This window comes from Larus michahellis, chromosome 12 (assembly GCF_964199755.1).
Source record: "Larus michahellis chromosome 12, bLarMic1.1, whole genome shotgun sequence".
Lineage (NCBI taxonomy): Eukaryota > Metazoa > Chordata > Aves > Charadriiformes > Laridae > Larus > Larus michahellis.
In genome coordinates, this window is record NC_133907.1 from 7,678,013 (window position 1) to 7,822,191 (window position 144,179).

General features: G+C 41.6%; 2 protein-coding genes across 5 annotated transcripts; both read left to right on the plus strand.

Moving 5' to 3' along the window:
• The first annotated feature begins 4,903 nt into the window (after positions 1-4,903).
• On the plus strand, positions 4,904-14,345 carry CYP24A1 (cytochrome P450 family 24 subfamily A member 1). Its single transcript, XM_074605023.1, has 12 exons — positions 4,904-5,214; positions 5,325-5,515; positions 5,695-5,788; positions 6,507-6,603; positions 7,801-7,892; positions 8,590-8,701; positions 10,091-10,236; positions 10,565-10,731; positions 10,902-10,980; positions 11,400-11,594; positions 11,698-11,809; positions 12,660-14,345. The coding sequence occupies exons 1-11, from the start codon at positions 4,957-4,959 to the stop codon at positions 11,806-11,808; spliced, it is 1,542 nt and encodes a 513-aa protein (XP_074461124.1). The 5' UTR covers positions 4,904-4,956; the 3' UTR covers position 11,809; positions 12,660-14,345.
• Positions 14,346-51,564: 37,219 nt separating this feature from the next.
• Positions 51,565-102,161, plus strand: BCAS1 (brain enriched myelin associated protein 1). Of its 4 annotated transcripts, XM_074605284.1 has the most exons (12): positions 51,565-51,663; positions 51,769-51,850; positions 61,016-61,599; positions 67,133-67,288; positions 67,858-67,902; positions 72,954-73,094; positions 76,267-76,302; positions 76,649-76,852; positions 85,080-85,247; positions 91,426-91,491; positions 95,266-95,532; positions 100,954-102,154. In XM_074605284.1, exons 1-12 carry the CDS (start codon positions 51,595-51,597, stop codon positions 101,026-101,028), a joined length of 1,893 nt encoding a protein of 630 aa, XP_074461385.1. In that variant the 5' UTR covers positions 51,565-51,594; the 3' UTR covers positions 101,029-102,154. The 4 variants fall into 4 exon arrangements, with proteins under 4 accessions (XP_074461385.1, XP_074461386.1, XP_074461387.1 ...); XM_074605285.1 differs by lacking the exon at positions 91,426-91,491 and having other exon boundaries at positions 100,954-102,161; XM_074605286.1 differs by lacking the exon at positions 72,954-73,094.
• The last annotated feature ends 42,018 nt before the right edge of the window (positions 102,162-144,179 follow it).

A 144,179-nucleotide genomic window follows, 5' to 3' on the forward strand; every position in this document is an offset into this window, starting at 1 on the left:
TGCATAACATCATGTTACACTGATAACATCAGCAATAAATCGACACTTGCATTTTTACGCTGTCGTAAATGTACATAATTCTTTTGCAGTAAATAACCAAATTACATCCCAACCCATTGGGACAAATGTAAAATATAATTAGATTGTACATTAAGCCTGTCAATAACTGCAGAATAGAGAAGGATAGGATAGGTGTCAACAGGAAAAAGATGGTTTGTGGACATCTGGGAGAAACAAGGCTGAGAGAAGCAACAGGGCTTGTCCTATACTAGCTTAGTATGATGGTATCCACCCACAATAATTGCTCAATCACAAAATCATGATTTCAGTAGGTACTTTTGAGCCATCCTGAGGGATTCACTTCACACTGATTTCCCTCAATTTCCCCCTGCAAGTGTTGAAGACTAGTAAAGAGAAACCAAGACTTGCAGTATCACCTTCCATGGCATGATATCACTAGTGAAATTCCTACCTCCTGAATGTGAACCATATGCTTTCAAAAATGAAATGTTCTGACAGATTCCTAAATGCTACTGCTTTTTAAACCAAATGTTCCTCTCTACAGTGCCGTGTGAAAGGTGAAAAATCTTCTAAACTTCTGTCAGTTCTGTCCAAAGAGAAAAATTCAGCCTGGGACAATAACTCACTCTCACAGCATCCTAATACACAAATCCTTTGCTACAATCCTCCTTCCCCGCTCAAGGAGGACAAGATTGCTAAAAGAGACAAGAAACTGAAAAAGCCCAGAGAGTGGTGCTAGTTATGAGAAGAAAAGAGAAGAGCCAGTCAAGTCCTGAGTATTTCCAAGCTGGCTGTCAGAACATCATGTGATGGACCTCAATTTCTTGGTCTGTGCTCACCACTTTCTCCCTGGCTTGTCCCCCTGTACGCTTAACCTCTCGAGAGGATGAAGTATGCATGGAGCATTGCTTTATCCATGTAAAGGAGAAAATAAATATTTATTCACAGAAAAGATGGTTCAACTTTTTTTTTTAAAAAAAAAAAAAAGAAAACACTAACTCTGCTTAATTTAAGTCAAGAAATCTCCTAATTTTCTTGAACCATGTACTTACTTAATTAGAGACTCCAGTAGTTGAATGTCACAATGTTTATTGCCGAGGTAGATATCAGAAACAGGTCATGGCCATCTAGAAGATTCCTTGGCTGGTGGAGTTTGAGCTGTTCATCTACCTTTCTGTTTTTCTGGATCCCTCTCTAAGGATTACCTTGTTCTCAGTTCACTCAGCAGACCTTTTTCCCCACACTCCTACTCTTGTCTTGTAGGAGTGTAATCACCTAGTATGCAGTGAGATCGGACAAGTTTAATGTTAAAAAATTAGTGTTTGAGTAAAAAATATAATGAAGATTTCTTTTGCTTTCATTTTACAGTGAGCATCTGCATAACAACTTTGAGATCTCAATTTTCAAATACATTTCAGTTTCTCTTGTGAGGAATGGGAATTACTGTACTTTCCAATTTCCTAAGCTGAGGCTTAATCCACCAGTATTTACAAAACTCTAAGATGCTCAGCTGGAAAGAGACATAGAATTAAAAGTGCATAAACAAACATGTGGAAAAGCCTGGAATAATAACTTTGTGTGTTGAAACCTGAGTTTACAAGTCGCATTCAGCTCGCCTTCCCCAACACTGTGAAATACCTTCCTAGGTCAGAGATAACTCCCTGTGCAGGCTGCCCGTTCTCCTATAGCACTTTTACATTGTAGCATTTTAGAAACCACTGGAGACTTCAAAAGCATATCGGGGGCCAAAATAGCAAAAAGCTTTCTCCAACAAGGAGAAAGAGCAGAGGTCAGGAGGCAGGAATTGTGTAATATGTCACAAAACAAACCTGGAATTACAGGTATTAAGGAGGAAAATCCACTACTAATCTAAAGCTCTTTCCCACTGTGGAGTTATTCTGGTAATATTTAGTGTATTTGAAATGCGCTATATGAAAAGCAGTCAGTTCACTTTGCATAAGCTCAGTGCCTTTGATATGTTTCACGATATACTGAAAGTTCAGCTGTTGTGTTTCAATGAGATTTCCAAGCACACCTCAGTCTCTTAAATCCTGGCGAGTTCTTAGCTTGATGGGATTTCCAAGTTTTATTTAAAGAATATATTACTATTGTTTCCCAAGAGGTAGGACTAGCAATTACTTCTGCTTAGGAAGCAGCTCTAAAACTTGGACTTCAGGTACTGATTAAATATTTTAGTGATGAAAAAGATATGCTGTGATACAACCTTTCTGTACCTCTGCAATGGTCCCTGTCAGATCTTCTACAGAAGCATCACACTGGCAGCTCGTTTTTCAAGGAACATTCTCTCCTGACATCTGTGACTGCAGAAATCAAAACCACATTTTATTTTCTGTAGCAAAAGAGAAGCATAGAACAATAAGTATCATAAGCTATTTAGTTTTGATCTTCAGATATTTCCTGGTCTTTGACCTAAAAATACTCCTTGCCATAGTATAGAAGTGAAGAGGGCTTTTCACTCACAGCTGTCATTAGCTGTTACAATTACTAGAAAATATAGGGAAGTCTTGTGGATAGACATCTGTGGGACAATGGTGACATCTTCACTGTTACAGGTGCCTCGGTGGAGTGATACTCCTGTGAGGATAAGCCCCCAAAATTCAGTTCAAGAACCCTGTAATTAGTGTCCCCTTACTCTTAAGAAAACCCTTGATATGTTCTAAAGGTCACAAGAAAAGATTGTGCTAAAAATTAAAGGCTTGTTTTTGAGATCTCTTACAAGAGAGGGGAGGAAGAAGCGAAGGCTGAAAATGCCCTTAGAACTGCACTTTACCAGAAATTGAGGCAATCATTAGCTCTCGCAGTTCCAGGCCCAGCTGAGCTACAAATATACTGGCTTCCCTGCCAGAGTGTTACATCACGACCACAGAAGTTAAATAAAACCTTTTCCATTCTGTAATTTAAAGACAGCTTAATAGAGAAGATTTCGTATTAACAGGGTGGTTTCTTCCCCATAGCAGCGACAAACATGGAAAAATTGACCTGTGCCCAGTTTAGTCTTGACTTGCCTATTCCAGAGTCTTCTAAAGAGATTGTTTCACAGGCATTAAGCCATGACCCTTCAAATGAGTTCATTTTGATTCCTTAAATAGACAGGTGTCCAGAGAGCACACGAATTGTCTCTTCTTGTCTGGTTTCTCAAAAGAACTTATCATTGAACGAAGCCCGAACTGCACTGCCTACAGGGACAGCAAGATGTGCTTTCAGTAGAACTGGTTCAAAGAAAACAAATGACAAGAATACCAACTTGTTGTGGTTTTCCCTAAAAAAAAAAAAAAAAAAAATTGCAAACCTTTGAACCAGCTTTAATTTTAAAGCCTGCCTTAGGAAGTGCTCTGACCTTGTGGCCTACATAGTATGATCCTATAGAAGAAAATCACTGAAACAGAGAGACAAGATTGAAAAGGATGTACAAAAATCACAGAAGTCTGCAGTGAGATGTCATGGTTTTGTGCATGTTTCTCTGTATTGACCGCTGCTACCTTGGCCTTTTTATTATGGTTAATTTGAGTTTGAGGCATGTGTCTTTATGGTTCCATGTCAAATCCATCCTCTAATTATTCCTCTGCATGTCCCTTGTCTAACACACCCATCTATCTGCACACTCTGCTTCTTACTGTCAGAGACTTAAATAAAGGGGATTAAGAGCTGAGTCAGGAAACGCAGCTTGGGAAAGATGAAAAAAGGTAGCGTGGGGTGGGAGAGAATCAAGTCCTCATTGTAGCATACCTGTCTTTCCTGGAAATGCTCTGGTTTACAGGTAGCTTTTTGTCTTGCAGCAAGACCCACAGCCTCTCTGACTCCTCTTGCAAGGGGAGGACAGGGAGCTAAGTACCCGGCTGACCTGAGCTGCTTTCTCTGTGCTAGCACCTCTCCTGCCTTCACTTAGCGTGAAAACCTTTGGCTCTCTCTGAGGGTTACTGTGCAGTTTCCAATTAAAAGACTCATGGCATTAACTGATTATTTTTTTTTTGTCAGAATTTAATGGCTGCCAATACTAACAGCGAAGGGAATTTTGCCTTCTCAGATGATGCACTCACATGCCCTTTTCATAAATAGGTGGTTAGTCAGCCAGATAGGGGAAGAGCAGTCCACCCACCACAACTTGTTATTCCTCAGCTCCCTGCGTTTTTCATTCCATCATTTCGAAGTGCAAACGCTGAAGGAAGACTGAACTCTTCAGCCACCTGTGCATTGCACTGTGTACACCACAGCCCCCCCCGCCCCCCCCCCCCCCGCTTCATACGGATGCGCCCCGGCCGCCTCGCCCCCCTAAAAAGCCGAATTAAAAAAAAATAAAAATAGTAAAAGCGTGAGAGGGAAATTGCTTAATGACACCGTTCGCACGAACGCCAGGGAGCGGGTGCCGCTACCTGCCGCGCTGGCCGCCGGGGCCCGGAGCCGCGGTAGCGCCCGGCGAGCCCCGCTATCCGTCGGGCCGGGGCCGCCGGTAGCCCCCTGTAGCCGCCGGGGAAGCTCCGCGGGAAGCGGGGTCGGGGCTGCCGGTAGCCCCCGGGGAGCCCGGCGGGCGGTGGGGCCCGGAGCCGGGGGAGCCCCGCGGACGGTGGGGCCCGGAGCCGCCGTGGCCCCCGGGGAGCCCCGCGGACGGTGGGGCCCGGGGCCGCGGCAGCCCCCGGGGAAGCTCCGCCAGTGGCGGGGCCCGGAGCCGCGGCAGCCCCCGGGGAAGCTCCACGGGCGGCGGCGCTGCCGGCGCTGGCGCGGTGCCCTCCTGCCTCGCCTGAACCCTTTCATGAACCGCTTGCCCCGCAGCCTCCCCGGGCCGGGCCGGGCCGGGCCGGGCCAGCCGGCCCCACCTCACCCCACCCCGGGCTCCCATTGGCCCCCGATGAAAGTCCAGCGAGCCTCCCGGGTGCTATATATATACATATATGCGGATGGGCGTCTGTCAGCGCGGCGATGGGAGGCTGCAGCATCTTCCTCCGGCACCCCGCCCTCACCTGCGGCCGCGCCGTGATGGGCCCCGCCGGCCGCGCAGCCCCCGCGCCGCGCTCGCTCGCCTCCTCCCTCAGCGCCCCGCGGCCGGCGGCCACCCCCGCTCCCCGGGGCCGCGGGCACCCCCTGGCCGCCCTGCCCGGGCCCCCCAGCTGGCCGCTGATGGGCAGCCTGCCCGACGTCCTCTGGAAGGGGGGGCTCAAGCGGCAGCATGAGACGCTGGTGAGGCGGGCGGAGGGATGGGGATGCTGCGGCGGGGACGGGGGGGAGGCAGGGGAGCTCCTGGCACTCACCGGGGCATGGGGGGGTGTGTGTCCCTTCTGCGCCCCCAGGCTGAGTACCACAGGAGGTTTGGCAAGATTTTCCGCATGAAGCTGGGGGCTTTCGACTCGGTGCACATCGCAGCCCCCTGCCTCCTGGAAGCCCTGTACCGCCGGGAGAGCGCCTGTCCCCAGCGCCTGGAGATCAAGCCCTGGAAAGCCTATCGGGACTATCGCGACGAGGGCTACGGGCTGCTGATCCTGTAAGTGGCACCCGCGGCACCCGGGGGGGCCTGGATAAGGTGCAGGGGGAGCTGGTTTCCGAGCGGCCCGGGAGATGCTGCTTTTGTTGCACATGCTGTGGGTTTGGGTGGTTTTTTACTGCTTGCTTTCTTCTTTAAGCCTTTCTGATTTCAACCTAGCTGTTCCTAATTCGATCTAGGGAAGGAAAGGACTGGCAGAGGGTAAGAAGTGCCTTTCAAAAGAAATTAATGAAACCCAGGGAAGTTATGAAACTGGATACCACAATCAATGAGGTACGGCGCTTTGAGAAACTCTTTCTCTCTCCCCACTCCCCTGGAAACCTGGGAAATAAAAGCAGATCAAATGATGTCGTTTACCTGGATAGCTGTTGATCTGCTCTGCGGTGCTAAAACCATGAGTTAATACTCTGAAATCATTTGGGGAATAATAAGTACAAACTGATTATCAGGGTCTGACCAAAAGCGAGACCACACAGAAACCTGTAGTTGAGATTGTCTGGCTCCACAGAACAGTAAGATGATTCCACAATGATATGGGCTCCAGCAAACAGAGTGTTTGCTTACTTTTCTTGCATTCAGTGTTTTTTGCCTTCACTGCTTCATTCTTACGTTCCTCCTGTCAGGGAATACCTCCCTCTGTAACTTCTGTGTTCCTCACTGAGTTTGAGGAGCATCTGTGACACACAGTTTAATACTCTTTATTGTGAAACTCCAGTATTATCCCAGCGTCAGTCTGAAGCATTTAATTCCTGTGGAGGAAAGCTCAGTTTGTCAAAGTACAAGCAGTAATAGCATGAGAGTCGTGTAAAATCCAAACGTATATTAACACAGGGTGAGATTGGATCTTGTTCAAAGAACAGGAAACATAAGTCTTCCTCTTGTAGGTGAGATTGTTACCTATTTAAAAGACAGTTGAAATGTTAAATTACACAGGATTTTTACTAGTTGATGTCATTTTATTCCCTTCTTTTCTCTCCTCTCCACCACTTAGGTCCTGGAGGACTTCATGCACAGAATAGATGATGTTTGTGACCACAATGGACAAATGGAAGATGTTTATTCAGAATTCAACAAATGGTCATTTGAAAGTAAGTTGTTTTTTGCCTGAGAATGGTATGCATTTTGTACCCGCCATGGCATTTCAGTTAAAGTACGATCAGTGATGACAGTGTAGGCTGATTAGTTCCAAACTATCAGCTAACCATGGAAAGCGGGTTGCAGAAAAGCCACGGGACTATCAGTAGTTCCCTGCAAAATTCACCAGCAGCTATACAAACTCTTCTGACTGTCTATCTACGTGGCTTGTAAAGAAATTCAAAAATAGTGACTTAAAAATCCAGAACTTGGGGGAATCACAATGCATTTATCTAGAATGGGATCAGATACCACATGACCATTTTTGTCCATCTGATAGTTGTTAATTATCAGCAGCACAAGGTCAATTAAATGATCCAATAGCAGTGAGAAAGTATTCATAGTAGACAAGGGTTGGAAAATCCCATTTAAAACATTTACATTGGGATTGAGAAGCACTGGAGTAAGTTACCAAGACAGGAGCCTCCGTCTTTAGAAACCTTTCAGAGTACAGTCAGGAACCATCTGCCAGGGACGACTTAGGGCAGAAGAAATGGGATCAGTGGTTCCCAATAAGGAGGGAAGGCTGGGTGTAGATCTCTGCCAGACCTGTCTGCTCGTGGCTGGCTCATCTCAGCAACCTGTGTACTGAGTTCCTGAAAGTGTTTTTTTTTCCACGGTCAGTGGTCATGGCTGCATTTGGAAAGGGAGAAATAGGAACTGACAGCTTTTTTTTTAAAAAAAAAAAAAAAAAAGCAAGGGAAAGAGGTGGAAACTTGTGGAGCGTGGGATGCTGCCAGTGTTTGCAAGTGTTTTTTGGCTGTGGAAAGGGCTAGGAAATGCTGGACTAGATGGCCTCTTCAGGACCTCTTTTCCTGCGACTCAATTCTCTCCAGTAGCTTTGCCGAATATCTTACTTGCCAAATATGCCAGCCCTGCTTGGGAGAATGACCTGCTGCTCATGTGAGGGGATCCGTGGGAATTCTTATTTGTGAAGAATGTGCTGCTGTACGGGCATTTTAGCTTGATATACTGCTGCTCGGGTCTGAGGCAAACGTGCAGGTGTTTTGAAGGGCTGTTCTCAGAGCCGGGTATCATAGAACAGGGAACATTTTTCAGAAGGATAATCCAAGCCATTCTTTGACAAGAAATGGTGGACACCGTGCACCCTTCTGTTTGTATCATTTAATGATAATATTGCTTAACAACAGGTATCTGCCTGGTGCTGTATGGAAAGAGGTTTGGACTCCTACAGCAGGATGTAGAAGAAGAAAGTTTGAACTTCATCAAGGCTGTAAAAACGGTACGGAAGAGGCTTTACTGGGGCCCAATCCAAGGCAACACTCAGATGTGCAATGCTAGTACTGACCATCTGACTGTCCCATTATGAAACACCTAAATTTGTAGGGGGCAAATGCTGTATGGACAGCAGGGTAATGCTGGAAATATAGTTGTGGGGTGGGTTGGTCGGTTGGTTAACTTTCCGCTCCCTCTGAGACACCTGTTGTGCAACACTGCTGTGCCTTGGGTGTGTCTCTTGGAGTGTGTGAGATTATGCAAATACTCTGGATTTGGCGGTTAGTCATTCCTGCAAGCACACCTGCTCTGTATTTTGCTGCAACTTGGACACCGGTGATAGTTTTCTGCCTAATTTTAGCCATCTAAAAGATAGGCATCTAGCCCGGCCTAGTTTTTTAGCTCCATCTGTTGTCAAGGGAGAGAGAGACGCTGCCAAAGGGTGGCTTGTCCCATTCTAAAACAGGTGCCTAAAATAGATAGGATGAATCACCTACTGGAGAAGCCTCCCATCCTCCACTGGCTGTCCCTCATTTTTAGCTGGATACGGTCTATGTAGGTTGAGACCCATCCTTTCTGTCCAGGATGGAAAATCTGCCAGAATCCTCACTTCCTGAAAATTGCCTTCTACTTTTCTAATTTTGTTCAGAGATTACAAGTATATGAATTAAAGAAAGATTTCAAAAACTCTTTCTCTGCAACAGATGATGGCTACTTTTGGAATGATGATGGTGACCCCCGTGGAACTTCACAAGGGTCTGAACACAAAAGTTTGGCAAGCTCATACTAAAGCATGGGATGATATATTTAAAACAGGTTATTGTTTTAAACACGATTTGTCTCCTTTCCCTTCATATCTGTTTCCTACTTGGTTGATTTAACTTTCTTCATACTTGCTACTGCCCTACGCTGCTGTTAATTGCTGCCTTCGGCACAGATTGAGACACCTTTGCTGCAGCTAACCGCAAACCTGTTCCAAGCATGGAAGCGCTGCTTTTCTTATGACTGACGCTTAGGTCTGGTTGTGGGGCAATACTCAATCCCCAGGGAAGCCCCAGAAATCTGGGAGCCAGAAACATCGTGAGTCCACTTCAATCTGTCAAAAAAGTAAACAGCCAGAAAGCGTATAATTTCTTTAAAGGCAATGAGTGGGAAAAGGAGCTTCCCTCAAAGGGACCTCAAAGGGAGTTGTTTTCTTGAGAAACAAGAGTTTTACATGCAACAAAAGCCTGTTTGCTAAAAAAAAAAAAGTGATAGGTTTTGTGAACAACCAGGAATATAGTCGTAAGTCTTAAAAACCAAAGCAATTTAAATCATAAAGTACAGTTTGGCTTTTTGACAACATTTTCTGTCTATTTAACATGAATTGGCCTTCAAGGTTACAAAAATTATTCTAACTCCAAATATGAAGTTAAGTTTATATTTTTCAATATTTTGCTAGACGGTGACAGTTATAGCTAAAGATTAAGAAAGGTTTTGGCACTTGGATGATTGTAATGCTGAGTGATATATTTCTTTTAGGTATTTGAGTTCTTGATACGTCAGGACCTTAGGTCATGCCAGCCACACGTGCATTTATTTTATTGCTTCTTAGTTTATGGTTTTAAGAAAGACACTCTAAACCACTTTTGATCAGAAAAACCAGTTTGACACCTTCACTTGATATGAATAGCTCCATACTAGGAACTGGTCTTAACAATTGGGATATTCATGAAAAAGGGTGGGCAAAAATCTAGTCCTTTATATTTAAAAAAAAAAATCCTGTAGAAATTTGGCATCTATTTTTACCTTCCCCTGGTAAATCAAAGGCTTAAGTTTCCCCTTGGGGAGTCTGTGTGCTAAGTGTCTTTGATTTTTTTTAACACCTTAATCCCCTTTGAACATCCAAGCTAATAAATTTTACACACTTGTATTTCTGTTTGCTAAATATTTCACTCAACGCATCACTGATTTCCTTTCCTAGTTTAAGAAAGCAGACTTCCTAATAGTTTGCAGGAGGTCCTTCAGAAGTGATTTTTGTGACTGAGTTTTTGTCTAAAAAGGGAAAATGCCATTATTTATTGCTTGAAAAAAGGAGCTCATTGCTTGAAAAAAGGAGCACAGCTTGATATCTTCTTTTAAAGTCCTGCATGTGAGACATAATTTTATTTTTATAGTATTTTTAGTGATTTTTCCATTAATTACCTCCTGCTCCTCCCTCCTCAGCCAAGCACTCAATTGACTGTCGACTGGAAAAACACTCCGCAAACCCTCAGGAGGATTTCCTGTGTGACATCTATTCTGGAGGACAACTTTCCAAGAAGGAGCTGTACGCTGCCATCGCAGAGCTCCAGATTGCCGGAGTTGAAACGGTAAACCTGACTTTCTGAGAGCCTGTTAAAATTAGCATCCTTCCAACTCCCTGCTTTCTTCCATAACCTAACCATCACAACATCTGGGAGTGAGCTAATCCTGTCGTTGCTTCAGTGGCCTAATTGCAAGTGAATTTTTACCTGAAATCACTAGATTCTTTCTTCTGTTCGTTACTCCTAGAGAACAACTGGGATGGCTCGTAATCCCTTAGGTTTACAAAATACCATAAGGCAGTGACCAGCCATAAATGGTGCTTTGAACTTTTGGCAACTTCTTGTTTCTGTCACCACAAATGGAGGTCTTACAATTCTTTTTGGTTTGTTTCAGACGGCCAATAGTTTACTGTGGGCTTTGTATAACATTTCACGCAATCCCCATGTTCAGCAGAAGCTTTTCCAGGAAATACAAAGTGTTTTGGCTGCTAATGAGAGCCCAAGTGCTGAGAACTTGAAGCACATGCCTTACCTAAAAGCATGCCTGAAAGAATCCATGAGGTAAAATTCTCAAATAATTTGCAAAAAGCGAAATGGTCACAAAGTTTTTTACCAGCTAGGGAGAAAGAATTTTCTAGTATGTATAATTTTGTTCACCTTCTTGTTTAAGGTAAACTATGATAGATACAGGAATGCTGGAAATTTAACCCATTTTTGTTTTTTCACTGTAGATTAACACCATCGGTGCCATTTACCACTCGCACCATCCACACAGAAATGGTTCTGGGAGATTATGTACTGCCCAAAGGGGTAAGTCAATTAATTACTATGATATTTTGTCATTGATTAACTGTCCTGTAAACCACAGAAGTTGGTCGTATTTCAGTCTCAAAATGACTTTCCCAAAAGACAAGTCCCAGGATACGGAATGAGGAATTCACACCAAGAATTCCTATAAACTGAAAATCATACCTGCCAGCACTGCTGTTGGATTTAGACAAAAATATTTTGGTGTGCTATTTCAAAAATTTTTTCAGACTTTCCTATGATTTTCTGAGGAAACTATGACCATTTCTGTGCTTGAATTAATCTTCAGAGAATGACACGACATCTTCCGAAGAAACGGCCTCGCCTTTACTGTTGCGTTATTTTTTTCCATCAACAAGCTGATTCACTTGGTAGCTCTAAGCCAATTTGTAATGAGACTCTTTCTAATGCTTTGTTTATAGACCGTGCTAATGATAAATAGCCATGCCCTGGGTTGCAATGAAGAGTACTTTAATGGCTGGACTCAGTTTAACCCGGAGCGCTGGTTTCAGAAGAACTCAATCAATCCTTTTTCTCATGTTCCGTTTGGCATTGGGAAGAGGATGTGCATCGGGCGCCGCGTAGCAGAGCTACAGCTTCACTTGGCCCTTTGCTGGGTAAATACTCTAAAATGGCATCGCAATGCCTGGCTGTTCAACGTTTAACCTCATCAGAAGATCTAGAAGGCAAAGCACGCTAACTGAAATGTTTGTCTTTCAGCTCATTCGCAAATACCGAATTGTAGCAACTGACAACAAACCAGTAGAAACACTCCATTCGGGAATACTGATTCCCAACCGGGAGCTTCCCATTGCATTTCACAGACGATAAGGTACGTGCATAAGGGCCTCCTGAGCACATGAGACTTTTCTTTGAACCTCATTTAGAATTTTCAGAGAACTGTGAGTGTAAGAGAACAGATGTTTTTCTAAGCTTTATCCTCACAATGTGAGATTTATTAAATGCCATCACACTTTGTTACTTTTAACAGAAAATATTCTATGTACTAAGAAGACAAGTTTTATACAGCTTATGGCTCTGAAGTTAGCTGTCTAGTTTTAAATTCCAAGAGAGCATGTCTTCTGTGCATGATGCAGGTCAGAAATGGGGAAATCAAAATGTATATACTGTTGGAGGAAATAATAGCCATTATTTTGCTGCAATATAACTTCTCCACTGCATTTCTAGAAGATATTTCCTGAAAAGTAGCATTTCATTTTAAGCATCGATGTACAGATTAAAAAGAAAATGCCCTAGTGAAGGAACAGTACACCAGTAGACTACAGAGTTTAAATAAGAAAACTTGACTTTAGGCAGAAGGACAAAGAAAAGAAATATCTATTTGTAAATAGTTATGCAGTGTTGCAACTTATTATACATTGATGATTCAAAAATTGAATGTAAGATTTTCTCTGCTCAGAAGCTTATACAAATAAGCTATCAAAGAAGCTTATTTGCATAACAATCTAAATTGGAAAACTGAATCTGATCTAGAATTAAGTTCTCAAATTAGTGACATTTAAATACTGTGGGAGATATTTTTTTGCTGGCCAACACCACAGGAAAAAAATCACCCAGTGTAATCTGAGTAAGGGTATTGACTCCTTTAACTGAAGTTTATGCAGTGCTGTTTGCTTTTAAATAACCGATCACTATATAGATTCTTTTTCTCTTTAATGCAGCTCGCGGAAAATAAATGGCAGGCCTGCTGCTACCTTCTCTGAACAACTATGCACGGACTGGGAAAGTCAAAGCCTGGGGTACCCAGTGGAGAAACTGCAACACAAGTCCCTTGAACAATTGCTCGGCCAGAAATAGTACCAAGAAAAGCACCCATGCTGTTTTATTGGAAAAACGTGGTTAGTTAGTTCAGCTGTACTTAGCGATGTTAAAAGGAAAGAAAAATACCACGCGTGTTCATATACCTATCCAAATATACTGATTTAGTGCAGCCGAGGGACTGTACAGGATAGAGCTCGGTAATGAGCGGCAGAGTGTTCTGTATAGCTCTGTAGAGGGCACAGTGAAATTACTGCAGCCTCAAGCTGTTCAACGGGCTACCTTGGAAAGAGCTGGTTTCCAGTTTGTGGGGATCATATAGGACACCCGAGGGAACAACAACCACGACTGAACTGGCCCTGTTAGCTCAGAGTTGAAGAGCTTCGAGGAGTCAGCCTAAGGGAAAAGAAACTCGCTTAGTCCTTATCAAATGATCAGTGTCATGAATTAAACTGAGAAGTAAGCTGGCGGTCTGTAATAAGGCTAATAACAGGGCTTAAAAATTAGGATAATTCAAGAAGTATACTTTCCCTAAGGTTATTCACTTCCTTAATAAAAGGGAAATAAGGACAAAGGTATATACCAGGATTTGTTCCTCATGCCTGCACAGTACTTTGATTTCAACTGTGCGGTTCAAATCAATATATTGCTGCAATACTGTGCCTGCCACAGACTCTGCTCATACCAATAGAGTTTCATGCCTCCAACTCCCACACAAGCCATTTTATCACACCTTTATTGTAAAACCTTAGTGGTCTTTTATTGCATGAAAGGCCTTATCCGTAAATGGAATCACTGGAATCCTATGGGTTCTGCCACTATTAAATGATGATTATCCTAACAGGATAGTTACTTCATCATATGAGTAACATAAAATGTAGGTTTCAAAGAACCACAGGAAATAAGGATCCTAAACATTTCCAAGAGGTCTACTTCTTGTGGAGATTTCAACACCTGTATCTAAAGGTTAAAGCTGTCACTGCCCTGCATGTCATACTGTAAGTTAGCTATTATGGTCACTAGTCGATTTTTCCCACTGACGCAGTTTCAAGTACAGGTTTATATATATAACCAAGAATGGTTATTTTTATTTTTTTTTTAGATTCTGAAATGATACAAGATTTTTAGCACTTGATGGTGTGTCTCCTGCATTCTTTTTATTTGTTTTCCTCTGCTGTTATACTCAGACATGTAAATGTAGCCATATTACAATGTGTAAAGCAATTTGTGCATTATCTGAATCTTTCTAGTCAATGTGGTAAAAGTCAATTTTGTGATAAAATAAAGATTTCTATTTTTTTTTTCTATAGATAGTCTTCCATATTTTTTTTCTATCAAGTCTTTGTAGCATCACAAAAATCTTGTCTTTCATGGTCACTTCTTGCAAAAACGCTGCTGGGGAGCTTTCATCCCTCAGCTTAACATCCTCCGTGGGCTTGAACTCGAAATTCCACAAAATCAAGTTACTTTAATTTAACAGGGAAAAACTGCTTTATGCTACCCCTGAGTCGCTCGATTGCGTGCCCTAATGACACCCTGGCTGGGGAGCGGTTTGGGAAGCCCAGCTCCTGGGGGGGGTAGGGTGGGCACTGCCCAGCACCCGGCCACCCTGGCCAGGCGGCTCCTGGTTTAGCGCGTACAGGGGAGCTGAGCCCTGCAGCTCAGAGCTTTGATGCCAAACTCCTTTTGTGCTGCTAATCTCGCCATTCCTTCACTCCAGACTAGCCCTAGCTTTCAGGAATGTGTTAAATCCATGCCTAACACCCCTTTTTCCTCTGTATAATCCTATGAGCCCTCAGTGAATGCTAACGTCGGGAGGCTTTCTGCATCCATCGCACAGTCTGAACACGTTTCTCCCCCACACACACGGTACTGAGGTCTCCAGGGACGGGATTGTTACATTTCCCTGCCATTATGACAAGATAAAACCAATATAAAGTTTTGAGGAAGGATGAAAATAGTTTGAACCTTTGCAGGATCAAAAGAAATGATGTATATTAAAAAAGCCGTCTGCCCAACACTGTGACTGACAGCCCGATGGCTACACAAAGAGCAAATTTGACAGTTATCAAAACCACGCTCTTTGCCAAGACAAGGCTGCCTCCGGCTGAGTGAATGATGGCGTATGAAAGCCCGTGCAGCGCTATGTGAGAATGTCGCTTTTGTGAAAATCATATTGCAACGTGTACGTTAGAGCGACTGTCGGTTGTGCTGCTGAAACCACCCCGACAGCCGGGAGCCCAGGGACGGCGGGCTGGGGGACCGTCGGTGCTCACCCCATCCCCCAGGAGCTCTGGCAGCTCGTGCTGAGGAGCAAGGCTCTGGGGGGGAATCTACCCAAACTGCTACAACTATAATACACACCAGGTCTCTTCGTACAGCATTATAAACTAATATTACTCCGTTAGAGCCAATGGAGTTGTGGCAATATGGAACAAATGTTAACAGAAAGTCAGGACTATTGTTCAATTCCAGGCACATCACATTGCTCACAAATGTTCCAATGATTTAACTTTTAAAGACAACCAAAGACAAGAGGTGTTATCTCGTTGAACTGACCTTGACAGCCGAGATATAGGCTATTTCGAAATCCTTTATTGCTTCTGTATAGTAAATCACAGGTTCGTGCTTACTGGACTGATTATTTTCGCTGCTTAAATTTAGGGGAGCTAAAGATCTATACAAGCGTTGCTCTGAGTAAGTTTTGACCAGCTCTGTGCCAGCTGAGGTACAAATGTGTGCTGTCTTCTGGATTTCTGAAAGTACAATAACCACTGACCTGGAAAATTTTGTTCCGGAAGCTTTGTAGATTTTCAAGTTCCTGAAGTTTTCAGAGAACTTCATTAATCTGCTACCTCAAAGTACACGTCCAAAGCAATTTACTTAGGAAACAGGTAATTATCAAACTACAAAGATAATGAATGACCAAGCGAGACTTGCACATTAAGAAACCCAGATGGTTTTCTTTTTCTCGTATTTCAGAAGTATGAAAAACAGCATCAGGCTTCTCAGATTAATAAATGTCTATGAACCCTTTTGCCTATGGTCAGCTGGATAAATTCAGTTCAGTTCTTGGCTTTTTTGGAATGATTAGCTCATTCAGAATTACTTATTAAAAAGACAATGACAGCACTTCTTCCCTGTTATCGTTTCCTACAGTTACGCCTCAGAGGAAGATAATTGGATCGTAAAATAAATGGAATTAATTGGCCTCCACATTAACTTTCTCAACAAGGAAGTGAACGAGGTTCACATATCCAAAGGGAAGCTAATTCTGTTCGGGCTTTAGGCATGTTAGTGGGAATGATATACAGAAAGTTGGAGCCAACTAATCTGTGCTTCTTTTATGAATAAAGAACGCCAGTTTTCAGGACTGACAGTCTGGCGTTTTCCGTGCAAGTTCTGTTCATTACAAGCTGGCTGTGAGACAGTGCGCTCTGAGTCACTCTCTGCATACACCTTTCAGTGCCGCGATTAGATGACAGATAATGTGTTCTCGTTTGTCTTCCCCACGGAGAAGGATCTTTGTTTACAGCAACCAGAGGCAGGATTCGTGTCTGTGTCAGTGCTGACTTTAACTGATGGGGCAAAATAATCCACGCTGTGAAAAATTAATTCTGCAAAGTCTTCATAGCTGAAGTTCATTTTAGAATAAATTTTAGGAGAACAACTCAGCACGTGCTTAATTTTACATATGTGAAACATCAAATTGACCTCAGTGGGACTGCATGTGTATGCGTGGGGGTTTAAATGCATTGCCACTTTTTATAAAAGGAGAAAGTTTAGCAATGTCCAGCGTGTCTTTCATGGCACACATATCCCAAATGCATGTAAGGGCTGTAGCTTTAGAAGAAAAAGATGCCTTTTTACTTCAGGTAATTGAAACAAAGGGCCTATTGAGGTGGAAACTACAAGCAGTCTCATTAATCTCTTTCCCTGGATGCGTGTGTTGTTCTGAGAACTTGTGGATTGATATACCGTAGTGTGGGTGGCTGCATTCAGATTTTTTTGATGTGTCCTGCCAGGCATGGCTTGGGAAAAAGTATGAATATTACATTACGAAACGGAGCGTTGTTCTTATTCACTTACATTTATTTTTGGGTATTTCTGAGTATCAGCTTTCAAGAGAGTCAAAAACACAGAGATGCCGGTTTGTTTTGTCACAGAAGCAGCACGTGTCCTGACCTTTCTGCCGACTCTCCGCTCTCTTCTACCGCAGCTCAGGGCTGCGCTCCCACTGCCTTAAATCCCTTTCACGCACCGAGGTATAAAGCAGGAATACATATGTTGACGCTGACAAATGTAAACTAAGACAAAACAGGTATCGGCGACTAGAGAAGGAGTACAGTTCTTTGGGCAGGGGAGTGTGACTGGTAGGGATGGAGACCCCACTTGGGACCTGGTTCAACGTCACAGCGTAGGTTTTTCAAGACAGAGCAACTCTCTGTGTGAATATTTCTGTTCACTTTCTTGTTTGTTTATCCAAAAGTGCGTTAACACCTCATACAATACCTATCTGGACCCTACCTTCTATATTCCTATATTCTTCTTTGCTAGCAGAGGAAGGACTATGTTGACTTTCATCTCCTGTCCACAGTTTTTTCCTTAGCCGGATGATCAGTAGCCTGTAGCTTTGGAACGACAGAAAAAGTTAAACTTAAGCTATAGTATTTGGATCCAGAAGATGTTTTAGGAAGATTTACATTGTGGGGTTTGGATGGAGCTGAACACTTATGGAGCAATCCTCCTCCTGACAAGGAAAGCAACACCGAGACTTCTTTATGAGACAAAATATTTTTCTCCAAGAGACAATGTCAAAACAAGTGTGGAATGGAATGCATTTTATAATCAGGGTAAATTATACTTTGCTTTCTTGGGCATGTTCCTCTGACAAGTTTGAACTCTTTGCCTCTAATTGTTAAGTGTGTTGAATGAACTCCAGGCACCTCATGTGAGAGGAGAAGGGGAGGCAGCGGAGGCAGCAGCTGGCAGGGAGCACAACAAGGCAATAAAGGGGAACTCCGAGTACAAGAGTTACCCCTCGCCTTCCCAAATTGGTATGCACATTTGTGATACTTTACCCTCCACTATCAACCTAGGTGCCCAGAAACTTGATAGTACACCAAACAAATCACATCTGATTCATCCTGCTATTGAACTGTGTTCCACATAAAAGCAGGAGATAGGAGAGAAGCAGGGGAATGGTGCAGGTCTCGCTTACCTCGAACCCTCACCGCCTGATGGACTTCCAGTAGCGCGGAGTTGGCTCAAGGTGAAGAAAGGAAAAATGTTCTCTAAATTTAATGGAAATAATGGAAGGAAGTCTTTGAAAAACTCATACCTCAGGCGGTATGGGTTGCACTTATCTAGACTTTCAAGTTCCCACAAAAGCGCCCTTGTTATCTCAGTTATACCAATGGAAATCACAAATAGTTTTGCAGATGAGGTCAATGCCTAAATCAAGCTCTGTCCCACTTGGTTCAGGGCAAAGGTACCCACATATCTGATCAGCGGTCAGCCAAGAGCCAGCTCAATCCGTGGGCAAAGGCCACCCTCAGTCCTAAAACTGGGAGCTGCTTTGATGGCTTTGCAGGAACATTCAGCCACAGGCTGCAGATACCCAACGGCACTTTGCCAACACACTCATTATGTTGAGGTTGCAAGTTGATAGGGTTTAACTGGCTGTCCCACCATAAAGCACAGGAGAAGGCATCAGCTAGGATGCAAATTTTAGTCATTTTAAATGGGACCTGCAGAGCATAAGTAGAATAAGGGAGACTTTGGGAGCAAGATTCTGGGCCGGAAGACATGAAGATAGTTGGGTTCACGTACATCTTTTGCTCAGTTCAGGAGATGCCAAGTTTTGGTGCTCTAGAACCATCCTGTCTTCCCTCTGGCTATGTTTGAAAGTCAGAGCAATAAAAAGGAAATCTTTAAATATACATTGCTCCTTGTGACACACACATTCAGTATCTTGTTTCAATGCAAACGAAAGCTTCAAAACACAGTCCGCTACAGAAAAAAAACCACAAAGAACAAAACAGGAGATATCTTGTATGCAGTCTTTGAACACACTGATATAAATTTCTCAAGTAATTGGACACCTTGGACATATTATTAAATTCTTATTGGGAGCTTCCACTGTGGCTTCTCCCTTTTAATAAGTGTACAAGAGGTTGGAATGCTGCAGAAAGGTGATTTTAGTCATTAAAGACTAAACCCTGGAGCATGTTGGATTTTCTACCTGATGGAAGCAGGTTGAGCAGCTTGCAGAATTGTGAAATCTTTAAATAACTTCAAAGAAGACAAAATTAACTGCTCCTCTTTTAAAAAAAATTACTTCACACACTTGAATTGCTAATGATATCTGATACACGCAATATATCTTGACTATATTAAATACTATACTAATTCTTAGCGCTAATCGTAATTTCTAGCTTTGAAAAAATACAAGGTTTTCTGCTTTAAAATTAAATTGAAAAAAAACCTCTGTTTAAATATTTTATAGGATGAAACAGACTTGTATTTTCTCATAACAGTGTTTCACTGATGACATTTTTTGAAAATCACAGTGAATGAAACATTTGTGTGTGTGTCTGTGTATAAAAAATCCAAAAACCTATAATGAAGCATGGATAACATCTCTAAAAATACTTAGTAAAAATTCAGGATATTTTCTAAGCAAGGCTAGTGACCAAATAAAATTCTTCATGAAATGGAGTTTCTGCTAAAAAATTTCAATTCCGCATTTTAATATAAATTATTGACCTATAAATGAGGAAGAGATTATTTGTGAGGTGATAAGTAAAGGAATTGGCTTTCATAAGGGACGTGTACAACAGTGTCTGATACTTAGCTTTGAAGAACACAGGCAAATCATTGGAAATTTGTTAGATGATAATGCAAAATAAGGCTGGGTTGTCATCAAGAAAGCTATAAAAAACTCACATTTTGCTACAAGTCAAAAGTATATCTCCCTGAAGAGAAGCTTTGGAATAAAAATCGGATTTTTTACAAAGAAAAAGATAATTTTTGGCCATGCGTGATTTATTTAGGGAAAAGATGTTACCATTCTAAATAACAAGCATCGACGTACACTTTGCTGTTAATGGCAACCAGCTCAATTCAAAACAGTACTCCATACAAATGTTTAATAAATATGACTTATCCATTCCGAAGCTTGAATAAAAGAAAGAAATGCTAATTGGACTAAGAATAACAATACTATTTTTTCTCACCAACTCCCAGAAAAGAAGAAAATTGAAAGATATATTACTCAAGATACATAATGGGAATTTGGTTCCATAACATACCACGCATTTGCTTTTCCTAAGAAAATTTAATATTTCAAAGTTCATGTCGACGTGCTTTCTTTTGAAAGGACAGATAAAAATTGCAGACTGAGGGAAACATTCGCAGTGAAGTGAAATATGGTTTCATCAGCTTTGTTAAAACCAGAAGCAGTGCTGCATCTTTGTGGAGGCTTCTGCTCAAGATACCTGTCTATTAAATACCTATTTACATGCAGATTGAAAAAGACTTTTCAAGGAGAGAAAGTGCAGTAGAATTATAAGCAGAATGCAGGCCCATAATTGTAAGAATTTTAATATTTTTTTTTGAGGCCTCTTTATAAAGAATGCTTTCATCTTCAATGACATTCCCTAGCTGTCAGTGAGAGTTAAACTCTGCAGCCTCTTCTGAAAATGGAAGGGGCTTATCCGTAGAAGCCATTCACACCAATTCAGAAGAACAGATAGGATAGTTGTATGAATTTTTTTAGGTGTGGTTAGCTAACTTGCAATAAAAGAGATTGCACCCCAAGGGAACTTCGTGGGTTCACAGACTAATTATGGGCCGTTGTCCTCCACCCCTCACGTGATCATGCATCCTGATCTCTCTCAACCATGAGACTTTGATCCAGACAAAACCCTTTTTTGCAGGGTTGGTTTTAGTAGGATCAGAGAGCTGCCCTGACTCACCTCTTGGCTACAAAATTGCTGGAGTCAACAGCAGGAAAGTGGCGTGAACGTGTATCTGGGGAATGACACCACGGAGCTGGAGAGGGCAAGACCCCCCTTTCTGAGCTGCAGCGTGGCTTCATATTAGTCAAAGGAACCATGTAACTCTATCTTTAGCTGCACAGATTGACCTAGAAGGTGAGTCCCAAGATCACTCTTAAGACAAATATGGGCCCTGAATCATTTTGTTTGACATGCACATACTCAGGGTCTTAAATATTTAGGTGAAATTAAGGCATCTAAATCCAGGAGGATTATTTATTTTTTTCACTTTGGATACACAAGAACCTCTCAGGAACTTTCCTTCTGTTTTGAACAAATCAGAAAAGAAGAACGAATTGCAAAAGGTGTCCTTGTTGCTGAACCATGGCAAAAAAAATTTCCAGCAAACGGGCACACTCAGAGGGAAGTCTGGCAACTAATGCATGGGAAGACATGCTTGAAGACATTTTCCAGGACACGGGGTAGCTTCAAATAGAGTTGACTCATAACTCTTGCAAAGTTTTTCTTGCCCAAAGGCAGAATTGAAAGAGAAACTAGATAAGCTCATTGCTTGAGGAATCAAAGAGTTAGCTGCGAGCCAACGGTGTGCAGATATTCACCGTTCACTGCAGGGGGGGGAAGTTTTATTTACGCATAGATACAAATGAATGGAATAAACATTTAAAAATAGGATATTATCCTACCTGTAGGTGGAGAAGTTTGGGGAGGGATATGGCTGATGCCAAATATTTGAGCTGTGGTTTGATCCAACAAGAGAGTTCTGGCAGGTGCCCTTAGGAAAACAGAGCACACATTTTTCTGCATATTCAATAGCCCCTCGGGAAGTGACTGTTTCCTCCGAGCCCCTCTTGGGTTGTGATTGGCACCCACTGTGCTTCACTGGGAAAGGCAACAGATTTTTGAGGACATGAAGAGCATTGTGCTATATATAGAAGGCAATGGGATCCAGGGAAAAACAATAGAAGAAGCAACTGGCAGTTCTGGGGAAAATCAGAGCTCCTGGGCAAATAAACAAAGGTGTGAATTCTGCGTAATGGAAATAACATGCTTATAAAGGAAGTTAAAGTAGACGGTGTTCAGACAGATCACACAGCAATCACTAACACACTTGTCTCAACAGACAGAGATCAGGTACAAGAATGATGGGGATTATGAAAGGAAAAGGATGTTGCGTTTGGCTGCCCGAGCCCTCCTGTTGGGGCACGGCTGGCGAGCGGGGCAGCCTCGGCCGGCGCAGGATGCCCGGGAAGGGACACGGGTACAGGACCTGCACAGCACTAGCACACAGGGACAGTTAAACTGCCAAGAAATGTGCTTGCATGGTCATGACGAAATGCCCTTTCAAAGCATGACCAGCCGCTACCTCTCACCCCTTCCCCAACAGTCTCACGGGACGCTCAAAGTTTTACAACACAGTGGCCGTGCAGCCCTGTGAAGCCACACACCTAATGCTGGCCACGCTCAAAATCCTTCACTCGTTATTCTTCTTTCTGGAGGGATGTTGTACTTCTGTGCGATGGGTGTTGGAGCTGGCACCTCCTGGTCTTTACACCTTGCATAGAGCTGGTGCCTTTTATTGCTGCTGAAAGAGAATGGGAACTAGGTTTGTTATTTTTTTGAACAATCCTGAAATTTCAAGTTCTTTTGTGTTTCGAAAATGAAATGAAATGAAATAAAATGAAATGAAATGAAATGAAATGAAATGAAGTAAAATGAAATGAAATGAAATGAAATGAAATTAAATTAAATGAAAATTAAAATGAATTTTTTTTTGCAAGATCAAGTTTGGGAGAGAGAAAATACTTCAGGGTGAATGCAAATGTTAAGTTTTGAGAAAAGGAGTCTTTTAGAAAACTCGGAATTTTTTTTGAGAAATAGCAAGGCTGTTAGAAGAAATTGTGCCAGGACGAGGATTTTTCTTTCAGTCAAGCTCCTAACTGGTAGCTTTCAACACTACTGTGTCAACAACTCTTCATTTTCATTTTGAAAAAGCATTTCAGGAAATCTGCCTTAATCTCATGGCATGTTTTGATTTTAAGAAAGTAGCTCCATCTTCAAACATCTTCAGGCACAGCATCATCAGGCACATTTCAGCAACATTAAATTGTGTAAAAACCTCGAACAAAGTCACTCTGAGTAGAAAGTGTCCAAGAAACTCTTCAGCCTGCTTTTAAATCCCACCCTTTCACCCAAAGACTTCTGAATCTCTGCGAGCTACATGGTAAACACTCCTTTACTCCTTGATTAATGATTGCAGCATGAATGATAGCCATCTAAAATTTCGCAGATACTTATTAAACTATTGATATTTCATGTGTGAAAAGACCAGGTATGTTATACACCTCCACAGTCATGTTTTTGGTATACTTAGTTCCTTCTGCAGCAAACTTGTGATTGACTGGGTAGGCAACCTGCCCCATGAAACCTTTCTCTGTTCATACAGTTGAGAAGACCCCAGTGAAACACGGTCTGTGATCAGATGCAGGAAAGTTTATTAACCCTGCTTGTCAGACACATGCAAGGCTTCGCACAAACACTGTTTGAGTTAGCAGGAAAAAAGCATTCATTGACCTGAGTAAGGGTATTCATCAGAAAGCTTTACCCTGGACTTCTGTCAAAGGTTGCACCTTTTTTTGGTGTGTGGATAACACTTAAGTCTTCAGAATTACGCAATCATTGCTCCCTTTGCTGCATGCTCTTGGCATGCTCTTGTTTTAGCATGCGCACACAGAATCCACCAGTTTATTTTCAGCTGCTAATCCAGAGCTCGAGTTTTGCTCATATGATGCCTAGCACGGAGGACCATACTTTAATTAGGCAGTGTCATTCATGGGGGAAACCTCTTTTCTGAACCGTTTGTGGTAGTCTATGTAAAACTTGGTAATATTCTTAGTTTGCATAGACATCATAAATATCATACTATTAGTGACTTAAAGCAGACAGATATTTTGAAAGCCCAGGTAACAGCTTTTGACTCAAAGTTAATTCTGTACTTGCTCAAAAGCAGGCAGACTCTATCTCCTTCGATTCCTTTCAGAGCACTCCCATTTCCAGCTGCACCATTCCAGATTTATCTTGTACAATTGGATAGAAATGGAGGATCCATCAATTCTCACTCTCAGTGTTTATCTCAGCCTGTCAGACGCCTTTCTCCTTCGCTCCTGGATAATCCTCACATGCGTGTTTCACCTACCTACCTACCCACTTTCTAGCATTCCCCGGGCTGTTTTCTCAGCCGGCACCATATCCCCCTTGAGACAAGCTGAGCAAAACCAGACAGGGCAATGAAGATAACGCATTCTGCCCATGTCCATGACCGGACTATCAAGTTGTGGCCAGAAGGCTTGTTTTAGCACAGTTATTGCCTGAGCAAGCCTGTGTGGAGAGTGACTGCAAAAGAATATGGACCTGTTGCCATTGATGAATGACATCCAGTAGCTGAGATGAAAAAAAAAAAAAAGAAAAAGGGAATGTGCCACATACCACATAGCATCTCTTCTGATCTTTTTCACAGAGAGGAAAAATTTACAGAGTGTGTCTAGACAAAGTGATGATTCATAATCTCTGCAAAATCTCGCCACTGCTGGGGGGGGGCAGGGTATAGCCAGCATGACTTCTTTCTTCTAGGCCCTTTCTGCTTTTTGGTTTTGTCACTGTTTCTTCCTGTGGATGGGCATGGAGAAAAATTAGTCAGGAGTGTGTCTGGAGGGATCTGGAGCAGCTCTTACACCAAATATTTGTCTATTCAGCACATCCCAGGAACAGGAGATTTAACTACTTCGCTGTTAATCCCTGAAAGTTCAGATATTAATGAATCAGTCGTAAGGGAACTGTTACTAATATATCCTGTTTCTCATTAGATTTGGGTCCCACGGTTGACTGAATTTTGAGAGAAGAGAGGCATGACTCCACGTGTAAGTATTGCCATTGAGCTGAAATACCTTTGGATGGCCTATGACTGAAGTGCTGTAGTAGCATTAATTAGTGGGTGAAAGTCTAACTATCACAGAATCTTATTTACAGGAGATAAGGTCTGCCGACTGGAAAGCCAGACGATGACCTGTGCATCTCAGCTGCATGGAGAAGTCATGAGACTTTATACTGTGTTTTCAATGTATTTTTAATTTAGAGCTTATCGTGATGTCACTAGTGATACACGTGGTAGCTCCTTTGTAATTCCCATGCGATAAGGCTCGGTTGAATGAGTTGGGGCAGCGTACGTTTCCTCTTCATCAAAAATGCCCACATCTGTTAGGTCTTCCTCTCTAAACTGTTTTGACTTGTGCTAGATGGTTTCCTAAAATAACCTGTGACACTACGTAGTGTCACCTCCTGAATTCTTTTGTCCAAAGAGGCTTATTTCAAAACTCAAAAACTTAATGAGTCAACCTCAGTCAACTGAATACCTGAAGGAAGGTACATCTGGCAATGCCATCTCTAAAACATTTTCTGCAGCTGCTTTGAGCTCCAGCTGGAGGAAGTACTTCCCTCATGTCAACAATTTGTTACTTAGTTGTGCTTTGCTAATTGGCTTCAGAGTTTTATGGCAATTTCTCTTTCATTTATCTGTTGTTGTTTCCCCTGTGCTGACGGTGAACAGTTCTTCAGGCATGGAGAACAACTTTTTGGTTAGTCTTTATAGGCTGCAGCATTCAATCCTGTCTTTCTTGAATGCTGAAAATATTTGTCAACTTTCTTGTAAGTTGGGAAGTGTCCAAGAAATGTAGGTTTGAGTGGAATACCTTCTAGAACAGGTAGGTTCTCAGCTACATCAGCACGGACCAAACTAGGGATTACTGTAGTCACTGGATTAATACAGGCAGCTTCATAACATTGAAACTGAAATCTAATACTTTTTTTTTTAATTTAGAATTAACTATTTTACTATAGTTAATAAAATACATTAAAACACCCTTGAACTTCATTTCAACTCATAAGCTGAAAAGTAAAAAAAAAAAAAAAAAAAAGTTTTGCTATATATTAATTTGGAAATACTACCAAAAAAGAGATTACAAATCAAGTAGATGATGCTCACATGCTTTTTTTAACACAACGTTTATTCTATATCATCTGAGGAACTAGCAAGTGAGTAGCAGGGATCAGTGCCTCCAGGGCTCAGAGTTAGTATAGTATGTGTTTTCTACCAAAGAAATTAAAGTTTTATAAGGATTGGACTTTTGTGTGTCTATTTTTGGCATCCTTCAGTTGAAAAACACCCTGGCTGAACTTGCACTCCTAAACTCTTGATGGTGTTTTACTATTAATAGAAAAAGTGTTTAATAAGTAACCAGTCTCACAGTGCGTGATAATACATTCTCACTTCTTTGCAATCCGCTTCTGTGAACTTTATGACTTAAGATACCCACTTAAAAAACAATAGAGGGCTCTGCCAGGATGCCAGAGCAAGAAGGAGCAGGTGCCCGTGGTGCTGCCGGTGGCACCGTGGTGACTCAGCCCCGCGCCACCTGCGGGAGCGCAGCCCGGGCTGGCTGCTCCCGGGGTGGCAAATGTCCCCCTGGCTGGGGACGGAGCAGCCACAGCCTGAATATGCAGAACTGGGGCCAAATTGCCACAAGCTTCCTGCCTCAACGCGTCTGTTGATGTAGGAGAGGAGCAGCACGGGGCTGTCGGGAGGATGTCTCCCAGAACCGGGGATGCCGGGATGAGTGTCAGATGTGGGGTCACAAGTCTCAGCTGCACATTTCTCCCAGACTTCCTAATATTAGAATCACAGGATCATAGAAACATTTTGGTCGGAAGAGACCTTTTAAGATCATCAAGTCCAACCACTAACCTAACACTGCCAAGTTACCACAAAACCATGTCCCTCAGCAGCACATACACACGTCTTTTAAATACCTCCAGCGATGGTGACTCTACCACTTCCCTGGGCAGACAGTTCCGATGCTTTATAACCCTTTCAGTGAAGAAATTTTTCCTAATATCCAATCTAAACCTCCCCTGCTGCAACTTGAGACCGTTTCCTCTTGTCCTACCACCTTTTACTTGGGAAAAGAAACCAATCCCCACCTCGCTACAACCTCCTTTCATCATGTTAGGAGCTGGTTTGAGTCTGAAAAGCAAAGAAGAGTCATGATTTAAGAGGAAATAAAAGGATCCAGATCATTTTAAGATGCCTTGTTGCACAAAGATAATGTGGGTCATGTGCGTAAACGAAAAATGCCCCGTGGGTTATGGTGAAGCAAGTGGGAGTCAGTGTCAGCATGTGGGTAACTGGAACATCGTAGCCATCTGAACTCGGAAGAAAGGAGGAAAGACAACAGGAAAACCAGGCTAGGAGAGCTGCTTTTATTTCAGAGCAATATATGCCACTCTCATGTCTAATGGTATTTTTACTTGAAAGGTTAACTAAGAAACAGAAATGGAGTGTTTGCTGCTCTGTTCCAAGAATAATATTTGAACTAATCCAGCAGCTTTGATCATCCGACTACACACAATGTTTATTTGTAAAAAATGTTAACTTTTTTCTAGGCCCATGCGGATTTCCCCTTCTTTTGATCTCTCTACACCCCCAGTTTTCCTGTAAGGTTAGAGGGATTAATCCATATTTATGTTCACATAAGAAATAAGGTATCCTTTGTTTTTAAAATTTCCAAACTGGACAGGATTAAGACACAAATAATGAAAACATACAGAATAACCGGTTGCTCCTCCCTGCTCTTACAAGTTAAACATTCCTTCTCATGGGCACTCTTGGAGCAAGATTTCCACCAGCTCTTATCAGTTCAGAGCACACAGATACCATTCCTTGGGTAAAGGTGAAAAGGCTCACACAGCCAGAATAGTGGGAGCAGAAGGTTTGGGGTGGCTGTCCCTCGGGGGTAGGGCGGAGCCAGAACAAGTTGGCTGACAGTATACCAAATACGTGTAGATAATGACTTTCCTTTGCTAGCCTCTATGAACTCCTCTGGCTCCGACCAGTGAAGCAGGCGCTGATTTAGCCCTCACCCAGAGGACTGACGGGCAGCCCCTGCCAGTGCTGAGACAGCCCAGAGGACCCCAACTCTCGGTGGGAAAGTCACCGCAAGTTATTTATTAGTGGTGTGTGAAAAAAGGAATGTAGTTACGTGCTGTTCTTTGGAAAGTGCTTTTCAGCCATTTTCTCTCTTTTCCACTTATGGCTTAGTCGATGGTTTATTATTAAAGAAAACCAATCAAGTAGAAGGAAATGCGTGTGGTCATTGTCACTAGCCCCAGCAGGAGGAGGTTTGAGTTACTATATTTTCTCTACAAGATTCTTCACATTTACATTGATTTAAAGCTTAAGTCTCCATTAATTGTATACCTCCATCTTATGACAACATACAATATCCCAGGTGCACAACGTTACTTTCCTGGTTTTGATGGTACAAGGGATATGGCTGGCTGTGCTGGAAATGACCGTTTCCATTCTCTAGATAGATGTCATTAAAGCTACAGTAAACTTTACCTCAAGAGTCTTGTTCTGGAAGCGAGACTATCATTAATTTTGCATGTTAATTGCTTGGTTTTTCAGCTAGAACTGCCAATAAAGACAGTTGTGCACATCTTGTCCCGTGAGGCTTGAGTCAAGATCACTTTCTTATTGCACAGAGGATACTGAAAATATTCAGAATCTTACTGGCAACAGAGACATGAACGTCTTTATAGCCACTGTTTTTCCTTTGCCATGCCAATGTTTTGAGAACTGTTATAAAAATTATCTCCCACAAGCATTTCTTCCTGAATTCCCTAGAATTTCACTTGAGAATTTTCTGCTAGAAGTGTTTCTCCATGAAACTTCTTTCTCTTTCACTCTCTCTCACCCAAAGCAGAAGCATCCTAAATCCCCCACCCTAAACTTGGGGTGGCATTTTCAGTTATTCTCCCCACTGCCCATTCCATCAACATGTTGCACAAAGTCTTCCAGGTGCAGGTTGTTGCAGCCAATGAAAGCGTTGGGTAGACAGCGGTGTGCAAAAGTCTAGTTGGGTTTTGTTTAATTTTCCTGGGCAACCTGTTAGGAAAAAAGCCAGTATAAAATGATGATCAGGTCACAGGAACTTATTGCAAAACTTTGTCCCTCCTTCTTACCAGCAATGAACCGCATGATCTGAAATTTAATATATTCATTTCAGAGAATGGATGAGTGAGTTTGCTGGGATTATCAAGCTTGCTTATGAGTAAGAGCACTGCCCTTGCTTTCAGCAATCTTTGATCTAAAGGAAAACAGTTTGCTTCCCATCATTTATCTTTTATTAGATACTATTAAGAGTGGAAAAAAACCATTGGAATTTGAGGCCTCAGAAACCCTGTGCTAGTTCCTTGGTAGTGTTACAGCCCATTTTACTAGTTGGGCAGCCCATAATAGCTGTAAAATTAACTAGCTGCTGGAGAAAGTAGTCAAGGAATTTGTGGGTTTTTTTAATCTAGACGTGGCTTTTCTAACAAACAATGTTTTCAGCAGAATTCTCTTTTATAACCATTCTTAATCTTCAGGTATGCAACAACTGAGCCTACAACTTGCAGGCAGTATCTAGATCATCTGGACGATTAAAAGAGTACTCAGCCCAGTCTTGGAAACGCCTTTTCTTGGGGGTAATTTGGGAACGAACAGAGAGCCAGTTGCAGGCAGGCTCGATTGCATGGGCAGCAGCAACAGCCCAGTCCTGGCTGCTCCCTCCTCAAGCCTTTTCCCAGCATGTCCTTAAGAATTTGCTGAGTGAATTGACTGCACATCCACGGCGCATCCAGTGCTTCCAGGAAAGCATCAAGTTATGGGAAAACACAACATATAGCCATGTTATGTATGCACAGCAAACCTAGCTCACGCTGGCTCTACTATGTGCATGCAGGACAAATATACAGCACGAATCCCTTACCCGATAAGGGAAAGGCCAAAGAGTGCAGCCCATCCCAACACCGACATGAGTACGTGACCCACTCTGCCCCGCTGGAAAACAGGGGCACTACCGCTTGAGGTATAAAACACGCCTGTATTTTTCCTGTGAGCCTTAACACCAGTCGTCATCTAAATGAAAACCCTTACATTTTCCAGTCTTTCAGTTTTTTTTCCTTGTAACTGGAAATTTGGAGAAGAATAAATATAATAGAGTTTTTTTTCCCATGAAAATGGCCCCAAACTGTGTAAACTTTCAGGTTAAGTGCTCAATTAAAAGGTCAAATTATCCAAATAGAAAACTGAAGTGTCAGGCAATAATTGTCTACTGGACTCCGTTACCTGAAGAGTTCATTGCACACTGACCTCGTTTAAATATTATACAAACTAGTGGTACGTGTGGAACTTCCTACCAGTTATTTATAACTCTTAAAAATCCAGAGTTAGGTAAATATCAAGATCACTCTTCCGAAGTATTTTAATGTGAAATTGCAGGAACCACAAATACAATAAAGATGCTCTTAGAATTCCCAACCAACATTTTTCTACAAAAAAAGTAGTCCCTATCTCTCACCTGTGTAACAAGGACTTACATTTATTTAACACTATACTTAAGCTATTACAAATACTTTCTAAAGAACTCCCATTTTATGAGCCACCCACAGGTCTCATCTCTGTGCCCATACTTTTCCTGTGTGGTATCTATTATGACTCAAATTTTCAAGCTCATTCTTTACTTTTGACCAAAACCTCAGCTTCTATTTATACTACCTCTGCCTCTGGCAAATCAACAGGGATGGTGACATGTGGTAATTATATCTATCGTAATCCCTGCTCAGTGCTATTTCAAAAATTAATTCAATTCAATGCTTCATAACCAAGTTTGTGCTTTGTAGTTGTTGTTAAAAAACAACCAAAAAAAGGGCTAAGAAAACTCTCAGTGTCTATTTGCAGCATTCAGTAGCCTTTTGGTTACGTCCAGAATCAGTTATCTTAGCTCATTTCTCATTTTCACAAATGAAGAAGGAAATATACTTGAAGGTATTCTACTGAATAAATTTTTCTCCGATGGAACTAGGAATTCTTGTTGGCTACACCTAAACTGCAGGGCAGGACCGGTGACCACATTTACCTGGAACATCCTATGGCTTTTTTACCTCAGGGAAATCAGGAGCAGGGTGAGAAGAGTTGTGCTAAAGTCTTGTCCTGGCATGGACCTGGGAGGCACTTGTACGTCTAAGCTGGGGACCGTTCTTCTCTTTGAGCACATATCTGAGTGCCAAGGATGTGCACACCATCACCTGAAAAACGCGACAGTATTTCTATAAAGTTCTTGTTATTAATCTTCATGCACATTAGAGGTGGTTTCCAAAGCTTACTAAAATTGGTGGGTTCCTTTCTATTGGGTTTGAACGTGATTAGATGAGGCCTGAAATGATTCTGTCTTTTGCACTCAGCAACCCTGAGGGTGCCACATGATACACAGATCCCTTTCTCTTCTTACTTGTGTGTCCCCTCTGGCTGAAGTCACATGCTAACTGCAAAAACATTAACCACTATGTCCTCTTTAAACCCAACTCACTATCAGCAGCAGGGAGGCCACAACCTGTTGTTTTCTGGGAGATGTGGTCTGTTTCTGATAAGGGCTATCTAATCACTTCACAAAGTCGAAAAGAGATAGTAGGAACAAAAAACCTGCCAAATATATATTACTTCTCTCTCTTTTAGAAATCTTGGGCACCGTAAGCACACATCATCTCCATACAATGATAAAAAGGCTTCCTGAGTCATCAGTTGGATTTGTTGTGAGACCTGAGTGAGTTAGCACTGGCATATGAGTCACACTAAATCATTAACCCCACCTGAAAATGTCAGCATGGACTCTATGACCCCAGGGAACAAATTTAACAACACAAAAACTTGATCTGAAAAAGCCAACTTTAGAATGAGACTAGTTGAGACCAAACATAGCCAGTCTTGTGGCTTGAGAGACAACCTGACTCATGTCATGGCTTACACATAGTGGGGCTGTGGCTGGACAAGAAGGGGAGGTAGATGCATCTTCAGAAAGTTTCTCATGCCTAAATTGGACTTTTTGTTCAAAATGAGAACAAAAGAATAAAGCTGGAATAGGAAATAGTTTGGCTGCCCAAGGAGTTGATCGTAACGGCTGGCGCATTCATGTCCTGTCCAGCCTATGCTAAAGAAAGAAATTTGATAGTCAGTTAAAGAAATGCTTAAGTTACTCTTAATTAGCCAAGCGTCAAAGAAAAATCTTATCTTCTCCTGGATTTTGGTTGTATTTCTATTTTTAAAAGGCAATTAAAATGGTAACATGCTGTGGGGAGTACCTAATTTTTTTTTAGGGATGTATGTGTATGTCCTTGACCTGATGATACCTACATGTTATTTTCACAGCTGTGATTTACGGTTTTACTACAGATCCTAAAAACAGACCTGGCCATGAGTATCTCATGACAAGAACAGCTCTTTTGCAGCCAAGCTCTCCATTCAGTCACCACAGTCACCACAGCCTGTCTATTTTAATAACACAAGGGAAACAGTGTTCATTGTAGCAACATGAATTAAAACCAGAGTGCTTAAAAAGATTAGTCTTTTTCAGGGATTGGCAATTAAATAGTAGAAACGCCACTTCCAGTTTGAGTTGTGCAAACATGCACATACATGTGCAGTTAATCAGACAAGTTTGTCCTTGGTTGAAGGCAAAAGTGAACAGGTAGAAAATTCCTTTGCAGGAGGGAGGAAGAGGCTGGAAGTAGCCGTGAATGGCATGAGAGTACCCCATTTTGAGTCACAGAAATGATCAGAAAATTGACAATGAGGTTGATTACCTTGTGACACTTGCTGTCCGTGAGGAAAAGGCAAGGCAGGGGATGGCTTCTTTTCTGTCAATGGAAGTTGCAGGACACAAATGTCAGAAACAGTTGTGTAAAGCGTGTCCTGAACCTCAGACCCTTGCTGACACTCAGGATTGAGGGCAGATTAGGCAAACTCAGTTTCAGACTACCCTATACCAGTTGCCAAATGAGGTGAAATCCCACGGTAAGGTGACCTCTGCCCAGCTCCCAGACAGTCCAAACCTGTTTCCAGTAATCCTGGGTTTGACATTTCAGATGGCCTTTAGCTTGGTGTCAAGAACAGTATATGGCTGAAAGGTGGTTTCTGTTGGGGAAATTGTGCAAATTGTACTGCCTTGGAAAAAATTCATTGGTTTTAACAGGATTTCACTTGAGGCATTGAATTCTTTCTCATCCAGAACTCATAAACTGACTGCAAAACAATTATTCAAAGATAAAGATGGTGGACAGCTACAAACCAGACCAAACAGGTTTGGAAGAGCAAACTTCCAAAGTCATACTGCAGGATGAGTTGAGAAGACCAGAAGTCCACATGCTCAGATTGTAACCACTGTAATATCCTCCAGGAACTTGAATCTGTATTGGAAAAAAATACCAAATAATGGACAAAATCGAAGCTTGCTGGAACAATGGAAGTTTTTGGTGGATACAATACTCTAATTTGGTGGAAATAATAGGAAAGAAAATGGCTTGTTGCTAGGAATGTTCTTCTTCACTGTACTTACCTAGATGCCATCTAAATTATTGAACAATCAGACCATGGAACCATTGGAATTACTGTTCCAGGTGAGACCTTTGGTCAGACAATGATCCTGCTGTCCCCAGGAGTGATCCAAGGCCTTCGAAGCAAGGCAGGAGAATGATGGTTTTAGCTAGGTACCAAACAGGTTGTTCCTTATTAAGGGTCTCTCGATCTCTAGTAAGAGATGGTCGTAAATCCTAAAATGTTTTATTTAACACTATTTCAAAAGCACATCAGCAGTAACGATTGTTACCCTGGGTTCGTTTTTTTCATGTGGCAGCCAGTATCCTTTGAAGGTTTCTGAAATCTTAGCTTCATATTTGCCGTTTGTAACAGTCACTGTGTTCACCAGCACACCAGCATTTGAAAAAAGGAAATGCCAAGCCTAAAAGCGCGAGGTGTGAAGTCGTGAAGGAGACAGGTGTGGCAGGAGAAAAACTGATAAACTCTACAGCTTATCAGGGATATAAAGGAGGCAAATGATGTCACAGCTGTGTATATCTGAAGTATTGCTCTAATGATTAAATCCAAAAAAACCCAAGTCCATAAGAAATGATAGTTGTGATGGCTCACCTCATGACATGTGTAACTGACCTTATTAATCAGACTGATGGGGAAAGTGAAATGCAAATCAGACGCAGCGTTCCAGGCACTCCCCTGTGAGTCACTGTTGCAGCAGATAACATCAATGAGAAATGCTGATTGCCAATTTTCCATTCTTTCCCCAGGTATCACTTCCTCAACATTGCCCTTCACAAATTTCTCTTCCTTACGCTGCTGAACGTGCTCCTCTGAAGAGCTCCTTCCTGTCAATCATCTGCCTGCAGCTCTCCCCAGCTTTCGGAGCAACTGAGAAATGCAAGCATGCGACTCGAGCGAGAGTTTGGCCTCTGAGAATCCTCATTTGTAATTCAGAGACCGCACTCCTTCCAGCTGCCTACATCATTCACTGGTAATTAGCAAGGCACGTAGCTTCCCAGATCCATTTGCAGAATTAGCAGTAGCGGCACTTAATAACAACATTGCCAGACAACAGGCTCCCGTTGATTTAGGGCATTGTCTCCATAAGTACGAACCGGTGCAAGAGTTATGTATCTGCCATCACAGCAGGGGTCATAGAGAACGACCTTTCGTTGGGCTCAAACATTTGGGTCTTGCACTGCAACGTGTGGGCTCAGCCCATTGGAAAATAGATGAATACAAAGTGATTCAGGTAAAACACAGGCAAAAGTGTATTGAGCGTGAGCATCTAGCCAAAATCATCCTATGTTAAATAAGAATTAAAGCAAATTATTTTCAGTAGGTAAGTCTTATGTTGGCAAATACAGTGGGAGGGAAATTGTTCTTAGATGTGGATGAAACTACTTAAATCCTGTGAACAATTTTGGCAAGAAAAAAAAAGTAGGGAAAAGTATTCCAATAAAGGTAGAAGTTTTGCTTTCATTTTGTAAATTCTTGACATCTGGTTTTTTTTAAATTAGTTAGAGTGGGTTATGTAATGCATAGTTTCTGATCAAATAAAATTTTCCGGAAGACCTAGCTCATTTGAGGATTTCTTTTTCAATTTTTTGAGAAGTACTTTCATTTTGAGTCATCCCTGAGTAACTGTTTCACTCACTGAAGTGCAGTGCTCATTGCTAAGAGTCCAGAAATGTTTCCCAGATCACCTACTGAACGCATGACAGAACTATGCAGAAAAAGACAAAGGGGTTCCCATCTCTTAGTCTAATACCCCAAATGGAAAACTCTGCTACCTGAAGGCATTCTGTCTCACCGGGAACATCTCTGACCGCTCGCAATGGTGCTGAGTAGGTTGAACTACTCAGAAATGAGCATTTGCAACCCAAAGGATCAGCACCCAGGTCTGGTTTCACCTGCTCAGGAAGGTTGGGGCGGTTCCGCAGCGGTGAGGTTCAGCTCCAAAGCAGATGCCAGACTCTAAAACCTCTCTAGTGGATATCGCCTTTCAAATCCCAGGGACTGCTTCATTGCTGCCTCTTTTGGTCTAAAATGCTGAGCTCGGTGCGAGATTCCTCGTCGAATGCGATTTAAGGCTGCCATCTGCCGTCGGGCTGCCGGGGCCCGGACCTGCCGGTGCAGGAGGCAGCATCCCTGGGCTCCATCTCTCCGCTTTTCCTGTCAGAATGGGGAAAACATTTCCAGCAGGGTGAATTCATCCCTGGTTTTACATTTCAGAATTGTTGCGGTATGGAAGTTGTGGAGTTTTACATGTTTTGTCTTTGTCTCGCGCATTATAGCTGCCATCATCTTCCTAATTCATAATTTAAAAAAAAAGCAAAACCACCAACAACAAACCACACCACTACAAAAGTAGTGTGGGGTAATTCGATAATTTGATGATAGTATTCAAATAAAATCTAGAGGGTAAATTAGCTCGTATACATGAATGAATTACATCAGTAGCAGCAACAGCCTGATCTGTCCTCTGAATCTTTGTAATAATAATAATAAAAAAGTCCAATGTCTCTTTAAAAAATGCTGCTAGGAGAAGTTACAATTTTTAATGTTGTAGCACCATCGAGCTACAGTTCAGGACTTGCATTCCCCTGTGCTTTGTGTCACACAAATACCAGCCCATGTCGTTTCCTACCCTGTTCAACTTTAATGTGGGACTAAAGGCAACAGAATTGAGCAGAGAGGAATAAAAGGTGCAAAGCAGGCAACGGGCCTCTTACAGTTGTGAAAAGAGGTGCCAAAATTTATCAACTCCCATAAGTAAATATTCTTACTACCAGCTGGAGAAGCTTACTAGCAGGAAGATGCTTAAGTCTCTGTAGTGGAAGAATTATTAGTTAGTGAAGAATTAATTTCTTCTTGTCTATTTCTCAGCAGAAATCCCAGGTGAAATGTTGGCTCTTTCAGAGGGCTGCCTGAGCTTGTAAATACCCAGAAGGCAAAAACCAGAGCGCCTTGGTGCACAAAGACCGTTTTTTCCTGTTTGTCACAATAGAGCTATAGAAAGCCTGGCCCCAGCATTAGTTTTCTTTAATTCATGTGATTTCTCATTAGCCCTGACTCACCTGAGAATGACTCAGCTTGTTCAAGGTAAACTTTCATTTTATTGCATTAGCAGGAAAAAATTGATGTGGGGAGCAGCCACCACTCATTGCACTGCTGTAGAAAGCCTATGAAGAAGCAGTTTAGAGGATAAAGAATAGTTCACATTAGGAAAAAAAAAAACAAAACAGACCTAACTATGAAAAAAAAAAATGCTTCAAAGTAGAGACCTAAGGGGAAGAAGAAAAGCAGGATACAATCAATATGAAAAGGCACAAGTAGCAGAGAATAACAAATTCATCGTTTGACTTATAGCGTAAGTCCATACAAGGCTTTTAAATGTATATCAGACTGCATCATGTCCAAATGGGCAAAAAAGAGAAAGGCCCAAAAATACTTGAAATGAACTGGAGCTTGGCCGAAAAAGAAATATTGAAAGAAGTCTTAAGTCTTTGTTAGAAGTGATAAGAGAAAGGTGTCAACAAAACAATCTCTGACACACCTCTTGCTCTTAAGCTAATCCTACAAAGGTTGGGAGAAAAAAAATGGTAGATGAGTCAAGAGTTTGCACTCTGTATTTCATATTTCTAAGCTATGTAAGGAAATCTTCTCAATTGAATATTTTAAAGCTGGACTGCCTATTTTTTACTGTAAAATGGGAATATTCCAGGAATCTTTTGGAAAGGTTTTGGGTCTCCTGCAAGAGCATGCTGGCTCCCAGCGCCACATCCAGACACACACTCCCCATTCCCTTGGTGTGAAAGGAACACACACATTGGGGCTACCTGGGAGCCACCGAAGGGTCTCTGGTCTGCGCGGGGACACAGCACAGTGCACACATCAGGGTTCACGGGAAGGTAGGAAGATGTCCCCGTCCTGAGCTCACAGAGACTGATTCGTTGTACGTGGGGTTGCTGGCCAAGACATTCCCACCATTTCCAGGTATCGGTCAGTGTTTATTGCCAGGGGAGGGCTAACTTGCATTTCTTTCAATGAGCTGTGCCTAGATTTGTGCTGCTGACATTTCACCTCCCCACCAGAGGATTAAACCCATGGAGGCATTCACTGCGTAGTCTCAACCCAAGCCAGTACTGTAGCTAGCCAGGAGACATGCTTTTCCACCCAGAAGGCATTCCCTTTGGCCCCATTCCCAAAAGCAAAGTGCAATCACTCTGTACTAACAAGACCGATAGGTGCTTTCACCCAACCCACATTTGCTTCTGGGCTTTGTTTATCTGATCTATAATGTGTTTACTTTTGTGAGCGTTACTCATTCAGCTATCACCTGGATCGTTTTGTGGCATTTCCTCAATGTTGATATTTTAGAGGCATGTATGACTTTGTGATACTATACCAAAGCACTAGGAATCTGGACGATATTGGCTAGAGAAGTATAATGGGAGAGAATCTTAACTTTTACGACTTTACAAGACCACAAAATCGAATAGAACGTTATTTTGGTCATGCATCTGTCTAATGAGCTAGTGCCAAAGAGCCTCACTGCAAAAGGTGAATTTTCAAAATACCACACAGTCACCTGTTCTTCATTAGAAAAACCTCTGCCACAGTGCTATCGGCACCTCTAATTCAATTGCTAATATACTCTAGAACATGTTGACAAATTAACACAGCATCTGAAACAAATCCTCTGATGCCTAGCAGAGAGGGCAGGAAGGAAACCCCACTGTTTGCCCTTGGAGGAATACCTGCTGGGCTTGTTAACTGGCAGTCAGAACACCACCGCTGCCCTCCAAACCTTGTCCGAGAACTGAATTTTGGGTGTTGTGAGGACTGCAGTGGGGCAACACATAGGAGAATGTCATTACAATCAGTCCTGAAGGATAGGGAAGAAAAGACTTGGTGTTAAGTTCTCACCTTAAAAAAATGCGTCCTAGAGATTTCAGGTTAATTTGTGAAAGAAGATAATTTAACTAGGTATTGAAGAGAAAGCAAATACCAGTGTTTGGGGATGCATCTTTGAAATGGGGAAAGAACAAAATTTTTTGTGTTTCTTCAAGAGTCTGTAGTATGTCTTTTTCTTGAAGCCCAAGAGTAAAGACTTGAGGTTTGGCTTCTCTTTGGGCACTTGGGAGACCCTTTGCAGTAATATCTTAGTGTTTCCCATGCCTCTGCAAACTGATGCTGAGCATGTGGTTGGAGGTAAAGTTGTCATTCCGTTTCACAAGTGGGTAAAATGAAGGACAAAGTTGAAGGTTACATGGAGAGTATAAATCCCAGGCCTTGGTCATGGAGGACAGGTCAGGTCATCCCCTGGTCATCGAACGGCACAGTGTGTCAGATAGAAACCTGTCACTCCTGGAGCGCGCCACTTAAATTAGGTGAATCTTCTTAATTTGAAGCTCAAAAATTGATATATGATTTTGAATCCAGAAGTAATTGTTCCAAGCTGCATCAGGCCTAGAAATCTTCTAAATTATTTTTTTTTAAGTAGTTTTGAATTCAGATGTGACAAATGGAAATCAACTCAGTTTCATTTGTGCGCAGAAACATTGCTCCTCACTGCAAAATTGATATCAGAGAGCTTTCATATGGCACCGATCACCTGTGGGAGGAATCTCACTGGGAGGTTAGAGCTGAACGGCCATGTCAGAACTGAGGATGAGAGGAATTTGTCCAGCTGCTAGCTTTATTATGCAAAGCTCTCACTTTTGCTTTTGAGAATTTACAGTTTCAAATATTACAGTTAGTTATGAAGTTACTATCTGGTAATATTATCCCCTTCAAAAATGTATGATATTACTAGATTTGAGTATTCCTGGTTTTGCTGATAATGAGTTACTGTTACAGTGTAGATCTCTTGAATTGCAGTATGAATTCTGAATATTTGATAACTTCTCTTTGTCTCTTTTTTATGTATTGACAATTTTTTCATGTTGATAATTAATTAAAAAAAAACCAACAAACCAATCAAATGCATTCAAACACAAGCACTATTGAATCAATAAAACTGTGACATCCCAAGATGCGTGCCATATTATTTTGTACACGAAACAACCGGTTTCCTGAAGCAGGGGGATTTACAAGAAGTCCTCCCGTGCGGCCTGAAATTCCTGCTTTGTTTCTCCCAGCCAACTCGTGCCATGTTCGTTATCTGCTGAGCTAATCTGCTGGTGTAATGTCACTGGCTTCCGTGGAGCTGTGCTGAAGGACAGGCCTGTTCTGCTAAAGCTGGGACTTTTCCTGAAATAAAGCCTTAACTTGTAACAATCACGAACTTGCTGAGTAACACGTGGAGGTCACAGAGTTTAACTGAGGTGGTGAGATGATGATTTCAGAAGGGGAAAGGGGCAGTGCAGGAGCTGCCAGGGGTCATATCTGATATGTCAGTGAAAGCTCATCTCCAGCGGTAGCAAGAAAATTATATAATATTCTTATACTTCACAGCCATTCACTGAAATTTACGTTTCCTTGCATAGTTCAAAGCTTTTATGCCTTCAGTGTACTAAAATAAGGTCTCTCCATGCTTATGTTTTCACTTGACAGAAGTTCAGCAAATGATATTTTTCCAGGAAGAAAAATTGGCTCCAGCTGTCCTAATCCTGCAGTGACCTGCAGGGTCACTCTCCTGCGCTGAAGAGGAGTATTACCTCTGCATACCGCGGCAGCTGCAGGAATTCACAACTGGAGTTGTAGAGAGTTTTCCCAGATCGTGCCCTGGGAGCAAGGAGCATCAGAACACGGTGCCTATGAGGACAGTCGATATTGTTTTCTATGGAGAAGTCCAAAGAAAAGAAAAGAAAATTTGGACATTTTCCTCAGCCCAAAGCCATGAGGGCAGCTGGTGGTGAAATAAAAGTTTAAAATCAGCACCATGAGGGAAAGGCAGGACTGCCGACGCCGCTTCACCTCCATGGCAGTTGGCACCAGGCATTTGCCAAGCCAAAACCTGACCACGGGGGCTTGCCCTCTGCCTGAAAGCCAGCACTTGTCCCCAGCTCAGCCCATCCCGTCGTCTGCTGGTACAGTCCTGGCTCCTCCTCAGGACAAAAAAGCATCATAGACATCATCCACAGGGATCAAGCACCCTCTTAAAGACAATTACTTTTCTTACTGCTAATGCTCCTGCAGGTTCATGCTGATTGTGACGGGGCCAGCTTCTCACTAAAGTAAAGAATGAAACACACGGCCTACAATAAGCTTTTCCCCTACTTTTTCTTTTTAGTAAGCCAGGCTCCTCATGTTTTCTATTTCAGGCTTGGGAAGGGGAATTGTGGAAGACTGATGGGGGGAAAGTACAGCCAGCGGGCTTCAAAGCCGTGACAGCTGGTGAAAGCCATGACCCAGCCTTTGCAGAAGCTGTATTAATGAAGTGAAATATTTAACATAGTATTGTTATCATCAGTGCATATTTGATGGAAACATAAAATGCTCATACAGGAGAATAATTGTGGTTCAAATGCCTGTCCCACCCACTAAGGCACTATGTGCACAATAACTCTCTGTTTCAATCCTGACACAGTAACGTTTTATCTGTTCTAGAGGCTCCCACATGAAGAAATAGCTGGTATATATTTTGTAATTCTCCCTCTTTAAAAAAATAGTGACGGCAGGAACCTGTTTTTTTGTGATGGGGGAAGGAGAGACAATAACAGATCACCACTTCTCTTCCTACATGAGCACTGTGAACCACAGTCAACGTCTGGAGAAACTAGAGGTTGCAATACATAGTTTGAAAAATCATGTTCAGGCTTTTTCTGGTACGCAGCACGAGCGAATGTTTCTCGTTCAGCGTGGTGTTTCAGCCGAAGCGCGTGAGCCAAATTCTGCTTTCCCATTAGCGTGAATCCGGAGGGATTCCACAGGGTTTTGGGGGGGGTTATTTCAGAGCGAGACCCCAGCAACCCGGGTGCAGCCTCACTGGCCGTCCCCGCTGAGCCGTACAGGGAGCATGGTAGTAATTACTGATGATTCTGCCTCCCTGGAGCTCCCCGCACTGAAGCAATTATTCTCTCCTTTTCATTACCCATTCAGACCGCTTTGGCTAAATACAAGACAGATTCAACAATTAATATGGGCTCCATAAGAGACAGTGGGGAAAACCTACTTGCTGAAAACATAATTCTCCGGTAACCACTAGGAATCGCTAACTATAAGAGAGCCAGATCCAATAAAGCTTAAAACTTAAGCAGAAACAGTTTTCCCTGTAACTCTAAGTCAGGCGTTTCAGTTTTGGAGGCATGTGAGTTTAGATGTGCGTTTCTTGTGTCCAGTTCAAACCAGCACCTGCTCTCCAAAAGATGGGGATGTTTGTGTTGCTGGTGTGATGTGTCTGACTCTACCTCCGCACCGTCTTTTGAGCCCCCATCTGTCACTGGATTTCACTCCAGGGATCAAGCGTACAGGAATGCCAGCATCTTATTTTGAGGTACATCAATTGTTGAAGGCCCAGGTCTGTAACACCGTCGGTCATTACACCGCCTCTGAGTTTCTGGAAACCTACTCTACAGTGGGTTATTGCTGTAACTTACATTGATCTGCTAAATCTGAACCTCAGAGGTCTCATTCAAAGTTTCCTAGAAATGCAAGGTTACACCTGAAAACTAAGAGTTGCGGTGTCGTTTCCCACCTGCAGGGAAGTGTTGGATGGGGCAGAGTCTCCCCTTCTCTTCTGAAATGACTGTGCCAGTGTGCAAAAGCTCTCCCTGCCGGGACAGCCTTCCCCGAGATGTGGTATTAAAGGATGCATTTGGCAAGCATTTTCACTGAGGAAAATTTCCACCGGGATATTCAGATGGTATGAAATGTGGTTTGGATATTCAGGTTGAGCTGAAACCACAGAATAGTGGAAAGGGAGACGGTTACATAGCTCCTGATGGATGTATTAAGTTTCCATGAGAAATGACTCTGCGTCACCAACTCCATTTACTTTGATGTCTGCTTCCTTCCAGGGCTGGCTGGAACCAAATCACCTATTTCAGTCTTGCAGCCCTGCTGGATGCCTTGTACCTCAGCTTGTTTCTCTGACCAAAGAAGGCAGAAACTTACCCAATTTACCCTTTCCACTGTCTTCTTGCACAGGAATGAATGTGAACTCAACGAACTTGGAATTTTTCACCGCAACCAAAGCATCTTTTATTGCACAACTCGTCCCTGTTTTTGGCTGTTACTCAGACAGGGGTGCAGGGCAAACCCTGCAGAGCTCGGGGGCCGGTGTGTCAGCCCTGGGGCAGTCGGTCCAAGCCTGTCCGGAGGCCGAGGGCAGGCGCATCCTGCCGGGGGCCGGCCCAGCTCTGGAGTTTATGTGTCTCACACGGCTCTCCCCACTTGGGATCCGGGGTAAATTAAGCAATACAAATGTCAGGCTGCTCCTCCCTCATCTGAAAGAAGGAGGAAGTCCATGACTCACTTCATCCATCCTCTTGGGACTGAAATGGGAAAGGCTGAGTCAAAGTTTCATTTGTGTTTTGTCTGAAACTGTCAGAATTTGACTGGAGTTATGCCTAACTTTTTTTGCCTCAGCTGTTCTCCTGCAGGCTCCTTCTCCCAGCTCTCTCCAGTGCTGCTAAGGTTGTACGGCTGCTCATCCCTCCTGCTCTGCTAAATAAACCTTGACCGTAACAGCCAGACACAAGTCCCCACCTTAAATTGACACATCAGCCCCTTTCAAGGCTACACATAGCAAAAGGAGATGCAAATACAGACCAATATTAATCCGCTCTTCAATTGTCAATACTTGAATGGTGTTGGCTCTCATTCTGGACACTAATAAAAGAAACTGGCTAATGATGTCTAATTGTTGGGAGCTCTGTGCCATTAATTAACAGGAAGTTTTATGCAGCTGTCAGATGCACAAGCTGAGTATTTCCTGCAGGGGAGAAAGATTTATTTGGTGACAGTTTCATTATAGATTTTGGATAGAAAAAAATAGCATTTTGATCACTGGAAAATTATGAAAGAAGCACACGGTTTCCTCTGCTTTGGAGAGGATTCTCCTCTGCGCCCATCATGCTCCCTCCACCGCTACCCAGCTAAATAATTCCCAGGCACGAGGCAAACAAAACCCCCTGTGTGCACCTCTGGTCTGTCCTTGATGAAAACATGGGATGTCAAAGAATAATAAAGCCAGAGCTGAAATATGCCTGGAAGAATGGACGGATAATTGTCCGTTAGGATCACATAACTGGGAAAAATTAAATCAGTATAAACCTCGCTCTGATCTCTCTAATTTAATAAGGTTAAACCAGTGTAATCAAAAGATCATCTCAGTGACTGCACATCGAATTAGCTCTCAGTATAATTGCACTGATGTTGGAGGAGTCACAGCAGAAAGATATTTCCTCTGATATTTGCTGCAGTTATTTCTGTTGTTGTAAGTGCTGCCAAACCAGGTCAGAGAAGGATGAGCTACGAGGAGGAGGGGAAGGAGAAACGGCTTTGATCTCGCCACGAATAGCCTTGATCCTCTGGAAAGACACTGAGAGTATTCACACTGCCTGCTTCCAGGTACCCAACTGTTGCCAGAATTCAGGGATCGGACTTGAGAGAGAAAAGCACTTCAGATGGGAGTCACAACAACCTCCTGGTTTGTCCAGGTTAAGGCAGATTCACAGCACAGCCCATGCGGCATCCAAAGCAGGTTTGTCCCCTCACTTAAGCACTCATGTTAAATGCCCAAAACTAGGCAGTAACCTTTTGTTTTAAAAGTATCTAAATTATTCCTGTCCAGTTCAAGTCATGAAGGGGAAAAAATGCCTGGATGAATAATGGCAAACACAATTCTGTGGAAAATAAAGGAAAGCGTACAAACGTCCTTCAGCAATACTACCATCTGTTTGGGCTCAATTCTAAGAATAGCCTTTTTTGAGGAAAAAGAGTATTTTTATTCTTATATTCACAGCACATGCCATAAGGTGAAGTATATGATAATCCAAATTATTTCTTTCACGATGCACACTAAGTTTGTAAGGCTGAATTTGATTACTTTTTAGGAGCAAATAGATCCACGGAAAGCAAAAAAACGGTGCAAACATACACTGAATCTTAATGACATCTTCTTAAAGAATTGAAGTGTTTCTGGAATTAAATATTTACATCTTCCATTTCAAAATTACTTCATGATAATACTTAAACCCGAGGAGAAAGACCAAAAAAAAAAAAATGTGAATGAAGACTAGTCCAGAGTCACTGAATGGGTGACTGCTTTCACAGCCAGGTTGGTATTTTGTTGCCATGTGCCACCCAGAGACCATTCCCAAAATCAAATTCTCTCTCTGGACAGGATTATGAGACTGAACTTGTCGGGTATCATCCGAGCTTGTAGGCAAGGATTTGCAATATCTAAGGTGATAAATTAAGGGAAAAATTATAAGGATGCTTGACCCAATGCTTGAAGACCAGAGGGAATCAGAATGCCCACTCATCCTCCCATGCACTGCTGAGCTGGTGGATGTAATCAGAAGCTCTGTTTTCATGCTAATAGTTTCTTCATCTTCCTCTGAAGCATCTGACACCATTCACCACCAGCACACTACCCTTGTTACAAATCTGTTTCTTTTTCATGGCTAATAACAGAATTATATTCAAAACCATAAAGCGACGCAGAAATAAAAGTGACATCCAGATGATGTAAGCAAGTCAATAGGGAAAAAGATTGCGGGGATTGCAACGGTATTCCAGTTTATTTGAATCTTGAGACACACACTGTGCAGCCAACGCACTACTTGAAACAAGCTGATTAATATATTTGAACGCTTGAAGCTGACAGTCAAGTGATGTATGTACAGCAGGCTTGGATGAAAGGAAGCCTAAAGAGAACTTCTGGGAACCCCTGGCTTCGGGATATTGCGTTAATAATTAAGGAGAAGTTGACAATGTGCTTTTAGTATCTTCACGTGGTGACAGTGTTAACAACATTGCTGCTGTCGCCTCCCCGCTGTGCCAGGGAAGAGCATGGTCTCCCTCGGAGCCGTACAGCAGCATCCAACCAGTCCCCAAACCGGTTGATGGTGTCACCCTGTGTGAGCCTTTCACAACTCTTTGCTATCGCTTTCTTCAACTATAAAATAAGTATTTTTTTTATTGGTATTACGACAGCCTGTGGGAATCCCAGTTGCTGAAACCAAGTTTTATTGGCTGAGGTGGTGTGAAAACTCAGAACAAAAAGCCTTTCGCTGCTCCAGACACCCCCAGTCTGAGCGTGGGTTTAGTGACTCATGTCAGGGAGCAGTAAATTGCGACAAAAGGTTTAAAATATAAACAGTTAGTCAGTTAGCACATTATGGAAGGATATTAAGATCCACTTTGACTCCAGCAAACAGTTATGTCATTAAACGTACTTTACTTTTTTCTGCCGTTCTGGGAATAATCGGTGTTTGGAAGGGGGTTTTAGGTGGTCAGTACAACGCCGCAATTTCCAGCATCAGAGCATTCCTGTTGGACTGCCCCAAAGCCATAAAGTCGAGTATGCATTTGAACAGGTTTGGGTGGCCAGGACGCCGAAGAAGAGAAAATATGTTGAGAAGGGCTGGGAAGGTAGACTACTCCACCCCTCCGTGTGTTTGCGCCCGGTGTTTGTGAGCACTCCCTGGGCCGATTACAGGAGGCAGGGACAGGGGCAGGGGCAGGGACAGAGCCATCGGGGCTGGGCGAGCAGCACCTCACCCCCACCAGCTCTGGCTCCCAGGGCGCTGGGTGCCCCGGACGCCCTCCCCCAGGTAACTCCTGCTGCTGGTTTGGCTTTTCTTGGGTTTTGCTTTTGCTCTTCCTCTGCTGCCACTTCTGTCCCACGCTTGAGCTCAGTCTTGCGTGTGCTCTCGTGCCAAATGATCTTGGGAGCTCCTACAAGTGCTTGGCTTATTTTGTTTGGGTTCTAAAGTACCTAATATAAATTTTCCCTTTGGGTGCACTGGCTTTTTCTGCAAAACGGCAGAAGAATAGAAAGATCAGTTTCTACCGGTCAGGTTGGGACTGTTCACCTTCGTGGCATTGTTGAACTGTTCCCTCCCTGAAAGCCCAGGGTGTGAATGTTTGAATTATTTTGCTTTTCCCATTTGACTACAATGCCGAGTGGCTGAAAGAATTGTATTAAAAACTGCCCCTAGAGCCTTAAGGACTGTAGTTCTGCATGTCCTGGATGCACGGCCAGCTGCCAGGTTGCTATTCAAATTGTTCTTGGGTGTTTCTTGTTTGCCCTGGGTGAGTCATCTCAATCCTTCCTTCTCCCGTCCCTTCACTACTGTCTATTGTGTGTCCATTTCTCCTCCTTAGCCACTGACAATGCTCAGATGCGTTTGTCCCCTGGTTTCATCATACCCAACACGTGTCTGAGTTACCTTTTTCGGCAGGAGAGCAATTGAGAGCTTCACTGAAGGAAGGTAAGGAGACTTTCTAAAACCCTATGCTATTACGAGTCCTTCCTTGGCTCCCCATGAATCAGAGCAGGAGCTCTGCCTTTCTGGCCGGACACTGACATGTCCCCATGTCCACCTGTTTTCCGAGAGGCAGGATAAAGGGCAGGGATGTACTAAAGGGCTTAGGATCCAGTCCTTGCCCCGCGGCCACAATGCAGGATGCTTTTTGCATGCATTAATGCGTGCTCGGTCCTTCCTCTGCATCTGGAACACACGCAAGTTTATTTAAGTCTTCCCCCAACGCCTGCGGAGTGAACATATCTGTAATGAAATGAGACGCAAAGAGAACTAAGTGAAGTTGATTATTTTTACTGACATTTAAGTACAACATATGGCAAGTTTTAGTGGGGAATTAATTGTGTACTTTTTTTATTAATAGAGGTGCAATGCAGGCAATTGTAATATTCTCGGTTGGTCAATACATTAGAAAGGTTGGGCTTATCTGGCTTTAGCCAGAGTACACAGTAGATCACAGATTTTATTGTAATTTTCTCTCATAGTGTTCAAAGCTTTTACCATTCTGCCAGGACCAAAACAACGATTTTTGAGATTGAGAAAAAAAGGAGAATTTCACCTATTTTACCAGAATTTCACCCCCAAGCTCATGCTTGGGGCACATTACGCTTCATATAAAGTTAAAAAAAAAATCTGAAAAATGCAATTTTCTTTTGGATTACTTTCTACATTACAACAGAAGCAGTGAAGCATAATTTGGGAAAGGAACTGTTTGAGAGCTGTGTCTGATCTGGAGGCTGGTAGTTCATGTTCCTTTTTAAACCAGTCGGGCTGCATTCCAGCTGGTCTGAACGAGCCCCCCTCGAGGATAATATCCTTGAAACTTAATCAAAAAATCTGTATGTAGAAAGGTACCCTAGGGTTGAGAATGAGCTTACTCCTGTTCCTCTCAACTTCTAAGAGTTTTCTTCCCATTTTGAAAAAAGTCTTGCATCAGGGTCATCTCTTTTCCACTCCCAGTCCCCCAAAATTGTCTTGTCTCTGTAAATGTTGTGAAATCTCCTCTCATAAAATAGACACCTTGCCAACAGCACCTCTCAGGTCTGCTGGGGCTTTGCTCCATACTCACAGCTTACTACAGAGACCAGCTTCGTGCTTTTTCACAGGTAGAACAAAGGACCCAACTAGGTCCTGCCTGGCGATTGTACCACTAATAAAAACCCAGGATTAATAACCAAAACAGAGGAAAACCACCCTATGGAGAGACGAAGCCAGCATCCCAAGAGATAGTGTAGGGCTCCCAGCTGGACGGAGGTCCTCAGTGGTTGACAAGGCCTGAGTCTGTCCACCAGGAACAAGCGCGTGGCCAGAACCTGAAAGCTCCCCAAGATTCGTCGGTCTCAGGCAAATCCCTGCACCCTGGGAGTCCTCAGCACCTTTGGAAAATCCTTTTGCTTGTGTAAGGATTTCAGCTGGGTGCCAAAATGGGGCTTGGTGCTTAGGTTTTGGCAGCCCATGTTGAAAATGCTGGTCTTCATAAACAGATTGGTGAAAAAAGGCACCAAACGAGCCCAGTGGGACCCCCTTATTTTCCCTAAAACCTTCTTTGCTCCACATTTAATAACTTTAGCTTCAAGAGAAAGTTTTTCTAATAAGAGAAAAATTGATTTGTTAGTACAAACTGGAGTCCTGAGCACCTTGGGGAAGACATAACCGTTTAATGTGAATGACAGAGCTGGAGCAGAGCTCATTCATGTAAATCTAGAGCCGCAGATGGGTGCGATAACATGCAATAGTCTCTGCAGCAGCAATTTCTAGATGCGATGGCAGAAGCGAATAGCTGTGACATTACTTGCTTGGAAACTTGAAACTCTGCAAATTCAATACCATTTTGTATGTGTATATATTATCACTTCTGCTGATACTCAGTTTTGTCTATAGGTGGCAGTGACCTTTCATTTTTTTCTGTAAAATAGGACAGAAGCTTACATACATCTGTATCTTCCTAATTTTAATAAAGGATCTGGGCCAGGGCTGTGATGCTGCACCATTGACTGAGCTCTGCACCCAGAGGAATGGCCACAGACTTGTCACCTTTCTTCAGTAGCCACTTTGGCCCCAGAGCATGTCAAATGTGTAGTTCTCATACTGCACGTACAATGCAAAAATCAGTGTAAAGCAATAATCAGTTACTGTTGCATGGAGCGAAAAGGTCTGAAGACACATCATATACGCATGTGGTGTTTTGGGATCATATTCCCAAGAGGGTTATGTAGCAGGTTTCTCCCATTTTTAGCAAAAATAGCCTCCAAGTCTTGTCCAGCTTTCTATGACAGAGAGGGTTCTGATGAGTGAAAATATTTTAAAATGCCATATGACCACTATGTGTGTTTTATTTCAGTGAGAATTATTAACTCGATTGTAGAGTGTGTAATCTCTCCTAGAGCAAAATATGCCAGAGATCAGAGCCTGTGATCTCTGCTCTGTATCCGCTAAAGATAACTTACCTGACGTGAGCAGAGCTGCATCAACAGGAAACTGGAGTGACTGAGAATCAAGCTACAAATCATTGTCAAAATAAAATAAAATAAATAAAAAGGAATTTAGTTCTCCCACTCCCCACAAATATGTGCAGATTTTACAGCACATGTGAAAAAGGAAGCACGTAATCTGCAAATATTCCATCCACTGCTTAAGTTGTCTCCTGGCATAAACCAGGCGGCCTTGTGATGGAAAACAAAAGTAAATCCTCCAGATTCGACCAGATACTAAATTTACCATCGAGACTAAGCAGTAGGATTTGAATCTTGTTTTCTTCTCTTCCGATAGGATAATGCTTAAAGTTGCTAGGAAACAGAATTACATAGCAAGGACAAGAGGCCATTGTACATCCACGGGGAAATGTTGGCTGTTTTCCACCATAAATCAGAAGTTCTGATTTATAGTGGAAATATCAGCTGAGAAGATAAAATCCCTGTAAAATAACTCTGCACTCTGCAATCAAGGCTCAGTCCTGCAGCCACTACTTATGCAGCGATTCTCAGCAGCGCAGGGCTGCAGTTCATGTTTCAGCATCAGTGGGGGCCGTTCAGTGTCCGGAGCAGCACCAGGCACTTAGCAGAGAACAATAACCATCTCTGGAGAGGGGCCCAGCTTGGATTTCACGTCAGTTAGCATGCAGCATAAAATAGAAGCCAGACCTGGACCATGCCTGTAAAGCAAAGGTTTGTAGATTGGGGTTAGGAAACAACCGGCTTGAGCTCTGTAAAGAGTAACTGGAAGCCGACGCTTGGGGCTGTGGGCTGGACGGAGAGCTGCCCCCAGTTCTCGCACTCAAATTCTAGTGAACATGATTTAGCAAAACTACTATTTTCCTTCTTTTCTACAACAGCCAAAGGCTGTTTAACTAAAACACGAAAGAAGTTGCTCTCATCCATACCTCTGCAGCTTGCCCTGATTCATACAGGCACAAACCAGAGCAATAATAAAACAGAAGTGCCCTTGGTACCCATGGTGGCTGGGCAGGACATCCAACGGGATGAGCACTGAGGCTGGAGCCGGCTCCAGCCCCCGCCTTCCTCTCTTTCCTCTTTAAAGGTGTGGCTCAGAATAGCTTCTCCTTATTGTTTATTTGTGTAGCTTTAACAGTATGTATACATCTATATCCTGAGCCAAAGTCAATAGGAACCTTCCTCTTGACTCCAGTCTGCTTTGCAAAGTTTCAACCATGTTGCAGGGAATGTGTTTGGCCCCAAAGAATCTACAGTCCTAAAGCACAGCAAGCTTAGAAGGTACATAAATGTGTTTTAAATTTAGGGAAAAGGAAAAGAAAAATAAAAAAACAAAACCAAAAACGTAACAGGTTTATGTGTGCTTCTACATAGGAAAGAGGCTAAAATTGAATCATAAAATCATAGAATGGTTCGGGTTGGAAGGGACATTAAAGACTATCTAGTTCCAACCCCCTGCCATGGGCAGGGACACCTCCCACTAGACCAGGCTGCTCAGAGCCCCGTCCAACCTGGCCTTGAATCAAACGCATTTCTCCTGAAACAAAGTTTAAAGAAATCAGAACAGTTTCACTAAGTATTGAATTATCTAATGGACTAGCTAGTAACTAACAGCTAAGATTATGCCTGGGTTGTAGTCAGAGCTGTGACTCCGGTAGATACGAACATAAAAAAGCCATTTTAAACTGACTGGCTTAGGTCTCAGTGGTGCTGCACCTGCGGCAACACAAGATGCTCCAAAAACACGCCCAGGACCACAGAGGAGTCCTGCGCTGGCAGCTTCGTGGCGCCTCCGACTTGCTGCAGCCACGGCCTCGGCAGTGCTGGAACTGGCCAAGGAAACGCAGCTCAGCTACTGCTGTGAGCTGTAGTCGCCTGGCGAAGCCGTCTAGAGCAGGGCAAATACCTCCACAGCCACAGGCGAGAGTTTTCCCCAGAGGATTTGTTATACAGAACTGCAGGACACACAGGGCCTAATTTTCAGAGTTTAGGTGCACGATGTCTTGACGTGCTCCCTCTGTTCTCTTTTCTTTTCTTTTTTTTAAATGAAAGCTAAAGAAAAATATAAAACTCCACCACACTGCTCTAATTTATTCATTTATTTTAGTCTTCCTCACTTTATTCTGCTGCTAAGTCCATGTTACAATCTACCGAGTCCTAACGAATGATGCAGGCGCGATTGCTTCCAGTTTTCCGCAACAAACAAGAAAAGCTTCTTAGTTTGTACCACTTTTAGCGAGCAGCTGCGAGCCCCTGCACATAGTTGGGTTTGGGTAAGACTGGTTGGTGCAGACTGCTGAGTGGGGCAGGTGCCCTTGGGAAAGCAGGTGGGGCTTATTAGGAATTTAAACATCCTGTTAAAGCCTGTCACCTTTGGCTGTCTCTTAATTTGAGTTAGGCAGGAAATTCATATAAATGAGAAAGAAAAGGTGGTTTGGGGTTTTTTTCTCCACCTTGCAGGCACCATGGGGAACACAATGAGTGTCCCAGAGGAAGCTGAAGAAGACAATACCTGCACAGTAAAGAGCTATCAGGTAAGAAAGAGCTGCCCACTATCATACTCCCTGGTTACTGTATATTGCAATTTTCAAATCCCATGATGTGCCCAGTCCTAAGAACTGTATTCTTTGCTATTTCAGGCTCTGTCTGAATCTCCTGACAATATTAAAAATGGTTCTGTTGCGTTTGTTGAGACTCGCTCTCCTGTAATGAATGGCGAAGGTAAGTACTGGGAAAGGGGGGCATATTCGTGCTTCTTTTGCCACCAGACAGGCAGAGAGAGGTTTATGCTGGAGCAACAATAAATATTGGTGCATGGTCTCAAAGTAAAAGCATGTTCCAGCTCCTACTTCTGAATCAGTATGTGTGTTTTTTTCAGAAGCTTGAAAGTCTAAAGATAACAAAGAGTAAAATAGGAAAATGTTTCCAAAGTCCTTGGGAAGCTGTTTGTTCTAAGGACTTGGTTCTGTATCTGGTCCACAAAAAGTGGCTTCATAGACTGAAGATTTTTGGTTAGCGTGAAGTATTACAGGGCAGGAGAGGTTTGGCGTTGGTCCCATTCGGGTTGCTCCACAAACCTCAGGGTGTCCGGTGATAAACTACCTCTGCTTGGGCTCTGGTGGAGGTAGTGCCTCGACCGAGCCTTGGAGGAGTCCCTGACGCAAGGAGCACAAACTGAGGCTCTTGAAAGGGCAGCAACAGCACCAGTGTGAGGGTCAGTGGCCTGTTGGTGAGGTTTTGTGCGTGGGAGGGACACAGTGGAGTGGTGTTTGGCAGAGGGCAACAAGAGAGCAGTTCATGTGGTGGAAGGGAGAGCGAGTTGTCTTTAAATGACATCACGGCATCCCTGCTGCTAGCAGGGAGGTACCAGGTGATGTGGAAACTGATAGTCTGGGGGGATATGCAGGAGGCTATTTAAAAAAAAAAAAGGGGGACTGAGTTAATCGAAAAAAGTAAATTTATGCAGGCTAGAAACTACTGTAGGAAAAGGTGATAGAATCATGCAAACCCAAAAGAAATGTACTAGTGTAAATTATTTAAAGCCCCAACTGACATTGTATTAAGGTGACAAAGAGAAAAAGAAGGGAGTAGGAAACTGTTTGGGGGCGACTTCTTTTAGAGACTGCAACAAAACACATACTTTTGAAACATCCTGCATGCACTCAGTCTTCTGGGGGTGTTTTGAGTAGTTTAACATAATTAAAAGAAAATTTTGCAAAATTCTTTGCAAACTGGTTACAAAAAATGAAATAAAATAAAATACAGGTTCTAGCTACATGTTCTCATCTAAAAGACTGTAAAGTATTAGAAATCACCTCTGCATTTCTTTGAAACAACATTTCTGACCCTTTCAGTAGCAATTTCAACAAATGATATGACAGAAATGTGGGCGCCTTTTTGTTCATCTAAACATTTCCGTCTTGATCTCCGATTCCTGGTCCTGTGTTCTTTAGGAGATGTGTTGCTTTGACTTCAAAGATGCCAAGCAATTACTTGTTAACAATGAAATATGTGTAGGGATAAGTTTTCTATCCTGTTTGTCACTTGGAAAAAGTGATTGGCTGGGAAAAGTACTGTGAGGTGGCGGGTGTTATATCTGCAGTAGCGGTGTTACAGCATAATTGCCTCTGGACCTAAGGTTTTGCAGTGAAATGCAACTTCTGACCCTGAGCGGGGGCTTAGTGGTACCTTTCATATATCTAGAAACATACTTTGCTCTCCTTTTAGAGGTAGTAGGCCTTCTTGAAGAGAGCAGAGTATGTCTAATATGCAGCAAGATCTTTGTAAACAAAATGTAACTGCGCCAACTGCCTGTGTTTGAATTCTAGAGAATTTAGGGTATAGCACAGTAATTTACAGAGGTTGATAAATGACAGCTGGGAATGCGGCATGGATGACATTATTACCAAGAGGTTGGTCCTATTTACCAGAATTATTCAAACTGTGTCACAAGGCTGATGTTGTAACCCTGAGCACTTCTCTCCTGTGACTGTTATAGGATGTATTAGATATTACTCAATGATGGCCAGGGCAACAAGAGTGTGTTGGGGAGGGACCACAACTTGTTTCTCTGTACACCAATGAAATAAAATCGATATGCCCCTGTTATGTATAAACTGTGGGTGTTGGTGTAGAAGTCGAATAGCTGGTGGGGCTGTGGGTAAATCACTGTTCAATAAGTGCATCCCATTTCAGACCTATTTGGGTGGTGTTCATAGCAGGACAGCAACTGGGTTTTCAAGTGATCACACCTGTGGCAGCCTGGACCCTGGGCTGCCTGTGCAAAGGTCCCTGTCAGCAGCTGAGCCCCACCTCCAGCGTTGACATCTTGAAAATCTGCTGTGAGCTACGTGGCCTGAGCGTTAAAAACTTGTCTCCACGTAGTTTTGAAAAGTTATCTCCACATATTCACGGGCAGTTGCTCTCATCCACAGGCATGCGTCTCCCTCCTCACCCTTCAGTGCTGCGTTCGTTTCTCCTTCCACCTCTTGTCGGCTTTGGAGCCTTCGTGAGCTGCAGTCAGGCAGCACTCGCACGGAGCAGCCTTGCTTCAGTTCTCATCTCTGCACGCTCAGACTTGTTAATTTTACCAGTATTTTCCTTGCATTGGATTTCTTTCTGTTTCTAGAATACAACAAAAAACAACAGTTCTCTCCAATCTCTTTAATGAAAAAAAAAATATTATTTTATTGTTTGGTGTTAAGAGAACCCTCTCAGCCCATGACATCCAGCTGAAAAATCTAAACTTAGACAAAAATAATCAGAGACTGGTATGGCAATATGCAGATGGTACTGATTACAGTCCAGAATCTCTGTTCCACGGCTAATTTCCTAACGCCATCTCGCTATAATAAGTCAGTTTAAACATTTGCCTACTAGAAAATAAAAGCCTGTAGCTGTGTTTCTGCTGGTGTAAAGCAGCAGAGTTCTGGGGAGTAAATAAAAGCCAGATGATTTGCACTGTCTGAAGACCTGAAAAACAAGTGTACGTTTTACTCTTAATATATAAAATGAAGCATATGGCATTGTGTTACTTAAAAGGATTACCTAATTAATGTGATTACTAAATCAGTTTAAGTAGCAAGCTGAAAAATTGGACTGTCCTGTGTTGGTATTACTTGTATTTTAACTTTATTCATGTTTAAAAACCAGTTAAAATCATTAACTACTTAAACCAGGGATATTTCAGTGGTATCTCTGTAATGTAAACAAGGTCTTGGTGAAATAAAAGTGCAAGTGCTGTTTGTAGATAGAAGTTATTCCTATAGAAAATGTAGTTGATAGTATTTCTAAAATGAAATAATGCAAGAAATAGTACTGTAATCTATTTTATGGTCATAAAATGAGCGCTTCTAGAGAAGACAAAAGAACTGCAAAAAAGGCAAGTGAAGTTAGAGGATTTTATTAATAGTGTTAGATGTATGTTTGTGGTCTTTGTCTTGTTAGTTTGCATTTCTGTGATTGCCCGTGATCTGACCATGTGCTGTGCATTAAATGGTGTAGTTGATAAACGAGTCTATGAAATCTATATCTGCTAATATAATGAAAAAAAGAATCCAGAGTTAAGTTAATATGACCGGAGGAAGTAATGTGATTTGGAAGAGCCCTGTCACCATCTGCTTCACATCTGGGTGAGCAGATTGGGGACTGGTTCTCTACATTTGCTGCTTCTGCTCAAACAGGCTGACAGATGTGTGGACTTCGGGATTCTTTCCATGACTTGCCTTTCCTGCTCCTATTGATTATCAGGGCTGCAGATGCTGCCAAGGGTGTTAGCATCCTCCTTCTCCTCTAATGCCATTTAAATAATAGTGGGGCCCTTACTGCCACTTCATGACATGTTGCTTTGCAAGCAAAAGGCTAGCAAATTTGATCCTGACTTTTCCTAATGTTTTGTGTTGGCATTTTTGAGCTTTAAGTAGTACAGGTACTGGGTGAACAACGGTAAAGGGAAGAAGGTTAGAACTAAAGGCCTCTGAGATTTGCCCTACATAGAGCAGAAATGTATCGGGAGGACAAAATGGGGAAAATTTTGTTTGCATTTGGGTGGTGATTACATGCAGATTAAAACAATGACCTGCTCATAAAAAGAAAGATTACACAAGGAAGAAAAGTTCAGTTAAGATGCAACTCCTTTGTTCCACGAGATAAATCCGATTCAGCAAATTCTGCTTCTAGCCTGTATCTAACAGAAATGGGTGTATTGCAATAACTCTGTGTGCCTGTAAGGTGTGAAACACAGTTCATTTTAGTTGGTGTTTTTTAAAGAATTATCATTACTATTCTTTCTGCTAGCTTCTTTTCCCCTGTTTCCTTTAATTTCAGTAAATCTGTTAGGTAAACAACAATGCTAGTTAACTTAGTGAAACAAAATTATTCTTAGAGCATAAATGTACTGTCACCTTCATTTGCATGGAATAGTCAAGCAAGAGTGCAAAACAATATTAGCGTGTTTTTTCTTTTTTAAGAAAGGGTGAAAATGTCTTATTTTGGAATTCTCTAATGCTTCTGAAAACTCAGTCATTTAGTCTTGTCATGACAGTTTTTGGGGGTCTCCCACAAAAACACAAGGTGTACTTGAAGATCTGAAAATTCTGCATCTACTGTAGCATGACGATACCAACCCAGTTCTAAATAATGGAAGGGAAAATTAACTTATGCAATTTCTATAAAAATACATCAGCAGTGTCAATTAGGAAATTCACTCTTTGTTTCTAGGTATTTAGATTGTTAAGCCTAGTATTCGCTGCAGTAATTCATTCAGGGTGATTATAAACCTCTGTGCTGGCCTACGCTGATGGACTTCTGACTGCCAAATGTTGCCTTGTAGCACTTAATGGTTCCTTCATGGCCATTAAAATCTATTGTCTCCATGATTATCTGAACTCCAGGGAACCAGATAATGCTGTGGTACTATAATTGCATCGCTAAGCAAATACTGTTTGTAACTGGCTTGTATTCAAAATAGTCAAAGATACTAAAACCATATTTGTAGTTAATGGTTTGCTCAGTTCAGTTTCAAAAAGAAAAACTAATTTTTTTTCCATTGTCAAAAGCAACAACACCAGAAAACATTTTCTCCTACCATTTATTTTATGGCATGTTCACACGCTAGGGGCCTACAGGAGGAGATGTCTATGCTGAAGACCTTGCCAGTTCCAGTTGTTCCTCATTCAACAGCTAAAAATTACTGGCACTACAGAAGAGTCAGTAGGATAAATGGCGGGAGGTGAAAAGTTGCCAATGTAGGACACCACAGGACCTTATTTTATATGTTCCCTACATGTAAGCATTAGCCAGGAGGGCACATATAACTGCTGAAACCAGACTAGCAATCAAAGGCGAAGGAAAAGGAGCACATTTTAAAGCATCTGAAGGATTTCAGTTGGGTAAACTGAGCATCAAAAATAGATGCCTGCCTAGTGCGTGGCTTAGGCTGCTGCCAGGAATAAAAAGAGCAAACTAAGCTTCAGAGACAATCAGATTATGGTGGACGAGGGGGGACGGCAAGCTGGACAGGCTTGCTTTTGGTCCCACTTGAAGGAGTTTGGCTGCCATCTGTTACATGCACCAGGCTGAGCTCTGGTTATAGTCCCACTGATTAGCAAAAGCAAATGAGCTGACAAAAGCTTGGGCAGCCTTTTCGTTTGTCAGGCTGGCAGCTCTGAACTTCCTTTCATGTCAGTCGCATCCTCAGGATTCCTGCCCGGGTCTGCCGCTCCCTCTGGTCGAGTGCTGGGTCTTGGTCCCAAACACCCACGAAATAGGTGCTTTGCTGCAGGCACTCCACACCGATGCTTTCTGAGCTCTGCTGCCTGCCCGTGGGCTTCTGGGTGCATGTGGTCCAGAAATAATACCATTCCTATGGTCACCTTTGCAGCGCGCGTGGTCAACTTAAAACCTGTGCTCACCTTAAGGCTTTGTCCATTATAATATTTTATTTTTCTGTCACTGTCTATTGAAGCATTTGCTTTTTAAAATTCAGTGCTAATTCGTCAGAGTTGGTCCCATTCTGTGTCAGCAAACACAGTGCTGCTCTTCCTCCTCAGCCTGTGGAAGTGCTGGAAATGCTGAAGTCAAGGATGTGGAAGGAAGGGGGAGAGAGTCTGTCAGCAATTACTTCTGAGCAGGGAAATGGTATTGATGTAACATTGCACTAACCATTACTCTTCTATGTACAGTTTTTTATAAGTCAAGGAAAAAATGTCAGTATAATTTAGCAAACTTCAGAAAAAAATCCTTATTTTGAGTATGTTCTTGCAGAAGAGGGACTTTGTGCAGCTACAGTATTGCCTCTTTAACGTAGCCTGATGAAGTGAAGTGAAGGGAAAGGAAGGACGCATCTTCTGTAGTGTGACTGTCTTTTGTTAAATACTTGAAAGGAAAAATGCTGCGTAGTAGTATGAAATGCAATCTCAGAGCAGTGCTGTAAAATCTATATTGATCTTGGTTTCAGAGTGGTTATTCATCTCATTCAGAGCAAGCAGCTTTGATCTACTTGCAGGCCTGGCCTAGAACTTGGGAGGTTTTGCTTCTATTCCTAATTCTGCCTCTGGATTGTGGAATAATCTTGGAAAGAACAGCACTGCTGTGTCTCTTTAAAAACAAAAACACCGTGCACTTTTCAAGCAAATACTGCAATTTCAAAGCCTTTCTCCCCCCGGTTTGCTGTGAATATGGCATGAGTCAAACTCTTCTGCTGAGCCCACTGCAGCAGCGTCCCCTCTCTGGTGGTGGGATCTGCTCTGCCTGCTGTCTGAGCAGACTTTCCCCCAAACAGTTTGCATGGTTTTGACACAGGAGACAGGCTGCAGAGCTCATGCCGGTGATATTTTCCAGGTCTTTCATTCCTTCCATGGTAATTAGAGATAAAAGGAGCTCGATAGGTTCATGAGCTACTTTTGGTTTGGTTGGTTTTCTTAATGATGAGCTTTTATTCCTATTTTTATACTAAAGACAGTTTTCTTGTGTTTCGGGTTTTTTTTATCTGTGTTATAAAGCAGAAGTTCAGCATCTATTACTATTATTTTCCAATGGATGTTGTTTCTGCTTTCTTTAGCCGAGGAAGTGTTTGCTTTTTGCTTCCTTCCCAAGTTTCCAACTACAATTAGAAGTGCTTCAGTTCTTTTTCATGTAGTACTACAGGCGGCTTAGGAAGCTATAACCCTGACTGAATAGCTGAATTAAGTGGCTGAGTAGTTAGTTATTTGTGCCTTTTCTTTGCATGTTGATATGTTGTGAAATAGGTGCTCATGGAATACTGCAGAATATTACTGGCAAAAGATTCTTTCCAGGGTGTTATTTTAACTGAATAGTAACAGAGAGAATCCAGGGGAAGAAATTTTCTCTATTAGGATGCCCACAAAAGTGAAAATCTCTCTACCTGGACAGAACTGAGGCACTCTGGCCTCTCTGCATGCTTCCATATGCCCAAAACGCGATACGAAAGCAAATGTCAGATTAAAAATATTAGAAGCAGAGACGTTAGGAGCCAGGTCCCCAGCAGCTGGTGAAATGCTGGCTGCAGTTGTGAATCTGCCACCACAGCCCTTGCTTTGCCAGCTGTTGCCTCCACTGCTGGCAAATAGTTCAGTAAAATCACTTGAGATTCACGCCGGCACGCTCCGGCACTTCTCGTCTCTTGGGTTTATGGAAGCTCCTGTTAGTCAGGACCAACCCTGAACTGTGAAACGAGGGTCTAGCGGGGACTCTTGGTCCCTGAGTGAAGGCCATGGGGATGGGGGTGTCCGGGCTGGGTGTGACCAGGGTCCCTGGGCACTGCCACGGGAGGACAGTGTCGGACGGATACGGCCCCGCGTTGCACAGTGCCTGCTGAGGCTTCTGTGCTGTTATGCGAAATCCTTGCAGGAGTGGAAAAGATCAGGGTAAATAATGGAAAGCTGGGGTAATTTTGCTGTGCAAAGCTAAGGGGGGATTTTGAAAGCTGTGCTCTAAAAACGTTCTGCTTTCCTCGTCTTAAAAAGGAATTTAAAAGATGAAACATAACACTGGAGATCTGTGCTGTGGAAGACAGGCTTTTTAGTCAGGTTGTGTTGGTATCTGGGGTTTTGTTTCTGTTAAAGTGAGATGTGAAGGGCATAATATTGACTAGACTATTACAATTATCATTTGAAATAATTTCAATTTTACACTGAAACTGACAATCTAAAGATTCTAATTTAGCAAGTCACTTTGAGACTGTCAGTTTTTCACAGTTATAATTAAGTAGATCTAAATTCATCCTTGAAATCGGTGGTGGTGATTGACAGGGAAATCGGATATGTATTCTAGCCAAAGTAGGGAAGAGAAGCTCAAGCTGAGGGGGAGCTGTACGGTTTACCTCTCGACAAGCCTCCTCTTGTTTACTGGGGTTTCACACCACATCATCTGTGATTCAGTCTCCCATCCACAAAATACATACAAGAAAGATTTTTTTTTTTTTCCTCTTGTTTCTCTTGTCTTCTGTAAAGCAGGAGCCTTCTCCTCCTCTCTGCATATACAGTATTAGGGATTTTCACCTCAGCTGTACTATCAAAGTGCCACCATAATACAAAATCATAAAACATACTTTTAAGAGGAAAGATTTTTTCACATCTAAAGTGTGATGGCCGTGTGTGTACACACGGGGGAATTATTTGTGAGAATTTTGAGGCGGGGGGAAATGTGATTAAGAGCCATATTGTTTCTGGGTAAAAAGAGTTGGAAACACAAGGATAAGGAGCCTGGCTCAGCTGTGATTTATAAGTATTCAAGCCGGGCTTAAGGTAACCTGCAGACAATAGAGGAGGAGTGCAAGCAGAAACTGCACCATGGAGAGTAGGCGGCAAGGCCAGGAACAGCGTTGGAAAAATGAATGAAATAAGTTATGACTGCAAAGCCCTGTGGGGAGTTTGGCAAGCCAGGAAACGAAATCAGGCCTCGCAGTTTCCATTTTCTTTCCCATTTAGCTCTGAGACAAAAGCATAATATATTAATATATAACTTTGTCTCAAGTTTTATTGATTTTTTTTTTTGTTGTTGTGTATTGCTTTTTTACTTTTAATGGGAAGGTAAGACACCCTTGACATGTCCACTGGGCGAAGCAGTCAAAAACCTGGGCCGCTGCCTGACTCTGGCAGCTGTGGAGAACATAAAATTTGCGCTGCCTTCAATGAGGAACGACAGGAAAGAAAATCAGACGTGCAGGTCTGATGGATGAGTGGCAGCTTGTATTTAGCTCTGGAAGACAACAGGGTCTCTAACCAAGCTGCACTCTGTGTGGTCCTCCCTGAGGCACCACGTTTCAGAGTCAGTTTATTAAAGAGCGAGGTCACCATGATTAATTGTACAACCAGTATAACTTCTTTGCTGTGCTGGATAATCACTGTTTTATGCTTCTTTTCGTAGTGGATGTAAAGGCAAGTGTTGCACGGGATAATGTGGCCGTTTCTTCCCCGAAGACAATGGAGCCGAGCCCCGTTGCCGATGCGGGCGGGCAGAGCCTCGGGAGCGCTGCCAGGAGAGAGCAGCCATCTGCTAAAGCCCGCTCTGTTTTCACATTCTCATGGTCTGTACCAGGGCGTACTGAAGATCCAGCTACAGATTCATCAGTTGGATCGGCAAAACTTGATGTCAGCTCGGAGGCGCCCGGAGCAAACAAAGCAGCGAGTGAGAGCGCGGAGGTTCCCGCAGCAGCTGCGCGGGAGGAAGGAGCACATAAAAACCTGACCCGGGCCCCGCCGGCAGCCTCGCTTCACGACATCGATCTCGCAGCATCGGTGACACCTGAGGGAGAGGATGCGGCCGCCTCAAAGCCAAAGCAAGTAACCTTCTTTGACAGGATCTTCAAACTGGAGAAGGGAAAGGAAAGGAGTAAAACGCAAATTGATACCCAGGAGGAAAGGCAGACTTCAGACCTTCCCGACGGGCGCGTCACAGCGAAAGAGGCTGCTGGATTACAGAGTGCGTCCAACGCTGTCCCACAGGGGAAGGCAAGTGCTTGAGTAGGAATATCCATTTCGCTCTTAATGAAACCTCTTAGGAATATTAATAGCGCAGGACAACTTGATGTCGTGATGGCTGTGTGAATGAATCTTGAAATGATTGCAGGTAACCCCCCCCGCAGGGGTGGCTGAATGGAGGTATGGGAGAAGGACCTGTGGCGGAGTGGCAACAGCTCGGATGCCTGCCTCGTGACTACATGCTGGCAGCTGCCCTCAAGATTAAATTCATTCGAAATTCTCTGAAAGATTTGGGCAAGATAGCTGTGTTCATGCTCCAAATGCCAGGCTGACAAACAGCAGCCAGCTACAAATGAAAGTAAACACACCTGAAAGTGAAATCCTATCTTATGCTTTGCTTTAGGAGCTTGGAGTTTGGTGCTGGATGGTTTTTAAGAAGTTCTTTAGCATATTTTGTGCCATTCTTGAAACAGTCACTCTTCCTGAGCAATAGCTTGTTGCATACCCTGCATACCAGAATAAGGAATATTACACAGTACCACTTTTTGTGCTCTTAGCTACTGTGATTTTTTTTTCAAGGAAATGTTAGCCCCGTAGAATTGACGTTACAGGATGAGAACGTGATAAAGAAATTAAATAACTTATCTGAGAGAGCACACTAACCAAAGAAAGGAGATGAAAACAGATGTGAGCTTAGATTTTACACTTCCTACAAAGTTTGATACCAACAAATAGACTATAGGAATAATTTTCAGGTAATTAACTACTGAAAAAGTCCATCCCCCTGTCTGGGAATACGTGGCATAACTCTTACTGGTTTCACTGGTGCGGTGCCAGTACACACTACCTCGTGGTCTAGTTCAAATCCTGTCCAAGGCTGGAACAGGAGGGACAAACTAGCTGCATGGCCCCCTCATCAGAACCTATTTGTAAATGCCATTTTAGTAGTAACTGTTTTTACTGGCCTAGTTCAGGCTTACAAATTAGACTGTCGTGTGATCCCATTCTTTGAATGGTGTTGAACATCATTCACAAGGTGCTCACTGCTTGCACTGACAACGTTGCGGGTCGTCTCCAAAAATCTCTTCAATGTCTGTTGTTCTACCTTGTCTTCTCTATCTTATGTCCCTTACGTTTGAAGATCACATTTCTTGTATAAACTTATGAATGGTAATATTTTCCTGAGGATTCCTTTGTTAAGACTAAACAGTTGCATTTTTGACCGTTGCCCTTCAAGAGCAGCACCCGTCACTGATATTTCAGACAGCTACATATGCACATCTCAAGAATCTGTAATCTCAACCTAGCAGAATATCGAGGTGTTTGCTACATAAACAGAACAGGGTGAATAATTCAGAATGAATAATCTGTCAGCGTATACTGGCACTTCTATTTGTAGCTTATAAGACTGAAGCTTTTCAGCACTTGAAATTCCTGCAGATATTTTTCACTAATCCACACAAAGAATAAGTTTTTCCTGTGGCTCAGAAGAATTGTTACTTTTACAATCGAGTCCAAAATTCATAATTTCCCATTTTGCTGTGGTTGTAAAGTACAGAGGTCACAGTTCGTGCTGTTGCAGTAGTAGTGTGAGGCTCTAATGAAATAACAATCTGAAGTAGCTTTAACCAGAAGTCAGAGTTAAACATTCGCTGGTAGCAAACAGTCATACTGGGAAAGCTCAAGTAAGGAAGTGTTTGTAATGAGCAACTACCAGGGGATGGGACAAGATAATCTAAATCTTATTCTGCCGGTTCAAATAGATACTAGAAGTACCGTTCATTCAGATCAAGCTTTTTTTATATCAATAATGCTTAGCTTTCTTATTAATTTTGAACTCTGTTCCACTCTTCATCTTTTACCCATCCACATCCTGAACCCCACTAATGGGAATAACCTGGAAATCCCAGGCACTCCTCAGCTGCAGGTTATGTTTGGTATGTGTGTAAGTGTTTGCAGGATCCCAGACCACACAACAGCTTTTTGGCGCCTGGGGACCTGCTTGAGGACAGGTGTCCTGTGTCACAGAAGTGCCTGTACATCTCTTACACGTGTGCTTAAAGCTGTACCACGGAGAGTCTTGGAGGGCTCACAAAATCGAGGTTCAAGTTGCTCAGTGTAAATGAGTGGCGGAACTGTACCACAGGGGAGAGTGAAATTTTAACCTTACCCTTGAATTTCTGGACTGTAATTTTTTGTCTTTGATTCTTCAAATATGAAAAGGAGTATATGTTGGGGGCAGAGAGGACTTAAGGACCTTCCCCCGGAAAAATGCGTCAACTAAACATTTCTGATATGTTGCCAAACTTGCTTTAACTCAATTTCTAAAACAAAGGCTGTGTCTCTGCCTTGCAGCACAGTTGCCTTCTGTTCCCTCTGAGGTTGCTAGTTCTCATGTAGGATGGGAGAATGACCAAGTCTAATTTAATTGCTGTTACTGTAGTAACTAAAACTGTTACCAAATAATCATACTAAAAATCCAGATATTGCTGCCAACAGTTTCTTTTTTCTTTTTTTTTGGTGGATTATGACTTGTAGTATCTGTAAAAGCTAAAAGCAAAGCAAAGTTTCCCTGAATTGAGTGCCAACACAAAACAAACAGCGTTGCTGGTAAGTAAGAGAGAGGCTCCACAGTTGTAGCTAAAGAGCTGCACAAACATTCTGTGTTTGGTGAACCACTCTTTATTTTTGTGGTCTACAAAACTACATTCAGAACACAGCATAATTAAAACAAGGACAGAATTCATGAATTCATGAAGCATTTACTATGTAAGCCAAAGAAAAGATAAATTATATGCCTGAAATGTTTCACTGAGCCATGATTCATAGAAACAAAAGTGCTGGCAGGAATACATTCTCTTGATATGTTTTTCTAATGACTGAACTGAAACTACAGTATAAGTATTTAAGGTGTTTATTACCCCCCAAATTTGGCTCCTCGAAGAAATGAATTGAACGTACGTACTATCTGTTAACTTCTAATCCTGACTTTCTTCTGTTATTTCTAGAGGGTTTTCTTTCACTATTTGCCTCCAGGGCTTTGGGCAGTATGTTATGCAGTGAGCTGCTACAGAAGTTTTTGTGGTTATTTGACTAGGGCTCTGAAAATGTGGTATTGTAGGACTCCACATTCTCTCTCCCTGATTTATATACTGATGGCCTGAGTCTCTGCTCTTTCCTGCAGCAGTATTCCCATGAAAGCGCAAGGTGGGATCACAGCATCCATCAAAGTCTGGATCCGAGTTGTATCTCGGTGGCTAATGGCAGCCTTGGCTTGGGAATCCTGGCGTAGGGTCCCTCATGCGGTAGTGGGTTGTTATGGGGCCCATTCGTGCTCTGCAAGTCAGAGTTCCGGGATTTTTGGGTGGTGTTGCGGCTCAAGCTCTGCATGGTCTGCAGCAGCTTGCACATCTACTGGGCTTTAGCAGGGACGTACCCTGGAAGAGCCAGCACTGACAGTGGTGGTGCCTGTCACCTCTCCAGCTGTCCCAGGTGGTATCTGCTGCTGGTAACGGCCGTGTTCACGCAAGCTTAGCAAAAAGATCTCTTCCTCTTAAACAGAGGACAGCCCAACACCAGAGCTTGGGCTTGTGTGTGTAAAATAAAGTTTGCTTATTTTTGTTTGATAACATCAAGTAGTGAAGAGTTTGATAGCATCAAGTACTTCGGTAATGAAGCCAGTTTTGTTTAGCAACGTATCTTCTGCCTCCTGCTGCTTTGGTCTCTTTGTTGCCCTGTTAATATCTGAAATAGAGCCAGCATTTTTCATATGACCAGAGGTCTTTAGATGGCATCCCTGGAAGCAGGGCTGCTGAAGCTGGTGTGGCCACGCATGTTCCGCAAGGGACATATTGTTCTTGGAGCCACTCTGGCCTGTAACTGGCAGCTGGACAAAGTGGTGTGTTAGAGCCTTGTAAAAAAACTTCTAAATAGCCTGTTGAAGCACTCTGAACTACTGTGCTGTGTTTCTTCCTGGGTAAACTTGGAAAACAGTGGGTGGAGAATTAGAAGTCTGTTCTTGCAAGTAAAACCTTGCATATTTTAACTCCTTAAATGCTGCATGGAGACTGGCCACTCTGTGCTCATCTTCCCTGATGTTGAATTAACCCTCTGAAGATTTAACTCGCTTGTGCATCTTTAGTCTGCTCCTTCCATTAGTGACCTACAGAAATGTATGTCCTCTGCAAATCCTGTACAAATATTGTTTTCAAATATCCTGCTACAGGGAAAAGCTCTCAAGAGTACAATTTAAAATTTTCCTAGTAAAACCAGCACTGAACAAGTACATCTAATTGGCATGTCAGGAAAATATCCTTGGTGTCACTCAGACCTCCAGGCAGTCTGAGAGCAGTGATTCAAAGATACTTTTTACTGGAGACACCTAGTTTTATCCGTTCATCCGTTTTATCTTTTGTCCTTTTTTTTTTTTTTTCCTCTGGAGTGACCTGGGCATCCAGTATCTTAACTGCTGCTTCTCTAGTCACTGTCTCCTAAGTGACCGGGTGTTTAAGGCTGTCTAAATAGTTGGGGATGATAACTTCTGCTAAAGAAATGTGGTGCTGCCATGATTGCCCATTCAACACTGTCCCAAATCTCCTACCGAAGTCGAGGCCACCATCGCGCTAGTCACAATTTACTTTAATAATAATTGACAGATCCAGCCCTGCACTCACAATGTAGACAGACAGACAAAAGGGAGGAGGATTACTGGTAACAGACCTGGATATCACTAGCCAGACGTAGTGCTGTTGAAGTATTAAAAAAGGAAATGCTGAACGGGACATGGGGACTTCTCTCAAGCTCCTCTCTCATGCACAACGTCTGTGTTGGCTTTACCTGTGCAGGATCAAGGCGAAAGTGGCCAGAATGGCTGGTAAATTCAGCGTAAAGGGGTGCCAAGCTCTCCAAAACTGGTCTGAGGAGATGTTTTTAAAAAACAGACCCTTGGTTAGATGTTTAAACAGAAACTGAGTCTATTACATACTTGTGAGTGGTTGAGCACTGGAAAACTGTTTTTGGGCTCTGGGAACTGTAATTCCAGGAAAAGAGGAGGCAGCTCCATCTGGCTCAGAAGAATTACTTTGGGTTGTGGCTTTTTCCATTCTTTTAATCTGTATCATGTTTGTGTTTGCTAGATAAAAATTATTTCTGGAATTGCAGAATAGGAATCTGCAGAGTATCGGAAGCAATCTTTGTATGGTACAATCAGACACTGGGCCATCAAAGGCCAAAATCTCAGCGTTTGTTCCTATTCACAAGTTCAGCCTTGAAAAGAGAAAAGCAGTGTTGTTTGGGATGCTGTGTGCAACTTTACTTGTGTTTGTTATACTTGGTAGCCGAGAACAATGTTCCTCCAACCAATGGCAAATGCTGAATATATTAGAAAAGAGGGGAAAGAGATGTATAAATGCTCGATTGTTCTGAATATGTAGGCTGGAGAAGTATGGTTGGAATTAGGGTTGTGATTCTCAGAACAACATAATGCAAGTCACAAATGTTACTTCGGCATTCCACTGGAAATTAAGCAAGCTAGGAGTGAGGAAACTCTGCCCTCTTTTTTTAGGAGATAGATGCCTGCAACCGAGAAGACCTACGGCAGGACTCGGCAGGTGTCAACGGTCTCACTGCTGAGCAACCTGAAAAGGCAGAGGTAAAACAAGACAAACCCCAGCCAGCTGCTGCAGTAGACAACTCCGTCATGAGCTTCCTTAAAACATTGGTAAGCTTTCGCCTTTCCTTTTCATCTCTAGGCTATGCTTTAGATTGCTTATAAAAATCTCCTGTGGGGATTTTCAGGGGAACTAAATGTAACATGTTCGCTGTCGTGCGCGCTGAGAAGTAATGAAGCCAAGCAGGTGCCTTGGAGGATGTCTTGAGAGTGATAGAGATATGTAGGTACAGCGCGGTCATGATCAAATGATGATGACCTACTCTGGAAACTTCCTCTTCTGCACAGGTATTTGTAGACCTGGAGATATTTAGCTGTCTTAAATATTTTCTGATAGAAACTTTTTGTATAAATCTCTAAAAGTTCATTTTTATGGACTAATTGGGTGCATAAGCCTGAATAATATATCTTTTGTCCAGATGTTGTTCATTTTAGCTGTTGACTTCAAGTTGCTATCAAGAAACACTTATAAACTTTCCCACATGGGGAGGAAAAGCAGTATTTGTACTTCTTCACCTTTGTGCTAGAAAAAACTGCTAGTGTCAAACAGATGAGCTTTCAGATTTTTTGAAAGACTGAGTTGGGTGTGACTGGGGTTTTTTTTCTCAAATATATTTAAGGTCTCCCCGAGCAAAGCTGAAGCCAAAAGTGACTCTGAAGACAAGGTAGGCAGATTCCTCATTCTGTCACTGATCACTAGATGTTTTCGACACGGGTATTTCCTCTTTGTTGTGTTGCTTTTTCCCCAATTGATTGTATCATTTGAAGTAATTTAAAATATTTGTCCCCTCAGTAAATCTGAAAGAAAGATGATTATAAACAATGCAATTCTTCATATCGTATGTTACAATCAAGATCTGAACTGTAGCGTTTTCTGTAAGGTTGATGATAACCTGACAATGAATGCTTTTGGTTGTTCCTCTTGGCTTGTCCTTGATATAAAAAGCACAGGTCCCCGCAGTAAAATCCTCTCAAATCCACAGAAAACAGCATTTGCTTGTAGAGCTGTACAAAGCTTCTGGTTCTTCTTTCCAGTAGTGTATATGTGTGCCTCCCTTATCTCCCTGCACACCTGCTGGAGCTGCCGTGCCCTGCTGGGGAGGACACGTGAGGTCCCCCTGCTTGTGGAAGCTCGGTGGGCAGGAGCCTGCTCCCACCCTCCTGCCCTGTGGGGCACCCACAGCTACTGCTGGTTCTCCCCTTGGGGTGCAGGAGGACGGGCAAGGATGAGCTTCCTGCTGAAATCAAAAACCAGGGAGAGATCCCAGCACTTCCTCTCCGAGACGCTCCTGGCTGAAGCACCCCTGCAGGGGGTTACATGCTCCTCCGTGTACCAGGCAGATGTGGCCCCTTGCTTTCCTTTTAACAAACCATTTGTTCTCGGCTTCTGCTGGCAAGAGGAAACTTTCTAGCATCCATGAGCAGTGATGGTCCTTTATATGTGGATTCAGAGAAGCTTCACTATTTTTATCTTTTATTTGTTATCAGAGATATTGAGAATATCAAATTGATCCAATGTATTTGTCAAACTTTAAGGAGGAAAAAAAAACACTGCGGGGAAAATATAAACTATAAAAATTTGAAGTTGAAAACATTATCTTTTAAAATGGAAAAATGTAGGTATTCAAAGGCCTCTCCTTTCCCTTCTTGTCCTGTTAAGTTAGTGACAAAACTTAAAATAGTTTCAGCAGAAGCACAACTGAGATGATTTGTATCAAGCTGCCTTCTGTCTTCTGGTGTCTCGGTGGACTACAGACATATCATTGTCTGAAAAACTGGGAACTACCAGATTAAATGTCCTTAGACATTGTTATGACTAAAATAACTAAAGCTTTTCTTGCAATGCCTGTGATAAAATTTAATTAATGCATAAAGAATAAAACCCTAAGAAAGGAAATAGTCTTTCCATGCAACTATTAGGTAGCCAAAATCACTGTTGGCATCAACATTTTTGTTTTCATCCTATTTTTTTATCCCTTTTGTCCAATTTGATTTTATATAGCCTGTTACTAAAATGAAGTCAGTCTTTCCAGAAAGCTTGATGAGTGCATGGGGGATACACATTATTCCCTGATTATAGCTCAGTAACTCTGGGACTGAGGTCTTCTAAGATATCCAGAAAAGGTAGTTATCAAATTGCACTGTTCCAGGGAGACTTGTCGCTCTTTCAACAACTTGTGAAAAATCCAGTTGTTCAGTCCCGTTCGCATACCTGGCTTTATCAAACACACCCATGTGCTTCTATAGCAGGTGACTGTGGGTGCAGGTGTGCTGTAATTTGGAAACAAATATGCTGTTTGGGTTTGGTTTGCTATCACACCTGCGAGGGTAAACAAATCCAGATGACTAGCAGGATGTGCAAACCCATTATATAGAGGTTAAATGGGAGCTGTTTTTTTACGAAGAATTCCTTTATCTTCACTAGTGTTTTCCTGATAGAGTATTCTCACTATCTTAAAGGAAAAATATGTTTAAGAGGTTAACTTGACAATTGCTATACAGAAAAGCTGCGGATTTCACAGATATCTATATATAAAATTAAATAATTGCCATTTTTTCCTCTGAGAAATAATTTCTATATTAATATAAGGATGTGTTCTTAATTGAGGCTCTCCCCTTGGTGCAGTCGGAGCCCCTCCGGAGTGCTGCGGGGCTGTGACGTGGTTCGGCTGGCACAGGGACCCCTGTGTCTTTGGCTCCTGGTCCCTCTTCCATTTTGGCTGCTCACGCAGCCCCTTTGCAGGGAGGAGCCAGGTTTTATCGCACAAGGGCTGGGATGTTCCCAGTGCCCCTCCACAGTGCTCTCCCATGGCGAAGAGGACAGCCAAGCTTTCTCATAAATCACAGAAACATCTCCAGCCCACCTCAGCTTCGCGCAGCAAAGCAGAGCGGCGTGATCCCTCCTGCTGAAACGCAGACGTGTGCGGCATCAGCAAAGCTGAACTCGGGGTTTTTGCAGCGATACGCTGTCATCAGCGATGCCTCTGGCGTTGATCAGCTGGCTGAAGACATGTATGCGTTCTGCAGCCTGGGCACACCCTTAATGATTGTCACTTCATCCATGTAAACACCAGAGTTGAATGGGAGTTAGTCATACTTCCTCGGGTTCATTGATCCTTTGCAAGTTTATACTAATCAACACAGCACTTAAATAGTCCTGGGCAGATCTGATCCGTTTCACCCATCTACAGCAGATCCTGACTTGTTCCCAAATCACTGTATGTTTGGGAATACTGGGAATGGTACAGAGTACAAGGAAAAATGGCCAGGTTTTGGCTGGCCACAGCCTCTTCATAGTACAAAGCCCTTTGTGGGAAGCATGTAATCGCACTGAATGAAATGGAGTGCATCAGGAAGAGTGTGGCCAGCAGGTCGGGGTAGGTCATCCTCCCCCTCTACTCTGCCCTGGTGAGGCTGTACCTGGAGCGCTGTGTCCAGTTCTGGGCTCCCCGGTTCAAGAGGGATGGGGAACTGCTGGAGAGGGTGCAGCAAAGGGCTACCAAGATGGTGAGGGGACTGGAACACCTCTCTTAGGAAGAAAGGCTGAGGGATTTGGGTCTCTTCAGTCTGGAAAAAAACCGGCTGAGGGGGGACCTTATCAACACTTATAAATACTTCAAGGGTGGGTGTCAGGAGGATGGGGCCAGGCTCTTTTCAGTGGTGCCTGGGGACAGGACAAGAGGTAACGGGCACAAACTTGAACATAGGAAGTTCCACCTAAACATGAGGAGGAACTTCTTTGCTTTGAGGGTGGCAGAGCCCTGGCACAGGCTGCCCAGAGAGGTGGTGGAGTCTCCGTCTCCGGAGACATTCCAAACCCGCCTGGACGCGTTCCTGTGCCACCTGCTCTGGGTGACCCTGCTCTGGCAGGGGGTTGGACTGGATGATCTCCAGAGGTCCCTTCCAACCCTATGGTTCTATGATCCCGAGACCAAGATCTTGACTTAATATGGTCGTACCTGTTACGTTCTGTATTCCAGACCTTTCCTCCTCACCTATTAGTTGTGGGCAACCTCAGTGCTTCATGCTTCACATTATAAATACTGTAGGCTGATTGTTTCTTTGGAGTTTGGGTCTCTTCATGTTTCTGCAGTTCCTAGAAATTTTTGTCAACTCATTTTGAAGCTTTTTACTAAGATGGAAGCTTTTATTTTTGCCTTGTTCAAGAGTAAAAGAAATCAGACCAAAGCTTGTAAAAGGACAAGCTAATTACCCAGAGGGTGAACACTTGAGTCATTTTTTTATTGGAACACAACTTCCAAAAAAATTGTATTTCTTCACCATATATCTGCCTGATTCTTAATTAAATTGGGAACCAAATTGCCTATGGGAGATCAGAATGAAGTCCAGTAAGTAAAAGAAATACAGCATCCTCCTTTGTAGTAGGTAGCCAAAGGCATCTTACTGCTTTAAAATCTGACACTGTGAGGCAGTGAAGAGTGAAGAACGCTCCCCCAAATTATTTGCGATTAGCCATATATTGTGGGCATACGTAAACCGCTCTTGCCCTAGAACAGACTCTTGTGTTAACTTGTTTGTATGTTTGTAGCTCAGTAAAGAAACCCTGGAAACCTGTGGTTTTGTGCCCTTCCTCTTTATTATTGAAAAGACGAAAACAGCAAGGAAGGAAGGAAAAAAAAATCTACTGTTCATAACATGAAAGCTTAACCTTCTTTCCTCCACTGATAACTGCAGAGGGTTGTGTTGAAGACTGGGTGGCCTGAGGGGGAGGGACAGCAATAGTGACTTGGAGAGACACGTTTTGAGGAGGTACTTCAATTATGATTTTAGAAGATGTATTTTTCCAATGCTGTGAAAAGGTAAATGGAACATTTTAGCAACTGTTACTCAAGTTTTTCCAAGACTTGTAGAAAAGTTTTATATTTGGATAGGCTCACCTCTACCCTACGCAGGGTAATTCTGTCTGCACTGAGCTGCAGGGAGCCTGCTACTCCTCTTTAAAAATAGCCTGATACTGTTTTTTTCCCATATAGACATCTGTTAGTGTTTTTATATTTTATAGTACTTTGTAGTGGATTTTTCAACGTGCTGCCTAGTTTTTTAGATGTCCAGTCTCTAACATCAGTGGGCTATGATGCCCAAAACAAGTGCCTCCTGCAAATACTCAGAATGGAATTTAAAAGAAGCAGCACTTTCTAATTAATCATTTTTAGTATCAGTCTATCCCTACTATTTTTCTGATCCAATATTTCAAGTTTGCAAATAATATTCATGCAAATGAAAGTATGTAGCATGTATCATGAATATTCATACTGCCATTAAGTAATAATGCGTTATGCAAAACATCTTAAAGTCCCTGTAATACCACAACAAAAAAGATGAAGGTATTTTCAAAGATTTATATATCTGCCTATTTTAAACTTACAAGTCCCAAATTTAGTTGACTACTCCTGAATTTAAATACAGAAGCCTCAGCCTTTGTGGGATTTGGGTTTCAATTTAATGAAGAATATGGGGGGCAAATTGTGGTTTAATTGAGCAACTGGATTGCCCCAGCTCTTACAGTCATTGCACTACTCGTGTGAAAGAAAGTCTGAGGAGAACTGAGCAATTGGAGGGAAACATAACTTATTGTCCAGAGTAAAAAAAGAAATGTTTGGTTTTAATACTACATGTATGAGTGTTTGAATGTTTTTCGTGAACTAAATAAGAACTTTGCAATAAATATTCAACTTCAAATGCTGTTGTACAAAAGGGAACAAAAGCGGAAAAAGGCCATGGTGGGCAGCCTGCTCCGAAGACAGCGGCAGAATCCCAAACTAAAGGAGCCAAGAAAAAGAAGGCAGAGAGTCCCAAGCTAGGACACAGTACATTTAGCAAACTCTTTAGGCATAAGGTCTGTATGAAACGCTAGTGAGAGCAGAACCCTGAGCAGTAACAGATGGCCCCTGTCACAGGCAAAGTTATTTCATTGGTAACTGAAATCAGCATCTGGCCAGATGTGCAGTGCTCCGAAAACTACTGGTGTGAGCATTTCTGTGCCACATGTTATGAAAACAATCTTCATCTGCAATGTTTCTCTCGTTATACCATCTGTGAATTCAGGATTCTGAAACAATTCCTCTAACCTTCCCCACTACGAGCTCCCCAGTTACTTACTAACGCTGACTAAACTTCCCTGGCCACTCAAAATAAAAATACAACAAAAGGTACTGACAAACAATGAATTATGCAGATACGAACAGTGACTGGAATTGTAGGACAGGTTTAAGAGCTCAGTCCAGCTACAGTTAAGGCTTTATGCTCCACATTGCCTTAATGTGCACTGTCACGTGGTTAAACTGGTGATTTGCTCAACTGGGGCATCTGATACGGCACAGAGAAGGTTGGACCATGGAATTTCCTTCAGAAATAGTTACTTTTCACTGCAAACAAGGCAAGTAATTGTTGATTGAATTCTAAGTTTAGTTTGGATGGAAGAAGTTTGGGTTTTCAAGGATACTTTAAAGTTGTTCACGATGCATGCTTTTCACACAAATGCTTGTTTTAGAGGACGTTAGCTTTTACCTTAAAAAAAAAAAAAAAAACCCACTGAGAACTTTTCATCAGCTTTAGTCTCAAGTTCCAGATTTGGGCATTTCTGCATTCTCTGAAGAAGATAATCTGCCATGATGTTCTGGGGCAGGGAAGCAGAGAATTGTAGCTTTTTAGCCCAAAGAATGCAGAGACCCTTCCACTGGGGGAGGAAAGTAATTAATATTTAATGCTCACTCAAAACACCCACGTGGAATTTCTGGTGAGTAGGGGGCTTTATAATCAAGGACACAAGGCAAAGGGAGTTCTTTAAGATATTTTTGAAACAAAATGTTCTTTCCACCGTCTCATTTTTAAGATAAAAATGTCATCTGCATATTACTGAAGGAATAATAATCTTCCCCATGCTTTTAAGTCTGCAGTTCTTGCCAAAAGCTTAAAGTTAAGATCTCACCTTGTATATGCTAAACTGATGGGTAATAGTTTTGATATTTAATATAATTGAAATATTAATTACTTGTTCATAATGAATTAGGACTTCCTGGTAAAATAAAGACCTGGCTAGCACGTTTTAAGGTCTCTTCTCCAGTAGTCCAAAATCTTGCAATGACCTGTTGGGAGAGAAGATTTGTTTTCATTAGGCTATTTGACAGAATTTTAAAGACTTTTGGTCTGGAATGAAAGCAGTTATCTTGAAGGAATGCAACAGCACTACATTTTTACACCAATAAAATCTCTCTTATAAAATGCCATCACTTTATAAATTGTTTTTTTCATGTTTCTAAGTTTATTTTCACAGCTTGCTTTCCACATACAAAACACAGAAGCAGTAAGTGGGGTATCATTGATAGCATATTAAGAACAAGAGAGACAGATTAAAATAGTGCCAATGGTTTGCTTGTAAGGCTGACTGAAAGTGGAAATTCAATTTGGAGCAGTGATGTGACAGGCAAGCCCTGAAGTTATCGCCTGTAGTTTAAAAAAAGAAAAAGTAGTTCTGTCTCTCTCCCTTCGTTTGAAATGCCTTAGCACGATGTGTCAACTAGAGGAACAGGTAATGAATTCCTCTATTTGAAATGATCATTTTAATATAGTAGTCATATTTAATTTTAAGCACTTCACTCTCTCTAAAAGTTCTGTCTCTGCAAGTATTCCAAAATGCATTTCTCAGTATCTTAGTTAAGAAAAGATTTACTATTAGTTTAACATTGTTTTTCGGTATCCTGTGTTTACATAAATACTAACTTTCAAGCAACTTGTGAATGTTGTTTTTAAACAGCAATACGCATCCTAATAGAAATCCATAACATAAGCTGATGGCCATTTGACCTCAAAGACTGAGTTTGGGTGGCATTTCAGTTCTTTTATTCCCATCCACATATATTTGCCTTGCATTGCATGCCAGTTCTGCAGTATAACTGTACTTATTTATCGAGTTTTGACTGGGAAGGGTTAATCACTTATTTGCAGCATTAGTACTGAAGCCAGCGCGTGGCATTACATTACTTTTTACCACTTTCTCTGGATCTTGTTCATTAGAGCTAACCACAAAAAAAAGTTCTTGGCTCCTGCAAAACACTTCTCACCTATTCATTCAAGAAACCTGGGAAGCGTGTGGCAGGCTGCCGAAACCCGGCGGTGCTGGGCTCCTGTTTATTTGAGTTTGTGCCTTGCTGCTCCTCTTTTTGTACAGCTCAGACACTCATCTTCAGCGTAAGCTATGCTGGGCACTGGGGTCAACAGGTGCTGGTATATATCGCTGGCCGGAAAGGAGTTTAGCAAACTGGATCCCTCCTGCCTTCGTGTATTTTGATGAAACCAGGAGACCCATCACTTGAATGATTTTTCACAAAACAGTAAATCCAACCTAATGCACGAAAGCGAGTGGATGGAGTAAACCAACCTCGGCACCTGCAGAGCTCCTCTTTGTAGAGCTGCAACTCCTGTTTCCAAGTTGTAAAGCCAGGGCTGTTCTGTGCCCTTCGCTTCCAGGCAGTCTTGTATCCCAGAAAGCAAAGCCTCCTGCTTTGAAGGCGATGTTAGCGTGTCCCTGACTCGTATGCAGTTCCCCCCGTGGAAAAGACCCAGCTCTGGCTTGTATGTGCGCGCTGAAAGTTGCACATGCAGACCCAGCTTGGTTAAAAAAAAAAAAAAAAAAAAAAAACACACAAAAAACCCCTCTGCTAATATTTTAAAACCCTGTGTAAAGTCTTACCTGAAGAAACTGGGCATTTATATGTAAATCCAGATATTTTTAAAGAACAATTTGAGGGCTGCAAGCACAGCAGCGTGAGCACTAAGCAATTCAACAGAAGGCTGCAGCGCTGCCGCAGGTAGAAGGATGGGAGCTGGCAGCCCCTTCAGGCAGCCGTGCCTCTGCCAGGGATCAGTTTCCATGGTTGCAGGAGCCAGGGCCTTCACAAACATTCACTAAAAATAAAATAATTTGTGACACAGACAATTCCTGAACTGTGTAACTGTGAGCGCTGACACTGCCAGAGACAGACTTGTCTTTGTGTTTTGTTTCCCTCCAGGCTGCGAAAGAGACCCAACAGACGACTAATACCAAAGTGAGTAGGATGAGTCAAGTTATCTGTGTGAATAATGCAGTCAAAGGGTAATTATTCTTGCTGTCATTTCCAGTCTCAAAGACACTGTTTTAATTTCTTAATCAATTAATCACCTCTGTTGTGAAGGGTGGGTTGCTATGTAATTTGCTTCCTCTGTTCAAGACGTTACTTCATTTGGAAGGACGGGGCGATGCAGCTCGTGAGCTGCGCCTTGTTGCTCGCTGTGTCCTGTGCAATGGTGGCCCACCACGCGCTTACCTCTCCTACCAGGTGAATCCTGAACCTGCTGCAAGCATCTCGTCCTTCACACATTTCCAGTAGCCTCTGTGTTCATGTTTCTTCCTAGAGCACTGAACAGCAGCCTGTTACCTCTGTAAAATCAGACAAAAATGTCCCTTCCTCTCAAGAGCCGCAGACAGCCAAGCAGAATACAAAAGCCCCCGAGCCTGCAGCCCAACAGCCGGCAGCGGCCACCGAAGCCCCCAAAGAGGTGACGAAGGAGAAATCGGCATCCACTCCTATACCACTGAGCAAGCTCTTTTGGAAAAAGGTATGTCTGGGTTTGGGAGCTGGTCCATCCCCCAGCTCCACCTTCACGCAGCGCCTGGAGGTGTTGCCAAGCACAGAGCCGCAGTAGAGCAGTCAGGCCTGCGGAGCTGAGCGTGTCCCACGTGCCAAATGCACGAGGGACATAAATGCTCTATGCAGTTCCCGATGCATACTTGAGCTCTGGGCAGTCACACATGCACATGGCAGTTAGACTCCTGCATAAGGATCTCATAAAACTGTAGTCTTTTAAACCTGTCTGTACTATTTTTGAATGATATTATGGAAGAAGGGGTATTACTCTGTCGATTCAAGATACTTGTTAAAAGTCCTGCGGAGATTATAGTTTTCTTTACCAAATTGTATCATTAATCGAGATACAGCTATAAAAACACGTTTCGCTTTTATGAGAACTGATTTAGTTCCAAATGTCTGAAAACCTGGAATCTGGTCTCTTTTCCAATAGAAAAGCTTTCATACCAGAGTGGAGCAGTCTTTAGATTTGGAGATTGATTGCTTGGGAAGACACATTTTTCCTCAGGTTAAATAACAGTCTTAACTAAAAATAGGACCAACTTTGAAAATATGGTTCCTGTTTCCACAATCCTCAGTGCTTTATAAGCTGAAGGCTTATTCTTTTCTCATTTAATTTAAGAGAAGAGTTGTATTAAACTTTACTGAATCACTGTATGTTGAATAACTGCTTTCCTGGGCTTCTGTTCAAGTTCAAATCCCAGGAATGAAATGCTTCCAAGCGCACAGATGCTGACCGAGTGGCCAGCCCTGCAGCTCCTTTAGCTGTATTTTTCCCTGCTAGGCAGTGATACTGGAGATACAGCCCGGATACGCTACTTACATTAAAAAAAAACCAAAGGTTTTTAGATATTTACAGAGTAAACATGCTTGAAAACAATCTAAGCTTGAAACATTTGTAACTTGGGACTTAATTTCCTCTGGAACTGGGTGAATCAGGTACTTGGAATGAGAGGAAAGTTGTGAAGAAGAGGGAGAGGGAGGGTTTTTATATAGTTGTTATTGCTATGGAAGCCTCCTCCTCTCTCTGAGTAGTCTGGCTTATATGAAAACAGAGATGAGAAGCAGGATGTGTGCTGAACATCGGGATGAAGTCAGAAAAAAGAAGAGGCCTCCACACAGATGGTTGTATGCAGTTTCAGTGTAAAACTGAGTAATAAATCTGGTCTGAAGTTCAGTATTTTCATAATGAACTAACAAGGCCTTTTGCGTATTGAAGAAAGAAAGAAAAAGCGTGTAAGAAGGGCAAGTTTTCTTGCAGAAAAATAGCGAAAAATCACTCCGGGGGAGGAGCGATTGGTGGTGACGGTTGGTTTCAGAAAATATATGAATCTGATAAGGTTTTGGTAAGACTTAAAAACCTTATTTTGAAAGATTAACCCAAAACAATGTAGTTGTAGATATTTTACTGCTCTGTATAACGTAGGTTGTGCTCACGGTGAACACCAGCTCCCCGTATCTCATCTTATAGCGAAGTGAAACTAGGTCTAGGTAACTACGTGGTGTCTTTTTAACCTTAGACCAATCTTCACATGAAGTTCTGGGATCTCCAGCATCTCAAGGGTATAAACCTTGTAGCAAAATTCTGTCTTTCACTTCTGTTTGTTCATAATGTTGGGTTTAATTTATCTTATATCATAATTAAAATAAAGCTACTTATATCAGCAAATGGGAAGTGCAGAGAACTCGCTACAACTTTAAGTAGGTTACGTTTGCTACCAAAAATATTAAGGGTTAGTCAAATCATGTGCTCAAATGCACCAAAATATAATAGTACACGAAATCTGACTTTTAACTTTGGAAAATGAGGCCACTTCTGCTTAGTTAGAAATTCTTGGGTCTGGAATCGTCCTGAGACCAAATGTTTTTGCAAGATTTCTGCTATAGAAACTGAAATTGGTCCTAAGGATTTAAAAAAAAAAAAAAAACCAAACCTGCCTGCTTGAGCATTGAATCCTTACTTATAAAAGGGCGATGTTGCTTTACTGGGTTTTCTTGACAGAGAATAACGTTATATTTCCTTTGATGAAAGACCTTGGTGACCCAGTCAGCTTGAAGCTGGAAAAAAAAAAAAAGATAGACGTGGTAAAAGAAAAAAAAGTCCTTAGACTACAGGTTAGCCTCAAACTCTGCTTGGTTCGAGGATTCTGTTGTATTTTTTTTTCCTGCAATGATTTTATCTCTTTTTCGGGCACCCTTAATGTACTGCCCTTTTGCTAGGATAGAGAACCAAAGCTACAACTGTTCCAAATAGGTGTATAATTCAGTCATGTGTAGCTTTTCCTTCTGACCTAATAAATAGCAACCACAACAGTCGATAGATCCAGGATTCAAGTCCAACTTCTCTCTTTCCAGATATTCTCTCAAATGTCTATCTTCTGATGAGTTTTCACTTCAAAGTAAAGCTAATGAAGTGCCTGTCAACACGTTGCAGTTAATGCTGCTGCTCTGACTACAGACGAATAAATATACACAAGAAAAAGAAATAAAATCTTTATTCATCTCCTCAGATGGAAACCACTGCGACTGTATTTGCCCCGTTTCCTGATCAGTCTGCACAAGAATTTTCATAACTGTTACTGAAATGTTTGTCATACTAGCTTTTTTTCAAATACTAAGGAATATTAATAGAAAAATTACAGTTAGTAATTTCACATATTTGTGTTGGAAACCTGGTTTTCGAGACCTTGTAGATATCTGATGAGGGCAGAGAAACACGACGCTTCATTTATATCTGATCAAAGCGTGCCAGTAAATGATGGAGGAAAGTGATTGAGGGAGTATTATTTAGACTGTTCTGCGAATTATCTTTAAAAGTGTGTATATTTTAAAAAAAAAAATAGAATTGTAAGCTGTTGCAACTGTGTTGCTATACAAACGCAGAAAAAGCATGCCCTTTTTACTGAGGGGTATTTACGCACTGGTAATGCAACAGGAAACTGGTTAGCTATTAAGTGAAGCAGAATAACACCTTTTATTGCTGAGCCTGCAACCCTACTCTCCCATAGGAAAGCAAAGATAAATATTTGGGTGGAGTGTGCAAGACAAATGTCAAAATTGCCTAGGACTTATCAAGTTCCCGTATATTCCAGGATGGGAGCAGGCGAGCCGTTCCCATCCTGGTACAAACCACCTATCAGGCAGGAGGGAAGGAGTTTCTGGCCATTTTTTTCTGGGTAAATGGATGAAGAAACTTGAAAGAGAATTCATTCCCCCTGGCTGAGGGGGTGAGGAGGACAATAGGCAATGGGCTTTGGGGCGCCGCCTGACTGCTGGCCCAGCTGCCATCCTGGCAGCGGGGAGGGGCCTTAACCTCCTCAACCCAGCAAAGAAATCCAATACAACTTGTGAGTCAGAACCGCGCTTCTGGGCTGTGTACAGATCCGTGTGGTTTTAACCATAAGCTGGCAGTGGTTCATGCTAACTGGTTAATAGTCCGAGCTTTTATGGCTCAAGGTCGGCTGAGTGGCACCTTCAGGCAGCAGCTGCAGGTCATGGGGACCTTCAGGGTGGAGGTCTGAGGGCAGATTGATGGTTAAAGCGGAGCTCCCGTAACTGCAGCAATCTCTGTCGTCTTTGCGCTGGCAAAGGAGGGCAGGAAGGTGGGTTAGAGCCTCTCTAACCCTCTCTGCTTCCTGCCCTGAGTCTGCGAGCGGCAGGAACAGATCTCAAGCATGACTGCTCTTTTAAGTGGAAATTTCTTGAGCAAAAGGTCATCTCTCATCTACATTGTTAAGGAAAAAAAGAAAAGCTGCTTTATAAAGAAGGTATGACCCAGGAAAAGCAGCAGAACTGTTCCTTGGGTCTAATGAAATGCAGTGGCGATGCCAGCTCAGACTCCAGCACAAGATCAAAGCAGGGTATAGTGTTTACCTGCATTTTGAAGAAAGATGCAGCAGGCAAAAGGAAAACCCTCATCAAAATTACCCAGGTCACAAAATAAGTTACACCCTTACAAGGCAACAATTTGTATGGACGGGAACCTAGATAAGAAAATGGTGCAGTAATAGTTCACCAAAACTACAGGAGAGTTTGTAAGATCCAGAAAGAGGACTCAAAGGGTAGAGACAAACTTTCTATCATAACTGTTCAAAGTAAGCTTATTACTAGAAGAAAATTAGAGACACTGTCATTTAAGAGATGGAAGGATGCTTCCCAAACATAATGAAATAGAGAGCCTAGGAAAATACTCTACCTTCACTGGTTGTGTGTTATAAAATAAAACATTATTTTGAAAAAGAAAACAAAGGTAGTTCTGTAATAGGAAGAACAAAGGATGTCGCTCATCTTACTTCTTCAAACAAATGTATCTTGAAATGTTTCCTGAGCTTGGCAGAGTGCCTTTAAAAAAAGAAAATGAAAACAACCCAATACCAATTCTGTCTCCACGGCCCATAACAGCAATAGCTGCTGACTTAGGTTAAATTTAATACAATTTGTGTCTAAGGAAACTGGAGGCAGAATTTGGACCCATGAATCCAGCAATCTCAGATGATGCAATTTATAGGTGTATAAGGTGACAATTTACATTTATGAGAATACTCATACATTGAAGACTCATAAAGCTGATAGAGCTAGGCTGTTTGCAAACTATTATTATTATTATATACAAACTGCAGTTTCCTCCCAAAACTAGTCACAAAACTTGATATAGTTTTTGTGTTTTCTCCCAGGTGAAGTAAAGAAACTGAGCCCATCGCTCCAGAGAGCAGTTTAGGTTATTGTAATATCATTCAAAGTTTATTGACTTTATCTTCGTCAGATTCTTCCTATTATACTTTTAATTCCTGCCAGAAACACCTTGGTGATTCCCTTGAATGCACAAATGGAAAATTTTCTTCCATTTTCCCAAGGGAAACAGAAACAAAATTTTAAAAATGTTCTTAAAAGTATGTTAGAAAACCTTCTTAGCCGGAAGGGGTTTTCCCCTCTACTGAAAGACCATACACAGGTGCTCTCTGCATCTCTGAAGTACACAATATACCATGGCCATGTGTCATCAGTCTCCAAGAAACTTCCACCTCAGTCAGTCTTATTTGAGATGATTTTGTGATGTCTCTAGAGTCTCCTTTTGTCCCAGCATATCTGAATACTCTGATCTGATTGCATGGAAGTTGTGGAATGTGCAGCCTTGAAGATACTGAAAGCTCAACTTGACAAATCCTCAGCAACCTGATGCGACCCCTGCTTTGAGCAGGAGGTTGGACTAGGCCTCCAGAGATATCTTTGAGATCACAAAATTGTAAAAGAAAATCTTCAGCATCGGTTAATTCAGTCTTGCAGAGGAAGATGGGTACAGAAGAATGATTCCTGGAGATAATTACAAGAAAATTATCATAAAGTTTTTAATAGCAAGGCTAAGATCTCAAACAAGATAACCTGTAACGTCTGCAACAACTTTGATATGCCTAATAGAGTACCAAATTTAAGTAACTGCATTGGTACATTGGATAGCTAAGTTTATTTTAAAAAAAAAGGTAAAAATTAGATATACTGAAAGAGGATTTAAACTTTCTTAAGGCATCCTATGGAATCCATGAAGAAATGTACAAAAAGTCATGCATTACTTTAAACAAATCAATCTCTCTGAATCGTTGACTATCATTTAGCTCTTTTCTTTATTTAAATAGGCAGTGCTTTTCAGAGTTCACTATTTCGCCCCAGGATGCATTTGTTATCAGCAGTGACACTAACGCCATTGCACAGACGTAGCTTGAGAGACAAAACTCATTCGGGTTGCAGCTGGAACAGCGTAGCAGTAATATGATCCCAAACCCTAATCTTTGAATGATGAGCTCCCAGAAGCCAGGTTCCTGCTTTATTGAGCCACTGTTTCAGCTCATGCAATGAATCATTTCCCTCAAGCAAAGAGATGGTGAATTGATTATATGTATGTGTGAATAGGCAGAAATATAGATTAAAATTATTATAGATTGATTATCTCAAAAATGTTCATAAATATAAATTAAATCTACAATTCCATGGGGAAGCGGGCTGTGCTGCAGTCGTCTCGGGCAGCAGGGCCAAGGAATATTTATTCCCTCATCATTCTTCTCCCCCACCCCCAAAATGTTCATTTCTTCCACAGAAGAGGAGTAAAGAACAAAGCAAAATCTCTCTTGCTGCCACAGAAGTCCATGGCGAGACCCCATCTTGCATGTGGGGTCCCCCCAACTCAAAAAGAATATGATAGAACTAAAAGGTTTAATACTGAGAGAAAAATGCATAAATATATTGAATGGCTTCTGTATGAAGAACCACATAAATTAGGGTTTGTGGGGGTTTTTTGGCTCAGAAAGGAAGATAACAGCAGCATACAGAATGACTACTGTAACGTAAGAGGTGAATGGGAAAGATCAGTTATTGCTCAAAATAAAAGCAGTAGAGAGTATCAAATGAAATTATTTGGTGGCAAACGAAAATAAAAGACTTTTCAAAAAAAAAAAAAAGCACACATTGGCTATGGAATTCCTTGCCACAGGAGGCTGCTGGATGTCAGGAATTTCTGTAGGGAAAATATCCATCAAGGGCTGTTAAACTAAAGATATTACACGGGAGTCACTGAGTTGAAAAGAACTGGAAAAACATCTGAGGGCAGTAGCACGAGAAGCTGCTGCTGGAGAAGGCAGCCATTTATTGCCACCCTGAGTCAGGACGCGGGGCTAGGGCGAATCTTTGGTGCTGCCTTTTAAATTGTCCTCATGTTCACGTGACTAAAATTAATTTGGTCAAAATAACTGTGAGTATACATTGCATGTAAGTTCCTGTACGTACATGTAAAAAATGTGAAATATAAATAATTGAGGTTTATTTACAGCAGTTCCTTCCTGTAGTAACCATAGTATACGTTTCAGCTGTGCTTATGCTGTATTTTTAAGCAGCAGCACGTGTTGAAATGCCAGGACCTAGGGTAACTGCTGCCATTTGATGCTGTATTGGAGGCTGAGGGTGTAACTTATCCTGCTTTTATAATGTCGTGCACCTTTGGGCAACAGGCTGCGAAATGATAAAGGGCTTGCTTCGGGTCAAATTACCTAGTTATTAGCATAATAGCTTCTCTTCATGGCAGAAAGAAAGATACTTTATACAGTTACAGTGGGATGGGAATTAATTAGTGGTTCCTGAGAGCAAAGAGTGTTATTTACCCGGGCAGAAGAGTCAGGTAGGGCAAAGCGCGTTCAGGCTCCTGCCCGGCTGGGCCTCCACCTCCTACAGCAGCAACGGGCCTCTTCATCTGTTCTGCTCTGCGGTTTTTGTTGTTCCCATTAACACATTGAGCATTCCCAGGACAGCCTTGAGAAGGCTGCGGGCATGTAGGAAATTAATCAATAAATCTTATGGGGATCCACATTTTAGAGGAATTTGCAAACTGCATGCCTCTGGTCGAAGTACTATTATAAGAGAGGGAACTTTCCAGCAATTCACAAAAGCTCAGTGGGACCCAAAATCCTTCTATAAAGGCAACGTTGCTACGTACCCAGCAGCCTTTCTTGAACTCAAACAGGGGTCAACACTATCAAAGAGGGTGACTGTGACCTGTGGGATTAGGTGAAGTAATAGATGAGCTACTTAACCACCTTGTACTTCAACAAGTCATTTATATCTTTGCGACTGGGAAGAGGAGCCAGCGCTGTGTGACCAGCCTGAGAACGCTGTGGCTGGGACGTTGCACTTCCCTATTTCACTAAGAAGGGTGCTAAACAGAGTTTTAACAATTAATAAAGCCCATGGTGTGTTTTAATTATTTAATCCTATTCTTTCTTTTGTGTGCAAACTGCTGGGTATGATCGTTCTCATTTTTACTGATTTTACGTGAGTGTCACCTACTCACGGCATGTACTACTGCGTCAGTAGTTTTGTTTAAGTTTTCTTTTGAAATCATAATCAAAGATAAATTATTGTGTTTGGGAACTGGTACTGCAATTCAGGAAAGGCTATTTCTTCAGTTTAAACAAGTGCTTAAAATCTCACCAGCTTATATACTTTTTTTAATTGGGATAACCACATTCCTGAAGAAATCTGGACAGTGGCGCTGAGCGTGCTTGCATGCCACGTTTGTTCGTGATGTACCAACTTACTGTGCTGCTGAAGCACTTTGATTGTAACCTCTCTAAAAAAAACCCAACACCTCACAATCAGTGATGTCTGAATGTTTGGTTTTTTTCCATTTTCTTTCTGTTTGCCCAAAATAACTGCAGAACGCATCAGAAGAAGCAGAGATCGTAAGCAATGAAAAAGCGGACGCGTCTTTAGAAGCTGTGGCTCCTGACAAAGATGAGAGCAAGAGCCCAGAAGCCGCGGAAGTGAAACCTAGAAGAGAAGAAAGCAAAACCCCCAAAGCAAACCTGAGGAAGTTTTTTAAACTGGTGAGTGAGCCGCTCGATTTCAAGAGCTGCGAGTCATGCGGGGGTGGTAATTCTTGGAAAACCTTTTCAAACAAATGTCTGTAAGAGTGCGGGAGTGGAGCTATGCTGAAGCTGTGCCCCCTTCCAGGGGCGTGTGCATGTGCGTGACCTTGTCCCTTGTCCCCTCGCCCCCCCGCCGGAGCCGCCGCTCCCCCCGCGTTTCGCGTCCTGCATCTCCCTCTGGCGGCTCCACCGGGAACGGCCCCGGGGCTGCCCGGCCGCGCCGCTCCGGCTCCCTGCGCTCTGCCTCGGCCCGTTCTCCCCCGCCGAGGTGGCACGGGGCGTTCCAGGGGGCCGGAGCCAGCGTTCCTGACTGCCACCGAGGAAGCCGTCAGCTTCCCAAAGCGCTTCCACTGGGAGATGCTCCTAGAGGGGACCAGGTACTATTGGCCACGGCAGCATCCAATGTCCCTGCGCCGCACTGCTCCTAAACCCCGCGCTTGCTCCAGGGAGTTGTATTTTTAAGTAGTGAAACTTTTTTTTGGTAGCTTATGCAGGTTAGCTAAACTGGCACGTAAAAGGATACAATTGCTCCTTCAAAGATGTTATACAGTAGGTGGAAAAAAAAAAAAGGCACAAAGTAGAACCTAATCTTCCTTCCCAGAGGAAGACTGAGGTGATAATATGGCTCGTATCACCTTGTGGTTCTAGGTATGGAGACGTATCCTGGTGGATTTGTGTACAAACAACAGCCAGAGAGCATTCCTCGAAAGAGCCTAGAAAAGTGGTCACCAAAGAAAATAATCCAAGCCTAGAACTAACCCTTCTCTGATTCAAACTGTAGTAGGCCTTGAGGATTGATATGGCAATTGATCTATTTTGGCAAGGTTTACAAATGTGTGTGGAAGATTTCTATTCTTAATCAATGCTGGTTTATTTTTAGGCAGCTGCGTGGTGTGAGCATCAGAGTAGCTTATATATTAAAATGTGAAAAACGTAGATTCTTTTAATAGGATGTAACAAATAGTCCAGGTTGTCCGAACTGTCAGCTCACAGGTACATGCTGGTACATACAGCTGTGAACAGCTGCATTGTTAAAGGTTAAAATTTGTGAGTCAGACTGTAGACGATACATGCAACAACACAAATCCTGATCTATTTTTTATTTCCAAAAGATTGGTGTTTCTTTTATTTTCAGTTGTTTGTTAGCCTCAGCCCAACCCACGATGGGTGATTTTACTTTTTGTTCTTGAGAGCTACTTTACTACATAGGCGCTCTGGTGTATTTGAGGACCCAAGCTAAAATTGTTAATGACAGCCAAGAATTATGCACCTAACATGCCTTTAATTCCACATAAGATTTAAAAAAAAATAATTATTTTGGAAAAATCTTAACCATATTCCTCAATCTGAGATTTGTGGTCATCCTGCACAGACATTTGTCACCATGGCATGTGGTAGGCATGCAGAAGGTGACTCAGGAGCAATGCATATCAAACGCTGGTGTCTGTGGCAACCATGACTTCAAATCATGTCACAATACTAAAAAAAAAAAAAAATAGTAATTAAAAAATAAAGCTGTTCCACACCTATCTTAATCACCATGGAAGAAAACAGAGCTGTGTTAAAAGCGGTAGATATATCGCTGCTCCAATCCAGATTTTGACCTAGAAAGATGGACCTGGTGTGTAGGCAAACAGCTACTCACATGGGAAACAGAATCATATTAACTGTGTAACTAGTTTTGCAGCTTTTTGAAACCTTTCGTATTCATCTGCTCTGCTTTTGGCTATCAGTTTCCAAACATATCCTGGGTTATTTTAATATATTTGTTGTCCTTGAAGTGTGTCCTAGGCTGTTTCCTCTGAATAACTTTTGGATTGCGGGATGACTGCTGTGCTGTTGCACGAAGTCGGAGCTATGTATTTGCCCTACAGCTTCGTGCCAATCAGTATTTCTGATTCCTAAGGCAGGCAGAAGGATTTTAAGCCGCTGCTAAACAACTAGCTTCTGCGAAGCTTTTGAACTAGTGGTGAGTGCTGAGAATGCATGAAATGTTTAAAACTCCAAACACAGGCTTGGTTTTCTCACAAGGGAAAAGCTCTGGGGCTGTGGGGCCAAGAGCTCTGAGATGAATATCATAGAGACGTCTAGTAGGGCTCTCTCAGCTCAGAATAGCTGTACTGGCAGCCTGGCTACTGGAAGGTATAATTTCCACTCAGAAAAGGTCCATTTCCACTGCAGTTTTCTCTTGAGGTCTGGCTACCCTACCATAACAGTGCTAAAGTGGAGGAATTCCCGAGCCAGCTTTGCAATAGCTCGCTCACGTCCTGGTAGCAGCATAATTCTGTCACCGTGGAGCTCAGAGCAGAGTAATTTGCACATTTTGGGGGCCCGCCATTTGCGGCCTCCCCAGTCCTCCTGCTAATGTCGTTAGTCTCCTGTTCATACTAATGCTAGTTAATTTAAAACTAACTCACACATGGGAGAGTTTACGCTGCAGCTCTGGCTACAGCGTGAATGTAACGCTTGAGGAGCACAGCAAAGGGCCTGACATCGGAGCCCCGCCTCGTGCTTTGTGCCTGTGTGAGGAACTCAGTCCTTGGCACTGCTCAACTGAAGCACTGGGGATAAAATGATGTCTTCACGTGGTGGCATCTGTTCAGCCTCTTTCACTCGCAAATCTGGACAAACCCCAGCCAGTCCCTAAATGTACCTTGTGGTGTTCCACCTCCCACAGGTGACACCAGGGTAGGAGGCTCCCAGGGGTGTGGCAAATGCCTTCAAGTGGCATCAGAGCCTGTACAAACCGTGCCATCCACGTGGTGTGGGTCACCGACTCATCCAGCGGGTCCTCTCAGAGCACTCCTGCCTTGCTGCAGATGGAGCGGGCCATGAAGTCCTGTAAGATAGGATCTCAACAAGCACAGGGACTTACGATCTCTGAAACAAACCATGCTTGTCAGTGGGAAGGAGTGTGGCAGGACTTCCCCGATAAAACCCAGGCTTCTGTTTACTGATACACTTTATTGTTTAGTCTCCATTCTGGCAATAGATGGATTATTGCTCTGGCTGCTGAAAGAGACTGACTTTCAATTTGAACATTAATATGATTTTCTACTGGGTTCTCTTCTGCCTGCAGAAGATGATCCCAAGGTGTTCTGATCTCATCCACAGTTACGTTTCACAGGTTAACCACCCAGGTGCCTAAGTAAGAAAAGGTAGCTTATCTTCTTCTTAGGAGTCAAGAGCAGGACTCAGAAATTAAGCTCAATTCTACTTCAGTCTATCCTGAGCCTCAGAGAGGCAAGACAGTTATTGTACGTGTGCCTCAGTTTTGACATATTCTGCTCAGAGAGCAAAAGCACAGGCTGATGGCAAGTAGACATTTAGATCTATAGCACTATAGTTAACACTGTTGACACAAGGATAGTCGCTGCAAGAGCTAGGAGTAATTCACTCTGGAAAAGGCGGCGTGTATCTCGAAGACTGCCTGCTGACTTGCTCGGTACAGATGTCCCTTCTTGTTTGCGATTAATTGTAATTGCAAAGGTCGCAAAAGTCATTGCTGTGGTTAAAATGGGAAAGGGTTAACTAATGCTATAAAAGCTATTGGGAAATTATAGAAAGATATAAAGTATTAGTTTAAAGCCCTGTGATATTCAGTAAGAGATGAAGAAATACCACTGTTCCATTATCTAGCTAGGCTACACCTACACGAAGGTGAAATCTTGGGCTGCCAGTTGACAGTCATTCGTGCCTCATTAATCAAAATCAAATAGCTGTCGTCTTATTTACAGGGTAAGATAGATCAGGCCCAGTGCAGATGTCTTGACAGAAATGGCTAGACCTGACCTAGTCACCCCAGGTCCCCTTTAAAGGCACTGAATAGAGGTGAGCAGGTCTGAGAGCCCTGTAGGATCTAGCACATGTCAGATGATGTGAGCCCTGAAAGTTCCTGCTTTTCTCCATAGAATATAAACAGGTGCAAAACTGGGTAAGATAAATCCTTTCCAAATGTCTGTTTTGAGATATTTTCTGGAGATAAGAAGGGTGTAAAATGGCATTTTTTAATCAGAATGAGCAGACTGTAAACTGAGGCTGTAGCCTTTGTCCTCAGCTGGGAAGCTGACTGGCGGCACAGTTGGTCTAAGGTAACACTGAGTATGGTCTCTGCAAATAAAAAGTCCGATTTCTGGATTAATGAAGATTACTCTCCCAAGGAGAATATATCTTTCTGGAATAACAAAAAAGATTATTTCCAAATCGTCTGCAGTGTCTGTGCTGGCCTACTTCCCAACATAAATAAAATTTCACATAATAAATAGCACTCGGAATCAAGAAAACTAACTATTTTATGTTGTTTCACCTTAATTTTCCTTCGTTATTCATGAAAATGTAGCAAGCCTATTGCTTGTCCCCACCTTCCTCCATTTAAAGATACGCTGATCCATCCTTATTGCCGCAGGAAGCTTTCAGCAGCAGCAATCCTAAACGACCAAAGGCGAGTTGGTCAGCCGTGAGTAGAGAGAAAGCCTTGCGATCATCACCTATGCATTGCACTGAAGGCAAGAGGGAACTTTGTCTAGGCAAAGACCTCAAGGTCTTTACTGTGTTATTTATGCGCTGGTTAAAAAAAAAAAAAAAAAGATGGATTACTAAAGGCTGGCTAAGGCATGTTTTTTTCTTTTTTTCTGGGTTGTTTGGGTTTTTTTAAGGAAAAAAAAGGTACCGAAGTGGTTGCTGTTATAGCATAAACTTTTTTTTTTTTTTTAATGAAGGCATTTAAAGACTTATTGAAATAGAAAAGCAAACTAGATCTTATCACAATACATCTTCATACACTCTGGACTGAGTTTCTCTCCTGCAATGTTGAGACAGACCACACTGTGCTTCCTCCCCGCCGTTTCTGCAACCTCTCACACAGATAAAGAGTCACGAGCATAAACATGCAAGAGACTGAGCAGCAGTGTGTTCCAGAAAGATTTTTTTTTTTTCCCCCCACAATTTGTGACAAGTAATGAATTGTCATGGAGTGGTTTAGTTTTCTGTCATGCTGCTGCTACATATTGATTTTCTGTGGTTTTATAGGAAAATCAGAGACTGAAATAGGTCCTTGCGATAATGCCGTACACGGGATCAAGCTGATACTGTTGGGCTTCAAGTAACAAACCTACAAGCTGCAGAGAACCACAAATCCGCCTGATCTATCTTTAGAACAAAAGTCACATCCTTTCATTGTTTTCATTGAACTTATGCAATGAAAAATGACATTTAAATTTGGGCACTTTGAAATTCTGGAGTTTATTTTATGCTTTACTGCTAGGCTCTGTGGCTTATACGGTACTCAGGAGAATATTGCATTGAACCTTCTAACACACTTTTTAATTAAAAATGTACTTTTGTTTCTTTTATATTACTAATTGTAACTAAGCCTTAATCTAATTGTCACAAATCTTGTAATATTTACTCACTGAGCTACTTTCGTCGAACAGGCTTTTCTCATTTTAAATCTAGACAGAAACAGAGGTTTGTACCTTAAAAACATATTTCAGCATCAAGGTTTGTTCTGAATGACCTGCCAGTGTCAGGGTCTGCTCTGGGTGTCCAGGCTGGGAAGAGTGGGCACCAAGAAGGGCCATTACTTAGATGTAGATAGAGAAAAAGCAAAAACTGGAAAGCAAAAATTGTGAAAAATGGATGCTGATGATAAAATATAAAAATGTATCCATAAAGCTGAGTGGCTTTTAATTATTCATGGGATACGCACTTAGTATGATCGTTAAATAGAAGGGAAGTCCCACTAGATCTTCTAAGACAGATCTGCCTCTGAAAAGCAAGCAAAAGCTCTTTCCTAGAAAACTAGAGTGGCCGGGCTGATAGCACGGTCTTCTTTACTGGCTGATGTGATCTCTGGTCCACTGAGACCTCATTCACGTTTCTCAGGCCTTAATGGGAAAATTAACTTCCAAGAGACAATCACTTCGCATAGAAAAGAGCTAGCAAAAATCTACCTTGGAAATGTGGGTATTTCAAAAATGTTTGTAGAGTTTCTGAAATGTCTGGCGTTGTTTTAGTGTTGTAAAGAGTACCCTTAAATCAAACCTTGCATTTTTTGATTCATGTGTGTTTTCATATTGAATTAATGCCTCAAACAGAAACGCAGTTATAGAAGTCCTATAATCCTTTGTTATTTTAGTCAGTCAAGGGTGATGGAGGGACAACCAGTTCAGAAGTGGTAAATGGCCCAAGCCCCAGTCACCAAGTAAGTGCCTGGATTTTTTCATCTTTTGGTGATGGGTTGCTGTCACCTACTTCCATACAACTCCAGACTTTGAAACGTAAAAATCACTGAAATAAAAGCGCTATATGCTCACTGAGCTTCATATATTTACATCTTTCTTTACTTATCTATTTATTTTACCTATTCATACTATTAAACAAGATCTTAAAGGGTGACTATTAGATTTTTTAAAAATGGTTTTTTCCGGGTGTGTTCCTTTTCTTAAAATAATTAGTGGGTTTCTGTTCAATTTTATTCCCATCTCTCTTGCTATTATTTTACTTTCTGCCCATACCTTGGTTTAGGCAGTGAAACTAAATACACACAGCTAGAATAATTTTTACTTTGTTGATTTACTTGTCTCCTGAGGAAAAGGTCATTTAGGTGGAAACTCTACAGAAGAGAAATGAAAGTGAGAATGAAAACTCTTCACTGCAATTTAACAAAAGCCGTGAAAATATTTTATCTTATTCTGTTTTTGTTTCTTTTATTCTATGTTCATAAAAGTTAAAACAAAAATTTGGATGTGACCTTTACATTATATTCTTTATGGCTTTAAAAATGCTTCAGAAAAATCACGTTTTCATTAGAAATACAAATACTGTTACCTTTTCTGAGAGTCAAACCCTCATCTGTTGCAAGTCAAGATATCCAGAATAATTACATTCAGTAATGAGAAATAAAACACAAGTTCTGTCTATAGACATAGGGTTTCCTTTGCTCCTGAGAGCAAATCTGAAGTTGTATTGAAAGCTGACCTTTCAGGATTTCCTTTTATTACTTCCCTTTTTAATTAATAGTAAAATTATTTTCTTGCTCTTCCTGTTTTTATGATGTCCTGTGATACTAAGGTTAATCTTTATGAATTATTTCTCTAAAAGCATCCCAAATATAGAAGGTCTTGACTTGTGACATTTATTCCTTATTTCATACAACAGCTTTGTGAAATGATCTGGGTAATTGAGTAAAAGTTACAGTCCTGGATTTACTTTTTATTATTTTATTATTTTAATTAGCAGCCATTTTCCGTCCATTTTTCTCAAATCAATTTATTAGTCTTCCTTCTTCTCTCACTTGCACTGGTGTAAAATAGCACAGTTTATTCACAGAAGAGCTCAAGAAAGACTGTATCTGCTGTTGACTTTTTCCTTTTTTAGAATTTCTGTGAAATGATCTCCTTAAATTATGCAAATGCATCTCTGGAATGCTGTGATTCTTCTTCGCTTTTCATCACTGCCATTCTGTCTGCTACAGAAATGCATTACAACACTGATCCAAAATCTGTGGAAATGTAAGGGTCTGCTTAAAAAGCAGCCTTGGATTAAGGTCTCTGTAACATGATGGGGGAAAATACTATCCTGTTAATCTTTTTTTTTTTTTTTTTTCCAGTGGCACTGTTAATGTTGAGAGAGTAAAAGCAATCTGTCAGGTGCAGATCACCCTTTAGAATAAGAAACATTAACATGTTTCATTATTCATAGGCTTCACTTTGTATTTCCTGAGCTGCTCCCATCAATATAAAATATGCCAATTTCCTGCCTTTCAAGGTTAATATGAAACACCTCAAAGAGATTATCTGATTGGAATTTTTTTTTTTCTTATTTTGCCTGGAAAATGTATTATGAATATTATTTTTTTTTAAAGTGTTTTGTTTGACTAACATCAAAGGCCCAAACCTGCTCGCAGAAATAGTCCTGTTGCGTCCAGTTTGGGTTTGGCTGCAATACTGTAACTATCAGGCACCTCCACGATCGAACACGTGTGGTGAGGAAGACTCGACTCTAATTTTACACCCGCAGAATAAACCCACAGATTTCACAGAGTGTTAATGAAGGTTAGAAGTCGTTCTGGCACCTTTGAACTCAGGCGCATCCAGCCTCATAGCTGTATTTGGGTGCTGTGGTTATTTTTGGATTGAATGCGCAATCATTTCAAAAGTGAGCTGAGGCAAATAAGAGTAAGAAGGATCTTGTCAAACTAACCAATGGGTTCAGCAACTGAGAGCTTCCCGTCTGATGGCTAAAGTGAGTCAGAAAGAGAGACAGAATTAAACTTGGGTTCGTGAAGTTCTGTTGGTCCTTGTGCTGGGCGGGAGGGCTCCTGCGTCACTTGGGCACTCCGCGCGCAGCCAAGCGGGTCTGTCTCCCCAGGCCAGGAGAACGAGGTGCAGGTAGCGCGTGGTGTCTGAGCAGCCCCAGGCGACAGTTCTGTACTCTGGCGTTATTGAATTGGCTTTAATAAACTACTGCCACTCAGATGGTGCCTGCCTGTGCTGTACGGGGCCACTCATCACCTCCATCTCCAGGTTCCGTGTGCTGTCTTATCTCCTGCAGCACTAGAGCAAAAACTAGCTTCACTACTCCATTTTTTAAGTCTAAAAGCAGACAAATGCAAGCATAAGCAAATATATACCTATATATGCCTCTCCTTTGGAAGAGGAAATAGTTAATATAAGCACATATTTTGTTGAGGACTTAAGCTAACTGGTCAAGACTGAATGTATTGAATGGTTGCAGGTTCTATAATTTAAATATGGGTTTTTTTTAAGATAAGGTGTGGAAGAAAGGTGAATCAAGTGAAAAAGGCCAGTGGTAATATTGCTACTCCCTCTCATTCTGGTTTCCCCAAAATTAGAGTGGCTTTAGGGGTTTTTTTTAAACAGATGAGAGAGGGGTATTTGCATTCTGTTTTTCTAGAGTTTCTGCTTTCAGGTCTTTCTCCGAAATCACGATGTCTGAAAATATATTTGTTTTTAATGAAACCTAAGGTTGTCATGTAACTGTATAACCCTAGGCCTTTAGAGGAACACCAAAAATTTCAAGGCTAATGCTAAAATCCCCAAAGTTGGAAAAATTACACAGCATTAAGCTCTAGGCTGCGCCCTGAGGGCAGCTGTAAGATTTCCAGCTTTTCAAGATGGCAAATTTGTGTGCTATTTTAATAATTATGTTAATAGATAAGGCGATAGGATTTTTTGCATAAAAAAAAAGAAAATCCCTTTTGCAAACAGATTTCCTAGCAAAAACATATCTAGTCATTTGCTACTCAGCAAACAGTGACAGTTTCATTGTCTTATCCTTTCTTTGCCAGATCTGATTTTTCTCCTGTGAGCTTCAAAGATACCCTGTACTTCTCTGAGTTTCAGAATCCTCTCTTTTACTACAAATAGGTGCTCTCTCATTGTGTTTGTCTGTGGAATATTTGCTATCTCTTCTTTTGCACTTGTACGTGAAATTTTCTATGATGCTGTGGCCTTCCGTAGCTAATCCCTATGTTGGTTTTTTTTTGGTGAAATGTCGCAGTTTTATAGTGGAGTTGTTTTTATGCTTTACTTTGTGGTGTTTTTTACTTCTTTTCTCTCCCAAATCTTTCCCTTGCACTCTTTGGGGGCTTTCACAGCAAAAGCTGGGGCAGTCTCAGTTGGTAGTGCATGGTTGTGGTTCTCTACCTCTTTCTATGTATGATCTCTGCCTCCTAAAAGAGCTTCAGCATAGACATATACATAAATAAAGCAAGTCTGTGCAGGGATGGTTTGATTTTGCAGTCTGCTCATGTAAGTAATTCTATCAGCTCCCTGGGAGCCCTTCCTTAAGTCAGGGCTGCAGGAGTTTGTCCCGGACGCTGTAAATGAAAACGTGTTGGACGGCAGGATTTCTCCCTGCCAGGTGGCCTTTCGTTTTTTAATATATTTATGGATCGCCTTCCAAAATGTTTACATTTCACGCTAAAAATAACCATTGTTTGAAACTGCTTTAGACGTTAAACTCCACAGAGAGGCCAGTTGCCCCAGCTGAAAGTGAACCTGTGGGCCAAAAGAGCAAAGAGAGTTCAAAAGACAAGAAGTCTTCCGTGGAGCTGAGCAAGCAGAAAGGCAGCAAACAGGAAACCAGGGAGCAGCCAGACTCCAGGGAGCAGCAAGCGGCCGAGACCGACTCCATCCAGAACGGAGGAGACGCTTCCAAGGAACCCTCCTTCAAGAAGACAGAGAAGAGGCAGTCACTCGGAGGGTTTTTTAAGGGCCTTGTACGTTAAGTTGATCTTATCTTTTTAGTCGATTTTCAGCTGATTTAAGCATCCAGCCTGCAAGCTGTTAACCATGCGAGGTTTGTGCTCCGATGGAGTGCAATTTCACAAGCAGCTTGCAGGACTAAGGCCAAGTGACAGCAAGTTTTTGGGCAAAGGCGAGAAAACTCGGGCCTCGGGGTACTGATTCAGAGGCGCGTACGATTCACTGTGGGAGAGATATAATTGTTCCCACACCCCTGTTTTAGAGGTTCATGCCTTGGCTACTGGGATGACTCAACTGTTTCTGTAGCAGGTACTGAACCACCTACAAATTACGGTGTGTTTACGAAGGAAAAGTGGAGGTGGTGCCAGTTTACCAGAGTAACGCCATGACGGTGGTTCAGCTCCTGCTTCAGAGCAGCCGGGACATCCCTGTAAGGGAAAAATCAAGGTAGAACGCTGGGTGGGTGGGAACCAGCATAGGGGTCACAAGATAAGTACCTCGTGTTAGCAATCAGTTCTAGACTAGTTAAAGCACACAAAAAAATGCATGTGATTTTTTTTTCCTGCCCCCTTTTTTTTTTTTGTTAAATCTTACCCTAAATTTGCTATGCCTCCTTCATTGAAACCTGAAATGTAGAAATGAAAGAATTCAGCATACTAAAATTCTGAGTTGATGTTACTGATGATGCAACTAGTGGTTCCTCAGAGCGTTAAATAGATGGAAACTTTTTTCCCCCCCTTGTCCATATTCAGGGGCAAATGAAAGCACAGGTTAGACCAGGGACTGCCTCTCAAGCCTCGGCAAGAGGGCAGATTTCCATTGCTTTTTATAAATCAATTGGAAGGATGCAGTTTGCTCTTTCCTCCAAGTGCCTCAACAGTAATGAAGCCACAGAGCTATGGGGACATTTTTAAGCATCTTTTGGAAACCTTGCGTGTAAACTGAGCTTCATCACAAATTTCAAGTGAGGTGAAGAACCTAAACAGATCTGACTGTTACCTGCAGCGATTCCTAGTGAATCTGGCTCCCCTGAGAGACATACAGCTTTTCTTCCTTCCTCCCTACCCTACTTCTAAGGCTGTCAGGAAGGAAAAAGAACTAGGCCATCACCAGGTCTGAAAGAAGAAAAATCAAGCAATATAGATTGAAATGGTAATGCAGATTTGAAAATTAGCCCTGTTAGGACACGGTGTTATCCAGTTAGGCTGCCATGCAGACCAGTATGACTCACTCAGAGGCAGATGTTTTTCCACATCATAAGTGTTTAATTTGCACGCATTTCACAGAATTACTATGTATCCTACAGAGAGCGATTTGCATTACCAAAATTATTACATATTAGAAGGGGAATTAAGAAAAAAAGAAAAATAACTTTCTGCAATAAAGATTAGCAACAGTTAAGCCACTTCTGCTTTCTGTTTCACCCCATTGTTCTGGGGTAAAATCCTGGTCTGCCGTGAATCAGTGGGATTTTCCTGTAGTTTCAATGGGGCAAAGAAGCTCTGGAGCTCACCTGGAGTAACTACCAACTTGCGTTGGCTTGCACTCATCTTGGCGCCCAGGGAAGTCAAGAGGAGAAATCTTTCTGCTTAGCGCAATGTGAAAATGCCAGGGTATTGTTTTATAAGTAGCTGTGAATTATACTGGCTAATCAAAGTTACCAAACACATGTATGCTCATGTGCACTCTTCTTTCTGCACCCCCTTTGCCTCCAAATTCTGTATGAAATTTCCATCGTACACAGCATAGGTGCAGGTGTGTGACATCTGATCCATGCTCAAAAGCACGGTGTGTAGGTGTCGTATCCTGCTCTGGGTATTGGCAACCTCTCCCTAGCAGTGAAATCAGGAGTTGTGTTACTTAAACCACTTAAATGACAGTAACAGATCTCTTATGACAACTGGACGGGAGGAAGACAGCCACGTTTTTCTGGCGTAGGTTATCTAGAAATGGGGCAAACGTTAACTACCTCTAGTATTTCTGGAGATAATTGAGATTTGTTTCTCTGGTCTGGAGATTTGTTGAAATTAAGCACTGACAGCCCTCCTTTGTCAAAATTCTCACTGTAGCCACTGTGTGTGAAAGGGTTTGTCTGTTGACAATTGCACTTTATTTTGTATGGTGTCATTCATCTAAGCTGTATCCCCAAACCTTTCATAGATTTTAACAATAGACACAAATATAGAATTATTCCAGAAAGGGCGATATGAAGAAGTACAAGCTAGCAAGGAAACATGCTTTCAAGGGTGAGTTCATGAAAGACACAGAGAGAGGCAGGAAAGGTGTCACTGACTCAAAGGGCAAGAAAAAGCTTTTTGTTATGAAGAGGTAAAGAGACTATTTGTGGAAAAAAATGCAGAATTAATGTAGAGGAAGTAGAGATATTCTGTGAGATATTGTTGCTTGCTCGAGTAGCATGCCAGACAGGTTGGCTGTATAGTCCCTTATCTTCTGTTGGAGTTACAGAGGCCAATAGTATTCCTACGGCTTCCCTCTCCCATTAATAGAAGATGCCACTGAAAAAAAAAAAAAGAAAAAAAAAAAAAGCTGTTTTTGATAACAGTATAGCTGATTTAGTCAATTTATTATGCTTTTGAACTGGGAGAAAAAAATAAAAACCAACCACAACAATGAGATCTGTGTATGCAAAATATCTCACAGAAAATGACTGCGTCTTTTTGAATATCCCTGAGATTACCCACACCTGAGAAACCTAGTTCTGCAGTGCTTCTAAAAAATAATCTACACATCTCCTAGGTGATCATGCTAAATCCCAGGAAGGTCTAATCATTAATCTTAAAGTATTAGATCACACATAAACCAATGCCAGAATTTCCATTTCAAGATAACAGCTCAAATATCTGATAACAGCTCCGCAGAAATACTAAGCTTTATGCCGATAAAATGGAAGCAGGAGATATTTACCAGGGAAAGCAGCAGGCCTTACTTGCTCACATAATCTGTGCCCACCAAGCTCCTCCTAAATTCTGGTGAGCTATTTCAATAGCAGCTATTTTAACATCACTCTCTCCTGAATCTGTCGATTCCGCTGGGAAAGGGCACGGAGCAAGAGGATGTCATAGTGCAGGAATGCAGCTGATGAGAACACTTCAGTTCAAGCATCTGCTCCCAGTTGGGCTAACAAACGCTGAAAATTTCGATATAAATGGAGCCACTTAGGCAAGCAAACAGTGTTACGGCCTGGCTGCATGGTTTTAGCACAGACGATAAGGTCCGGTGGTTGTTCCTATGGTAAAAGAGATTAATTTATAAGCTATATAAAATGCAAAGGTATTTAGTGAGTCTTAGAAAGATTAGATTAGAAAGAAAAAGGGGGGGGGAAAGATTAATTACATTGTTTTCTGAGCTGGAATAACTCATACTTAAGTTGTCAGAACCTGGAAGTGCTGAGCATGTGGAAACTATTCTGACCTATTCTGATTAGAGTATCTGGTATACTGACACAAACTTCTCCTGAGCACAAGCTGGAAAAAAAAATATACTCCAATACTGTGACATTCCTGTGTGTGCACTTCAAAGCACTCTGCCCAAAATAATAGCTTCAGCTTAATTTTCACAAATGCAGGCAACTTCCACTGCACTGAAAGGGGTTATGCAAAGTAACCGAGAGCAAGACATGAGCTGGTGGTACCTGTGCTTCTGATTCTGAGGGCAGAGCTGGAATTTTTCTGTTAAAAGGGCAGGAACAAAGTTATTTCTTTCACACTGGGCTTGGAAATTCCAGTTTAACAAGAATCATCTGCCAGTCTCCCTCAAAGCTTCCTGCTTTAATCAGGAACCACCTTGAAAATGGGTGCAGCAGGGAGGCTGTAGTATAAGCAAATAACTCCTGCAAATGTGCTAAATGAGTCAAAACGGAGATTATCTCCAATGAGCTCCCACTCCTCTACTCCTCCCTCCACCCATTTATAGGAAGAATGACAAATAGTATCAGTGGAATAGTATCATCTTGTTTCCTAGATGAGTCTAGAAATGGCTTGATATCTTCAGGCATCAGACAGGAACAGCTACAGGTGACAGGCTCCATTGCTCTTGTAACGTGAGAAATCTTTTAACTGATGTGTAGGTTTTTAGGGTTGCTGGATAAATTTGGAATGACCAGCTCGTTTGGTATTGTTTGATGGATGTTAGAAACTATTACTTTTTTTTTTATGTGTCTTCCATTTGCTGCTGCATATAAGTGGCCAAAAAATTTTATTCTGTTCTAGAACATCTTCCAAACTCAAATGTCAGGAGAAGCAAACCCATTGCAGCCAGCTGAGCTGGACAAGATTACTGTTAAAGACAGGGGATTCTTTTAGTCCATTGTGATTTTTGGCTGCTCTTTCTTATACTTAGATTTTCAAAGGTGACAAGTTAAAAGAATATCAATGAGGTAGAGTCTAATCAGTATAAAAAAAACCCCACTGTTTCTACTTCCCTGAAAGGGATGAGGAAGTTGAGATCTTTCACTCTCCCGGTCTGACACAGAATAGCCCTATGGTGACCCGAAGTGATGAGTCAGGTTTCCAGTGTGAAGCATACTGTGTGAAAGGACAATTCGCATATGATTTTGCACGGTTCCTATTGTAGGGAAAGCACATAGCCGTCACCTTTAGCTTTGTCATGCTGTTTTTCTGTTTAGCATGTAATGGTTTAAGCATCTGGCTACAAACAGCATTGGCATCCTACGCAATGTTAACAGTGACCTCTGAAACAGTGTTTGTGGATCCATTTTGCTGTCACGTTCTGAAGTTTCGATGGCTTCAAGGCCAGTAAAATTAGGTCAAGGCATCCTAAATTAAAGACAAGTTTGTATCAATTACTGGTCAAAAATTTAGTTGGTATAGCTAGATCTATGCATTTCCTTCATCTAAGCTGGATTAGTGTCTTGAAATGGTTCCAAAACCAGAATTATATTTGTAGTGTAAAAAAGCTTTATCACCCTAACATTGTCAAATACCTGTCATGCATGAAAGTATTTAATGTTCTTTTAACTTAGAGCAGACCAAGGCTGGCCATAATACACCATTAATCATGCTTGAAGGACTCTTAGCATGGTTTCAGTGAACCGTTTAGGCCAGGGAAATTTTAGAGAAAGTTATGCCAGAACTACAATACTGCAAGTACACAGCAACATGCCTCTGGGACGTTAGTCCACTTTCTAAAAACAATTGCTTTCCATGCTGACTGGGAAAATAATATTAAAATAACTGACACACTCAGGCAAAGTTGCAGGCAGTAGCTTTCTGGGGTTGTCATGATGCAGATGGTGCTTGTATACTTATGCATATTAAATAAAAGGCAAATTAAGAAAAGCAGAGAGGTGAAATGAGTGGAGAATATCTGCTAGCAAAACGCTAGCGCATAATCCTAGCCTTAACCGTTCTGAAATATTTGAAAATTTTTATAAATTTCTGTATCTTATTTTACAGGGCTCCAAAAGGATGTCTGATGCGGAAGTGCAAACAGATCCAGTGTCTATCCTACCTGCTGGGAAATCCAAGTAATGACCACAGGTGGCTGCTGGAGGACCAGCAGCTCTCTAACCTCCCTTGCAGTAGGGATGACTCATTATTTTCCTTTACATGGCTGTCATCAAATGCCTGAGGCTAAAGCAAACACTGGTGTATCATTTAAGGTATATCATTTACAGGGTTTGTTCATTAGATGTCAGAAAGCAACTGTAAGGATCATCGAGCAATGTGTAGTATATTTAAAGAAAGGTCACGTGGATGATTTTAAGTCTATAGAGGGTAGAGTATGTCAGGTAAGAAAGTGGCAGTGAATTAAATAAATGGCAGAAAAAAATGCATGTGACAAAGGAATGCAGTTTGTGCAGCAAGGCATGAGCAACAAATCCTCAGCTTTAGAGAGCTTTAAAGCAGCCAGGAAAAAAAAAAAATCTCCTTTGATAAATGTTATACTTAAATGTAAAAACAACCAAGTCACCTTTTGTGGTTTTCAATAGAGCTGAAATTAGCAAAAAGTCTGCAGTATAATAGAATCAGTGGTTATAAAGTTATGCTTCGTATTGGTTATTAATGTAAATTAAAACGCTAAAATGCAAAGGCTTTCTTTACATGATTGAGACAATTTCTCTCTTGTCTTGATGAGGTGGGATAACAAATTAAAAACTATTTAAGGTTCTAATAGGAACACAAGGGGGCACCCGCGTCCCTGCCGTACTTCTAACTCCAAGGCTGTACCTACAATCCTGTTATTAATGTTTTTCAGATGATAGGAAACTTAGTTGTTTCATCAGATATTTGTTTATATCCATACTTGTAATTAATCCTAATAAAACCCAAAATCCAGGCACCTCCCTGTTTCACAAGACTCCTGTAATAACTGTAGTTAATAAATTTTCCAGAAAATTAAGATTTCTGTGGTTTATTCAACCTTGGGCTAACCTGGACAGGGAAGCGTGGGCCTGACGTTTTAATCCACACTAGCGTCTGAATGATTCAGTACTGTATGTTTTGACCTCCTTAAAATTAGATTAAATGAATACTTATCCTTTCAAAAAAATCATTTGCTGCTTTAATCTTAAAACAAAGTTTGTTATTTACATACCTGTTTTCTGATGATTGATGTGACATTAAGGCACAAATCAACACATAAAAGCACTGGCTGTGAAGTTAATAGCTGTCATTCTTCATTTGAGTAAAGATTACAACCGGAAATTAAGTGAGAATTCCGTAAAATCTGCAGAATTACATTTCTAACTAGTCACAGACAACAGAGGTAAAAGAGCCTTTTTTCTCCATATAAGCCATTGTAGGTAGGTGGTATTTTTGCACTGGCCTCTGCGAACCTGTGGACTTGCAGTGGGCAGCCAAAACTTGCCGATGGTTCTATGCGCAGAGAGCAGACAAAAGGTCCTTTAGTTATGATAGTACTTTCTGTTCTGCTCCCTAGCACAATGGGCCTTTGATGACATATAAAGTCATATCAACCAAGAGTCACTGCTTACTGATTTCAAACCTGATCTGTAACAACCTACTTCTACATCTGTGTAGGACCGGTGACTTCTGTGTGTCCCCATTTATGATAGAATGAGAGAAGAATTGGGCTGGTTATATCCAGCTTTGCTCCAGAAACAAAGTCTTAGGCTTTGTTTATGCTACAAGACTATCCAGCTTTAATTAAATCAATGCATGTAAAGCTCCGTACAGTGAGACAACCACCATGGTTACATGCTGGTATGATAGTGTTATCAGAAAAGAGGAATAAGCTATCATGCTATTTGCTGACTTCATACCACTGTACTTGCCTCTGCATTAGGATACTATTTAAACAATTTTCAAATAAAAATATGCTCTGGCTAATTCATTATATCATAGACTGTATATATATTATTATATTATAGACAGTGTAGATATTAATATTATATTATGGGTACATCAGGCCTTCCATGGAAGAGAACAACTCTTCCTTAGTCCACACTTTAGGAGCAAGTCTGCATTGATTGAATTCTGTAATCCCGGGGCAATTAGGACTGCTGACCACGTGATTTGACCATATCACTTGGCAATGGGGCTAATTTCAGGAATCAGGAAATCCTCTTGGCAGAAAAACAAGAAAAACAGTAAGTTTGGCTGTGGATGCCCCTTATGCCACTGAGCTATTATTGCAGATGAAATAACGGTTAGTGTTGGCACTGCCTCCCACGTAGAAACTCCCCGTTTCGTTTGATTCCTCTCTGATAACAGGAACAACACAAGCTTTGAAGAAGCGAGGCAGGCTTCTCATAAAGCAGCAACACATGGAGCCCCAAGAGGAAGAAAGGTCTTAGGAGATGCATCCACAGTTAAGTTGAGCTTCCGCATTCCACATGCCATATAAGAAACATAAAAGTACAGCTTTTATGTTCAGGCCCGGTAAAGCTTAACAAGTCATTTGGAAATCAAAGCTTTGGAAGAGACTGCAATCCAAGACAAAGGAAAAGAGCAGCCAAAGCAATACATTGCATTTAGACTCTGTTGTCAACAAACGAGCTTTGGTTTTATGCATAGGATCTTTTGAGAGGAACTGAACCAGATCAGGCTGCTTCAAGGATCTTAAGGTGTTTTTCATGTAGGCATTTTGAAAGAATTTTAAGAAGCTAATGTAACCTCGTAAATATAAAAATCCCAGGGAATGGATTAAAATTGCTACTTTTTGTGTAAGAAATTCTTCCCTCCAACGGACAGATGTTTACCCGTAGAAGCGTGCGCTCCCGGGGGGGGTTTGGGGCTCTGCCACATGTGTCCCACTGTCTCCTGGGACTAGCCCTGGGTAAGCCACACTTGCCATCGCAGCACAGGGCAACTCCGCAGCAGGGTGGGTGCCGCAGGTTTTTGTAACCTGGAAGCAAATTATCTCCCATGAAAGGATATCTGAGCTCAATTGTTCTTCTCTGGAAGCTGTCCAGATGTTTAACGCCACTGCATTTCAAGAAGGTTTTTATAGATAACTCCTGACAAAACTGCCCTGCGACGACTCTTACAATGCACAGACCAAGCAGAACAATGTGATTTCCACCATTAAACAGTCTGCTCATTAATTCTGCGCGTAACCAGCAGCTAATTACCAGTGCACACAAAACAGGTAATTGCACTTTAGCAGCTATTATTTATTTGGTTTAAGCAGTGCCTACAGACCCTTGCCTGAGAAAAACCCCAAAAGCCTGGTGGGTTTTTGGCCTGCCCTGTCCACTGGTTGTTTTGTGCCTGTCTCTGAGGGGGTGTCTCTGACAGGGCTCCATTGGAGGCCACGGCCAGGGTGGCTCAGCGAGGCCTGGCCAGGCCCATCTCCATGACCAGTCCCATCTCCACAGCCAGGCCCGTCTCCGTGACCAGGCCTGTCTCCATGGCCAGGTCCATCTTCACGACCAGGCCCGTCTCCATGGCCAGGCCTATTTCCACATCCAGCTGACCACCTGGCCCGAAGTCGCCTGTCCCCAGAGTGGAGAGGGGGACTGGCAGTTGTCACACTCCCCCCACATTTGAGGGAATGGAGGGAAACTGAGGCAGTGCTGAGGGCTGGGCCTGGCCCATGCCTGTGCTTGGGGTCAGTGGGTTTGTGGTGGCTGCCATGACCCCGCCTGGCTTTTCTCTGGCAGGAGTGCTGGGACAGGGGTTGTTGGCAGCCACAAAATGGCTATGAACTGTAATGAATCACCTGGTGGGTCATAGAAAGACAGAGACTTCACTGCATGGGTCCTGTGGGGATTGAAGCGTACTTTAAAGCCTGGTGCCAGAGCGGTGCCAGCTGTTTGTGTGGGCAGGCTCCACACCTCATGCTGTCAGGTCCCCTCAGCCTCCTCCATCAAAGCCGGAGGACTGCCGAGGAGTTTCTGCAGGTCTGCAGAATATATGCCTGAAAATATAATTACAGTCCTGCTCCTGCATAATAGGATCTTCAGAGGTTCTTGTTGGGCCACTTGTGTAGAAAGCATTTGTTCTGTTGAATTGTGCGCATCTATCAATCACGCTGTATTTGCATTCCTAGGGAGGTTTGCAGAGTGATAAACACCTCTGAGAGTACCTAGAAGTACAGACTTTCTCCCTGTTGACTATGCCAGGCCTGTATCTATGCCTAGCCTGGTGTTAAACCGGAGCAGCTTTCCAGTCGGGAATCTGATTAGGATCTTGACCCTTGTAAGTACTAGATTCTTCGCTTTAGGAGATATGGGGTCGGTCTGCTCACACTGAGACCTGGTTCTGACAGCTAGGGGAGTAACAAAGCTGCTTCCAGGGTTTGTGTGTTTCACATTGCTCACTCTGCACACAGGGCTTAGAATGTGTTTTAAGACTACCTTAGTACCTTTCTGTATGTAAATGTTTACAGCTGACTTTGAGGCGACTTATGCAACAAAATCCATGGTTTTTACATAGAAAAGATAGAACAACGGAAGATAAACAGAAAGGGCTAGTGCACAGATGAGTTGTGGCTGTGGTAACTGACCCTATTTGTGAGGTTAGAGATGGAATAGCTCTAACTTCAGTACACTCAGAATATCAGTGGAGAATCTGGATTTGCTATAGGCTCCACCTCTTCTGGATAACACACCCAGGTCTTTACTGGCAACTTCAGCAGTTTAGCAGTTCTGAGAACACAAAAACAGGAAATTCTGCAGCAGCCTTGACGGAGGCTGAAGATGCGTATAAATTCCTTAAAGATTATATTATTTTCTCAAAACAAATTATCAAAAGCCTTGAAGAAGAATAAAACCCTTATCAACACTCTTAGCTTTTACTTATCATTTCCTATTAAATTTGTCACCTACTAAACTGCATAGGAAAACAGCCTCCTGCACAGGAAGCATTAGTGATTTGACTTTAAACCGGAAAGGTACAAAGTCCGAATTCCTTCTTTATCACATCCCACTGTAAGCAGGTGATGCGGCATTCGACACTACCCCTTCACCTACCTTTACACTGAGTAGGAGTAAGGTCCTTTATGATTATTGCAATGCATGGGTTATGATAAAGACAGACCATGGACACAATCTTAAGGACATTTAAAACACGATTAGAATTTTGCAGACTCATCTTTGTTGCAGTACTTCAGAAATTTTAAGGATGTTTGTGATTACTTCACTAGAGTTGTTGGGAAAACATAAAGGAAGTGTGGATTAAATTGCAGTTTTCACTTTTTTTTTTTCTGTAAGCAGTTTCCAGTCAATTGGAGAAAGAGATTCTTTGCTGGTATAAACTGAAATTGTATTACTTGAGTAAATGAAACTGAAGTAACCCAGTATGTTAAGACACTGTCATCACAGGAAGCTTTCTCTTTGCAGCTTTTGAGCGCGGCAGTGGCTGTCATAAGTTGAGGAAAAGAATTGCTTGTGAAAAATGTGCTTTTAAAATTGACCTTGCCTCTGAAGCAATGTTTTTTTATTTTTTTTCATTTTCTTATTTTTAGCCACTGATTCACAGTAGTGGAAAAGCATATAATTATCAAATGCCCTGTTCCTACACAAATAGATTATATAACCCCCGATAAGCAAAAGACTGATAGAAATAAGAACATATGTCTGTCTGGTAGAACTGAAACTCTTCCTATCACTCATCCACTTTAGAAGGCCCAAATCAAAACACTGCTGTCACGATTCCTCTGCAGGCAGGTTGTCATAGAGTACTGCGTTCAGGGAGCATCTCCCTTCAAGGGTACAAAGAGAGGGTTTGGAAGAAAGCATGGGATTTTGCCAGCAGCTGGCTTCAGCCTCCACCTGTGTGGGCTGGGAGGGAGCGGGGGTTAACAGGGCAGTGGGCAGCACTGTAATTGCTGCTACAATGGGAGGCTTGTAGGAACAGCAAGAGTTTAACTTGCAGATGTCCTGCTGCCTGCTTCTGATCCTGGATCTGTTCCTTCTCAAAGCCTTCTCATTCAGCCTCTGTATAGGAGACCATAAATTCCAATCTCTGCATAGTTTACACTATTTCTAGTAAATATATGAACATAAGTGCTTGTTGCCACCACTCTGGAGGTGATACCATGTTATGTATGAATGCACATCATGCTTCCTTACTGAGGAGATCAGGTTCATATAAACATCTAGATAAATAGGTACCTGGTGAGTTCCTAAAGCCTGGTTATTATCACTGAAAGTACTATAGGAGACTTGTAGAAGTAAACCTGCGCTAGCTCTTCAGCTAAAGTATTTCACAGCCTTGGGTATTTACCTCTGTAAACTAAAATCCCTGGGTGCGACCTGAGATGACTGAAAGGTGTTCTCTGGCTCAGCTGCCAGAAGAGTAGGAGAGCAAGTAGGTGGAGAATAACCTCTTCAATGTCTGCAGCACAAATTAGCAGGCATCCTTCACCAAATTCAGCAATCAAGGCTAGATAACTTTATTAGCACCTATTTATTGACACAAAATGGCTGTATCTATACTGAAATCCCCAATCATGGAGCAGAACCTGGTCTTAGATGTTATAGAAACAATTCCCTGTAGCCAGAGGACCCACTAACAGTGCACACTAGAAGCATTTTGGTGATTGCAGCTAAGTGCTTGCAACTGCGCTAGCAACTGTGCTAGCAACTGTGCTAGCAGAGCACCCCTGCCGGAGACATGATCTACACAAATTTAATTCCAGTGTGACTAAATCCATGCTAAGGATTTTATCGATGTTGTGACTATACTTGAAAATCATTTTTGGCTCTCTTCTCCCACCCTCTCGCCTCCACACAATCCCGCCAGTAAAACTGCCAAGTAAAAACAAGGTGTTTGTCTCCATTGATCTGCTGTTGTGGTGGGGTCTGCAGGTCTCACAGAGACCTAGCAAGGGTTAATTGCTGCAGTGGGGTGAGTCAGCCCAGTTGGTTTTCATATATGGGTTGCTGAGAAGGTTTAAGCTCCTTTGAAAGGGATTGGGAAGGAAGATAAAGCTAGCACATTAGCTGCTAGAAGGAAGGCCAGGTTTGGACAGAAGCAGGTAGGAGCTGTGCGTTACTGAACCATCTCTCAGGCAGGTGGGCCAGTGTGGAGTTGTTTTGTTGTCTTTTCAGTCTGGACTATGTGGAGTCCATTTATGGCCTCCCAAGGAGGCATCAGTCCTTGATAAACTTTTCCGGGTTTAGTATTCTCTGGAGTTTGTGCTGTGACTTGTCTGGAAGTGCTGTGGCAATGCCTTAGCTCAAGCCCTCCTTAAAAACGGACCTTTCAGAAGCATTGCACACCTGTAACCTAGTAAAGCGATGTACTCTCCCGTCTTTTTGTTAGAAGCCTAAATGTGGACTTTGCCACCTAACTTCAACCCTGAAAACGTAAACAAGTTTGACCTCCATCAATATTTATTTAAAGGTGAATGGCAATGCTAAAATGTAAATTTACTGAAGCCCAGAAGTACACAGGAATATTCATCACAGAAATAACAAGCTTACTTTTTAAAGTTGCCTTTCCCTGTAAAGCATGCTGGTGTTTTGTAAGCAGGGGATATGTCACTTTAAAACCTCCCTGAGAGACCCAAGCAGGGCTTGTATTGAGTGTCTTGATGTGAGAGAACGATGGATGGTGGATTTTGGCAGGTCAGCATCAGAAAGCCTGCCTGTGCCAGACAGCATGAAATATTGTTTCTTGATGTGTGCTCTATAGAAAATACTTCTTTAGTCTATTTTTATTGGGTTAACCTTGGGCAGTTTTGTTTGGTTTGATTTTTTCCTTTCTCAACAAGCAAAAATATCTGCATATCTTAAGTTTGTAGTCTATCTTGATTGTTGCAAAGAGGTTTGGAAACAGTGCAAAAGGAACCTGAAGTCTGTGATGCGTTCAGAGTGTACAAGAGATGTGGTGTGACGAGGGTTAAGGCAAATCTGCCTTCTTTCATTGTCCCGGCTCACTGTGTCAGTCATGATAGCTGACCTGCAGTGATGTAATATAACATGGATACTGAGGCTTTTAACAAACGTCACTTTGAAAGAAAGCATGTGCTTTTAGAGAAAGTTGTTTGTTTTAACTGAACCCAAAATTAAGCATTCGTCATCTTGTCTCCTGTAAAGCATATTGTTCTAGCTTGCAGAAAACTGAAACTAAACCGTATGCTGCAAGTGGAAGAATTTAGAAAAATTTACTCTCTTCCCATCAAGTCTGTGCCTCATTTTTCTAGCTTCAAGGACAAAAAAAAAAAAGTAACTGCTATAGACGGGGTAAAGATGGTAGTTACTATTCCTAGTCCATTACACAAGAGTAGGTGCTTTCAACTACTTGGAAACAAACATTGTACTAAAATTACTACTGGTTACTGGCAGAATTACTTGTAAATGCCTATATTCTAGGATGGAAATAGTATTTAGGGTTTTGCAGAAAGTGTTCCTTAAGCTTTTTGTTCACAGACGTATCTTTGTTCTTATGTACACACATTTGCCAAGAATTTTCTAAGCAACTAATGATTATGTATGCTTCAATTTTAGAGTATTCAGCTTGTAACTTCTCAAAGAACTTAACCTTTTATAAATGCTGATTCTTTGGCAGTGAGATATTGTAAAGGTCACCCCAAATTGACATTATTAGTGTGCTTTCCACTTTCTCATTTATTTTGAATTTAGTCCCCCACTTTCATTCTTCATGAGACTGTAGTGTTAGTTCCTATAAAAGCTGAAAAATATGATGTTAGTTTGTGAATGGATTTTTAAGTTTGGGAACAACTTACTATCTGTTTCTGAGGAGTATTTTTTATGTTTTCAGGATCAAAAATCAGTCAGGCTCTATGCATTGATTGCATTTATCTAAGTACTTTTTTATATCTGACTTCCTCTTAATACATTTAGTTGATCTCTGCCCTACCAACAAAAGAACATGAAGTACTGAAGTACTTCTGAAAGACATCAATTTGCAATCCGAGATGAGAATTAAAACTAGTGTGAGTAATCCAGTTATCACCAACAAACATCTCAGATATTTAAAGTGAGATCTTTATTCCAGTTGTTAATCTGAATTTGGACCTTGCTGTTAGCTGTCTATAGAGGAGAAAAAAATTCTTCTCTGGCTGGAAAGATCAGGTTTTGTAAGTTAACGCAATGTCTACCTTCAAAATAGACCCCTCCAGTAAGGTAATGTATTATTATTCCTACACTTATCTGTACTTCATAGATGTAGTTGGGCTTCCTTACATTAAAGCCAGAAATAGAGAAAGCACTGAAATATGCAGAGGAGGGGAGTTTGCGGTGCAGTGGCAGCCACATAGGTCACCCTTAGGGCCTTTCCCTGTGGATGGCTGTTTTCCTCATAGCCTCCTTGGAAGTGCAATGTGAGACAGTTGGAGGCCTTATACACCACCTCTTGCAAAGGGGCCAAAATGGGGCTGCAGGGCTCGTTTATCCTCTGCTGCTTGTGGGAGCTTGCAGAACCTAGGGCTTCCATGCCAAGTGGAAGACCCTGAACCATGCAGGGACAAGCCAGGCTCTTCCCAGAATAGTACACAAGGAACATGTAAAAAGATAGCTAAATATATGTGTTTAATTTCACTTTTCCCAGTGTATGTTACCTCTGAGACATTTCTCCACAAGACGGGGTTGGTAACTCTCCAGGGGACAATGTTTCCACCCTCGCCATAGCCCTGATTCACGTGTGGTTGTTGTTCAACTGAGATATGTCCACACTTAGGCAAGACAGACTTTTTCTTTTTTTTTTTTTTTTTTCCTGCCCCTCTCTTGCATTTGGTGGGATATTTAACTTTCATTATCAGAACTAGTCCTGAGCTGTTTATGATTTAATATCCGGCCCACGAGGAGGTTTAGGCTTGGGCTAGATGATGAACACTATATAAAAGCTAATGTTGCTGCACTGTATAAAGAATCAGCTCAGGTGGAAAAGGGAAGGTGCGAAAAGGGAGGTGTTCCAATGAAATGGACTGCAAACAAGCTGCTGCAGAACCATAGGTACAACCTGTTCTCAGCAGTGAAATATTAAAGATGAAGCAGATAAAACAATCCTTGGTATTGAAAATAAGATTACTGCTTTCATGCATGTGTATTAGCACTGCAGCCCTTTCCACAGATGGACGCTATTAAAGGGAGTAATCAAATATCAACATGTGTTTTATACAGAAAGAGATCCTAAGCTAACTGGCTAGCAGGAGAATTTTTGTGTTTGTTTATTTTTATGTTAGAAAGATGACTATGGTTTTAAGCTTTTTTTAGGCTGATACTGTGTGGTTGATCTGGTGGTTACTGGGAACTCAATGTGATCCTCACCTCAAGTTCCAGTCAAACAAATGTATAATACATGTCTTTTAAGAAAAAGTATAATGCATGAACCTGGCTTCACGCAAGGTCTTATCACTATTTCTGGCATGTTTCAACATGTGCTAGGATAATTTAAATGTCAAAAATTGACTTGTTTTTACTGTAATTAAATGGTTATACATCAGGATTACCTGAACTGACTTAAGTAGAATCACAGAGTGCAGAAGAGATGCAATGCTGCAGATCTTGAGTGGTGCTCGTCCTCTCTCAGTATGATAAATATTGCAGCTACTTACTGAATTACTTAGCATATGACATTCCTGAAACTGATTCTGGACATAGCAGGGAGAAAAGGACACTGTACACAGACTTGCAATCGTCACATTAATCTTCCAGTGAGTAATCGCAATCCCATCGAGTTCTATTCAGACTGTACAGAGCAGTCTCCTCCCCTGCCTTCCTGGCAGAAAAACAGACAAAATTGTCACTTCCCCAAGTTGCTTCCTCATGCAGCAGCTGAATCCCATCTCCGTCCAGCTCTCCTGTTCTGGGCTTCACTTCCCCAGTGCCTTTGTGTCTTGTGAATGCTGTGTGACGATTCTTGACATGGTCTCTTCAGTAAATCTGAAAGAACTCACTGCTGTTCTTACAGGAATTGAAAAGTACTTTCCCAGAATTACATACATTTTTAACCACCAGTTTATCAAGGTTTGCTGCTTGAATTTCTGTTAAACTCTCTTTTTTTTTTTTTTCCTTACATAGTCCTGCTGTTCTGCTGCAGTTAATCTGTTTGTCTATCATAATGTTAGGTTTGTTTTAACTTTTATTGAGGCAGTTGATAAGATCCTGCAGATTACTGAACTCAGTAAAATCTGTATGCCCTACAATTGTGTATTACACAGTACTTCGTGATCTCACAAATTCACTAAATGTCAGCACAGTGGTACCAATAAAATTGTACACACTGCTTTTCTAACAGGGCAAGAATGAGTCGCTCTGTCCAAAAATGACTGTCTGAAACAGATTTTTCCATGAACTGTTTTGTCAGTGTGTGTGCGTGCACGCACACACACTAATCCTGGCATTCCTGGGACCTCATGGATTAAGTTCCCATAAGCACACATGATATAATTTCTTCCAGGACCAGTTTCATGTGGTAATGTCATTGTTGCACAACTGCTTTTCTCAGCTTTAAAATAAAGACTTTAAGTACTAAATAATGAAAAGTTTTCCTCCTTATCTCCCTCGCTAATTTTTTCCAATGTGAAATTTAAAAGCTTTTTTTTTTTTAAAAAAAAGTAATCTTCCGTATCAGAAGTACAGACATTACGTTAAAAAGGGTTTCGTTATCTCCCCCTTCCCCACCCCCAAAACAGAAGTTTTTTTGACATCCTGGCTTGTTTCTGCTTTCATAGCAGGAATATGCTTTTTGGCATGTACCGTACGTTACACTAACGACCCAGCCTGCCAACAATTTAATAGCTCTGCTATGTGATTATAGTTTTCAGGCCGTACCCACTTTATTGACACAGTTTCCTTTTGCTATTGCTTAATATCACTTCCCTCCTCTCTCTGCCACCCCCTCCTCTCCCCACCCACGTTACGCAGCCACATCTTCCTCTCCGATGCCAGTAGAGGGCACTTGGACTTAGTTTCTCGGACGTTTCGGTCGCTAAAACTATTCAAGCAGTTGCACTTGCAAGTTTGTGTTTGGTGCCTGTTTGTGTTTTTTTTGTGTTGTGTTTTTTTTTTTTTTTTTCCCTGTCGTCCCATTCATAGAAACCTGGAGACAAAAAAACCAAAACCCAAACAAACCAAAACCCCAAACCTACACGATCGAATTTTACACCGAGATCAGGGAGAGGAGAGAGGTGCCTGTAGGTGCTGGTGTGCCAGGGGTGGGGATGTCACTGCCGGGGAAGGCGCTGGGGGACACCATTTTGGTGAACTCCGAGTCATCTGTTTTCTTTAGGAGGATCTTTGTGATCATGGAGGGAGGCTAATGAAAGGGTCCTCCAAAATGTTTTCAGAGCAATTTCTTCACAGCGGTGCTCTGGGTAAATAACGCTTCTGCAGCCTCAGCGAAATGGTGGCTTATCCTAACTATAGCTTAGTGCTGAGCACAGGACAACACTGCACACCTCCAAACCTCCCTGCTTCTTCCTCTGTTTACGCCGATTTATTATTTTTTTTTTTCCAGGGTTTACAGCTCAAACTGGATGTTGTGCCCAGTATTCTCTGTTCAGGTTTCCTATTAATCATACCCTCCTTCACAAAGAATAAAGCAATGCCGCTGTATGGTTTAATTCCTAGTATTTGGCTGAGGAGAGCTCCTGCTCAGCACTGTGCAGGGCATCACTGCAGATGGGGTTTCATTTGGTACCTTTCCTGGGATCCCGCTGATTAAAAGGTGATGTGGGAGTGGGGTGGGCAAAAGTGAAGGAGCGTCAGTGAAGGGGAGAGGGGTGATGACAAAGGGGAAATGAGAGAGCTCTGGCTTCTTCATCGGCTGCCTTGCAAAAGCTAATGTACTTAGGAGAGAAAAAAAAAAAGCCTAAAAATGTATCTATGTGCGGTGTGACATGAATGTTAAGCAAGCGCCACAGAAGTGCTTTTAAATTAAAAAGAGAGAGGATAAATGGGAGTAAGTGCCTTATGTATATGAAAAGACATATTCCTCACTCCATTCTCTCTTTGTCTTTCAAATGCAGAAGAAACAAAAAGAGAGATTTGGTCGACACCATAACACGGAAGTCACTTTTTGTGCTATTGTGGATGTGTTATTGTTCTTCTCTTACTGCCTTGTTCATATTAAGAATGAAATGAAAACAATGCTAATGACGAGAGAGGGACAAAGCCTGTGCTGGGACAGATGGCTGTTTGGGAGGAAACATGCTTACCTGTGTACTTTACCACACTGACTTAAAGAAAAACTACACTGTTTACTCTCACCATACCCTTCTCAGAAAGCAACTTTCAATTTTCTGCTTGAGACCTATGAAATCTCTTACCGTAAACCTTTCCCTCCTAGCACTGCCATCCAATTGGGAAAGCTGTTACCTAATAGAATTAACTCAAGCGTGTCTGGTACAAAATATTTATAGGGTTGCTGGTACAAAATATAAATAGGGTTGATGGCTGACAACTGCACACAGTTAAGCAAAGACAACTGATTTGTGATTTACATCTGTCATAAGTGTATATACAGTTGTACAGTCCATTGTGTGCTTTCAGTTCACATATAAGTCAGATAACTGTATAACTGCTTAGTGAGACACATAATTGCCTAGTTACGTACATAATTAATTAAATTCTGTATGCAATCGTAACTGCATAAGTAAAACAGGAGTGCAGTCATACCTGTCACAATAGGCTGAGCTTGGACAGACAGCTGAGTTATTAATGAGAAAGCCTTGCGTACACTGGGACAACTGGGATCCTTAACTTGTCATCTGTGTAACCTCAGCAGAATAGCCGCCGCAGAATCAGTCGCTTTTAAAAGGAAGCATTCTTATCCTGCAGTCTGCACCAGTCCAAAGTATTCACGGTCCCTGCCCTAAGCTGAAGCTGGGAATCAGTTGCCAGCATTTCCGGTATTATTTCTAGTGCAAATTCATCGGGGTTAAAAAGCACACTCAGCAGGACCTGTATAGAGTTTGCGTTATCAGTTACGTCCTTTCAGCATAAACGAACATTTTTAATTTCCTACTTTCATTATAAATCGGAGAAGGCATTGTCTTTGTAAAGTATCTTGGTCTTTTTGTACAATAGTTCACACAATGGGGTTCTAGTTTGTGACTGCAGCTCTTAGGAACTGTGGTATTTCCTGAGGCTGAAAATGGTGAAACTCTTCTAAAACTGACTAATACATATTTCAGTTTAATAATGGAAAAAGTGTATTCTGAACTCTCTCTCTAAAGATAAAGGATGGTTGCTACTCAACATGCTGTCTGAAGTTCCTGGTATTTGGTGTCAGCATTCTGGTTCAGGCAGATATGAGTCATGGATCCAGATCAAATTTTTGTGTAAATGAGGGAAGTGTTCAGGTTCTTTAGTTGGTTCTGACAGGCACATCACTGCACTGAGATTTCTTTGGTGATAAGATGGATCATTTGGTCATATCTTTGGTGATAAGATGGTTTTGTTTGTTTGTTGGATGAAGCAATTAGCAGTTTACCCTTTAATCACAACTCGCAGGTTACCAGAGAGGTTATTGGAAGTCAGCAGATACTTACAAAACAGGAAAAAAACCCCTAAATTTAATTTGAGGTCCTTGTGCTTACAACTGCTGTGTTTTCATCCCTGGAAAGTTTGGTATATATTTCTACCTCTCCGTGCATTTGAATCCTATGATGGACAAAGGTCTAGTTACCAGACACAGAAAGATTTTTATTTATATTTTTTAACACAGTCTGGAAGGAGAAGGAGAAAAATAATTTGTCAGTTGGCCTAGTAAAGAGTATTACATTTCCCTATAGTTTTGCCTAAGGAAGGGCGGGATAACCTGCTTAGGTGTCCCTGTTGCATTTCTGTCAAGCAGATTTTATCCGTAGTGCCATTCCTATAAGTCAGTCGTCCTCTTGGAAGAGCAGAGGTGGCACAGGCTGGAGCTCCGAGCTTTTGACGTGCTTGGGGAGCATAGAGCAGTGCCCAGGATGGATGCAGGCTTCTGCTGCAGGATGATGTGTACCCATGTGCAGGGGCCACGGATGCACACCTTCACCTCGCTGAGCCTGAAGAGTTGCTCCCCCCTGCGAGGTCTGGGGGCCAAGTTACTTATGGGATCGGTCCTAAGCCCACCACGGGCAAAAAGAGACAGGTCTGCAGAAACCTTCTCGCTTTTGTGTTCAAGTTCATTGATTTCAGGCAAAGTGAGCCAAAGGCAGCCATAAAAAGCAGCTTGCCATCAAATTCAAAGATGGCAGCAACGAGTGGGGACAGAGACCTGCCTGTGGTTTAAGATTCAGTGATAAGCTACTTCCAGCTTTTCCTCCACAGGGAGGTATTGATTTATTATATAAAACGGGGAGTGCCAGCAGGGTGAAGCTGGGCAACCAGCATAAATCTGGTTTATATGTTTCCCTCTCAGTGTTCGTGTACCTGCGTAGTACAAGCAGATACAGCAAAAGTTGTGGTTAATCAGACAGTAAGAAACATAGTGAGAAAGGGCATATTTTCAGAGAATACTTTTCTGACCGTAATCCCACTATAGCAAATGAAAGCTTGAAATAAAAAGCACCCAAAAAAATGCAAATTGTACACTGATACACAGTATTGGGTCAAACGTTTGCAGGGCTGTCAGAATTTGCCAGGCATAAAAAACAAAATAAAAAAAACCCCACACACCACTTCACATCTGCCACTGCCTGACAAACTACATCGTGTTTCCTTGCTTCTAATAAAGATCACACAGCAGCTAATACGCTATCAAAGCTTAAAGACCAAATAAATGCAGCGCTTACCTCCGAGGGCCTGTGCCCTGGTTTTATTGGCATGCATAACAGAGGCAGTGTCGTGAGAGGCTTGTGGAATGCAACTTCCCACGTGCAGCAATGCTTTTTGAACATCTTGGTGCAGATTTTCTGAAGAGATATCTGTGTTCTTAGAAAGAGCATGTCTGTGCTCTGAGAAATCACTTATTTTAGGCTTGTTGATAAAACTCTGGAGAGAGAGAGAGAGAGAGGGAGAAAGAGAGTATCGAAAGAAGAATGATCTACCAAGTACAGCTGAGAATATAGTTCGCAAGGTACAAAGTGGTTTATTGGAACCAAGCAATCAATATTTTGCAGAATGGTTTATTCCTGGAAGCAGAAACAGCAGTTCCTTCTTCAAAACCCACTGAGTGACAATGGTAGCCAGGAACCCTAATTCTGGAACCTGATACATCCAGGAAGATTGGGGGATCTATACCCAGCCTGTGTGCAGTGACTGATAACCTATCCGAAAGCTCCTGCCTGTTTGTGTGAGAAGCCGTTGGTGCTATCTATGTCAGAGATAGTTATAGAAAGAGAAACTGCTGATTTTGTTTCCACACAGAAGACGTTTGAATATTAGTGTGCTTCAAAAAGAAAAAAAAGACTCACAGTAACTGGAGTAGGGCAAGCGACATTTATAATGGCAGTGAGAGTCAAGTTTGGGTTTGGAATGAGCAGACTAGGCTGAATAAAACAAGCGACGCAAATCTGAACTGCAAGAGCCTCAAAACTTTTTTCTTCTTCACTCAAAATATCGCTCAGTGTTGCTCACTTTATCATGAGATACTTGAATGCCTTAAACTTAGGCATTCAGTAATCTGTTTAGATAAAAAGTAGTATTTTGTGGAGATAAAATAAACCACTTACAGATTTGATCACAGTCATCACGAATAATCTAATTTAACCCTTTTTTGGTTTAAATCACCTGATTTAATCACCTAAATCATCTATGTGTTCACAATGATTCATCGAATAGTTTGTGCAAACAAACCGTGTCCTGTGATTTTGCTGTAGACAGTCCAGGAGGAGGTTCATGTTGTTCAGTTTTTTGTCACATGACTGGCCACAAGTCACATTCTGTTATTTCTGTTTCCTGTTTGATGACAGAAATAAGAGATGGCAAGTCTTGCAAATTATCTGATCTATTATGCAAATAAACTACCAGCTTTTTGAGAATTGTCCCAAGAACACTTTTCCTTCTGACTGTTCAATCCAATATGCGTTTTGCATCAGTGCTCGTGATGGGGCTGCTTTTCCACAGGGTTCTGGAGAACAAAGGTGCACAAAGCTCTGCATTTTTGCTTTAAAAGCTACATCAAAACTGCGAAGCCAGACACTTGTTCATTTGATATATCAACATGGGCCACTTTCTTCATCTCCCTGTAGAAAGGCAGTTTGAGGATTCCATATGAAGAGTGTGCACCTACATGCCCAAGTCACTATGTATTGCCACACTGGCACTAACTGCATGTACAAATATAATTTAAACTAGACATGAAATTGTTTGCGCAAAGGCCACAGGTCTTTGCAAAGGCAAAGGTCTGTCAGAGCATACCAAAATAGTACCTTTCAGTTGCGGTGGGCATGCTGTTACGGCCCTGGCATTATTGTCTATTAGTAATTGAACCAAAAAAGAAAGAAAGTAGTACAAATGAATGATGGTCAAGGAAGAGATTTAAAACAATCCCACATTTGTTTCCTGTAGCCTACATAACAATTCTTTCAATAATCTCAACCAAATCGTTTAACGCTGGTTTAAATGAAAATGAAAGACCACAAGATAAGATCACACAAAAAATGAAGGTCACTAACCTAATTCTGTGTCTGCTAATAAAAGACATTTTTTATAAAGGTACTTTTAGTAAGAAGATAGTTGGGGAAAAAAAGCAAATGTTCAAGCGATGTCTGTCAGCAAACTTGCAGTCATTTAACAAAATTGTACTTGCTGATTGTAGTTCACTTACAGTTACCTTTGAAAATTAAGGGGGCTGAATAAGTAGGGAGCAGACACGTACATAAAGCACGTCAAGTTATAAGAATAATATATATTAAGTTTCCATTTCAAAAACCTATGTGTTACCAAATTCGCCAGGCAGCGCAGCACGTACTCTGTCACTTACTGTGCAGCAAGGGGTGTTCCTGGAGGTGGCGGAGTCTCATTGAATCCGCAAATTGGATAATTCACCCACAGGAAATCAAAAGCTGATTATATGCAGGACTCTTGGAGTTAGGATGCTTTAAGAAATCACATCAGTGTATTCTGTTCAGGTTAAAACTGGTTCAGGTTTTACAAAGTTACATTTCAACTAATTTTAGGAGAAAACAGGGTATTTGGTTTTGACTATTTATATTATGGTTTAGACTACAGTTCTGTCTACTCTAAAAAGGAAAATATAAAATTTTCAATTCTAAAAATGTGAGACTTTTTAACATTTGGAATAAATTCAGTATTCAGTATCTCTCAACCCAAAGTCAAGTCAAACTTTCTGCCGAACTGTAGTTTTATTTTCTGGTTTTAGGTATATCTGTGCAGGGAGGAGGGGCTAAATTAATTTTGTTATAATTAGAACAGAATACTGCCACTTAAAACTACAGTGTATGAAACAAATATTTCTAATTTTTAGGTGAATTTGCTGGTACATGAGAACTACTGTTTGCACAAATTCATGCCTGTTAAATGGCCGTGTTCGTACTGTTGGAGCAGGGTGGGCTCTCCTGGAAGGGCACCGGGCGTAGCTCTGTCTCAGTGAGACAATCAGAACGACCACTGTCTGTTTCCAAATTCCCATTTGCTTTCATATGAAAGTGAATATCATCATTATGAAATTGGTCACGGGTAATTTCCAGCTGCAGTTATTTTGGATGAAGAAAGGGAATTTCTGTTGTTACAGCTTTTAGGTTTGTGGAGCTTGTTTGGAACAGTTGCTTTCATTTTGGTCATTTAAACAGAGAGAGTTACCTGAAATATATAAACATCGCAAATCATCACAGCAAACTTAACTGATTACGTGAGGCTTTGATGACTAGGTTGGATTTATACAACATAAATATAATAAAACAATGCTAGCAAACTTCAATTTTGTGACATATACGTAGACTCTGAGTGTAAATCAGTATATGCCTCAGTTTATCTTCATTCAATACCCTGATTTTAAACAGCAGTTTCTACTGGGCAGACTGTACATGCAATTTTTTAAATTGCTATTTCAAAATAAAAAATGAAAGATGTTTGGGCAAATGGTCTGTTTCCCTGTCATTTCAGGATTCTTCTGTCCTCTGGACCTGTGAGGTTATTTATATGAGAAAATAAGCTGTTAGAAAATATGTATTTAACTTGCTGGAATAACCCTTTTTTGGATTAAGGAGTTTTATTCAGAGGTCAGTATGTAGGCACCACTGCACAGAAGGAGAGTCTGTAGTGGACTTCGTAGAGTGTTGGTCATTTCTGCATTTCAGGATCAAAGTTCTTCTGGGATAAGATCTTTCTTTGTAGAGATGTTGGGGTGGTGGTGTGTTTGGGGTTTGTTTGCTTTTTTCTTTACTTCATTTTAGTCAGTTGGTTGCACTTGCAGAGTAGAAGGGACTATCAATATTGTGCTTGTCTCCTAGTGGAGAGACTTTTTAAGGGAGACAGTTTTGCAGTGTGTCCTAAAGATGCTCAGACTCTGGATTTGCCTGATCTCTTGGCTGAAGACGGCTGCGGAGCCAGCTCCCCTCGACAGAGCAAGCTTTGTCTCTGGCTCTCATGTGCTCCATCCTGAGCTTTGTGATCTGCATTTTCCCAGCGGGGCACAGCTGTCACGGTGACTCATAGACTGAAAATCACTCTTTGATGTAGCTGTGTCTCTAACCATGTAGTATGTTCTCCGGTTCCTTGTCCAGTCTAGTTTTAAGTGATTCAAACACCACTCTTGTTAGCAAAATATTCCATAGTCTAGGAGACTGCATTGCTACTCAGTCTAATTTCATTTCAGCCCACACTATTTCGTGTCAGTCTTTAATGTTTACACACGTCAGATATTTTAGACTGTTATCATATCCTCCCTTAGTCATAATTTTACCAAATTACATGCATTCAACATTGCTGTTGTTGGCTTTTTTCTTTTCTTTTTCCTTTTTTTTTTTTATTTAAATAAATTAATTTACCCAGAAGCCTAGTTATTTTTCTGTTCCCTGTGTTAGCAATAGAATCCTATAAACAGATGGACATTGAGGGGGGGAAGGAGGGGGAATTTTTTAAAATCAAAGTGAGTTTATACAGAAATATTAAAATATACTCGGCAATGTAATAAACTTTTTTTAATTGAAAGGATTAAGGGTTTTTTTAGATCGAAGGCTCTCTGTAAAGATTACAACAGTTGTACAAATTAAGTATGAGTTTTTTTGGTGGTTTTTTTTTGCTTGTTTGCTCTTTTTTTTTTTTTTTTTAACAATCCCCTCCCTGTCAGTTCAGAGCTCCTTTCAGTGGTTAGGTTTGTATGATTCTAAAATTAGTTGGTGACTTATGTTATTTTTTCCCAGGGCCTTCTATGTTGATTTAATTTAGCACATTTATGATTTATGTGAAATTATTCATTATGCCGTTGACCTTCTGTGAGACAATAAATTGCCCCTTTCAAACAATTTCAAAAATTGGCTTTTGGAGCGTAGTTAAGGCTGAAAGAGGAGTAAGCAGATAATACTGAAGAGACTGCTCGGAATTATAAACTGATATTAGGACGGTCTTTGAGCAGGCAGGAGGCTGGTGCAGGCTGCCCTGCATTTCCTCCCTGTCTGGAACATTAAGCGTTCGAGTGCAGTAATGGTACTTCCTGTCAGTGGGAATTGTTTAACAGCTGATCACTTTATGAAGTGGAAGGGCAGGGAAGGGACCGAAATAGCTGGGAATAGGAAATTCCTGCAGAATAGAGAAGAAAGAAGTAAAACCCTAAAAAGGCCTCAAAAGCGAGTCATTGAGGAAGATGGAGCTGCAGTAGCCGGAGGGAGTGGCTTCTCTCACTTTTCAATTAGTTCGGTTTGCTGGACGCTCACTGGTGGGAGTGATACGATCACGAATGGAGACACCGTCATGCAGAGTCCCACTCCGCAGAGTTACACATCACGTGGCCAACACACACGCACAAAAAGTGATGCATTCTTCCTCCCCACAAAGCCTTTCTATTATATTTTTTTCTTCTCTTTTTCAAACATCTAATTGTCAATTAAAAATGGCAGTATTTTTTTTTCAAATGGTTGGGGAAATGCTATTTTCCAGTGGGATATGAGAAGAAAACTTTACAAGCTGGGGGAGGGGAGTAACAACAAAGCACTTATTCTTCCCTTTCCCCTCCCCCAGTAGAGGGAGGAAGCAGAGGAGTGGTAGTAGAAGTAGGAAGAAGAAAGGAATTAAAAAGTAAAGAAAACTTGAAAGTGGAGTAAGGAAAGGAATTTAAAGCGGAACAGTACACTTTTTGGCAAATCTTTGGAAATCGGGCTAAATTCTGTGAGGTGATGAAAACTCTGCATTTTGCAAGCAATTCGCTTTAATTTTAAGCATATGCACTGTCCTGCTGGTATCAGTTTAGTTCCTCTGATTTATTCCAACTGAAGGTGTGGCCTAAAGGTTTAGGATAAAGCGCAGCTGAGAATATTTGTGTAACATCCTCAGTGTTCATATATTAGGGGAGAGGTAAGTAACTTGGATAGTTTCACTCAAGAGGTTTCATAACCTTTAAGCTGGGTGTGTGCTGATTCAGTACGGTAAAAGCAGTATTCAAAATGAGTTCAGCTTTGTGTGTTGCATGCTATTTTCTGAGGATTAGTCCAACCACCTGTTACTAAAACATGAAACTCAGTCAGAAAAGCAATTGCATACCTTTCCAGATGCACACAGAAAGGCGCACCTTGGGTGAAATAATTGCAGAGCCAAGAAAGTTTTTTGTAGGGAACACATCAGCTTTTGTCTTTCAATGTGAAGCATTTCCAGCAGCTCTCGCTGTTTGCCAGCTTTGCATTTCTGTGATTTTTGTACTCTGACTTCACGCACACACATGTGCGCGCACACACGTGCATGCACACACTCAGACACAACCTACTGCTCGCTGATTCTTCTGTTTGATCACAGTGGCGCTGCTCATGGCGCTGTAGATAAGCAAAGTATACGTTATGTGCTTGAAAGCATGTTCTTTTCCAGTTGTGGATGTATGCACAACACAGACAAAGGATATATAATATTGACCGGTGTGCTGACCAGGGGGGGAATCTTTCCTGACTGATTCTTCTCTTTAAATCTTGGTTTCAAATACAGGGATCTTGTTTTGTTGTTTTTTGGGGTTTTTTAATCACTCTTGAGAACGGCTGGCTTGAAAAGCAGGGTTTCCAGTTTGCAGGGATTTCTTTCCTCTTTTTTTTTTTTTTGTTTGTTTGCTTGTTCCTTCTGAACTTGCTCAGGGTACAGGGGCGATGAAGTTTTCCGAATGTGCTGCAATCCGGCCCCCCCGACTCCGCAGCCCACCCCGGGAACTGACAAGAACAGCGGTGAAAGCGCCGGGGAAGCCAGGCTGGGCCAGCAGCTGCCCCGGCCCGGCTTGGCTGGGCTGGACCATGCCCCAGCCTCGGTGGCTGTTCATCAAACCCCAGGACGTTTTAAATAACATGGTTCAGGCTTAGCAAATTGTGATTATCCAACAAAACCTCGCTTTGTCAGAAAGTTTCTGACCGGCATTACTTTTGAGTAACTTGCTACATCTGACCCAAGAGAGTAAAAGCCTCAGCTTTCTTGGGGCAGGGAGTATATAAATAACTGATAATGCATGCCCAAAGTTCTCCCACTGGGATTAATAATAGTACATAAATATTTATAACAAAAGTGAGTTGTCCTTGAATTAGATCTGGAGACACCATTCAGTTTTGAATGGAACTGAGCCTGCTTATACCACGTTTGTATTTGCGCCTGAATTTCTGTTCTGGGAACTATTAAAGCAGAGGCTTTTTGGCCTCTTGTGAATGCAGCTCAGTAACAACACTTCTGAAAACCAAAACTGGAAATGTTCCTCATTCCTTGTTCCTCATTACAGGGCAGAACACTTAGTTTTTGACAATGACCTGTACAAGTAACTGCCTGTTTACTAGCAGTGTCTGACAACAGCTCTAGAGCCTTTGTTCCTTTACCGAGCAGCTGGGACAATAGGTAGGTGTGTGAGAAAGCAGCAGCTACGCTCTTCCTCATCCACTCCCCGTGCTGGCAGCGCTGCAGCAGCTATGCAGAAGGCGACGGTTTGCCACACCAAGTTGCTACTGGCTGTGTGGCGTCAGTTTTGCTCTTTTCTGTTTCCTTAACAGAGAGGGTTTGGGTTAAAAGAGGAAACAAAAATGTGCAGCCATTCCTATCTGAAAACCAGACCTTAGCTCCTGGTGGTTCTTTTCTTTTCCTTTCAAAACATGAGCAAGATTAAAAATAAAGAAGTGTCAGTGTGCTAATGTTTCAGTTTCTAATCAGTTCACAAATGGCAGGAAATTAACTGGCTTTTCATGAACATCTGTTCCACTTCTGGCTTGAAAGGTTGGAGGCAAATGCTATCTGTCAAATTTAATAGCGAGCATCAGTAATAAATACACTTTTCATTTTTCACACACGTACCCTCCCCCATTTCTCTATTAGCCATTCAAAACAGTACATTGTAGCCAAATGCGTTGTTTTCTTTTCCTCTTGTTTGTTTTTTTTTTTTTGGGGGGGAGGGGAGTGGGGTAATATATGCCCTCAATTCAAAGGATGATGAAATGCCTCAGAATAAAGATCAGGAAAAAAGTTGTGATTACAGTACTGCAATGCTGTACACCTGCTGGATGTGTTATGAGCTAGTACAACAACACTCATCCGGAGTTCTTCTCGGGCAAATTTTCTTTTTTGGCTTGGGAAGCAAAGTCTCTTTTTACTAGTAGTATTTAGTTTTAAGTGACTTGAGAAACTAAAGGTCTTGTTGCTGTAGCAACAGTCTCTATGGGGATGTCACATCAAAGTAACTTTATTCAATTCACCTTTTCGTGCCTCGTGTTCCCATCCAGCCAGGTTCTTCAGGCTAAAGTAATAGTACTCCACGGGACAGGTGTAACTCATTTTGCACTGAGCTTATTTTTTTAAGGTTGATAGGAATTAATGAATATCTGACCACTCTGGTAGTTAGTTTGTCCCCCAGGGGAGAGACTTTGCTACCACTGCCTTGCCTCACACTGGGACTGGAATGCCTGCACATTGTGCTCTTTTCATTGCTGTCGGTACCGCGTACTAGATGTTGTCTCTTCATTTAAAAAACTGACAAGCATCCAGGATTCCTTGTTCACTGGTACGGGATGATAGGGAATTCACCAGGCCAGAATCATATGGAGTTTGTAACAGCTGTGCTTTTCGTGGTTCCCTGCAGATACAGGACTTGAAATCCTTGACTGAAGAGACGTTAGGATATCTACATTATACTTTCGTCACAGTGATTACTCCTAAAGTTGGTTTCAGTACTGATTCAAAGAAAAGTTGCTTTGGAGAAGAGAAGCTAAGTAAAACCTCAAGCAATGCACAGAGCAGACCGCTGGGGTTTGAGCAATCCACAGCTGAAATAGAGAATGACAGCCCAGATAATGCAACAAATGGCCAAAAAAGCACCAAAAGCTTCCCAGATTCCTTCATGGGGTCCAAAGAGGAGGACATTAATCAGGACAGACAGAGGAATCTGTAACCAAACAGGTTTGGCCATTACACAAGAATACCATGCAAACATGAAACTAGAGGAAAAGATCTTTATCAGCACCTAGCATGCAAAACCATACAGAAAGGAAACTCAAACAGTATTATGTGCTGCGGTACTATGATACAACTGCAGATGGATGTGTTAGCTTGTTTTCCCTCATTACTGGCAGTAATTACTGGCACCACATTGAACATTTAGTAAAAGTACTTGCCTTAGTCTGCTTGCTCGGCAGCAGAACTGCTTTTCCCACTGCTCTGATTGCTTAACTCGACTTGTAGTAAGACTAGGGCTTTATGGGGCAAACAGGCCAAATTGAATCAAAGGACTTCAGAATTGATACATTTCTTTTAGGAATTACAAGGTTTTAGGAAAATTGGTGCATGCTGTCTTTAATCATATAGTGGAGTTAATGCTCATCTGCAGTGCCATAAGGAGAGCTCAAACAAGGGGAGAAGGCTGTTTTGATATTTCAAGGTGAAGCAGGTCCCTTAAATTACCTATATACCTGGTGTTTCTTTCTGTTTCTGCCCCAGTGAGAGGCACGCTGTGCTGATATTATCCATGAGAGTGCTTTCTTGATTTGCCCATTGCCTTTCTGAACACCGCTTTACCTAGTCCTTGCTTCTTAGTATCACCCGTGGTGAGTGTGGCTGACAGTGGAGTGGGTGTGCCAAGGGAGAAAAGTTTGACTATTAATTACTTCCATCCACCTAAATCCAACGCAGGAGCCTAACCGCTGTGTTTGTAACAGGGGCTTATCCAACTGGGAAAGACTTTATAAGGAAATTTTGTGGTAGAAAGGAATGCTGTTGACAAAAGGCACTCCAAAATGATGGTCACTGCCACAGGTCTTCTCCTTCTGGTACCAAAAGGCAGATGGGACTATAGAACCACTGGGCTAGTCCCATCAGTCTGGCCATATTATTATGTCTTATCACTGCTCGTTGTCCTCGATACTGCCTGACAGAAGTTTGAAAAGAGTGTAAGTCATTTACTATCATTTGTCTCTAAATTTCCAAAGCTTCCTACAAAACTGGGGAAGAATTGTCCTTGTCTGACATGTGGGAAACTGAAGCGGAGCAGATGTGCTGAGAGACAGAGACTTGCTCACGCTACCATGAACAGTAAACTGTAACTAGGAGTCAGGTTTCTTCAGTTCATTGAACAGTAAGTGCCAGGTTCACGTAGTTTTTAATTTCTTTTTTAACTGTAAGTAAGTGCCAGGTTCACACAGGTTTTAATTTTTTTTAACTCCTAAGGAAGGAACAATGCACTGCATGGTTGATGACTTATATATCCTTATTCAAACAGACGCACAAATCTGGTTTAATGAAAGGAAAAGCAATATCGTCTATTAATGAAGTCTGAATAATTATATTATGCTCTAAGCATTGAGTACAACAATTCTCACTAGGGGGGGAAAAATCATTGGGCAAGAAAAATAATTGTCTCAGTAGCAATTACCATTAGACTATTAAAGAAACCGATGTACTTATAATTAAATAGTCTCTCTGGAAGCTTTTGTTTCCTAATAAAGTGCTCATCTCATGAAGTATCATCAAGAGTACAGTAATTTGATTCTGATTAGGAGCCCTTACCTGCTTACTAGAGAATTGCTTGTAAATATTAATAATGGAATCCCACCATGGGAAAAGAAGGTACAACTGACATTCCCAAATTATAAAAAATAAAGCATTGATGCTCTAACCGCCATCCTCATCCTGTTAGCTATGTCTTCGTGGCTTCAAAAGCACATGAGACCCTGATAACAAATTATGTATCATGAAGGAGCTCCACCACTTTTGTGCAGCCTCCAGTTGCGCCACACTGTTTGATTAGCCCAGCACTAGGAGTGACGTTCACCCCTGTGCTGCAGGGTGTGGAAGGCTGTTAGTGGTATTTAGCTTGGGGACTGATATGCAGGAACTCTTCACAGGTTGGCTCTTACTCTGCTAAGAATGGCAAATGAAATGCTTCTTTAAAAGAGAAGATGGTTAGGAGAAGGACATAGGTACACAGTACAGAATTCCTAGTTCTGGGGCCAGTGTTCCGAGAGTGTTACAACATGCTGGTTTTTCTTGAGATTGCACAGTTTAGCTCTTTGAAATTGTGCTTTTTGATTTGCTTTTTCTTATCAAGATGGACTATCTTCCTCTGCAGTCTAGTGTTTACATTGGTGATTCTCATTACCTTTAGTTTTTTTACTTGCAGGTGGAGAATCTTCCAGCATGCTATATAATATCACCACAATCTTCCCAGTGTAGTGGGTGGATGAGGAAAACCCTCACCAATAAATAGTTTGGGTTTTAATTTTGCTTTGGCCAAAAGTACATCACAGAGCTATAATTTCCACTGTTATACTACCATTTCAGAAATCCTGAGTGCTTCAAGACAGAGAACAAACTAGTTTCTGCATATCAAAATGCCAGTAGGTTTCTACAGCCATTCTCCAAAATGGCAAGGCACTTATTCCACTTTCTAAATGTATCACAGTCTCCTATGAATGTAACTTTAGAAACTCAGAGCTCTCTAAATTTGCTCTTGAGTTTCTGGTGTGCCCCGGCACAACCTGTTTAGTTCTTGAAAAACTGCCACAAAACGAGTAACAATCTTGTAGTTTCACTTTTAAATACAGAAGATAATAAATCTCCAGAATGAAGTGTGCGTACCCTAAGAGGAAGCCTCATATGGAGAATTAAAGAGAAATTTTTGGATATTAGGTGTTCTTAATATACCAAAAATTTCGTCTACAAGACAGATGACATGTTCCCTGCCTCTGCACACCTCTGCTGCCCTTTGGCTACCCAGCTCTTGTGGCTGTCATTTTCTTTAGACATCGCCTAACACTTAGGCATTGATATGATTCACAACAGAAGCCCTTTATCCCTGCCATTTATCATTTTGCTAAGTTACTTTATTGCAGTTGGTGGCAATAAATGTGGAATAAGATGCTGCGTTTGTCCCTAAATGATCTCGATTTGTGGTTTCATATTGTAGGGTGAGAGTCTACTGGTCTGTCTTGTCCTGTACCGAGTATGGCCTTGCGAAGCTCTGAATGCCTGTATTGTCCTTAATTGAAAACCCGTACCTGAGAACTCATGGAACAGCAGTCAGAGACACACTCTGATGATGGTGGCTATTACGCTGTCAGCCATTCAAAAAGCTCTTTACAGAAAAAAAAAGCTTATTGAAAAATAGGTGAAAACATGAATATTTGTCTGGTTTTGTGTGGGTGAGAATTTCTAATGAGGGTTCCAGAAATTTTGTATACGTCTTTTCTGTAGATTTTATTTCCCCATCTCTTACATGTGTTTCTTTGCATAATATTAACACTAACCTTTGAATCACCCACATCCTGGTATGCATCACCACATTTTCTGTATGAGACAGAAGAAAACCTTTACGTACTATCAGACACACAGAGTAATAATTTGTGGTTTTTTCCTCTTTCCTTCTGAAAAGGGGGGTGAGATACCTGTACTGGAAAAGTCTTACACAAAAAAAATTTCTGAAAAAGTATTTTCTGAAAAAGTATTGAAGACAGCATGCGCTTCATTCCATTTAGTTTGTGTGCTGTTCAGATATAATTTTCTTTTAAAAAATGTTCTATTTCTCCAATTTCTTAATTTTCTCACCTACCGTAAGTGCTATAGAAGCCAAAACAACCTCTGTTGTGCTGTCCTCCTCCCCACCCTGTGCCCCACATTACTGTCACAAACAATTGCGATTGCTATCTTTCAAGCTGTCATGGTTTTCACGACTTTTGTACCAATGAAGGTCTTTGTATTTAATTTCAAGCAAGACTGCTGGGCCTGAGACATCTTTTTTGTTTCCTGGTTTGGTTTTTTGCGTCTGTGTGTTGTTTATGTATGTTTCTAGTATTGCAGAGCTAAAAGGAAGACTTAAAAACATAAGAATATACAATACACTCAGAGTGTGATGTATTTTTCTCACACCGTGGAGCTGGGTCAGCTCTGGGTTTTTTCAAGCATCTCAGTAGGTGAGACATCTGCTCCCCCTCATCTCAGTTGGAAGATCGGATTGCAAGGGAATACTGGGAATTGTTAATTTATTTAGATTTCATTTTCCTGAATCTTGACCTATAAGCTTTCTCCAGTTTGGAGTACTTTAGGCTAAGATAGCTGAGCCTCTTAAGCATTGGAGCAGCAGAAACTAAGTCTACATTTACCCCAGAGTGAAAGAAGAATGGTGTTATAGTGAATACTGGCTGTTGCTGGTTTGAATTCGGGTAACGCAGGTAAACAATGGCAATGTGAAGAATCAGCAGGAAGAAAAAGTACTCTGAATGTATTCAGGATACTCTAAGGTATTGCCCTTTCTTCTTCACACACTGAAACCTCGTCTTCTATCTGTGCCCACCAAGCTCTGTTTCCAGCCGGAACCCCCTTACCCCTCAGGCAAGACCAGGAGGACAAAGTGCCCAACCATGGGATCTGCCCGGGGGAGCTCAGCGGAGCCTTGTCTAACCACTCACAGCGCAGCCTGGGAAGGAGATGAAGAGATAAATGCCTAGGTAATTTTTGAGGATTTGTGTCCAAGTTTTCCATCTGTAAAACAGAGGGAGTAGCACTTATTTGACATTAACACACTTACGCAGAAGAGGTGTGAAAGTACTTTATGGAAGTCTGCCCTTGTGTAATTACAGCTACTCTAGATATCTCTTTAAAAAGCTTTAAAAAAAAAAAAAGAGTTTTTTAAAAAAATGAAGCTACTAAACATAAGTATTCTACAAAACGTTACAACCCACCATGGAATTTCAGAAATTTCATTTTATCCAGAAAACAAACAAAATAGGGAGTGGAGTGTAAAGAACACAGTTTTTATCTCTGCAGTCCTCATTTACGTGAAGGGGGAGGTTTGCAGCAAAAACAAAACCCAGTCCCTTTATACTCACAAATTGCTTATGTAGAAACCTTAAACTCTCATTTGTAAACCTTTTAATGTTTTGGAAAAGGGTGTTCAGTAGTGTTTTCACGCTAAATTCTGTGTCTGCCCACAAAATAGTTACACATTCAGTCCAAGCCGGTGAAAGGCAATCACAAAAAGAGCACCCAAGATAGTGAAATGAAGTCACTCTGTCTGGAGCTGGGAGAAATCCCTTGGGTGTTGCAGCTCTTCTAAGAACCCCAAAGCTTTTTGTCAGTAATTCAGCACATACCTGACCAAAAAAAAAAAAAAAAAAAAAAGTTGTCTGACTGGTTTTGTTGTTTCAGCTGTGCTGAAGCAGAGGAAGCAAACAAAGCTTTAGCATTTCAATTAAGTTTCAACTCATGATATTTTCAAGTAAATATTTATCAGTGTTGATGCCCTCTGAGTAGCTCACTTAGGGCTTTTTATATTTAACAATTTGTTTGTTGCTATCAGGAAAAAATAACGTGGGTATTTCTTGCAAGGAGGAAAAATGTCATCCCAGGATTCCTTCCCTTAGTACTTAACACATTCTGGTGGCAAGGAGAATAGTTGTTTTCTCGTCTCCTATGCTGGAATTTGTAACTGAAAAGGGGAAGTTTCACATCTATCTCTTAACAGTTGACCAGACCAATGCCTTGTGATATCAGAGATTCACGATCTCAATACAATTTGCAGTAAATGTAGGTTATTTTTTTTCTGCCTTCAGGAAGTGGGCTGCCAAGCACTGAGATTCTTTCTGCTCCAATGATATAAACAAGCACCAAAGGAAGTCAGGTCAAATTCTCATCTCTTCCTCTCTACTCCACGCTGTCATTAAGAAGAATAAAGTTTTGATTCGTTTCGCTGCAGGTTCCCAGCTGAATTTAGCAGAAAAATACCAACGCATTTCAGTGTTTTCTTATCAATATTTTCAAAAGATCTTCCAATTAACCGGTAATAATCCCAAATGCAGCATTCGCAAGAAGCTGTGGGTTTTATTGTGATTTGGCAACTTCAAAGTAACGGCAGCCGCGAGATTATCCAATTGCAATTCTTGGCAGCAGCTGTTAAATCCTGAATTGCTGAAACATTATCTCCGATGCAGTATGATAGACCCTAGCAAAATTGTATGTAAACTTACATGGGCAAATTTGAAACTTGCATCCTTTCATACTCCAGTAAAACTAAAAGAAGTTAGCTAAAGGGGGAAAAGGCCTTAGGAAAGTAGTGATCACCAGACAGCATGGAGACAGCTTATCTCTTTGATCAAAAGATACTGGTTTTAAATCACAGGTAAACAGGCTTTTGAAGTATACCAAACTATTTAATCTGTAACCACCAACATAAATTATTTTTTACCCATTTTAATCAGGAAAAGTGAACATTGCAGGTTGGAGAGAAAGTGTCTTTAGCAAGGTGACCAGGTTATCCTGCGAGATTACGATGTTTACCACACCCGCTCTAGCAAGGCACTAAACACACTTAAATAACTAGAAAAGTACTGACTGTATAGAAGATCTTTCATAGGCGTGCCTGCAAAATCTAGGAGTGGCTTTGATTGGTATTTATTCAGCCCAGTTACTCGGTTGCTGTGATTAACACACGTGCCGATGTTTTTGTATTTCTCTATAATAGTTTGAAATCTACTGTTTCTGCAGAAGTAGCTAATCTTCTGGTGAGAGACTGGCCTTGCAGAATAGGGAGTCAATGTGTAATGTTCCCTATCTCTTCGAGTAAATTCACTTCTTGGTATCCCTCCTTGTGCATCCTTTTTGGAAACATGATAGTTAAAAGTAACTAACAATTGCTAGAAGAAAGAAAAGCTAAATGTGATTAAAGTTTGAACTGGCCTTTTATTTGCATGCAGATAGCACCATTGAAACCTCTCTTTCTCATACATTTTTTTTGTTTCCTCCTCTAAATCGATGTATATAGAAGTTCAATTTCTTCTAACAGTTTGGGGGGGTGAGTTTGATTTATTGTGGGATTAGGGAGGGTTGTTATCAATGCATGTCTCCTTATTCAGTAACTCAAATTTGAGGTCAGATTGGATGGGGTGCAGTCACAATTTGTCTGGGGTGATGAACTTTCATTATCTTAATATCCCAAACAAGGTACCTGTTAGTAACAAAACCACATCCTTCGTATCATTGGGTAAAAAAAAATTACCTGAGTCTCTGTATTACTATCTGCCAAACTTTAAAAATCTACACTTCCTGAAGAAAAAATAGCAGCACAGCTGAAGCCATAAGCAGAGTGCTCAGCTGGCTAAGGGGCTGAATATTTGGTAGGTTAATCTCTCATTGTATTTGGTAAATCTCTCAAAAGTTAAATAACTTCATTCCTTTTATCTGGGTTTAGTGGGCTACACTTCATCGAAAAAGTGGAAGAAAAGACCAAAAAGTAAATATAACAAATTCTCAGGCATAACGAATTGTCAGGCAAGCAGACTGCAGCTAGAAGGCTGGTCTGATGATAAGGAAGTACTTTGGAGAAAGACATTTAGCTCTGCAATGTGTGTAATCGTTGCAAAACCTTTTTTTTGTCACAGGGAATTGAATCCAATTGATCTGATCCTTCTAAAGTCAAGAGAAGGCAAAAGTTATTTTTACCTCAGAACATTTTTACATCCCTGAAAATGATCTTTGACTATTTGAACATTTGAACATTTTACTACTTAGATGATGAGGTAAGAGGAGGAGGAACCATTCTTTTGAGGCTGTGTTAAGATCCTCGTGGTTCTGTTTTGACTACAGCAATTAACTACAGAGGTGCTCATACTGAAAATGTTATTAAGGATAAGAAGTGGGGAGAAAGTGAGAGATTTTTGAAGGTTAACCATAAAAGCTCTATCTAAAGGCATACCACAGCAAAATTCTTCCATCCAGGCTGTGTGGAATATCTGATTCCCCTTTCAGCTCCTACTGCCTTCTGCAAAGACTGAGCAGTAGAAGGTGAATTTGGAAGGAAAAAGCAAGATCTGAGAACTTTGTCCTGTAGATTCAAGTGTATCTTGGAACAAAAATAGACACTGAGCTGTCATTACAGGTGTTTTTTTTTCCTGCCCACTGATGTGGTATACACCCTCAAGTCATCTGTAAAGCAATTAAAAGCTTTTTGTTCTAGCTTAGAGTGAGAGAAGTTTCACTATGTATTTTTGATGTCAAAATAGATCCATTAGATCCCAGATGTGGACAAACACTAACTTCCATCAGCATCTTGACATTGATTAAGTATCAAACCGGTTATTATTTGTGACTGATCCTCACCCGAGGAGCACAAAACATTTCAGTGAGACAGCTCTCATGAGTGACATTTTTATGGCTAAAAATGCTTCCCCACTCTTCTTAGACTGTACAGTACAACATGTCTCCAATGAGATGTTGTAACATAGACATCTTCCAAGTATTTGAATTAAGTCATAAGCATGACCATGTTAAAGCTACGCTGTTCCTTTTTCTGAGCTATACAAATACAGAAGTAAAACACACAGCTCTGTAAATGCATGCATGCACTTCTGCAAACGTTGTATTTCGTGTTGTGTGTAAGTACCTGCATATGTGTATTTACATGCACTTTCATTTACAAAGGAAGTGTTGATTTCATGTAGCGATGTAAATGATGAGGTACAGCTGGAGGATCTGTGACTTTAAATGTGCTTAACTGGGGAAAAAGTGTGGAAATCTTCAAACGCGTATGTGGGTGGTGTCTGAAAGAATAGCAAATGTCTTGCGAGGTTTCATTGTGCAAACAGTGATCTCTTTCACTAGATGTTTTGGATTGTTTTGACCAGATTAGCTACCCCAATGTAATGAAAAGCACCTAGCAAAGCCTTCAGATAAGCAATGTACTTCTGATCTTTTTGTTTTCCTCCTTTTCCCTTCCTCTCGTCCCCTCCCCCAGCCCCATGTGTCCCGACCCGAGGAAGAAGCAAGGGGGCATGGCAGAGTTTCATTAGGCTGCTGCAATTAAATCCTTCAGTGGCTGTGAGGAACCTCTCAGATGTTAATAATGGCTTGAGCTGTCCCTGTAACACAGAATTTGAACTGTTCTTTCGCCCCTGTTCTAAACTCAGTTCCAGCAGAGGAAGAAACCTTTCTTTTTATTCTGACACCCGCTGCCCGCGTCTGGGATGCTGTCGGTGCATAAACCAGTCCCTGTGTCCTAGGAATCTGGGCACTGCTAAGTTTACAGTCACTTTTAAAGCAAAAAAAAAAAAATAAAAAAAAAAAATTAAACTACCATCCTTACTGCCGGGGCCCATTCAGCACAGGATTTTTCCCACGTTCTTCTAGGAGATGCTCGGTATCTCTCCCTTCTAATACTTAAGCATTTCAAGGATAAGAAAAAGTAAGAATTTTCTAAATTTCTCATTAGGTGCCTGTCTGCATCGTCCTACTACAGGTTGTAAAGATTCGGTTCAGCTTCCTGCAGGGAGCTATGTTGTGTTGAACGTGTTTTAATCCAGAGGCCGGAGCATTCAGCACCTGATGGGAGAGCCACATATCTCTCTTGCAGACAGCGACAGGCCAGATGTATTTATTACAGTATGCCAATAATAAACTATCTTTGTTAATAACAAGAGGATTTTATGAACAGTTTTCCCTGAAGCCATTCAGAACAGAATCCTTATTTGAGTCATTTCAAATCAAATAATTGTTTTTCTCATGAAATGGCTTTCACTCGAGTTTGAGTCTATAGCTGTACCAGAAATGGGGGGAGGAGGGGCAAAAATGTCTCTTTCTTGCTAATACCAGTGCAGTTTCAAATTTTTAGGAAGAATGAAAAGGAGTATAAAGCAATTAGAAGAATTAAGATGCACAATGAAGGAGGAATTGCCTCTAGGATGGCAGTTCCTTGGCACTTACATTTGTTTAAAACCAACAAATTAAAAACAAAGCTCGAGCTGTTAACAGCCTTGCATATGTAGAAACTGGTATTGATAAAACTTGAGAGTTGGCATAGGTATGTAATTCTGTATGTGTACCTGCATGCATAAAATCCAAGTATGGCTCTCCTTAAGTCGATGTGCACGGGCAGTTACCTGCAGCGAATCTGAGCGTTCTCTGGTGTGGTCCAGTGCTTCAACAGGAAGATGGTATTTGCCGCTCGTTTTGGGCAGGGTTAGACGCCTTTCTGTGCCTCAGGTTTTAATCTGTAAAATGGGTCTGGCAATTCTGCACACAGGGAAAAAAAAAATCTGTCTAGTTATTAACCACTAATTGCAAATAGTACTTACTGACTAATTTTGAATAACAAATATATTTTGAGTAATTCGGATTTTTTGACGAACTGGAGCAGACAGGAAAATAGATCATTTGCCTGGAATTGTTCAGCTGTTCAGCTCTGATAACTGCCATTGTATAATATAAAATATAAATGTTATCCTGCGTCGTTAAGACACAGAAGATCTTTTTTAAAGCAATCAATCAACTGTACTTTAGCTAAAAAAAAAATTCTAAAAAAAATGTTAGGAGGGTTTTATTGAAGTTCTAGTTGATTGTTGTTGATGATGGAATATCATTAATTTTATTGATGAAAATTAAATTCTTTTTAATGAAGCAGAGCACAGAGAACCCAAAAAGAAACAATTTTAGCTCTGATCTATAACCGAGTTTTTTGCTGCTTTGTCTTCTATTTCTAAAATTAGAAGTAAAAAAATTAAAATCCAGATTAAATATGTTTTGTAGTTTATCTGAGTGTTTAATTTGTTACAGGTTGTGCAATCTTTTTATAGTTCTATGCAGCAAACCACCGTTATAGGTCACTGAAGTCAGCTGGGCTCAGTGTGAGACCTGCCCATCTGATTCTCTTTGCAGGATCAGAGACAGTTTTTATCTGCGATGGTGTCTCCGAGTTTCAAAGCACAAGCTAAAACGATGATTTTACAACTCTGGCACTTCCAGACTTGCTCAAGCAAAGAACACAATCTTTAAATCCAGCTGAATTCAACACTTATATTTATTAACAAAGTGGCACCCGGCCAGAATTCTGAACACGTAACCTGTGTGGTCATAATGCTGCCTTTGTGAGGATATCTGAATTTCTGGAATTCAGACCCACCAATTTGCTCAATGAACCAGAAAGCATTTCTATTTCTTGGCAGAAGGAATTAGGAAAAATTACCAGGCTTGCATTTTTCTGGGGTCTGTGATAAAATTATTTTTGAACTTTATTTTTCTGAGTATTGGATTGCTCCTGTACATTCCAGTCGTCTACGGATGACCACATGAGAAGAAGAAGAAAACCAATCCAGTACTGAAACAACAGCAAATATTGTCATTTCCTCGTTTCTTTCTCATAGAAATAACCTTAGAAAGGCTTCCTAAATAAAGATGGTGTGTAATATAAGAGATTTGTTCAGGAGAATTATACAGTATAACTGAAGAGACTCTGAAAAGATCAGCAAAGGATTTTTATGGCTTTTTAAATTATTCTTTCTGATTATAAAGGCCTACACAGTGGCAGGTGGCAAAAGGGGGGTTGTTGAGCTTCAGTTTTTGTTTATTTTGAGAAGAACTAGGCACTTTAAAATATTAAATATAATTATATAGTATATGATCTAGAATAGCATATTATATATAATAATATATAAGTAGAATAATACAGGTAATAATATAGAAAAATATTGCAAATAACTTCTGTGGGTTTTTTTGTTTTGTTGTCTTTTGGGTTTTTTAACAGCAACAAAGCTCTTGTGCTCTCTGAGGAAGTGTGAAAATGTTTATTGTAATTTCTTGCATTACTTGAAGCAGCAGAAGAGTTTGGACATTGCCAGAATGTCCCTTCACTAACATATAAGTTGATAACTTTTAAAAAGTGTTTAACAAAACACCATTTGTTGTATGCTATTTAGGTAAAAATCCCTTCCCTTCTTGACTCTTGCGCTTTGGTCTTCTTGGCTATTGTGATACTGTTACTTCATTAAGCCTCTTCCTATCAGAAAGTCTTCAGCTTTAGGAGCCGCAAAGCAGGACACATTTCTAAACAAAATTGGCAAGCAGGAGAAAGACTCTTCAGCTGCCTTCTTAGGATATACTTTTTAATAATAATGCCATGTATCTTGCGTGTAGCCATGAAAATTAAGGAAAGACAAGTTCTATATTTCAACTGTCATAATCCTCATAGTTCTGTTCTTGAGTTTTACTCATTGATTCAGAGTTGCTTAGACAAGGTCGATGGGCTTCTGATAACCTCAGTAACTTGGGCTGAGGCTTCAAATATGCAGAATGAATTGAGAAGATGTTTTGATGATGAATTGAGAAGCATTCCCCAGACTTTGAAGAGTTGAACTGCAGAATAAATTAACTCACTCTAATACCTGGCAATCTGCTCACATTGCACAAAGTCTGGTTGAAGCTATAAACACTTGACAGCTTGTAGATGCTCCAATATGAAGTAAGAGTCCTGTAGTGATTGATCCATACAAGCTGGATGCACAGGTGATCTGATCTAGTGAACATGGGATGTCCGGGATTTGAGGAAGATCCCATAGCATGGAAAAGCCTTGGCTTCATGGCGTTATGCCTGGAAGGCTGACAACAGGTTACCTACCTTAGAAGTCCTTGGTTTCATTCATATGTGGACTACTGAGGATAAGAGGAAAGCATTTGACAGACACGTTCACTCCTATTGAAGGCAAAAATTGCACCATTTCCATATGACATTTCAATTTGAACATATCAGCAAATATTGTCAGAGTCAAATGCTGTGTCGCATTCTTATTTTTATTTTTTAAGCCTTTCACTTCCTCTTTTAGTTGTCTCCTTGGGCTTATTTGTTCTAATACTGTTTTGTTACCGTATATTTCACATCCTTTTAAATGTAAATGGAAAGCCAAACACTACAGGTGGATGAATTGATTCAGAAGTAGTGACAAAGATGTTGTATTACCAGCTGTTTCACTAGATGTGTCTTATCTTTTTTTTTTTTTTTTCAATTGTCAGTCGCAAACCAGAAACACACTGTTCCAGGTGCTGCGCCAAAAGCAACAGTCCCTGTCCTCCTGTCCTTTGCATCCTCTCAGCTTCTGACCACAAATTTGAGTGTTCTGGACAGCATATGTGATGGCAGGAGCGTAAAAGAAGGCAAAGACCACATAGAACAAGAACAAATCCTTCACTTCAGATTTGAGTAACAGAAAAACAACCTTTGGGTTTGGTTTTTTCCCCCTGTATTTCCTTGTCTCTGTTTCTGTATCACTTCACTTCTCCATGTCTTGTTTCTGCCCTCTTTGGGTATCACTTTTCAGTGCTAACCAATCTGTCACGTTGCTTTCTCACACCCTGCCATCCCTCCCGCGCAGGGTGAGCATCCAGCCTGCCTTTGACAAGTCTAGTGCTGTTGCTGCTCTGAGTAACCCAGGCGCGGAGTGTTAGTAATGTGCACTTTCTGTAGATACCACATGAGCTGAAGGACAGGCTTTTGCGTAAGGCATCGTTGTCTCACTCTGTGTCATTGCATCACCTGTATTTACATTTCTGGTATAATGTGCCCAGGTGACTATTTCATTTTAGAGTGCCAGACAGTGGCTTTTATCCTGGGTGTTCTGAACTATTACTTTCTGACTCTTCGATATAGGTGGCATAATACTGGCTTACCACTGGTACCCCTGTTTACCCTTCTTATTTCTATTTTAATGAAGAAATAAGGAAGGGCCTGCCTGAAAGATCTGGTACATGAATATGGAGCAGATCTCTGAGCAGAAATTTGATATGAAAGGCAGAGTGAGGGATGCCCTATGAAGAGTGAGGAGCAGGAGCAAGGTGTCCCATTTAGCTAGCCATGCCAGGTAAAAGTATCTGAAGAAAATCTTCACTTTTTTTTTCCCCCAGACTGACCACTGTGCACCTCATTAACTTGCCTGAGGAGGGTGGAAAAGCTGTTTTCTCCAGGATCACGGGTGAATAGTTTCTATCCAAAGTAGCTGTTGTGAACAAAGGTGGGGGGAAAAAAACCAAATCACTCTCACAGGCTCGTAGGGCTGTAGGATAATTCAGATAGGAAAGGACCTGAGAACACCATCTGGTCTAACCTCCTGCCGTCACGTGAGTTCCCCTGTGTTTCTCTTACAGTCTTAATTAATGGATAAGTGGGACCCAGTTTACAGATGTACACCTGATTTATTTGCCAGAGAACACTTGGAGTGGCTTGTTTAGACTTCCAAAGACCAAGAGAAACACTGTATTTGGTTGCTGGAAGGAAATGACCCATGGGAGAACAGTTCTGGAAGTCTAGACAGGAGGTTTTGCTTCTACCATGAGTTATTCAGATTTACAACTGCAGTTCAATTATAAATTCAAAGCAGTTAGTGTAAATTTGTTGTGCTGTTGCACACATGCTGTGTCCTAGTTCAGGTTCCCGGATGGAGTTCAGGCAGGATGCTTCGGCTCTCCTCTTTGCCTTATCAGTAACATCAAAGTGTACCCAGTCTAATGATAAGGATTTCCTCACCTGTGCACAGATGTGTTCTTGCCACTTCCCTTGTGTTGGCACTGACACTTGTTTGTCATTTCATGGAGCCTGAGTGTCAGAAAAAAAATTGTTAGTATTTGTCTGGTTTAGCTCCCCGAACCAGATCTCTGCGGTCAGAGAAGCTGGCATAGCGGAGGGGAAGGGAGCTTGCAGCGGGGTGAGCCATTGGACTGGTTTAGCTGTAATGGCAGACTGAAGTCTTTGTTGATTTTTTTAGTTTAATGTGAGAGGCACTCCCTGGAAAACTAAATTTGTATTGTTTGGTTGTTTGGCACTCTTCCAGTTACGCTGATTGTCTTTTATTGGGCATTACAGATTTTAGCTGCACTTGATTAGAGCATTAGCTTGGGTTTTTTGGACTAATGCTTACAGCTCTCACGTGTTTTTCTTTGCCAGCTCAGCTAAGCAGCAGCATGACACCAAGTGTCTGTATTTGTTCTTCCTAAGTAGCAATATTCAAAGCAAAAAAAACATCTTTGAAGCAACTTTCTTGTGCTTAATCTCATTTCTTGACTTTATCCTTCTGAAGCAAAGGCCAAAATCTGTATCTTAGACCCTCTCAGTGTCTCATCTTACTGTGGTAGGAGGAGGCAGCGAAGTAAATTAATGGACTGGGGCTCACAGGCTTGAGTTTCAAGCCCAGCCAGGCGTATGAGCAGCCACACAGAATGTGCTGGTGGAGAATGCAGTATGTGCTGGTGGAGAAGCACACTAGTATCCTACCTTGCCATGGGCATACACTGGCCAGGCATCCCTGGGCGGCCTCCTGTTATGCAAGAGAGATCTGCTCTCAGAAACTCCATGGACAGTATTATAATTTAAAGCAGCACATAACCTGTCTTAAGACTTATTGGTGAAATACAGCGAAGGAGCAATTGTTGGCTCCCGCTATGTACTTGCCCCTGCATAGAGCAGAGGTCAGAAGTAGGAGAGAGTCAAGCTTATGGTTTTGATTTCATATTAAAATGTTTTATTATGGCTTCATTTCATGTCCATGGATCTACAGTTGAATCACACATCATTCAGCCTCTTAATTTCCTGTAATAAAAATATAAGTGCTCAGATAAAGAAGTTCAAAGACCTTTTCCTGAAAACCATGGGGGTGAGGGAGAGAAAAATCTTCTCTACACTTCTTCCAGGTCTTAAACAGGTCTACAGTGTTAGATTATTTGTTTGCATGGTGTCCTTCATTGTCACCATCTTCTGATCAGAAGCTTTTGAAGTCTATACTTTAATATATTTAGTAACTTGACAAACTCCATTTGCCGAGCTGGCTGGAGGAGGCACATACCGCCGTGTTACCCACGCTCGGTGTGAGTGGAGCCGCCTGCCCTCAGCCAGGCTGCAGCCCCACGGCGGGAGTCAGCGCAGGGACGCTGGGAACTGCCTGATCTGTCGCGCTGCGTGGCTGCAACCTGCCGGGAAAGCATTTGGTCACCGCCTCAGTCAGACATGTGGACGCTGGGCATTGCCCACTGAGAAAACGGGAGCTTTATCCTAAACCTGAATGGCTGCAGAACTGAGGCAATGAGGAGTGCTTTGCACAGCCTCATGCCATACGTATGTCTGTTTACCTTAAATTCCTGTTTGCATAACTGATTCTTCCAAAGCAGCAAGCCATTATCGACTTCTGTTGAAATCAGAGATGGCTGTGACTTTAGGAAGGACAGGCAGTGCTCTGAGGAGCTTGCTTTCTCCCACACAGGGATGCATTTGCCGTGCCACCATTAGGCATAAAGGCACTCTGATTACTGAGAGCATCAAGAAGCCATTGGAGCCTTTCACTGGATTAGTCTTATTGAAGACAGTCAGGCATAGGGTTAGTTTAACAGGAATGATAAACAAATTACTAGAAGTCTTTATTTCTACAGCGTTTTCTGCCTGTGTTCTCTAAATCCCGCAGAGGCCCCCATGAAACACCAACACAGTGACAAGGGAGCGGCAGCAAGCACAAAGCACGAATAAAGAGAATGCTAAAGCTGGGCTGCATAACCCTGCTTGATGTGCGGTCTCCTCTGATATCACAAACTTTTTCTATTAGGAAAAAGAAGCCAGAAGCCTTTGCCTACCAAAAAAGAATCTTTGATCTAAGTCTTTTATGTTTCTCTCTCCCCCCCGCCACCACCCCCCCTTGCTAAAAGGAGCCATGCCAGCATTATAGAAATAGCATCTGCAAAACAATTTGCAAGCTGGCGTTGGATACATCTTGCTTTTCAAAAAGCAAATCTTTCACATAATGTCATGTGGTGATTTTTGTGATGTTGCATTTTTTAATGGCCTATGTGTAGAAGATAGATGTCAAAGACATCAACCCAACAAACAACTGTAAATATTTGCCTTGAGAAAGCATGTGGTATATCCTGTAATTCTTGGCTCAGCCTCTTAATCTGGAGGCAGCTTAATTAGTTGTTAGTGGACTAAAGCAAAGAAAATCTTTTAAAAATAAATTAAATAAACAAAATGGGGACTGATTTTTATGAAGTGCTATAGTCCACAGTGGCTGTTGTAGAACCTAAGGGTGCTCATCACTTTGAAAACTGGGCCCTGAACTCATAGTTTAAAAGTTAAAATTTTAGCTGAATTCTTGGCACTACATAAAATCACCCAGTTAAGGGTTTCAAAAATGATTGGCAATGCACAGTCCCCTAATTCCATGCTTATTTTCCTAAATATGTGGCCACAACTTCACAAATACTGAATTCCCTTCAGCTTTTGCTGCTTTTTGGTCCCAAGGAGAGGATAATGTTTGGGCAAATGGAGGCAAGCCGATGGGGTGCTCCAGAAAAGAGTTCCCTTTTGTGAAAAACTCATATGTCTTGATATTTGATTTCATTCTAACAACATCCTTAAATATAACTAAGGTTAGTGAATACACTAACAATTCCATTGACATATGGTTCCAAAGAAAAAGTCTGTTTTTTCCAGTGAGCTCTACAAGTGTGAAAAAAGACCTAAGCATTATTGAGGACAGTTTAATGGGTTCTGTATTCAGCATTCAGTCAGGATTTCAATTTCTTTTTTAAAATATTAGACCATATAAGGAGTGCGATAGAAAATAAAATATAAAATGTTAATGGTGTGATGTCATCTGGAATACTGTGTTCAATCTTATTTCAGCAAGAAGTACTTCATAAATAAAGGTGGCTAAGAGATGAGTGACATGTTTAAAATGGCTAAAGGAAATACTTTTTGCAGTGCAACACAAATATTCCATGGAACTCATTATCACAAGATGTTCTTGAAGCCAAAAAAAGTTAGATGCGTATCAGAAATAGCCATAGGTACATTAGATAGGGCAAGAAAAGAAATTATAGCTTCTCAAGCTCCAAGGCATAAGACACTATTAACAGATGTGGGTTAGAAAGCAAATCTGCTATTGATGGCATCTTCTGCAAGATCCTTCAATATCCCAAATATTAGACTGGCCAACATTAGGGAGAAGTTGCTTATCTAGGGAGATCTTATTCAATATGATGATTCCTGTATCTATATGAAGTCGTAATTTCTTCAGATAAATAATATAATGAAGCTACTGCATCTTGAGCAATTCTATTTTTGATTAACTGTGTAATTTTCCTAGTTGGGAGCCCAAGAAGACTGCAGCAAGACAGTTCATTTGTTATTACAGGAGTTTGTTCTCTACCTAACCAAAAGGGGTTCAGGTCTTCACTGGTGATTTACGGTGATATTTACACAGAACAAGCCACTTCTGAGCACATGGGTTTTGTGGTGGCTTTTTGTTTCTCTTTTGAAAACACAGACCATCACATTAAACCCTAATTTAAGAATTTTCACTAGCAGTTTTGCCTGTGCTGTTAACAAACTGTAGATGCAAATATTGTTCCCACTCCATGGCTCCCGAGGAGAGTGTTTCATTGATATGTTAATATCTTCTTTTCTCTTCTTTCCATGACCTAAGATCTAAACAGCCACAGTATTAGATACAGTACTTGCACGAAACAAAAGTAACATATCATTCTTAGTTAGAAACTAAGCTTTTTCTATAAATGTTTTTGGTAGGGCCAGTTAAATATTTTAATGCGTGGGAGGTTTTGGACAATAGTAAATAACATATTTTTGTGCAAAGTAATATACTATTTACAGCTGTGATGTTCGTGTTGCTGTTTGTCTATTGCCATTCTTACTAACATTACAGTTAAAGTAGATGTAATATAAATCAGGACATAAATGTTCATTTTTACTATGTCTCATAAGTTTGAAGTGCTAATATGCGGAAGAAATTCAACCATCAGAAGATAGGATGCTTACAACTGAAGAGAATTTGAGTGCTGTATTACACCAAGAAATAGGGTGGGTAGTTAGAAAGCAGTTATGTGCCCTGAGTGGGACAAAATATTTAACTGGAATTTGGGAGACCCTGCATTGTTCATAATATAGAAGCTGCATAT

Coding starts and splice junctions, on each gene's coding strand:
- CYP24A1 (XM_074605023.1), top strand. CDS start 4,957: ATGGGAGGCTGCAGCATCTTCCTCCGGCACCCCGCCCTCACCTGCGGC. Junction 8,702..10,090: donor GGATGATATATTTAAAACAG/GTTATTGTTTTA, acceptor CTCCCTCCTCAG/CCAAGCACTCAATTGACTGT. Junction 10,237..10,564: donor AGATTGCCGGAGTTGAAACG/GTAAACCTGACT, acceptor GGTTTGTTTCAG/ACGGCCAATAGTTTACTGTG.
- BCAS1 (XM_074605284.1), top strand. CDS start 51,595: ATGGGGAACACAATGAGTGTCCCAGAGGAAGCTGAAGAAGACAATACC. Junction 51,664..51,768: donor GCACAGTAAAGAGCTATCAG/GTAAGAAAGAGC, acceptor TTGCTATTTCAG/GCTCTGTCTGAATCTCCTGA. Junction 76,303..76,648: donor AACAGACGACTAATACCAAA/GTGAGTAGGATG, acceptor GTTTCTTCCTAG/AGCACTGAACAGCAGCCTGT.